General features: G+C 39.8%; 1 protein-coding gene and 1 pseudogene across 1 annotated transcript; one reads left to right on the top strand and one right to left on the bottom strand.

Annotated features, from left to right (window-relative positions):
- Positions 1 to 25937: 25937 nt before the first annotated feature.
- TAB3 (TGF-beta activated kinase 1 (MAP3K7) binding protein 3) lies at positions 25938 to 83524 on the bottom strand. The gene is made up of 8 exons (XM_090264460.1): positions 83461 to 83524; positions 51024 to 51215; positions 45942 to 47382; positions 44910 to 45070; positions 38862 to 38955; positions 35797 to 35880; positions 30618 to 30719; positions 25938 to 26547 (listed from the first exon to the last, which is right to left on the bottom strand). Exons 2-8 carry the CDS (start codon positions 51123 to 51125, stop codon positions 26399 to 26401), a joined length of 2133 nt encoding a protein of 710 aa, XP_090120586.1. The 5' UTR covers positions 51126 to 51215; positions 83461 to 83524; the 3' UTR covers positions 25938 to 26398.
- A 15802-nt stretch (positions 83525 to 99326) lies between these two features.
- LOC149991681 (tRNA 2'-phosphotransferase 1-like) lies at positions 99327 to 100484 on the top strand (annotated as a pseudogene).
- The last annotated feature ends 43695 nt before the right edge of the window (positions 100485 to 144179 follow it).

The raw sequence follows: 144179 nt of genomic DNA, 5'->3' as shown, positions 1-144179 counted from the left end.
GTAGACATTGATACCCACAGATGGTATTTCGCATAGATGATCTCAAAAAGGACCTGCAATCACCTCAGCTGGTGTGGCTCAGTTGGTTGGAGCATTATCTCATAACAGAAAAGTCATGGGTTCAATTCCCAGTCAGGGTACATGCCTAGGTTGTAGGCTGGGTGTGTACCATCCCTAGTCCAGGCACATGTGGGTCAATGTTTTCTTCTCACACAGGTGTTTCTCCCTTCCCCTTCTTCTCTAAAAGCAATGAAAAAATGTCCTCAGGTGAGGATTAAAAACAATGGAAAAAAAGAAAAAAAATACAATAAAAAATAAACTATTTTTAAAAAACAGGTTCACAATCAACTAATATATGCCTCGATAAAGGTTGAGGTGTTTTTCCAAATATGTGATACAATACAAAATCGTAAGTGGTTTTTTTAAAACTTAAGTTGAAAAAACAGTGAGCAGTATCATTTTATATTTGATGAAAACCAAATGGTTCAGTTCTAATTAGGGCAAACAGAACACTTGTAGTTTGGCTGAAGAAAAGTAAGTTGCTGTGACAATGTCAAAAACAAACAAGTACACTCAGATTATGCCAGAAATATTTAGAAGCTATATGCTAATCAAAGTTATTCAATTGCCCCCAACTTAGAATTAAATGTTTTTCATTAGATGTTTTCTTTTCACTATAAAGTCAAATCCACCCTTGTATAGTATAAAACATTGGAGACCAAATATTTAGGGAAGATTCAGTTTATGTAATGAATGGACCAAAGAGGATTTTTAAAAACTAGAGACAAATATGAGAGATAGAGGAAAAGTAATCAAAATCTGATAATCTGGGTCATTAATGGAACAGATGGCAGCGGCAGGAAATTAGAATATAAAAGTAGTATTAAGAATTAAGCTGTTGCTTACTATTGAATTAATGACAATATGGCATCTTGGAATCATTTTGAAAATTTTAATTATATGATAATAAGTTTATGAAATAGAAACCAAAAGTGAAAACTGAGAAAAAAAGAAGGTAACAAATTCATGATATAAATAGGAGTGACAAGTTAAATGTTTGTTCTTTCTAAAGAATAAATTATTATCCTGGCTGGGTGGCTATGTTGGTTGGAGCGTCATCCTGTCCCATATACCAAACAGGTTGCGCACCCAACAGGTTGTGGATTCCATCCCTGGTCACAGCACACACCTCCATTGCGGGGGGGCGGCGGGAGGGGGAGTGGGGGGGGTGCGCATATGGGAGGCAACTAGTTGATGTTTCTCTCTCACATCAGTGTTTCTCTTTCTCTCTCTGTCTCCCCGCTCTCTTTCTCAAATCAATAAACATATCCTCAGGTGAGGATTAAACATTTTTTTAATACAAAAAATAAATAAATTATTTGGAAAATTTTTTATTTTAATACAGAATAATTTTTTTGGTAAAGAAAATATCCTAAGCAGTCTATCTTTCAAAAATGACTCAATTTTATGATTATAATAATAGTTTGTTATGCTTTTAATATCTTTATTTTTGCATATTATATTTACTATATACCAAAAATATTATTTTGGATATTCCTCTCCCATATGATTTGTATTATTATAGCATGTATCACTTTCAAATCATGTAACTAACCAAAAGTTATGATGCCCTGGCAGCATAGCTCAGTTGGTTAGAGCATCATCCCGATACACCAAGGTTGTTCATTCAATTCCTGATCAAGACACATGCAAGAATCCACCAGTAAATGCATAAATAAGTGCAACAACAAGTCAATATTTCTCTCTCCCTCTCTCTTTTTCTCTGTCTCTCAAGTCAATCAATAAAAAAAATTTTTTTTAAGTTACGATGGACGAACATTTGCATTGCTACTGATATTTACTCTTACACTTGTTGGTCCCTGGATTTATATAGCAGGTTTTTATTTCAAAATTTATAATATGACATAAAAAAATTTAAACTCTAAACATCATTAAAATATTCTCTCCATGTTGTTTAGCAAAATTCAAGGGTAATTTTTATTTATTTCACTCATTGGTTGCTTCTCGTATATGACCTGACTGGGGATCAAATCTGCAACCTTCATGTACTGAGATGATCCTCTAACCAACTGAGCTATTTAGCCAGGGCCTTATTTTTATTTTTATTTTTTTTAGGAACCTCCATATTGTTTTCTGTAGTGGCTGCACCAATTTACATTTCCACCAACAGTGTACAAGGGCTCCCTTTTCTCCACATCGTCATCAACACTCATCCCTTGTCCTTCCTATGACAGCCATTCTAACAGGTGTAAGATGATGTCTCATTGGGATTTTGATTTGCATTTCCCTAATGATTAGTGATGTTGAGCACCTTCTCCTGTATCTGTTGGCCATTCGTGTGCCTTTGTTGGAAAAAATGCCTATTCAGATTCTTTGCCCAGTTTTTAATTGGGTTATTTGGGGGTGTTTGTTATTCTTTTTGTTTTTGAGTTATATGGGTTTCTTGTATATTTTGGATATGAACCCCTTATCGAACATGTAGTGTGCAAATATTTTCTCCTGCGCCATAGATTGCCTTTTCATTTTGTTGATAGTTTTCTTTGCTGTGCAGAAGCTTTTAAGCTTGGTATAGTCCCACTTATTAATTTTGCTTTTGTTGCCTTTAGGTTACATTACATATTATAAACTACAGATTGGAAAAGAAATTGTGTCTAACCATTCTGAAAAGTACAATAGTTAATAATTTCTTTTTACAAGTTCAGTTTGGCCAAAGAAAGTAAAAATTAATAGTGGCTCATAATTATCAAATTTTACATCTGTAGCATTATCGATATTTTGTTTCAGCACGACTATTTTCCTCCTTCTTTACCATTTTTGTCTTTAAATCCTTCTAATTAAAGTTGTTATTGTGAGACAACTGTAAATTCACATGCAGTTGCAAGAAATAATACAGAAGGAGCCTGAGTAGCCTTTTCCCAGTTTCTTCCCTTCTTGCAAAACTATAGCCTGTGCGTGTGTGTCATCATTGTGGCACGTTGCTATAGTCAAGATACAAAACATTCCCAGCATCACAGGGATCCCTTTTATAACCACGCCCACTGCCTCCCACACTCACCCCTCCTTAACACACAGCTGGGAGCACTCTTTTCAATGTATCAGTGCGTATATATTTAATGAAACCAGTATCTTTTCAAATGTGTGGTCCTCCCATAAAAGAAGTAAAAGACACTTTTCTTTTCCCTCCCTTAACATTAGTGAGTAAACGAATTACAAAGTCCAATTCTTCTTCATAAGATCACGTAAATGGCAAACACTAACGATCTTCTACAGCCCAGGCTAGTGGGGCTTACTGCTTTATTTTTTTAAAACTTTTTTTATTTTGGAATAATTTACAATTAAAAAAACTTCACCCAAGGGTATTTTTTTTAATTGATTTTTTGAGAGAAAGAGAAACATTGATGCAAGAGAGAAACATTGATTGGTTGCCTCCTGTACTCGCCCCTACAATGGATGAAGCCTGTAACCTAGGTACGTGTCCTGACTGGGGATTCGAGAGACCAGAGATTGACCTGCAACCTAGGTATGTGCCCTGATCAGGATCAAACCCACAATCGTTTGGTGTATTGAGACAATGCTCCAACTAATTGAGCCACCCGGCCAGTGCTGGAATAATTTTAGATTTATAGAAAAGTTGTAAAGTTAATATGGCATCCTGAAATACCTTCCACCTGGCTTCCCCTAATGTTTTTTCCCCTTTCCTTTGGAGAAAGTTATAAAACTTTACTGAGACAATTTCAACAGTTAAATATCCAACATAAGAACAGTCTGTCAGTTTTCAGCTCATCTTCCTTTAAACCTGTGGTTGCCCTTCTCCTGCAAGATAAACATAGCAGTTGAGAACATTACTTAGCAGAATTTGATTTAGATTACATTAAAGTCATACAAAGGACACTACAGTGTTGGTTTTATGAGACCAACTTCCAAGCATCTATCTTACCAATATTTTTCAATTACACTTTAAATTCAACATTATTCTGTATTAGTTTCAGGTATATGGCTTCTCCTAATGTTAACATCTTACATAACTGAATGCATTTGTCAAAACTAAGAAACAAATATTGGCACATTATTATTTACTGAACTCCAGACTTTACTTGGAGTTCACCAGTTTTTTCACTAATTTCCTTTTTCTGTTCCAGAATTCAATCGAGGATACCACAGTATATTTAATTGTGGCATTACTTTAATTGTAAGAATTCATCCAGTGTGCTTGACAACAAAAAAATTTATATAGCAATTCCATTCTGATCCTAAAATATTTGCATGTTGAGATAATATCCAAATCTGGCCATTTAGTAAATAATATTGGATAACATTTCCCCAGGAAAATCTGCCCTAGTACCCAGAGAAAATATTGAACCAATAAACAGAGGGGCCATTAGGTATTTCAAAACTGCTTAGGGAATTACGTTCACATTGTTTTATGGTTATTTGCTTGAGCGAGACTTAGGATTGGGATATTTTTAAAAGAGAAGTTGAAGGTTCACAAAAACAAGTGCTTTTGTCCCTCAGCTTACTCCCACTTTCTGGGTGGTGGAAATATAATATGATAATTATTTTAGTAGAAGTCTTCCTTCAAACTTATTCATTATTCATTAATTCAACATCTTTTTATCAGGTGTTTGTTGAATGGCTATATTATGCTGTGGGGGAGGAAGAAACTTTCCTTTTCCCTCCTATGTTCTACCGGATGGTCTAATAATTAAATCTACATGAAATAGATTAACAAGAGAAAATAACCAAATCTAATTACTTACATATATATGGTAAGCCCACATTCGTGGGAGGTTCAGGGACAGAAAACTTAAATGAGGTCTGTATAAAGATCCTGAGCTAAAGATGAGGTGAGGTACCATGAGGCTTCAGAGGGGAAGAAGGTCCTTCTTGGGGCAGGAAGAGCATCTAGATGTTCAATAATTAGAAATTTGCCTTGCCCTATAGAAAGGGCATAAAATGTTGTCTATGGTGATAACTCCTATTTTATGGGCAAGGGCTCTAATTTAAAGTCTTCTAGATGGTCAAAAGGTGGGGATAGACATTTCTCTGAACCCATGGGGTGTTGGTTGCCTTTCACTCAAAATAACCCACATGCCACATCTTGGGGTGACTCATTGTGTAAACCCTTACAATGCCAAGCACTGTTTTAAACCCTTAGGACTCATAGGTGTGATGTGGACATCCTGACTCTGAAGGGTTCTTAGTCTCCACTCACAAATCCCACCAACAGTCATAATCACTCCAGTTTATCGATCCTATTGCCTCTGCAGCAGATGCATGTCACACTGAAATATCAAACATTCACCCTCTTCCGATGAGACTAAGCTCATGACTAAATTGCCCTTTTCAAATAAGCAGTGGTGTCCTGAGCTACCGGGAGAAGGGTTTTATAACTCGTCCTGGCCTTTTTGTGTGTGAGAAGAAGGGCGCTTCAAGAAGGGCACTTCCAGGGTGAGTACGACTTGGAAAGGGACTCCTTACATTCTATGTTTGTTTTTCTGAATCCCACCATCAAATGTCCTCTAGGCTACAGCAATCTTTTAAAATTCTTTTATTGATTGATTGATTTGAGAGGGGGGGGAGAAAACATCAATGTGTGAGAGAAAGATCCATGGGCTACCTCCCATACCCACCCTGACCAGGATCAAACCACAGCCTAGCCATGTGCCCTGACCTGGAATCAAAGCCACAGCCTTTTGGTGTATTGGACAACGCTCCAACCAGCTGAGCTACCTGGCCAGGGCTGTATGATTTCTTTATGTAAAGTTTAAAATGGGCAGAACTGACCTATAATGATAAATTAAAATAATGGTTATCCTCTGGGCAGAACTAACAAGCCTTCTTTCTAAGAGCTGGTAATGTTTCACGTCTTGATGCCATTACACAAGTAATGTAAAAAATTCCAGGCTGTGTGCCTAATATTTATGTACTTTTATATGCCATCAATAACTTATGTAAGAAAACAAACCTTTATTATTCTCTCATTAAAACTCTTTTCTTGCTGTGATATTATGATTGATAATGAGAAATATAATTTGGTCTTTGTCACTTTCCTGGCACCGAGCTCCTAAAATCCTGGGAGTTTCTTGAACATGAAAGTGATAAAGGTGTCTTTGTTATGTTAATGAGGTGACTTTGGGAAGCCCCTATGTCACCAATGATGGGGCCGGTTGCCGGGGGAACCAACCACGTGATTAGAGGGTTACAATTTTCAGTCCCACCCCCTGGCCTCCAAGGAGGGAAGAGGGGGGCTGGAGATTGAGTGTAATCTATTGTGGCTGTGTAATGAAGACACCGGAAAAACCCAGAAGGATGGGGTTTGGAGTTGGTGAACACGTGGAGATTCGGGGAGAGGATGTGGGAGCTTCATGTTCTTCTGCATCTCTTCCATTTGGCTGTTCCTGAGTTAATCCTTTCATGCACCACCACTGATCTAGTAAGTAAAAAGTTTATTTGAGTTTTGTGGCTGTGCTAGCAAAGTAATCGAAGTTGAAGTAATGGGGATATGCATTAAGTTTTTCTTTTGCTCTAAGTTGCTCCTGAACAACCAGGGGATGGAATTAGGTGGTGGAAAGATGTTGCTTAAATTTACCTACCAGAAGATTCAAGTCCCAGTCAGTGAAAATGCTGCTACATTTTTTTTCCTTTTATATTTTGAGATTTACTTTAAAAAGAAAATCCTCACTTAAAGATATGTTTATTGATTTTTAGGGTGGGAAGGAGAGAGAAAGAGAGAGAAACATAAATGTGAGAGAGAAACATTGATCAGTTGCCTCCCATATGCGCCCAGACCAAGGATCGAACCTGCAACCTTTTGGTGTAAGGAAAAAACTAACCAACTGAGCCACCTGGTCAGGGCTACATTTTTTTTTTTTTTTAATAATAAAGGAAACCTAAAATGTTCCATGGGGCAGGTCTGTCCATTACCCGATGGCAATGTGTTTATAATAGTCCCAATAAGTGGTTATCAGAAAACAAGCCAGAATTCTGAAGGTAAAATTTAAAAATAAGTGCAAGCGGGGAGAGACCGCTCTTTCCATTTGACATCCTGGTTCCAAAAAGAGGGGCACAAAATTTGTCAGAGTTGAAAAAGAGAATTACGATGTAAGAGGACTTCAGACCAAATATATTTTGGTGAATATGTGATTCATCCAAATTGAGTCACTTCCAATGAGGATACTCATAAATGTATCCCAGGGAAAGAGCGCCAATCCCATGGGCTTAGCGGTCAAGACCATTCATTGCTTCAGGTATTTTTGGGTCTCAGGTATTTCACTGAAGTAGATGGCGTGTCAGGAGGATGAAATCCTATTGCTCAGACACTTTAAACAGGCTAGTCTAGTCCAGTGATTCTAACCCTTGGTTGGATTAGAATTCCCTAGAGAGCTTTGTTAAAATATTGATTCCTGGGTTCCCACCATCCATAAATTCTGATTCAGGCAGACTGAGCAAGAGCTAATGGCTGTAGATGGTTGGGGGAAACAAATACTTGTCCATTTGATTTAAAAAGATAATGAAGGGATCCTGGCCCATGGCCCAGTTGGTCGGAGCGTCCCCATCCCTTACAGGGTGCGGGTTCACTCCCAATTGGTGTGCCTATGGGAGGCAACCGATCAATGTTTCTCCCTCCCTCTCTCTCTAAAATCAATAAACATATCCTTGGGTGAGGATTTTTTAAAAATTTAAAGGTAATAAAGGGAATAAGGTAAAAATCTACCCATCAACTGAAATTCCTTAACTCCAGCAATCTTAGGGGGGACCCAATTCATGTATGATGCTTCAGGCGAACATCCTTGAAGACTAAATAAAGGATCGAGGTTATCTGCTCAAAGGTAGGGTACAAATCTTATCTCTGTAGAGATGGGCAAGTTCTACCCCATTGCTGGAGATGAGATTTGGTCCACAAGACCTAGAGACCAGAAATGGGGTCAGCAGATACCGATTTATGAGTTGCATCGGACTCAGGGACATAAAAAAAGGCCCTTGGAGAGTCCTAACTTCTGCCAAAACATACCCAGTCCTCCTTCTGTAAACAATTGTAATGCTTTTTAAAAAGATCGTAATGCTTTTTAGCTTGGGTTTTACAACCATGGACTTTAGCCATGGTTTAGAATTCTAAACCTATTTTTTTTTTTTGTATGTGATACAATTTAAAAAAAAAACCCAAATTAGATACACTTTTAAGTGATAACATTCAAGATACGCATACATACACTCACACACTTTTATACCTACAGCACATACTGCTTCATTTATTTTATTTCAGCTCCCTGGGAAGAGAGTATATGGAAGAATTAATTTCCAATTGAGAAGTAAGGCATGGTCTATAAGAATTTTTATCAGGGCACACACTGATTCTGGGAAGCAGTGGAAATCTAAGCAGATAGGGTCCAGCTTTCTTGTGTCCTATATTTTTCTATGAATGGACAAAGATTCATATCTCCAACGGCACAAGTACATGCAATTTTTATTGAAGTATAATTGACACAGAATATTATATTAGCTCCTGGTGTACAATATAATGATTTGGTATTTGTCTTTATTGTAAAATGATCACCACAATAAGTCTGTCGCTATATATTAGTTACAAAATTGTTTTTTTGTGTGTGATAAGAATTTTTCAAATCTATTAACTTAGCGACTTTCTTTTCTTTTATTAATTTTTTTTATTGGTCTATTGCAGTTGTCCCATTTTTCCCCAATTGTTCTCCCCTGTGCCGCCCATCCCCCTCACACACAGTCAATCCCCACCCTGTTGTCCTTGTCCATGGGTCATTTATACTAGTTCCTTGACTAGATCCTTCCCCTTCTTTCCCGCCTTCTCCACCTCTACCCCAACCCCCCGCACCCCACCCCACCCCCCGTCACTGTCAGTCTGCTCCTTGTTTCCATGCCTCTGATTCTGTTTTGCCCATTTGTTTTGTTCATTAGGTTCCTGTATTAGGTGAGACCATGTAGTGTTTGTCTTGCTAAGCAACTTTCAAATATACAATTGAATATTACCCAGTCACCACGCTGTACATTCCATCCCCATGACTTACTGATTTTATACCTGTTTATAACTGGAAGTTTGTACATTTGATTACATTCACCCATTTGGCCTACTTCCCCTCCCCACCCATGTGAGATCGTACAGTACTTGTCTTTCTCTGACTTATTTCACTTAACGTAATGCCCTCAGGGTCCAGCCATACTGTCACAAATGGCAGGATTCTAGTTTTTTTATGGTTGAATAATTTTCCATTGTTTATATATACCATATCTTCTTTTTTAGTAAGGGGAGGTTTATTGATCAAGAAGGCCTAGCTCCAGAAGATGGGAGACCGAAGTCTCAAATCCATCTTAAGAGCTCAAAATTCAGACGTCTTATATGTAAAGGAAAGGGAGGATGAGTGAGGAGAAGGGGCAGGCGCTGCAAAGGGATCCAAGGAAAAGCAACAACATTTTTATGGTCAACCCCCTACCCCACCTCCTCCACCTCCGGTCCCCATCTGAATCTAGTTCTGGAGTGCTTTATGCAGAATTCCCTACCTCTTCCCCACCTAGGGTCTGCTAAAGCCTGGAGAAGAATTTCTGTAGTTCATCAGCATAGCTGTAGCAGGAGCTATATTATTAGCGTTAAGACTGACTGTACGAGACTGGCTGGAAGCCTTTTGCTCGTCATCGCTTTATCTCGGGGTGGGTGGGGCACAACCAACAGGAGTAACTGACTTGAGAGAGCCCCCTGGTGGACAGGAACTGAAACTGGAGGTGGGAGATCAGTAAGGGGTTGAGAAGAGTGGTCCCACCAGGTGGCAGTAACCCTTCCCGGCCTTGCCCCTGCAGGCCTAGGGACGGAAAGGGCTCCTCCCACTGAGGCTAGCTAGCCCCTAGTGGCTGCAGCAAGCCTGTGTGGTCCCCTGAACCTAACCTACAGCTCTGTAACTGGCGCATTTATTGAACCCTCCTCAAATTCCCAGCTTAATAAAAATGAGTATTTGGGGCAGGGACCTTTACATACAGCCTGGGGCCAAGCTGCATGGCGCTGGCCAGGCAGAGCAATACCCCAGTGATGCCCAGAAAACCCAGTGCAGGGGAGGGGCTGGGTGGCAGGCTGCTGACTGGCAGTATGTGTCTGGGCCAATGTGAAAGCTGTATGTACATCACATTCTCTTTACCCATTTATCAGTTGATGAACACAGTTTTTTCCATAACTTGGCTATTGTTAATACCGCTGCAGTGAATATGGGGGTGCAGATATTTCTTCAGATTAATGACTCTTTGATAATAGCCGTTCTGACAGGTATAGGTGGTAGCTCATTGTGATTTGCATTTTCCTGATGACTAATGTTGAGCATCTTTTCATGTACCTGTTGGCCATCTCTATGTTTCTATGTCTTTGGCAAAATGTCTATTCAGATCTACCTGTTTTTAAAAATATCTTATTTATTTATTTTTAGAGAGGGGAAGGGAAGGGGAAAGAGAGGGAGAGAAACATTAATGTGTGACAGATGTGGATCAGTTATCTCTCACATGCCCACAACTGGGGACCTGGACTGCAAACCAGGCATGTGCCCTGACCAGGAGTCCAGTCGGCAACCTTTTGGTTCTCAGGCCGGGGCTCAATCCACTGAACCACACCAGCTAGGTCCAGATCTACCCGTTTTTTAATTGGATTTGTTTTTGCTGTTGAATTGTATGAGGTTTTTAAAATATATATTTTGGATGTTAACTCCTTGTCAAATATATGATTTCCAAATATTTTCTCCCATTTCATAGGTTGTCTTTTATTTTGTTGATAGTTTCCTTTTCTGTGCAGAAGCTTTTTAGTTTGATGTCCCACTTGTTTATTTTTGCTTTTGGTGTCAAATACAAAAAATCATCTTCATGACCAATGTCAGGGAGATATTACCGCCTATGTTTCCTTCAAGGAATTTTATGGTTTTGGGTCTTATGTTCAAGTCTTCAATCAATTTAGAGTTAATTTTTGTGTATGGTGTAAGGTAGTGGTTCAGGTTTATTCTTCTGCATGTGGTTATTTAGTTTTCCCAAAACACTTATTGAAGAGACAGTTCTTTCTCCATTGTATATTCTTGGCTCCTTTGTCATAAATTAATTGATCGTATAGGTGTAAGTTTATTTCTGGGCTCTCTATTCTATTGTGCTCTGTTGATCTCTGTGTTTGTTTTTATGCCAATACTATACTGTTTTGATTACTATAGCTGTGTAATATAATTGAAATCAAGATGTGACAAAAATTCACACCCTCAACAGCACATGTAGATGCAAATTTTAACAGCATGATTTTATTTTCTCAAAGTAAATAGGTTTTTAAATTTTTTAAAAACTTATTTTCTTTTACTTATTCATTGGAATATACTTGACATATGACATTGTATAAATGTAAGGTGTACCTCATGTTAATTTGATACATACGGGGTTGGCAAAAGTAGGTTTACAGTTGTGAGTACGTGAAAAAATTAATAAATGATAATACAAGAATGAACTGTTGTATTTTTTTCATGAAAGCAACTAATCCTACGTTTGTCCCCCTGTATACAGTAATATGATTGCCATTGTAGCAATAAATAACACTAGTATCATGCTACATAATTATCTTTTCTTTTTAGTGGTTGGATTAATGCCATAATTTAAAAAAAACTTCCTAATAAAAAAGTAATGAAGTGGTTATTTTTGGTATGTTGTTGAAACCTCTGTAATCAGATTTTAAAATCAAAGTGGAACCCTGACTGGTGTGGCTCAGTGGGTTGGGCATCATCCAACATACCGAAAGGTTGCCGGTTCAACCCTCAGTGAGGGCACATGCGTGAGTTGAGGGCCTGGTCCCTGATTGGGGTGCAGGCAAGAGGCGACCAGTCAGTGTGTCTTTTGCACACTGATGTTTCTCTCCCTCTCTTTCTCCCTCCCTTGTCTCTCTAATATTAAATAAATTAAATATTTTTAAAATTTAAAAAAAAATCAAAGTGGGAATTAGATTATTTCATTGTATTAATATGAGGTTCACTTCAGTTTAATTTAGATTTTTAGAAGGCAACGTTACAGAGCACTCTAATAAACGAGGGTTTGTACCAACGTTGTGAAAACTAGAAGATCTGGAGTGGATGTAGCGTTCAATGAATCACTTTGGAGAGCAGGGTTATGGTTTGGGTTTCTAAGACAATTTGATGGTTTGTTCTTTTTTTTAATGGTATGGCATGTTATAGACCACATTGCAGTTACTTGTTTGCATGTCTGTATTCATCTTGATTGTTTAAAAGTTTTTTCAATTACAATTGACATGAAATATCATTAGTTTCAGGTGTACAACACAGTGATTAGACATTTACATAACTTACAAAGCGATCACCCTGAGTCCATTACCCACCTGACACCATACAGTTATTACAAAGACAATTTGATGTCTTTACAAACCTTTGATACTATTTTTAAAACATTTTTTTACTTCGAAATAATTATGAACTCATAGGAAGTAGCAAAATAATACAAAGTCCCATGGACCCTTCACCCAAGCTTTCCCCCAATGGTGACATATTATATAACTGTAGTGTAAGATCAGGATATCATTTTATAGTAATAATGATTTTGAGTTAATATTTATAGCAAAGAAAAACCAATTGGCCAAAACAATGTTCTCTCAGACGTAATTTCATTGGGCTATACTGAAGATTGCATAGGAAAGGGCAGTGGCGTGCTCTTTTAAGAAAAATAACCTTTAATCATATAAGAGGTGGTAATTCTTGTATGTACATACGAGAATGCTTCAGGAGTTAGAGCAGGTTATGCTTAAGCTTCATCTGCTTTAAGTTTAAATACAGTGCCTAATGGTTAGCTGATCAACCTTTGATTCTTTCCAAATTCATATGTTCTCTAAAGTTTAGTTGAAAGCCTTCTAATATTCAGGTTCCTATAATTAATATGACAGTTTTTAAGCCACTTCATAAGACATTTAACTCTAGAATAAATTGTGCTATTCTAAGAGATAATATAGCAATTTAAAAACCTAATGATACTTCTACACGTTAATATCTCAATATAAATAATTATTATATTCACCACTTGTTATCTGCTTAATTGAAGTATATATAAATATTTTGGCAAAGGAGCCCATCCATGTGGATGGATGAACAGAACTAAGATTTCCTGTAGCTTTAGATTTATAGTCTGTTCTGTCGGCATCTTAAACTTGCCTTCCAGGCATGCTGAGACCTCAATGCTGTGGACTAGCAGAGAGAAAGAGAAGCTGAGAACCATCAAGGCCAAGACGAAAAGAGCTAATTTAACTACATACCTGGTCCTAGAGAAGCATATTTTACATTTTTAAAACAGAACATTTTCCATAACTAAACCTTTAAATGTGTTGGTATGATCTGTGCATCTGGTTTTCAAGGGGAGGAAGAAAAACATTTTTCAGGAAAAGTTCCCAATTCAGAACCCTTCATTTGCTTTACCTTTTAATATGCAAAACGAAGATTACTGCCTCTCGAAAGTCTCCAACTGGGGACCTGGCCCACAACCCAGGCATGTGCCCTGACTGGGAATCTAACCAGCAACTTTTTGGTTCTCAGGCCAGCACTCAATCCACTGAGCCACACCAGCCAGGGCTCCAGCTGTATTTTTAAGAAATAATCCTTATTGGGGGATTTGCACTGAGCTGATTTCAGCATCTTGGGAACAGTGGTGTGCCAACTCATCTGGCTGGGATGTGGGACATAGTCTGGATCAAGAAAAAAAAAATATTGGAGCCTTGGCTGGTGTGGCTCAGTGGGATGAGCGCCAGCCTGCAAACCTAAAGGTTGCTGGTTCGATTCACAATCAGGGCACGTGCCTGGGTTGCAGGCCAGGTCCCCAATTGGGGGCATGCAGGAGGCAACCAACAGATGTTTCTCTCATACATTGTTGTTTTTCTTCCTCTCTTCCTCCCTTCCCCTTTTCTAAGAATACATAAATAAAATCTTTAAAATATATATATACTGGAGAGTCCTGGTGCATTAGCTCATTAAAGGCTCTGAGAAGGCCTGCAGCAGAGAAGCCAGCCCTCTTCCTTTCTGGAGAATGCACAATATTCAGGGTAAGGTAAAGGTGGTTTTACAGTTGTGAGTATGCAAAACACAGTTTATTCTTGTATTACTATTTATTAATTATTGTATTATTTTCCATACAAACAATCGTAAGCCTACTTTTGCCACTGTAGTATAACAGTGGTGGTCTCCGGGAAGTGGAAACAGGGCAAAAAAGACCTTTACTTGCCACTTTCTACCCTTCTGAACAAGTAAAATTTGATACAATGGTGAGAAGTTAACCATCTTTTGTAAAGATAAAGTTTTCCTTCTATCTAAGGTTCAAATAAGAATTTTAGGTGTTAGATCCCCATGGAAGAAGAGGTCCATGTGATATTTACAACAGAGGAACAACACCAGTGTGCTTTTCAGAGTGAGATCTTTGAACAGAATTGCTTGGGGGAAGAGTTGCTTATTAAAGTGAAGATTCTAGGCCCCACTTGCAATCCACTGAGTCAGAATTCTTCAGGGTGGGGCCCGATTATCTGCATTTTAAAAATAGAGGTCTCATATTGTCATTTTTTCCCAATTTTTAAAAGACTATTTACTTTTAAAGAGAGTAGGAAGGAGGGAGAAAGAGAGGGAGAGAAACATCAATGTGTGGTTGCCTCTTGCACACCCCCAACTGGGGACCTGGCCCACAACCCAGGCATGTGCCCTGACTGGGAATCGAACCAGTAACCCTGTGGTTTGCAGGCTGGTGCTCAATCCACTGAGCCACACCAGCCAGGGCTCCCACCCCCCTTTTTAAGTGTAAAATAGATCTAACAAAAATTGCCATGTTAACCACTTTTAAGTGTGTGATTCAGTGGCATTCATTATATTCACCATGTTGTGCGACCATCAGCATACTGTTTCCAAAACTTTGTCATCACTCCAAATAGAAACTGTACTCACTAAGCACTTGCTCCCATTTCCACTTTTCCCCTGGTAACCTCCCATCTATTTTCCCTCACTGTTAACTTGCCTTTTTTAGAGATTTCATATAAGTGGAATCATACAATATTTGTCATTTTGCATTGGGCTTATGTCGCTTAGCATGATGTTTTCAAGGTTTATCAAGGTTGTAGCATATGTCATGTTACTCCTTTTTAAAAAAAAATTGAATAATCCACTGTATGTATATACCAAATGTTATTTATCTGTTCCTCTGCTGCTGGACACTTTTGTTGTTCCACCTTTTGGCCATTGTGAATAATGCTGTGATGACCATTGATGTCCAAGTGTCTGTCTGAGTCCATTTTCAGTTCTTTGGAGTATATATACTCAGGAGCAGAGGAGCTGGGTCGTATGGTAATTTTATATTAAGATTTTGAGGGACCACCAAGCTATTTTCCGTAGCAGCTGCGCCACTTGAATTCCCACCAGCAAAGTACAAGTGTTGCAATTTCTCCATGTTCTTGCCAGCAATTGTTATTTTCAGTTTTGTTTTTGTTTTTTAATAGCCACCCTAACAGGTTTGAAGTAGTATCTCACTGTGGCTTCAATGTGCAGTCCCCTACTGACTTATGACATTAAGCACCTTTTCATGTGCTTATTGGCCCTTTCTACCTATATCTTTGTAGAAAGACTGTTCAAGTCCTTTGCCCATTTTCCAATTGAGTTTGTTGTTGATTGTAGGAGTTCTAAATATTCTAGATATTCAACTTACAAGATACATGATTTGCAGATATTTTCTCCCATTCTGTAGGTTGTCTTTTCCCTTTTGTGATAATGTCCTTTAATGCATAAAAGTTTTTCATTTTCATTTTCTTTCTTTTTTGGTCATGTTTGTGGTGTTATATCTAAGAATACATTGCCAAATCCAGGGCTGTGAAGATCTAGCCATATGGTTTCTTCTAAGAGCTTTATGGTTTCAAGTCTTTTTTTTTTTTTTTTTTTTTTTTATCCTCACCTGAGAATATGTTTATTGATTTTTAGAGGGAGAGGAAGGGAGAGAGAAGGAGAGAGACAGAGACATTGATGTGAGAGAGAAACATAGATCATTTGCCTCCCATATATGTGTTCCATCCTGGGATTGAACTTGCAACCCAGGCACGTGCCCTGACTGGGAAGCAAGCCCCGCAACCTTTTGGTGTACGCGACAACACTCCAACTAAATGAGCCACTCGGCCAGGGCTGGCCTCCTATATTTAGGTCATTGAACCATTTTGGGTTAATGTTATATATTTGCTGTGGCGTAAGAATCCAAATTCATTCTTTTACTGTGGAAATCCAGTTGCCCAGCACCATCTGTTGTAGAAATTATTCTCTCCCCACCCCCATTGAATGAATGTGGCACCCTTGTTAAAAATCTATTTGCCATACACACATAGGTGTTTTTTTTCCCCCCCCTGGACTCTTGGTTATCTTTTATTGGTCTACTTCTGTACCCTTATGCCAGTACCACACGATGTTTTGAATTACTCTAGCTTTGTAGTAAGTTTTGAAATCGAGAAGTTGAGTCTTCCATCTTTGTTCCTTTTCAAGGTTGCTTTGGCTATTCAGGTGCCTTAAAATTCCATATGAATCATAGGAACAATTTTTGCATTTCTGCAAAAACAAAGCTGTTGGAATTTTGGTATGGATTTCATTGAGTCTCTAGGTCACTTTGGTTAGAATTGACAAGTTAAAAATACTGTCGTCTTAACCATGAACACAGGATGTCTTTCCATTTATTTAGGGCATTTTTCATTTCTTTCAGCAATGTTTTGTAGTTTGCACTGTACAAGTCTTTCACTTCCTTGGTTAAATTTATTCATTGGCACTTTATTCTTCTAGATGCTAGTATAAATGAAATTATTTTCTTAATTTCCTTAGCAGATCGTTCATTATTGAAATACAGAAACACAACTGATTTTTGTGTGCTGTTCTCATACCCAGCAACTTTGCTGAATTTGTTTAGTAGCTGTCGTGTGAATTCTTTGGCATTTTCTATATATAGGATTATGTTTACCGAGAATAGAGTTTTACTTCTTGCTTTTCCATACGGATGCTGTTTATTTCTTTTTCTTGTCTATTGCTCTAAAAGTTCCAGTACAATGTTGAATAGCAGTGGTAAAAGCAGGCATCATTTTCTTATTTCTAATCTTAGGGGGAAGAACTGTTTTAGTCTCTTGCCATTGAGTGTGATGTTAGCTGTGGGTTTTTCATAAATGCTCATTATTGCGTTGAAGAGGTTGCCTCCAAAGCATAGATCCCTGAGTGTTCTTATCATGAAAGGGTGTTGATTTTGGCAAATCCCTTTTTTGCGTCAATTGAGATGATGATCATGTGCGTTTTTCCCTTTTGTTCTATTAATATGATGTATTACATTGATTGATTTTCTTATGATGAACTAACTACTCCTGCACTCTTGGGATAAATCTCATTTGGTCATGTAGTATAATTCTTTTAATATGCTGTTGCATGCAGTTTTCTAGTTTTTGTTGAGAAAATTTGCACCTGTTGCATAAGGGATATTGATCTGTAATTTTTTTTTCTTGTGATATCTTCATCTGGCTTTAGTATGTATCTGGCTAGCCTCATAGAATAAGTTCAGAAGTAGGAAGTAGTCCCTCCATTTCTGTTTTTTGGAATGGCTTGAAAAGGTTTGGTTTGATGTTTTTTTTTTTTTTAATTAACTTTCTTTAAAGATTTGCTAGTAGCATTCAACAGTGAAGCAATCTGGTCCCTGTGCTTTACTTTTTTGGAAGTTTTTTTAAATAATAGATCTATAACAAGCAAAGACATCGAATCAAATGAGAGTTTCTGTTTCACTCTGGCTGGGTGGCTTAGTCACTTGGAGCATATTGTTTTGCACACCAAAAGGTTGCATGTTCAGTTTCCAGTCAGGGCACATACCTAAGGTTGGGGGTTCGATTCCTGGTTGGGGCCTGTATGGGGGGTAACTGATCAATGTTTCTCTCTCTCTCCCCGCCTCCCCCTCACCCCCCTCCCTCCCTCTCCTCTCAAATTAATAAAAGCATACCTTCAGGTGATGATTTAAAAAAAGATTTTCTTTTTTCTTTTGTCTTAAATCAGTTAGATAACTTGTGTTTCTAGGAATTTTTCCATTTCATTTAGGTTATCTAATTTGTGGATGTGCAGTCATTCCATCACAATGCCCCCACTTTTATTTTTATTTTAAGTATCTACCTATTCCCCCCCTTTTTTTTTTGTCAATATAGCTAAAGGTTTGTCAATTTTGTTTTCCTTTTCAGAGAGTCAATTTTTGGTTTCATTGTGTCTCTCATTTCTATATTCTCTGTTTTATTTGTCTCAGCTCTAGTTTTTATTATTTCCTTCCTTATGCTAGCTTTTGGTTTAGTTTGCTCTTTGTTTAGCTCCTCAATGTGTTAATGTTAGATTATTGTTTTTGAGATTTTTGTGTGTCTTTAAAAATATTTCATTTATTTATTTTTAGAGAGAGGGGAAGGGAGGGAGAAAGTGAGAAACACCAATCGGTTGCCTCTCCCACGCCCCAACTGGGAACATGGCCCGCAACCCAGGCATGTGCCCTGACTGGGACTAGAATCAGTGACCCTTTGGTTCGCAGGCCAGCGCTCAATTCACTGAACCACACCAGCCAGGGCTAGACTAACAACTTTTGAGTGTTTAGTATATGCTAGGAACTAGTCTATGTGCTTTAAATACAATAGTTGATTTAATCATCACAACCCAATGAGACAGAGTGCTATTATTGTTCGCATTTCACAGATGAGGCACCTGAGTCTGAGAGAAAGAAAAGCAGTGTGTAGAAGTCACACAAGTAGGTTGTAGGTAGGTCAGGCAGTCCATCTCCACAGCTGGAATCCTTAACCATGAATAGTCCAGGCACTTGTCACACCTAAAATAAAGACAAAATGCTGTCATAAAAATTTGTGTGGCATTAAAAAAAAGGTATGTGTGTGGTGTGTGCTTCTAATTGGAGGAATGTGTTTATTTCACAGAATGAACACAAATGGAGTTAATATTCTGCTTCATTCACTGTGGCTATTTACAAGATAAACTTTTTGTATCTATACATTAATCCTGAGAATAACTCATACTCGCTGTCAGAAACTAGTGTATTGAGGGGGTAGAAAGACACACTTATTCTTTTATTTATTAATTTTTTACTCTTTAGTACCAATTCTCCTTCTTAAATGAAAATATTCTGTGATACAACAGCAGAGATTCTAACGTTTGTCTGGTCCCCCAAAAACTTTTGTATAAATCTTTTTAAAAATAAGATTGACAAGACTTGATGTGCTAAGAAAGATACAATCTTCTGGTTACCTGTGTAGATCCTATATTTGTCTCTCATGGGTTTTAAATTTAAGATGCTCCCATAAAGCACCGATTCCTTCTTCCTCAGATTTCTTAATACTTGTGATTAACTGCTTCAGTAATTTTTCAATTTAATGTATAGCAGTCAGAAAGATGTGGCCTGTATCTCACATTTAGTTCATGTGAGATACAAAATTTTATTATATGGAGATTCAAGCAAGCTTGCAATTTTATCCATTTTGCATGTCAAAATCAGAGTTGTGTTCAAGGTGTACACAAAGATATAGAATTCTGATATCACCTTTGTAGCTTCTTCCCCAGCTGCTGTGTTCACTCCTTTTGGTATTCCTTATTGCGTCTCCTGGATCTGGAATTCACATTTCTTAATTCTAGAATAATTTCTCAATTGACTCAGTTTTCTGAAGTTTTGCTACCTGAATTTGTAGTTTAGGATTTCATAAAACTTACTTTTCATTTGAAAGCAACCATTCCTGATCTGATTGTTCCTTTTTGAAAGATAAATTACTGTAAGTTTTGTTTCAAATTAAAATTAGAAACAAAAATTTCTCTTCTGCTCTGATTCTGTAGAATGAGGTCCTAGTTTCAGAATGCTCTTTTCTGTACATTCACTGGTTTTCAAGGAGTTTTAAAAGATTATGTGAGTCACTGTTCAAATATTTTAATTCTTAACAAAAGATTTTATTTATTTTTAGAGAGAGGGGGAGGGAGGGAGAAAGAGGGAAAGGAACATCGATAGGTTGCCTCTCATGTGCCCCCAACCGGGGACCTGGCTTGCCATCCAGGCATGTGCCCTGACTGGGAATCAAACCAGCCACCTTTTGGTTCGCAGAATGCCGCCCAATCCACTGGGCCACACCAGTCAGGGGCTTTATTTTTCTTGATTAGAAATAGATTTACAGAGTCTAGGGAAGACGGGGAAGTTCAATGTTTCTGCTAAGCAATTTTATTTTGCCCCTCAATAAACAAGCACAAGGGGGTGCTGCTGCTCTAGTTATTCACTATGGGGTTGAAAGTTGCTCCCTGGAATCCTCAGCTCGGTCAAGCAAGTTTTCCCTCCGTGTTCACGGTGGCAGCTTGCAGTTACTGGGTACATTACACCCCTTATCTGTGTGGTCAAACCCACTCCCACTTAAGTGCGTGCTTTGCTTATTTCTTGAACCCTGGTGTGAGACAGAGCAAATGCCACGGTCTTAGTGCTTCCTGTCCAGCACACAGATCCTTTCCATTGCCTGCTGCTCGGTTGGTTTTCATGGGCTCTGTTGGGGAGTCCTAGACTTGCTTTTTGCAGGTTGACCTTCACTGGCGGCTGGAATTGGGGGCTGGCTGACCCTGGTTGCTACTGCCCTCAGTACATCCTCACCTGCATCCAGTCAATTCTAGCCTCCTGAGAACACCCTTCTCTGTTCTCCAACACTTAAAAATGTTTTTATTAGTTACGTATTTCAAAATTGGGGTAGAAAAACTCTGTAATTTTGAAATAGGGGTCCCCCTGCCACATGTGACCATTTGATTAATTTTAAGTGTATAGGGAATAAAAACAATTTTAATATGGTAATCCAATTTTCTCCCCCCGCCACCACCCCAAATGCCTTTCAGATTCTTAAAAAAAGGTATCATGCACGCCCAAAGTAGACTTTTCATAGTGATTTAAATCAGAAACGGGATGGGATTCAGAAATGGCTATGTTAGTGGTTGTTGATCAAAGGGAACAGAACTACCCGAAAACAGTTCAAAAAAAGCAGAGTATGTAATATAGAATATATTAACTAGCACTTTGTTCACAAACTGTAATGCAAACTTTAGGAAGCTTGGCTGTACCTGACGTTTCGCACACTGTTATTTCTTGCCACCACAGAGCCACGCAGGGTGGTCAAAAGCACAAACACACCCTCGACCCCATCCAAGAGGCAGGCAGGTGCTGACTGCTCTGAGAACCTGAAACTGGCAAACCAAGAATCTCACCCACATTATATACCCTACTGAAACCTTTAACACTAAACATCACCTGGGTAAAGTCCTAGATTAAAAGGCCAAGAAACCAAAGTGAAGTCAGAACCCATTTGTAAAATGCAGGTGGGGAGACAGAAACTGGGCATCCTACACCCAACAGTCCCCCACACTTCAGTGTGGAAAACTGAGCTAGTCACACTACCTAATCATTCGACAGTGTGTTTCAGATAATGTAGTTGTCACAGATGCCTAATTACCCAAATGAGCACCATAATGAATCACTGTTGTAACCCAATGGATTTGAATTTTCTATTTCAAAATAAATCAATTGTTTGAAGGGGGAATAAGAAAAATATCTCACATACCATTTTTTAAGTTATCTCTGGTGTTTTTTCTGTGCATTACTTTACTTACTGTAAGATGTGGTGGAGGGTAACCAAATAGTTGAAAAGGGAAAGTTTTCTTCTGATTTTTGACAGTAAGGGAGGGAAAATATATAAGCAGATCACGACGTTAAGAGACTTAACAATTTCAAGTGTTCTATTTACACCCTAATTTAGACATGCTTGTAAAAAAAAAGTCAGACTTGGGTATAGTAACACTAGATTTCAATAATAAATCATTCTGTAAGGTATGAGTATATGGTGCTTATGTTAAATGCAGACGACTTTTTATGACTGAGGTTTGTTTCAAAATAAATCAGTGAGGTGGATAATAGAAATGAAATAAGATTGCTTCATATATGGATAATTTTCTGTAGTTGTCTGTCAATTTTCATATAATGAAAAAATGTAGTACAACTTATTTTGATTTTAAATACATATTCTTAATCACTGCAAAGCATCTACTATAATTCACTTGTGGTGATTTCTGTGCAAAAGTTGGCAAGGCCGGCTCCAGATCGTAGCAAAATGAGGTTTGGGGCCTCTGTGATTATTTGCCTTTGAAAAACTAGCTACAAATGATATAAAGATTAAAAATAAGAAAATTACTTTAAGTAACATTGAAGTGGAACCCAAAAATGTAAGTTCCAAATACATTCCACCTTTTAAATAAAATGCACTTATATATACTTTAACCCAATTTTGAAATTAGAGTAATGCACAGTTAATACCTCAAATTTAACATTACGTGTCCTAATAGAACAGAAATGTCACCAAACGTTAGATTTCTGAGACAGCATATTTCAGTCCAGAAATAATGAGTGATGGAACTAGGACGTTTGACACTGTAAGTCATTTCTAACTACACAGAAAAGATGCAGAATGTAATGTTTGCTTTTAGTTTATTAATTTATTTTGAAGGAATCGTTGGCTTTCCGAATATGTACTGTTTGGAGGTACGATGCATGCATAGCCTTTTAAAATACCTTTGTACAATTTCACTTCAAAATAATTTGATTCACAGCATACACAGAAATCTAGGAGACATGGTATTTACAAGATTTAGTAAGTTTTTGCTGTTTTAATGAAGAAACGGATCAATTCTTTTACAGTAGGGAAACATGGACATTGTTTGTCATTATAAGTATTGTTCAGTCTCACTTTTCATGGCTTTAATAATTAAAATCGAGTCATTCTATTAATCTCTGAATGCCCATGCCATGCAAAATCTACTTGTTTTAAATATTTGGGGATGCACATACTACAGGAAAAATTCGTGTCTTGTGAATGTGAAAACATCATCAGAATTAACTTTTACAATAAGAAAATGCTGTTAATTCTTTCAGAAACATACAGTAGTGGTGCAACACAGACAGTGCCTAATTTATTGATTTTTTTAAAGTAACATTTCAATGATCATTTTCCCCTTCTCTACAGATATACAGACACACATTGTAACATGAACTCAAAGTCTGAGCAATGACTACAATATTAAAATAAATCAATATTAACTATAAAGGGACATCTTCACATTCCAGGATACATTGTTGATATTCTCAAAAGAACAATTTCCCTATGCCTTTATTTTCTTTTTGTTTATGCCATCAGACATTACAATTACCTTGAAAAATACCATATAAAACTTGAGTTGTCACAGAAACTTGGATACAAACCCTAGATAATTGGGACAAAGCAATGATAAAATTTAAGGAAATAATTAAAAAGTACTAAAATTGAGACCAGCTCCTTAAAAGTTATTAAACTTCTTATCACACATCCCATTTCTTTCAGGGAAATAAGCAAATTTGCAACACTTTCCCCACCATCATTAATCTGCTCTAAAACTACCTTTTTTACAATGCATTTCTTTGTTTCTTTAAAATTCCCTGCCTCTACCCTCTCCCAAACAAGGTCATTATCAATTTGAAACATTTACAATGCCTAGAAAGTTTCTGGGTCCTCTATTACCGCTATAAACAAAGATCTCCAAAATTCAGGGGACAATGTACTTTAACAAAATGGTAAATATACTTTCTGAAAACCCAGTTTACAAAAGTGAAATAATTTCAAATGTGTAAGTTAGGTCTGTGTGTTAGGAAAACAACACTTTTTAAACGAAACAAGAAGTGCACCAATTGATCCAAAGAGCATAGACACCCCTGAGCAGGCAGGCACGATCTGATTTGTATCCTACCATTTATGTGCCATTTGTCTGTACATATCAACCTGACTAGGAGATCCTTGTGAAAAGGCACCTTGAAAGCTGACTGAATTCTTAACTGGTCATAGGCAAGAAGTAGTGGATATAGAAGACACAGTGAAATGTATCTAATTTATCAGTGTCGAATGATTTTGCTTAGTTCAAAAACGGAATGCAGCCTATGGTGGCGTAGGAAATTGTGCACAACCAGAAATGAACACATACAAAGAAACTTCCTTCAAATCAATCTGATGCCTCACACACACCACCCTCTACACCTATCAGACTGGTTTCTCATTTTTCCTGGCGGATGAAAATAACTGACTGGATACATCACCAGAGAACTGGAACCATGCGTCTACTGTATGATAGCAGCGTGTAACCTGGTGCATGTTCATGCGATAGTTTTGAAGTCATCTACATGGTCTGAATAAAGCACCCAACTGTTTCCATACATGCTACTTTCATTTTCAGTTGACAACTGCCAACTTAATTGCTGCCACTTCAGCCTATCACTAAGAATACTGGTAAACCTTTAGCTAGAACACCAAGCAGTATATGTATTTTCCCCTAAATTGTTACTAAAGACCAATGGGGTCCACCATCACTAAAGAGATAGGAAACCATACAAAGGCACTGGCCTATTAGAGAACAACAGGACTGATAGTCAGGTACCAGAGACTGAGATACCAGTGTTACAAACGCCTTTAAAGAGCGCTGTTTGCAGGCCAATGCTTTTAAGTCCATCTGCTTTCTCACCGCTATTTTCACAGTTTTGCCACAGCTGTTGTATGAGAGATGTTTATCAGTGTGATTACACAGCCAGCTTTGGAGAGTGTGAAAGTATGATTTTGATGGAAAACTACGATGAGTTGTTATGCCTTTGGCTTCATTATGCTATTGAGTGCAGCTAATTTTTCCAGGTCTGCCAGAGCTAACTGCCAGATTAGAATACAATGGTAGCTTGAAGTGTGTGTTTGGGGCAGGGGCAGTGGATATTTCTAAAGTTATAACCTCAGGTTCAAAAATCCTTAAGGATTAGAAAACCTACCAACTTTATGGCTGTTTATATTTACCCAAGTAAGGGGAAGATTCTGAAATCCAATTCTCAACAGTGGTAGACCTTAATTAAATCTTATTAATAATTTTCCAGTGGTGCATTCTAGTGAATCACATAACTTTATATCTATTCAGTTATGCACACCCAGAAGTTCTAGTTTCACAAACAAGGAGTGCTTCAGTATCACGTTAACTACTTGAATAAACTCAGTGTTATTTCTGGATACAGTATGTTAAATCTGAAAAGTTCTTAGTTTCAAAGTCCTTTGTATTTACCTTTTTCTTAATCACATTTCTTGACTAGCCTTCTCTTCCTCCCCAAATAACAGTGTGCAACTTTATGATATCGGCCAACCGTAATTGCCCTCACTGGTTTATTAATGTATGTGCAAATAAATATTTATTGAACTAATGTTGATTTTCTTTCAGCTAAGTTAGGATTATGGCACAAAGTATTATCTGTGCTGTAAACATCATGAATTCCTCACAAAACTGAAAGGAAGGTGGGCGGGGGGGGGCACCCTATGCACTGCAAATATTTCTTGTAGAACCACAGCTGAGATCAAGATTTCCAAATGGATTTTGGAATGGTTTTACATTTGGCATATATTCACTGTGCTACTGGCAAAGCACAGTTTTACGAGAAGGTCATTCATAAAATCATACTTTTTAAGGACTTGTTATTTTTAAAACCAATGACCTAATAACAGCATGCAGTAACTTAGAAAATATATCTATTTACGTGGTGTAATTAGGTCTTAATTACCAGTGTTGATATAGCTTGATGAATCATTGTACAAGCAAAAGGGATCTCATCACCTCTGATTGTACTTTCGACAAAGGGCATACAATATGCCTAATTCCTGACTACTACAAATCACATTTTAAAGCATCTTGTTTGTGTGTTGGAAATTACCCCTGAAAAAAAAGCAGCAATTACAAATACCCTTGTTATTTTGTCCCTACCCCCCACCCCCACCCCAAATCATATTCTGAGTGCTTTTTCCTGTCCTTCTCTTCAGTAGGAAACAACAGGAAAAAGCCTGGGAGCCTTGGTTTTCCAGAGAGCTGTGACCAGGTAAGTCTGCTCTGGGGATTCACAGCTTGTCTGCAGAAACTGTAACATATCATACTATGATTCAAAGTTCTAGTTATAAAATAAGGGCCACTCAGCAGTAACTTGAACAAGTGGGATTCCACAGAAGAGTTCTTGACTTTTCTTTGTACATTCTTTGAGGAGTGAATCCTTTCCCAGTTTCAAGTATCCCTTTCTGTCTCTCACTCTGTACCGAGCTGAGTTAAGAAAGGGTAAGAAATGCTCCCCATTTTTCTTGTAGTGAGCACAGACGGCCACACTGCCATGTCTCCTCCCCTATGTCATCTGAAATGAAAAGGCTGCACAGATGAAGATCCCGCGGTTTCCTCCCCTTCTCACTGGCACGCGCAGCGTCACTGTCGGCCTGCGGCAGCCCCTCCTGAACTCAGGTGTAGCGGGGCATCTCGCATTGCTCACAGCGGTTCAGGGCTGGGTGGTTCAGGAAGGTGCAGCTGTCACAGTTCCAAGGGGCCCCTTCGTAGTCTTCGTCTCGGGACTGCGGCCGAGGACTCAGTGTGGAGGCAGGCAGGTGCTCTGAGGGAAGTTAGGGCAAACAGGAAGAAGAGAGATTGACCTTTTTCCAAGTATAATCCAAACTAGAATTCAAAACTGTCCATCTTCCCCCCAAAATCCCCAAGGGAGGTAGCTTCCCACCTGATCCAACGTGAAAGCCAGTCGGTAAACACAGCTACTGGAAATGCATTACCAAAGAGGAAGTTTATGATATATATCCTGCTTTGTTCTAAACGTTTCCTTTTTTGCTAGAAGACAGAAGTCCAGCACAGATTACTTTCCTAGCTCATTATCCAGAGTGGGCAGTTATTCCAGCCAGATGGAAAAAATGAAATGTCATATAGCATGTGCCATCTGCAGCCCTCTGTGACCCCGCCATGCTAGCCATACTACATTAACCTTCTGATTAAATGTGTGCCTTCTTCCAGGAGACCTTCAGTTTCATAACACAGTTTCCCCCCAGTATTGTAAAAAGATAAAGGCCAAGACCCTACAGTTAGTTTTTCATAGAGCTAAAGTCATTCAATATAAACAATTATCTTTTACTCTCAAATTCTTTCTTACCTATTAGTTTTTTTAAATGTCTATACTTGGCACTATAAAATGCTGGTAACCTTATGCTAGTGCTTGGGATTTTTTATTTTTTAAAAACTTTGAATCTTAACTCACAGTCTTCCTAGGTCCTCATTCTCTCTGGCCTTGTACTCAAAAAGGATCTTCGCTTCTAGAGTTAATATGTAAATCGTGCCTTTCAGGAACAGTCCCTACTGAAAGTGGAGTCAGTAATAGAGGCTTACAAGAGGCTAAAGATCTCCAGATGGAATTCACCCTGGAATCTGGAACAAGGTCAGGAGTCTGAAAATTCACCGTGAAACACAGGGAAATCCTCGCTGTCTACTGGGAATAAGATCATGATCTAAGGTAAGCAGCCTTCCTAAGCAAGTAATAAAAGAAACTGAGATGTGAGGAAGTTTTAATCAGTGACCACTTGAGGTTAGACATAGCTTCCACTGGAAGTTAATGAGCGGACTGTGGTTTACCAATTTATCTTTAGTGATGAATGGCTGGTGTGAACATTCACCAAGAGGTTAAGAGAACTGAGTGTGAAACCCTGAACCTTACCGCAGGCTTAAGGCTCAGGTTCAATCTGGAGGTGATCCTAGCTAGCCTCACAATGGAAGAGGAAACCATTGGGTTCTCCAGCCTATTCCTGTGACTGTAAAAAGGAGATAGGTGTTTCTCTGGCCTCAGCTGTCACTTTTAACTCCAATTATCACCCTTTAGTAGTTTTCTTCTTCTTTTTTTGTCTCATGGAGTAATAAAAAAAAGTACATTGTCAAAGCTTTCTGTTAGAGGGAAAATGTTCTACATGCCATTCATTTCCAGAAAAGACCCTCTCTCATATCATAATCTGCCATTTAAAAAAAGAACAAAATGCCCTGAAAACCAAACATTTATAATGTAAGTATTAATCACGGAGGGTTATAATGTAAGATGTTTAACCCTTAAACTGCTACATTCCATCTTTCTATGCTACCTCCAGGCGGAGCCTTCAGTTTTAGATGGTAGCAGTGCAAATGTTTAATATGAGAAGGTTTTTCAAATTTGCGTTTTCTCTAAACTACATAAACCTAACTAAATCCAGGATGCCTGGGGACCCTTTTCACTATTTAGTACTATACAGGAGGAATTTCTTTTTCCTCTACCTTTCTGAGTTCTTAACTGACACCCTCTCGTAATAAAAGACAGATAAACAAGAGAAAAACAAACAGGAGTTTAATAACATGTATACTTCACAGATAACATGGGAGAGACCCAGGAAAACTGAGTAACTCTTAATTAACACCTCCAGCTAAAGACAAAGAAAAAGAATTTAGGGGTGGGAAAGCCGGTAGTGAAAGGTAAGTACGGAAAGCACAGCAAACAAGGGTAAGGTCTGTGATGTAGATTTGGGTAGCTGTCTTTCTCCATAGCTGAAATTCTCTTGAGGTCGAGTCCCAGGAGACACCCATACAAATGGAGATGGCCTTTGTAAGTGTAAATGTCCCTCACAAAAGGGTAACTTCTGTTTTCAGGGCTTCTCTCCCACCTGCCGTTTCTCAAAATAGTTCTAATGCCAGAGGGGCATTTAATTTGGAAAAATAAAATCACTCCGAAGTAACATCTCAAAAAATATATTTAAAAGGCAACTAATTTAGAATTACTGTTGGTCCTAAAGACACTGCTCATTTCATCATAAGGAAGTACTGTTTAAAAAAAAGCATCTAAAACCCAAAATACATTTTAGATGTGTATTTTCATTTGACTTACAGGTGTTAAATCTTTATGGAATAGTTTACAAGTTAAGATATTTCAGGCCTCATGGGAAATAAAAACCAAAGAATAAGAGTATACACAATAAAAACTGAAGTAAATAGGTTTTTCCTTTAATAGGCTAAATTTCCATAAAATGACCATCCTCACAAATAGCACTTATCAATTTAATCGATACTGTTTGTATTACATAGTAAGTAGCCTACAGAAGACAAAATGCTTAAAAGGATGCAACTAAAATTTTCAAAAATTCTAAATATTTTCTAGTCTCAAAGGTAGCTATTATTTTTCCAATAAGGGGAATATGCCAATGGTAAAGAATTTGTATTTTCAACTACATTAAGTGTAATGTAGTTTCATGCTTGGCTTGTTCTTAGGTTGGGATCTTTCCACCTAGTTAATATAATATTAAGAAATATCAAGTAGAATATTTGTACAAACTCAAACATGTACAGTATTTTTAGAAACCTTTTCACTGAATCACAGGATAAAGTTCAAGAAGCATTATAAAACTGTTAGATGGGGTAGACAGCAAACCGAGGCAGGGAGGAGGAGGGAGACTGTCTCACCCGCTAACCCAGCAGCCCCGGGCCTGGTCTGATAATATTGCCAGGCGTTCCAACATCACAGGAAACACCATGCTAACACGGAGGAGGAAAGTCCTTAAAATTCTATGTATCTTTCCCAGATATAAGAAAGGCCGGAAAGGGCACACTGGGCCTAAAGGAAGAAGCCCATTAACACCTTTGGGTATTCACAGCCCCATCCCGGAAAGCTGGCACCACCTTTACCAGTCAATCAATATGTAACTTCTTCACCCTCCCCCATTCCGCCACTCATCCCACCAACTATGTAAGTCCTCAGGACAAAGGACTTGCTCTCTCTTGGCAGCCGGGCCTCGGGCCACCCCTGCCCTTGCCACCCTTGCTCTTGCCTTTCAACCCCACCTTAGCTAGGCCCGTTCTCTTCCGTGAGACCATATCACCAATAAACCCTGGGTGCTTGCATGATAATAGACTTCGCTGATCTGTAATTTGTTTACTGCGTTGGTGAGAAGAAATGAGTTTCTGGGAGTTTCTCCTATAACAAAACTTCAGTGAGAAGTAATGAAGTCCACAGCTTTCAAGTTATATTTACTTGGCCTTACTTTCTGGATATTATTATCTTAGAACAATCTGTCTAATATGGAGATCACTTGAAAAATGTGGCCACTTTGAACTGAGATGAACTGTAAGTGTAAAATATATACTAGATTTTGAAGAGTTATGATGAAATGAAGAATGTAGTCCTGACCAGCGTGACCCAGTGAGTTAGGTGTTGTCCCACAAACAAAGCAAAAGGTCTCCAGTTCAATTCCCAGTCTGGGCACATGCCTGGGTTGCAGTTTGGTCCCTGGTTGGGACAGGTATGAGAGGCAACCAATCGATGTTTCTCTCCCTCTCTTCCCCTCCTCTCTAAGAACAAATAAATCTTTTAAAAAACAAAGAATTAAAATAATTCACTAATAATTTATATTGATTTCATATTGAAATAACACTGTGCATGACTAAGGAAAATATATTAAGATTAATTTCACTTGTTTACTTTTTAAATGTATTTACTAGAATATTTTAAATTATGTATGCGGCTAACATTTCCATTGGACAGTGCAACCTTAGAAATTAAACTAGAGTAATTTTTTTAAGTAAAAAAAATATTGGCCTTTACGTATGATAACTCTACATGGGTTAACACATGCCTTCGAACATTCTGCACAAACTGAACACACAAGTACAAACCATCTGCAGCTGCTGCCTGGGTGTCATGGACGTCCGCCTGTACTTTCGAGGTCACGCTAATTCTTCGGGCTTTCCTCTCAATTGTGCACGGGTCTGATGAATCTGCATGAGAAGAAGCAAAGCCGGGAAGAAGGGATCAAGCTATTCATTTAGAAGAGCAGACAGGCTCACGGAAACCTCTCAGAGGTCATGCACAGTTGAGCGTTTACCGCTTCTGTCATCTCATGCTACCTTTAATTCTATGAGGGCAAGAGCCTATACAGAGCAGTGGCGCCTACAGCTTTTTCCACCCTCTCCAAATACATGGAATAAATGTCTTATTTCACCAGTTTGACACTTTTTAGTGGGTTAGGGAAACAAACAGTAATTAAATGTCAAAGTGAAAGCCAAATTTGGGATATTATACTTTAGCAATTCTCTGATTAAGCAATGGGTTGAAAGTAAACTGCCCATATAAGGCTAAACAAAGAATTTATTACAATAGTAATATTAAACTATAGCACTTTATAATTAAAGAACAATGGCAGTACTTGAAAAATCAGAACCTATTTAAAATAACACTATGTACTGACAATACATGCTCCCCAATCATTTCATAAATTCCAATTATCTACATGTGCAAAAGCTCCCAATATCTTGCTACAATATTGTGTCCATTAATTTATAGGTCATTAGTAACTAGTCCTCTGGAATAAGTAAAAATGAGAAATGGAAGGCTTCACATTAGTTGCCCTTAAGAACCAAAAACAGATTTTGCATTTTCTAACCAGTCCTTAACCCATAAGCAGTTACTTGAGACAACCCACCTTTGGAAACCAATGCTCCAGAAGCTTAAGTGTGGTGCCCAGGGCCCAGGGCACTCCATTATGAGAGTAAACAAGAGCAAATTCCTCCTTAGGCTCCAAAGACTAAAGTAAAGTTCTACTTCTTAGATTTGTAAAGCACTTCATGGCATCGCATACCTCCTTTCTTGCTGACCCTTAGTAACGTGTGTGTTTTACAGCACTGATCATCTCTAGTGCACAGACTGGGGCTTTCTGAACCAGCTGAGGAGCTTACACGCACACTATTGCTTACCTACAAAATCCAGTGCAAATTTTTGTCTCCCTTCTAATTCTCATTCTCTCTCTTTTAATGATCACACTTACTATTCAGACAATCAAATAAATGTCTGTATTCCACCTGGATTTCTAGTATGTAATTGTAATACTGTACCAGTAATTTAGTTTTTTGCTGAGTATTATTCCATGGTATGACTATATAAATTTGTTTATCCCTTCATCTTCTGATTGACATTTACATGTGGGATTTTAGCCACTCTGATGGGTGTGAGGTGGTATTTCAGGATTGTAATTTGCTTTTCCTCAATGTCTACTCAAATTGAGTATTTTCATGTGCTTATCGGCCTTTGTGAAGTGTCTGCTCAAATGTCTTGCCCTTTATTTAATTGGGCTTTTTATTACTGTCTAGTCTTTTATATATTCTTTTTCTTTTCTTAAGGATTTTATTTACTTTTAAAGAGAGAGAAGGGAGGGAGAAAGAGAGAGAAACATCAATGTGTGGTTGCCTCTCATGCGCCCCCAACTGGGGACCTGGCCCTCAACCCACGCTTGTGCCCTGACTGGGAATCAAACTGGCGACCCTTTGGTTAACAGGCTGGCGCTCAATACACTGAGCCACACCAACCAGGGCTATATATTCTTGATACCACTTCTTCACCAGATACATGTTTTGCAAATATTTCCTCCTAGTCTGTGGCTTGCCTTTTCACTTTCTTAATAGTGTCTCTTGATGAGCAGAAGGTTTCAATGAAGGCTAACTTATCCTTTTTTTTTTCTTCTTCTTCATTGCTCCCTGTGTCCTGTCTGAAAATATCTACATCTAAGTTGCAAAGATATCCTATGTTTTGTTCTGGAAGCTTTATAGTTTAGCTCTTACACTTAGGTGTATATGAACTATCTCAAATTTTGTGTATAGTATGATGTAAGGATCAAAATTTGTTTTTGTTTTTCTCCCCACATGGATATCCAGTTCTTCTAGCACTGGTTATCGAACAGACTTTTCCCTTCCCTTGGTTGCTTAGGTGCTTTTGTGAAAAATTTAATGACAGTGTTAGGGTCTACATCTGGGCTCTCTATTCTATTGCAATTACCCTTTTTCTTAACCCCCTGTGCCAGCGTAGCTTTATAGTAAGTCCTAAAGTTGGTTAGCATAATACTTCCAACTTCACTCTTCTTTTTGAGTTTTTTTGTTTGTTTTAATGTTCTAAGTCTTCTGCATTTCCACGCAAATTTCAGAACTGTCTTACTAATTTCTACCAAAAAAAGAGAAAAGCCTAGTGGAGTTACAATCAGTACTGCATTATATCTACAAATCAACATGGAAAGAATGGGTGCCTTAACAATATTGATTTAATCATGAATTTTACTCTATTTAGGTCTTTAATTTTCTTTTAGCAATGTTTTACAGTTGCCAATGTACATATCTGTGGTTAAATTTATTCATGTGTCACGTTTTTTGATGGTATTATGATTATATATTAGCAAACCACTGGAAAATGAAATGAAAAAGATAAAATATGATTTTTGTATACTAACCACATATCTCAAGACCTTGTTAAATTCACTTATCCTAATAGTTGTTTTTCAGTACCCTTAGATGTTCTTTGCAAATAAGCATGTCTCCTGCAACTGCTGCTGAATTGTCAGGTGCTGTTTTGTCAGCTGCATCCAGTGAAATGACCGTGTTTTTTCTCCTTTACTTGAATGTTGCATTCCTGAGCTAAACCCAACTTGGTCATGATGTATTATCTTTTTTATATATTGTAAATATTTTATGAAGGCTTTTTTGCTATTATGTCCATCAGTGATATTGATCTATAATTTTGTTTTCTTTTGGGGGCTGTGGGTAGGTAATTTCTTTATTGAGTTTTAGAATCAGGGTTCTGCCAGCTCCATTAAAAAAGAAATGGGAAAGCTTTCCTTTCCTTCCTCCTCTATTTTCTCAAAGAGTTCGTGTAAGACTGGTATTTATCTCATCCTTAAATGTTTGATAGTCTGGAGTTTTCTTTGTGGGAAAATTTTTGATAAAAGATTCAGTATCTTATAGATATATAGCTATTAGTATTTCCTATTTCATCTTGTTTTCAGTTTTGTAGGTTTTCTTTTCCAAGGAATGTGTCAATTTCATCTGAGGCATCCAGTTCATTGGCATAAAAATGTCCATCATATTCCCTTATTATTTTAATGGGTAACCCATTATGGTTATGGTACTTTGTGTTCTTTTTTTAAATCAGTTGACTTTAGAACTTATTTTGTTTATCTTTCAGAGATCAAAGTTTTAGCTTTGTTATTCCTGTTTTCTACCTCACTGGTTGTTCTTATCTTTCCTTTATTCTACTTTTCTAGTTGCTTAAGGTGGAATATTAAGGTGACTGATTTTAGATCTCCCTGTCTTATACTACTAGCATTTAAAGCTATAAATTTCCTTCTAAGCACTGCTTTAACACCTTCCCCAAAGAGAGGTCTAGCTTTGCCCCCAGCTCCTGGGAGATAACCTCTAAAATCTTGAAGTTTCCCGAGTGACAGAAGTTTCTTTGTTATTTATGGTGGGCCCTTCAGATCATACCTGAGAGTTTATGCTAGTGAGGTGGCTCCAAGTGGACATACTACCCATTTCTTGCCAACTTGAACCTGTTTCCAGGTAACAAATTTTCAATGCATTCCCTTAAATAGAGTTGTTCCTCCATGACAGCCCTTGAATCAATTAACTGAAGTTTATCTGTTGGATTACCAGTAAGTAGACACTGAAGCAAAATCAAATTTTAAGATTCATATTATTAGCCCTGGCTGGTATGGCTGAGTGGATTGAGTGCTGGCATGCGAACTAAAAGGTTACTAGTTTGATTCCCAATCAGGGCACATGCTTCAGTTGCAGGCAACTGATTGATGTTTCTCTCCCTCTCTTTCTCCTTCCCTTACCCTGCCTCTAAAAATATAGATTCATGTATTATTAATCCAAACGGTTAAAGTAATCAATGATATATAACCCAGTGACTTTCACCTTGAAGCTGTATGTAAGGTTGCCATAGTGCCAAATCTGGTACTTGGCAGTCATCCACTGAAATTCTTTTTTGTGCCATTTTTAGAAATTAGTAGGCTATTTTCAATGCACATCAGATGAACATCCATGGTAGTATTAAACAATAAAAAGAACAATAGACGACTATGTTGCAACCTATAAATGAAATACTTAAAACACTGAGCTTTAAAATAATTTAAGTAATTTAGGTCAGGTAATATTATTTAGGCAGAATTTATACATTCTCTGATTAATAATTCTGATGAGATTTTAAAATGTTACACCCTTAGGTAATATTTTTTAAAGTAAGACATTCCAAAAAATGTCTTCATGATCATTCTATTTTGAGTTGCTTTTAAAGCCTTAAGGATTAAGATCTGAAATGCATACTTTAGCTCAGTCCTGAGAATTATATTTATAAACTAACATGGACCATTAATAAGAATGAGGCAGAAATTTAAATTCAATGACTCATTTAAATTTAATTCAAATTAATTTTTTAAGATACTAAAAATTCCAATTAAACATTTGGTACATAAAAATAAGATTTGATACCTTTAATATTACATGAAAATGATTTAACAATTATCCAAAAGCGGTTCCTCCAAATTTTGGATTTATGTAGGATGTTATTATGCTCACCTGTTGAGTACATAAGGATTCTTTTATGGCCTGTCAAATACCTGTAATCTTAGATCTATGCAGATCAAACTTTCCATTCTAACCCAAGACCTTTAAAATTCTCATTATTTTGTAAGAAGTACCATTTAAGGTTATAGTTTTTACAGTGCTGGGTAAATTTTAACTATATGGTGTAATATGGTTTCAACTTGAATAAATATAATAAATTAATAAATATAATAAATTATGTATCCTATTTAATTATCTTTGACAATAATTCTAGGAGTTAATTTTAGTGCTTTTTTAGAAATTAAAGTTTCGAGACATTTTATTATTGCCATAGTAACATCAATATGGTAACTTCCTATGCTGAACAAGTTAATGAATATCTAGTACAAATTCTTTCAGCTGTAAATGTGAATTCCCAAAGAATTTTCACATTTGTCTGTACTGATGTTTGTGACATTTCCCTACTCACCTTTTTTAGATGGCTTGGGTGGTGCCACTGGGCCAGGTTCTAGGTTGTCATAAAAATTATTCATGGCTTTTGGATCAAAGTTTCCTATAAAAAAAATAATAAAACCACCACACAGTTAGAGTTTTTTCTCCTGTTACTTGAAATTTTTGTTAAGGAAAATATGGAAAGAAAACATGTAAGGGAAACTTTTCCAGGATTTCAAAACTCATTTTATTATCCTACTCTCCTCCCACTGAAATTATTTTATTGTTGTGAGAAAAGACCCAAGCAAACTAACACACCAATGTCTATCTGCTGTGTGCCTAAAGGAATATTTTTCTTACTGTAAAGCTAGTCTCTTTAGGCAGAATTAAGCATGTGGCACATTTAGGGGAGGTAAATGGAGGAGAGAAATGAAAGCTGAACTGTTTTCTCTTTGTTTTGATTTTAGTGAACAAACCAGAAGAAAGATTTCAATGGTGAAAGCTCAATTCCTTATCTTTCATAATTTACCTTAATAGTCAATCTATTGTAAATTCAACTATCAAAGAACCCATATATATACATTTACAAAAAATTTTCAGGTGTTATGGTATCAGCAGCTCATGGATTCCTATTTTCAAGAAAAGGAGAATCTTAAATGTCACCTCCAGACTTATCAGTGATGAAAGATGATACAGTGCCAATCTCTGAGAATTTTGTCTTGGCACAAAATTATCACCTCTCCTAAAAAATTCACTCTCTGATCTAGTGTCTATCTCAGCCCCTTCTCCTGCCAGGACTCCTCCCGGGTCAGTTTTGATCCAGGGCCGGCTTTTGGTCCTACCTTCACTTCTGTGAACCTATCACTGCAATCTCCTCGTTCTGCCCAATGCCAATTAAGCTGTAAAACTAACTGTACCCATGCTTATTTCCAGAGGATGTTATATGCCATTGATAAATTTCAAACGTATTGAATCGCCTGATTTCCAGACATATTTTTCCCAACAAAAGTTTTCCTCACCAAAACCAACAATAAAGCTGCTTTTCAGCAAATCATGTACTGATTTGCATCTAATCTAAATGTCTCCCAAATGTCTAGATTCGTTCTCTCACCTAAAAGTTTAGATTGGAAATTCATAAAAATTTTTTCCAGAGCATGGAAGAGTAGAGATTTAGAAATGCTTAAGCATCAAAAAGAGCTCTATGTTGCCCAATGGAGACCAGAAACAGCTCTTGACTTATAAAATCTTAATGGTGGATTCACTTGCAGGTCCTATTACAAATGCTTTTATCCATTTGTGTATGCTATATTAAGATATTTTCTGAAATAATTCCTATGACTGCTCATGAAAGCCACAATGCTATTTGATATATTAATTGGATCTTTTTATGCTTTAAAATGCTGCATATGTATTTTTTCAATTACTTAAGTTACAGCTGATGTTCTAATTTCTAGATCCCATTAGGTTACTATACATATCCAAAACCAAATGTTTGTTTTGCTTCAAAGAACACAAAAGCGGGGGGAAAAAAAAGGCAGGGGGAATCTATGCTGTCTTCTACTATAGTAGCAATAGTTTGAATAGCCCTTACATTATGCACAGTAACTCTCATAGCTTAAAGCTAGTAGGCTGTAGAGTAACGAGGCTTCTGAAAATAACTTTAAGGGCATCTAACTAGGTCCTTCAACTTTCACATTCAAATTTACTCCTATTCAGATAGTTTCACGTCTTTTTATGTTCCCCTGTTTCTACTATTTAACGTTGCCTAAAAAATGGCAATGGAGTAATTTTATATGTACCTCTTAAAATACAGTAGAAGCTCTCTTAGCTGCCACAATTAACAACAGTAAGGTGGGGGCTGATTAAAACATGGAATTGTTAAGAAAAACTACATGTCAACTTTAATGTAACAAAACACATAGACATGGCAATATTTTAATGTTGGACCAAGACCTTTCCTTTACCTGTCTGTTGTCTTTCTTACATAAACTACACCCATGATGAGCTAAAGCATGATGGGGAAACTGTTTCTGCAAAGGGAGATTATAAACACTTGAGGCATTGTGGATCTCTAACAGTCTCTATTGCAAAGCCTACTGAAGCACAAAAGCAGTCCAAGGCAATATGTAAACAAGTGGGCGTGGCTGTTACATTAAAACTTTATTTAAAAAAAACAAGCAGCAGGCTAGTTTGCTGAATACCGATCTACACTTTGTTTTCATTTGTTCAGAATGGAGCAAGAAAGATACTGTAAGGGAATTTAATTTGAGGACAGAATCCTCTTAGATTTTTAATTTCCCCCTTAACCCTTCAGTTGCTTTCACCCATATCTAATTCACAGTCCCTATTTGATTTGCCTTTTAGTCTTTAAAACGGTTTTGCCTTTGATTTTGATAGGAAAAGCAGCTTTTCCTAACTTCATGTCAGGTTACTAACCGGCCTAAACAGGTTCAGGAACAGGCACAAGTGAGTCTTGGTAAGCAGACAATTCCAACAGTACATGGACATGCCAGAACGCAGGATCCTATCAGGACTGCGCAGTGGCTGTGGGCTCTGTCAGTACATTTTGCAGAGGAAATGAAGAACATCTCTACCCTGATAAGCTGGGTAAATGAAAGTTAAGAGAGCTTCTACTGTAGCGTACCTCTATTAAAAAAACCTCCTGAAAATTCTAAGGTACAGGTCAATGTTTTTATGTAACAGATAACTTATAAAAAATTGCCATATGGAATTTACTTTAAAACCTGAAATCTGATATTCTGATTTGGGATCCCTATTTTTACAAATATTTTAGATGACTCACATAATATGAACCTACTAAGTTTTAGAATTAAAACCTGTAATTTACAGTAAATTACTAAGAGGATAAATGCAGAGTAACAACACAGAATGGTCTTAATGATGACATTACCGAAGTAAAACTATTTTTTGATCCCCAATCTGATCCATGACCATGGGGTGGAAGGATCTCTTTTATCAGGATTGTAATCATATAATGGATAAAAACTCCCTCTTAAGTCTACGAAACCAAAATGATTGCTATTTAAGCAGCTTAAAACACCACACTATTACTTATGGTTTACCAAATAATCAATTCTATACCTCTAGATTGAAGGAGGTCAACTTCTTTCAGTGTACAGTCAACATTTATCTGGAGCTGTCTGTTCATGCTTCTCAATCTTGTCATTTCCTCAGGCTAGTAAAAAAGGACCCAAAATAGCAATTGTGGGAAAGTCATTATCAAGCCCAACATTTAAGAACTGCTATTCATGTTAATAGTTCTGATAGGTTATTACCAAGAATATGGCCTTAGTCCATAACAGGGCATGTTTAGTAAGTCCTATGCATTATATTTTTCAAGGAATAGTCAGAGAAAATGGGGACATCAGTACAGCCACCTATAAACAAAATCTGCATATAATGTGGTGGGCTAAAATACTAGACTGTTCTATCACACAAAATACTACCATTTTAATCACAGAGCACTGAGAATATTTTATTTCTATGTTTTCAAGGTAAGGGAAGCTATAAGTATGAACCTTTTAAACAAGCAACATCCATTATTTCAGTCTTGTCCAGGATGGTTAAAATTACAACAGTATTAATATTAATTAACACTTACTGAGTGACAGGCACTGTGTTCACCAGAATTCTCTCATTCTTTCCTTAAAACACTCTTTCAAGGTAAGTACAAATATCACTCCCAATTTATATATGAGGAACCTGAGTCAGGCACAGGTTATATAATTTCCCCAAGGTTATAAAAGAGACAGGATTTCTATCTAAAAGTCTTCTTTACAGAGAATCAATTAATCTAGTACATGAAAATCTCAGGAATAAATGGATTCCATTTTTCTTCCAACTTTGTTTCCATCTGCCCCAACCTTCCCAGCTGAGCCTACTCCTTAGTCCTTTCAGGGCGTACACAAGACAGTGAAATGTGAAGAGAACCCTAGTCTTCAGTTAAATAAACCTTTTCGGAAGCCTTGATTTCCCCATACATTCTGAATTCCTTATGTACAGGGAAAAAGTTAGGGTTTAGACTCCAGAGGTATGGGTACTATAGCTTTCAGCATAGCCTAGACATTAACTCAGTTTCTAAGTAAAAGTAAAAGATAAAAATCTGCTATGGTAGGAAGACAAAATAAAAGCCCATTCTGTTAAAAAAACATATAGTTTGCTAAAAACCAAATACTGCGTTATTATAAGAGTGAAAAAAAATGAGCGAAAAGGGTTATTTTAATTCATAATAATGCAAGATGTTATGCTGTTAGGAGGCATTACTAGAACAACTGGGGAAGCCCACTAAATTAAAGTTTAAAACAAGGCCCTGACTGGTGTGGCTCAGTGGGTTGGGTGCTGTCTCACAAAGCAAAAGGTCTCTGGTTTGATCCCCCCATCAGGGCACAGGCCTGGGTTGCAGGCCAGGTCCCCAGTTGGGGCACATGTGAGAGGCAAGCTATCGATGTTTCTCTCCCTCCCCTCTTCCACTCTCTCTAAAAATAAAAATAAATTTTTTTTTTTAAGTTTAAAACCAGTGCTATAACAGGCAAAATAGAATAAGAGTTACAATCCCTTAGAATGCCAGGGGAACATAAAAATCATTTAGAAATATTTATTAGGGATTGCTTTTGTTTTCTCATTCCTATGGGAAACCATGTGACATTAACATGTGAAGTGCTTATACCTTGTCTACCAGGCAATATTAAGACTTTATCTTTAGATAAAGTACTTGTTCAAGGATGTCAAAGAGTGATGGTATCTTACTAGGAATATGTGAAATAACCTATTTTCTTTGTAGAATCACATCAGGAAAGTCAAACACCTGAAGAAGCTGATCATTCCTATATACTGAGGTAGGGGGAATGTCTCAGTCATGGCATCCCTGAATAATGAAGCTCTGTAACTATGAAGATATTACAATATACTTGACTACTGCACATTTGCTTATAACAATTTCCAAAGATTGTAGAACCACTGGACCTAATAGTTTTATTTGTAAGATCCCTATGTCCTTTTTCATAGCTTCTGATTGAGGGGAAAAAGCTATTTCTGAGAGTTACTACCATTTATCAAAAAGTGCAGTTTTTCATGGAGAAGGGGTTTCAAGAGTGGCTGTGTGTAATTTAGTTATTTGTAAACTACCAGGATGTTATACTCGGCATTTCAAAGTGAAAAACTAAACATTTTTAAAAAGGTGACAGAAATACTTTAAGTCAATGCTTTCAGCACTTTAAGAAGACCACTGATGTTCTTTGGTGGCTTGGTCCCAATTATGCATCTGGGACTCAAAGCGGTGGGTTAATCAAAAAACCCAATTAGTGAGAACAAAATGAATGGGAGGAAATACTTTGGGATGGGGTAACTGGCAGATCTCTCTGCCTATTAAAATTCTATGTATCCTTCAAGGTTTAACTTAAATTTCCCCCTCCTCCATGAAATTGTCTCATCTTTGAACCCTACCAGCAAAAACTAACATTTCTATCTCCGAACTCCGCAGGCATTTGATATCACTACCATTCAGTTGGCCAGCACTTCTGATTTACTGCCTTACATTATTTCTCTCTCTCTCTCTCTCTCTCTCTCTCTCTCTCTCTCTCTCTCTCTCTCTCTCTCACACACACACACACACACACACATTCCTAGAAAAAGACGACATCTACCCTTGCCTTCAATACAATGCTTTGCAAATAGGAGATTGAGAAAAACTATGGTGGTTGTGCTTCTTACACTTTTTCCCTCCTTAGTTCCTCTAGGTTTCTGCAATTGTACACCAGCTGGTCACAAATATGCACCCCAGTCTCATTAGGCACACTTCTAACCAATTTTTCATTCACTGCTATGTAAGAAAAAGAAATAAATGTTTGAAAACCTGAAGGTAGCAGTATATGCTCAGTACCAAAAAGTCAATTCTCTATTACATAATCTACACGAGTGGGACAATGATAGGGATAGCCATTTAATGAGCAGCTACAACATGCCAGGCACTTTATATTCAGTACATTGTCTCTTGATCTTGACAAAAATATTAAAATGTACTTGTTATAATTCCTTTTCCTAGTTAGGGAAAAATCAACTGCAGAGAAGGTAGATATAACCAGTGAGAGCCAGAACTGTTCTTGCTCCAGAGCCTATGCGGGCACTCTTTCAACTACGTCATGGTGCCTCAAATGAGCCTCTATAAACAAAAAGGGAATTCTGACAAAATCCTTTGTGTTCTGATTCATTTCCTACGTGTAACATACCCTTGTGTTATGCGTATTCCTAAAGTTAAGAGGAAATCATTTTTACAAAATGCTTCAGATTTGTCTACGTACCTCAAGCAGATTTTTCCAGTTTCTTGTGACCAACCTTTAATTTATAAGAATCTGTTTGGCATTATTTATTGTTTAATTGTTATTACTTAGGCCTAACAAAAATCCCATGAGATGAGTACTCACATATATTACAGATAAGAAAACAAGCAGAGAGAAGGTTTCTTATCCAAGGATACAAGAGTGACATGAGATCAGCAGGAGGATTCGAATTCACACCTTAATCAAGAGCTCACTGTCTTAACCACAATTGTCCCTCAGCGGTGCATTCCTAATAGTCCTCCATTTTACTCTGGGCCTAGCAGCAGAAACACATGGGAATCACATGCTCAAATTTCTCATTTCTTAAATATTGCCACCCACACAAGCTATCAATGTCTGAAGCTGGATGATGGCTACATGGCAGTTCATTAATACTGTTCTAGGAGAAACTGCCAGAAACTCTGTTTTTCTTGAGTCTATTATCGTGCAAGCAAACAGGGTTTATTGGTGATATGTTCTCATGGAACAGAACGGGCCTTTGCCGAGGTAGGGGGAGAAGGGCAAGAGCAAGGGTGGCCTGGGGGTGGGCAGGTGGCCAGGGAGAGCAAGCCCTTCGTTCTGAGGACTTACAGAGTTGGTGGGATGGGGGAGGGTGAAGAAGTTACACACTGATCAACAGGTAAAGGTGGTGCTAGCTTTCCAGGACCGGGGTGTGAATCCACAAAGGTATTAATGGGCTTCTTCCTGTAGACAAACGTCCCTCTTTTTATAAAGAAGTCTCATCAATAAAAGCTCTCAACTGAAATGTGGGTTTTGTGAAGCACTAAGTAACCTACACTACCTTGCATTAGACAATTCTGTACTTCTGGCTACAAAAAACCAATAGGGCTTTATTCAACAGGGACTATCACATGGAGAGGTTGCTAATCAAAGCTTGTATGGTTGTGCTAGAGAAAATAACTTCTAAGAAAATTTGTTTCTGCCCTACAAGTAACTAAAGGACTCCCAGTGCCCAACCACCATAGGTGGTCTTCCATGAGTTACATTCTTCACTATCTCCCCTCACCAGACGATTCAATAAAAGATTTTCATGTGAGCCCTGGCTGGTGGGGCTCAGTGGACTGAGCATAGGCCTGGGAACGGACAGGGTGTCATTCCATTCCCTGTCAGGGCACACGCCTGGATTGCAGGCCAGGTCCCTGGTTGGGGGTGTGCAACAGGTGACCGATTGATGTTTTCCTCCCTCCTTTCCCCTCTTTCTAAAAAAATAAACAAAAATAAAAAATTAAATAAAGATTTCAATTGAGAAAAAAGTGAGGCAGAAATACCACTTTTCCAAGTGTTTTCAATACTAGGGAAAAAAATTCCCTAAGTTATCTTTTCAGAAATACCCTCTTGGTTCCCCATGACCAGAATAAAGGTCAAACACCTCAATTTAGGTCTAAGCCCCATTCCACCTGTGCACATTAATTAACCTGCCAAGTCATCAGAAATCTCAGTTTCAGTGAGGGAACTGTAGTTGAAGTCAAGACAGACTTTCAGCAGGCAACAAGTCTTTATTATTTATCACCTCATGTTCTTTTCTCTCTAAAATGCCTTCCCCTTTCCTCTCTACTGATACAGCAGTATTAATACTGTTTAGGGCAGTGGGTTCTTGCCCTTTTTTTCCTTCAGTCTAATAATAACCTTATGAAAATCAAATGAAAACTATGGACCTGCTTCCCATATAAATATACATATGAAATTCTGCATATAATTTCAGGCATTCACAGATCTCCTTTGAAGCCACGAACCTCAGTTAAAAAACTTGTCTGTGGGGCCATAGTTGCAGACATGCTATCTGCAGGAGGCCTGATACATGCTGACTTCTCTAAGCTTGTAAACTCTGAGAGACAGAGATTACCCTTGGTTTACAGAAAGAAATGAGGAATGGCTCTGAAGAGGTACAGATTGAGTTGAGCCCTGAACAACAAACAAGATTTGTAAGTGCAGAGCTTTAGAATGGCATTTCAGCAGGAGGAATGTGAGAGAGCAGAGAAATGCACTGAGATACAGAAACTAGTTGACATATGAGTTCTCTTATCACTAACTGTGAGCATACTGAGTGCTTACCCCACTGTATTATCTGCTGGTGGATCTACTGTACTTCTCCCACTAAGCACTTAGCATTGGACCATATTCACTGTAAAATACACTCACTGACTGAATAAATGTTAATAGGCAAAATGATAGGTGATTGGATCGGAGAAAGTTTGTGCTGTCACAAGATTTTACAGACTTGTTTCAACATTTGCATAATTGTTTAAGATATTTATTAAATATTAAAAACATGTTAAAAATGTATTATCCAAATCTTTTCATTAGAGCAGTTCCTGTTAGGGCTGTTGTCAATACTGTTATCTTAGCTTCTACAAGTATTTACACTTAACAAAATTGCTCTGTCTTAAAATACTCTATAGTCAACACTCCCAAAATTCGTATTAATTTTGCTCATGTGAATTAACATACTTAGAAAAATAATTTTTGAATGTTTGGAAATATATATAATATGCTGAGAAGAATATATGAATACTTGAGGACAATTTATAAAAGATTTGCTCAGGGTGAACTTTTCATTTCTATTTTGATAGAGAGCAATTTACTGTAAATGAGACCTGTGCCTTGATTATAATGGTCAGTATCTGAAAATATCAATGAGCCTCTGGAATTTATACATGTGAAAAAACAAAGTATCAAATTATTTTGACGAGAATTATTGAAGGCAAGTCTTTCATCCATTGTTTAAAAACAAAAACACGGCCAGAAACAGAACACCCCCACCTTCCTATCCAACATGTCCCAACAGATCACTCACCGTTGGAATTGGAGTGGTGCAGCTCACCCTTCTGAGCCGTCTCTGCATCAGGTCATGCTCCATACCGTTCACTTCAGCCTTCAACCGCTCTAGCTCCTCTTTCTCAAGTTTCAATTGCTTTGCTAACCTCTCCATCCTTGCTCGCTGATGTAACAACAAGGCTATAGCATTACAGATAAAGTCATTGCAGAGAATAACATTGAACGAGTGATCGGAAATTTCTATATGCATTGCTAATGTATAAAATACCTGTAAGAAACCCTGCCGTTCAACTTGAGTTGGTGTTTACTTTCATGTCTCTCTGATGCTATTCTGCCTCCATATCTGTTTTAATTTAGCTTGTAACTACTGCCAAAATGACATCATCTATGTTACTCTTGTTCTGCAATCCTTAAGTTTCCCTAACATTCTCCTTAACTATGCCTTTTTGAAACAGGCTCAATACCAGGTATATTGAATTATAATCAATTACTTTAGTGTTCACTAAACTCTCAGATGCCTTAATCTGAGTAGACTATTTAAAGTATCTATTCTTTATATTTAGTTAATCTACTTTTAACTATCTAACAATGTTCTTCATTATCAATCCAACATCTTACAAATAAACATTTATAAATATCATTGCATACTTCAAGCCATCCTCTTTGAGAAAAGATTCAAATTCTTTCACCATGATAAACTGTAGTCTGCCCTTTATGAATCTTTTTCCTACTCTGTAGTTTGTATTTATGACAATATAAATTTCACTTATCTACATTATTTTTATCCCAATGACTGTTCTTACTGAAAAAAAGAAGTCTTATTAGGTCACTAGTGCATGCTTACATTTTCATATTTTAAAAGAAGCTCTGTAGATGATGCTCAAGCACTAACCCTATTCTTAATAGCAATGCTATTGCTCAATATTTATTGAATATTACTACTAAACATTTAACTAAAACTAAATAGCTAATATAAATTATTTCATTTTGAATAGGAAGTTGCCACCCCACCACAAAGATTAAATTTCATTAAAGGGCTTTATTTAATTACCTTGTGTATAGGCATAATCATCCGATCCAGAACTAGAGCTCCTGTGATATTTATGGCTTCCTTTTTCTCCCCCAGAGCCTGGTATCACTGAAATAGGCTGAATAGGTTCTGGGGCTGCAGAATGTTCTTCTTGGTCCACTAAGTTTAAGATATTTTCAGTTGTTGCTCGGCCCACGGTAATTTTGAAAACTGTAGTTGGGTTTGGCATCACCCGAGGAGATGGTGATGGAGCGCATGAAGGTCCAGCTGGCTGTGTATAGGTAATATACACAGGATTAACACTAAATGGAGGTTTTGGTTGACTGGCTATGCCTCTTGAAGGAGAACATGAAGGTGGAGTGGTGGCTGTGTAGAGCGAGTGCTGATTCCGTGGAGATGGCTGATTACTGATAGGTGAAGGACTCCTTTGAGAGGGCTCAACTGTAATTTCAATCTTCTTCATGGATCCTTTGGGTAAGTTAGTTGTTGTATATGGGAAATAAGCTACTGCATGATTTCCCTGTTTGTGATAGCTAGGAAGTCCTTGCTGATAGATATGGGGTGGAGTAGTTGAAGGACTAGGTGGCAAGAAGACGTGGGAACTCGGGTGGCCCAGCTGGGAAGGCTGCACTTGATGCTGTGGAGAGCTGAAGGGTGAAGTACACTGAGAAGGAGGTGGCGAATGGTAAGTTGGCTGAGGGATCTGTTGTTGTTTGGGAGAATACTGAGAAGGTTGATAGTTCTGCTGATGTGGGTAAACGGGTAAAGGACGTTGGCTGTAATGAGACACTGGGCCCTGGGGTGAGGGCTGCCATGGCGTACTCTGAGGAGTTTGTCTTCCTGATGAACTCTGAGATGTCTGTCTAATATAAATAGAACCAGGAGACCCATAGATATTGCTTGGAATTTGTGGAAGAATTTGTAAAGCTCTTGGTACAGTCTGTCCAGAAGGGAGGTTTTGGGATACTGTAACAGTAATTGGATTTGTACTATACCGAGGTATGTGCATGTATGAAGGAGGTGGCGGCGGCGGTGGTGAAGGCCCTTGCATAGCAGACGGATTCATTCCTGTTTGCATGGGAGATGGCTGTTGAGGTGGCTGTGAAGGAGGAGTAGCTGCACTTCTGTTGTGTTCATTCATAAAAAACGGATTGTAGCTCGGAGTATGAGCCACAAGAGCTGGAGCCGAATGTGGTTCCTGAACTAAACATATCAGCTGTTTACCCGCTGCATGCTGTGGATCAATATGTCCATCACTTGAGCTATGTACCAGTGTTCGACCACCATTAAGTTGGGCTCCATCTGCTGGGTGGTAGCTACTAGGAGAATGGATACCCAAGTTAATATGCAAAAGGCGATTTCTATTCATCCTGTTGTCATCAGGACTATGGTATTCCATATATAAGTATTTGCTACTCTCCTGGGAAAGGGCTCGGCAACAGGCTTCAAGGTTGTTGTTATTCTAGGGGAGAAAAATGGTAAAAGTCACACTGGCAAGATTAACAAATCCTAAAAAAGTCAAACTTTGAGAGTTATGCAAATATGACTGTCATAGAATAAGCAGAGAACAATATTTTAAGTACAAAATGCTTCATGGTCATCTATCCTGAAAAGGAGATCTCAAACAATTTATATTTTAAAGACATTTAGCTCACATAACTAGTACTACCGCTACTGCTACTGCTACAGAAATATAAAGTACCTACTAATGAACATTGTGACTCAAGCCAAACTTTTCTGACTCCAAATCCAGGACTCATTTTATACTTGCTGCATCTCAACAAATTAAAATGTTGGGCTAATCTTGGATTCACCATAATTGCTGCAATATACAAGTATAAGTAATAGCCAGCATTAATATTTAAACTGATAAACATGAAAATAATCATGCTTTAGTTTCTAAAGCTACTGAAATCACAAAAGGAGAAAAAAATTATAATAAAGTTCCTAGAGTCAAAAAATAAAAATTCTAAAGCAATCTTCACTTTTCTTTTAACCAATGTTATCCCTATACAACGTCAACTGTCAGTATCATTATGAAAGATCAGGCTAAACAAAAACATAGTTTAAAAAAAAACACTTTTTTGAACTACGGCTCCATGACTTCACCAAAATTACAGTAATTTAACACAAAACCAGGTCTTGACTGACTTAATGAAATTCTTTACATTCCTACAGTCTTTTGAGTTTTTACCCAATGAAGGTAGCTTGGTAATTTTTCAAAATCATTTAAGGATTTGAATTTTTTTAGTTATATGCATACATGCAAATATGGTAATAATAGCAAACAAACATTTTGGATGTTCCAATCAACAGTAATGAAACTATTAATAGGTTCCCTCTGTTTTAAACTTTAAGATACCAAGGTAGTTTTCCATTAAAATACAAAATTTTATTAGCCCAAAATACTATTATTCATTGCCTTTGAAATAATTTATTAAAACGTTTCTCAATTATCATCACCTTCACTGTAGTTCATACGTATACATACAAATATGCACATACATACCTATTACCATGTATTTATTTTAAGGATAAGTACGTTTTATGTAAAAATGAAAGGAAACACTATGCTTCTGCCGAGAACCAAATAAGGTTAAACCTAAGACAGGACATGCAGTGCTGCAATTTTAGAGCTGGGAAAACTCATTTACAGATAAGGAAACGGATGCCTGCCTGGGAAGTTGCGTGGCTTGACAACAAGCACTTCACTAGTTAACTGAAGAGCCAGGTCTAGTTTAGGTCTCCTGACTTCCAGTGCTCTTTCCCCTAAACACAGAAATTTCAAGGGAGAGTATGTTAGGCCAAAAGTACAGTAAAGAAGATTTGGTCATTTGGTCGAACAAAAAAAAAGTTGGCAAAATGAATTCTCAGAAGTCTAAAGAATTGGCATTATTAAAACTCCATAGATAACTTTTATCCTATTCTTACATAAAGCTTTTGATACTCAAATTCAAATACTTTTAAAAATACTGAGCTATAGAAAAACATAATGTTGAAATTTAAGAATAATTAGAACTCTCAAAGTCTGGGTTTTTTTCTTATTCTTCTTGGAAATCATGCTGATCAAGGGAGAAACACTAGTATTAAGTAAATTTGGAGCCAAAGGATTCAAATTGATTGCCAACTAGAAAATGTCACTGACATAGCTGAAGGAAAAAAATATGCAAAGTGAAAATAAAACTATCTCCTTAAAGATTTTATAAACCAATGGATTAAGGGGAGAACACAAGCCAGAGTTTTATTTGAGACCTAAAGCAGTTTTCTACATTGAATTAGGTAGCCTAATTAGTACTGTTGCAAAAAGGGTCCAAATACAAAATGATACAAAGTTGGATTTGTCAGCCTATTTCAAATACATGTCTACAGTGACAAGTAAGTTTTCCTATGAAGAAAAATTTTAAATCACAAATAAAAGATATTTAAGTATTATGTTTACAGAAGTATTTTAAAAAGAATACCATCAGAACACTTGAATGTCACATTTGACCTCCTAAATGTCTTAAAATTTTTTTCAAACAGTAAACATGAGGAATGCAAAAATCAAAATTGTTTAAAGACATATTTGAACACTCTTGAAGGAACCAAGGCAAAAAAGCATCCTACTCTTCTTAAAAAGTGATCCTAAATTGAGGGATGACAGCCCAGAGAGGCTGTAAGGATTACTTATTAAATGCAAATTACAGAGTCTCATATATTTTAATGCAAATAGAGAAACTTTCCAGACCCAGTAGGCGATAAATTCCATATCAATTAACTCCATTAATCCCAAAGGAACAAAAAAGTAAAAGACTAATAAGGACAATGTAAATTATCACCAAATGTTCACTGAGTTGAATTTACAGTTCCATTCCTTTAGTGAGATGAAGACACTAAGCCATGAAAAAAACACAGGTAATAACAGGATAAATAAAATAAAATTAAAGAAAAAAAAATTCCGAGCTAGGTGGGGCCCTAGGAGATTGCTAGGAAGTGCTTTAAACCAGAGCCTCACTTGGGTTTCCCTCCAGTGGGAAATACCTTTACAGAGACCAAAACGAGAGGGTAAAGTATAGAGCAGAGATTCAGACTGGGAATGTGTGTTAGAAAAAATAAAACAAAATCCCAAAGACAAGCTATAACACTAAAATCATAAGCCCAAAGGTCTAGACCTCGTAGACGGGCTTGCAGACAAAGGAAGCACCTCTGTTACCACCACTGTTCCATGAGTCTATTTGTAATTAACGTCAACTGTACGTGGGTTTAGGTTATATCCTGCAGAAAGGTAGAGCCTGAACTGGTCGAGGGAGTCCAGTGGGCAAGACAGAAGTGCTGCTCCCAAACTTCAACCAAAAAGGGAAATGCTACAACCAACCCCAAACTCTAGAGACCCTGCGATGGATGATGTAATAATCATCAACAGGGGCAGTGTTAGGACTGCTTCTCTGTTGCCTCTTGGGTGGAAAGACATGGTCTATCAGAGGTGAAATATCTTTATTTCAAAAGAGGACAAGACAAAAGCAATGTGATTAAAGAAAAGAAAGGGGTCTTACACTTAAAATTAGATATATTAAGAAGCATTTACCAATTAGGAAAACAGTAAGAAAGGGAGTGAATGCTACAAAATTCTAAATACAGGCTCAAAATTAGTCTCTAAGTAGTTATAAATTTCAGATTCAAAATTCAGTTCTACAGATTTGGGGACTGATGACACAGCCCCAGCGATTTAAGAAGTGAAATGTGGGAATCTTGTTTTCTCTTCTGCTACATGAATTTTTTTCTCTAAATCACTGGTTCTCAACGGGGGAGATTTTGCCTTCCGTCAGACATTCGCCAATGCCATCAAGACATTTTCGGCTGTCACAAGTGGGGAGATGCTGTTGGCATCTAGTGAGTGGAGGTCAGGGACGCTGTTAAACATTCTACAATGCACAAGGCAGACCACCACAACAAAGACTATCCAGCCTAAAATGCTGACAGAACCGAAGTTGAGAAATTCTGCTCTAAATATCACTCCCAACCCCTACACAAGAAAATTTAACCAAGCTCTACTCACCACAACACAAAGCCAGCTCTAAAAAGGAAAAATTAGCTTAACGTCACTATCATTGGTGGGTAATCTACCTGTAACATGCATTGAGACACCACACCCTCCGGAATCTCAGGGAAACGTTGTCGGAGGTCAAGGAGAACCTGCATATCAAGCTGAGGACTGCTTTGCGCCATGCCAGAGCAAATGGTGGTCAAGGTTCTCTTAGGAAATGGATGCTAACCGGCCTTCCGATAGTAATGTTCTTCCAACACCGTAGTCATTTTCTATCAAAAGAAATTAAGGTATGATTAAATTTAATTACATAGTTCACTTTATTCAAATACAAACCATTAATATATTCAAATGGAGAGACCTACATAAGTATACCCAGTTCCAATGTTGGAAAATTGACAACTCCCTCCTTCAGTTTCAAACAAAACAAGCAGCAGCTAGATTAAAAGCATAGAGTACTATTATTTGGCAACTATATTTTTCTAGCCTTGAGAAAATCTACTTATACATAATCACCCATGTTTTCCCAAGGGCTATCACATCCCTTCTCTAAAACAGAGTACTCATTTTGGTGTCTGAAATAATAAAATAAGAAAACAAGGGCTTGATAACATCACCACAAAGCACACTTGTCGTGTTTGCCTTACTATACTTTCAAGCCAAAAGGTTTGAATTTGAAGTCTGAGTGAAGGAAACCCAATGTCTAAATAAAACACCTGGGCAAACAAAAATGGAAATGTGGAATCCTTTGTTTTCAAAAATGGTGGTGGTGGTCCATCATTAGCCAGACCTGCCCAGCTAAGCTTTCACCTAGTTCTGATGCCACTGGGACAGGTGCTGAAATGGCAGGATGTGGGAGTATCATTTGAGTAGAGGAAACTGACTCCCAATTTTATGGGCACTAGTTGAGTTAAGCACCCATGAAAAACAAGGCAACTAATGCAGTATAATGAAATCATAAATCAACCGCAGCATCAAGGGTCAATTTACTAATCCATCTTTTAATCCTTATTTCCCTGTTTTAAAAGGGGAGAAAAACATACGGCACATACCATACAATCTCATAATATTTTTGCTATGGCCACTTGCTAGATATAGATAGTCAAGTATTTTTAAGAATGAGAAGTAGCCCTGACCAGTGTGGCTCAGTGGGTTAGCCATCGTCCTGCAAAGGGAAAGGTCTCTGGTTCAATTTCCTGTCAGGGACATGCCTGGGTTGGGGGTTGGGCGTCTACAAAAGAGCCAACAGATGAATGTCTCCCTCTCACATGAATGTTTCTCTCCTCTTTCTCCCTACCTTCCCCTCTGTCTAAAAATGAAATAAAATCTTTTAAAAAAAAGAATGAAAAGTAATCACCTGCATCTTCATAGGATTCATGGAAACCATAATTATAAAACACATGTCTAAATCACACACATAAGGGAGAGTCATCCCACAACAAATGTTCTATTCTTGCAAACAGGCCCCAGAACTTTACATACCATTACTTAAAGCAATGTAGAGATATACAGGGAATATTTAAAAAATAAAAAAGTATTTAAGGAGAATATTGATTTACTTTTGCTGATTTATAATTAAGTAGAAAACTAAAAAATAAAATACCATGGAATCTCTAATTTGACTATTATAGGCACGGAATTTCATTTTGCATGCCATCTGCTGACTTACTGGGCATCTAGCTGCCTCTCTTCTTCCTTCCAAGTTAAAGACTATGAAGAATTATGTACTCTTTGTGTCTACAAGATGCCACAAAGCCCTTAAGTATAAGACACTGCCTAACCATAGAGAAAAAGAGCTATTAGGGACTGCTTTAATGACTTTCAACCATCAACACAGAAGTAAAGCGTGGGTGAAGAATACAGATAACTTTCAGTGTGCACATACATGGGCCTTCTGGCCACCTTGTATTATTCTGATCCCTGCAATTCACTCTTAGTCTATTCTAATGTAGCGTATCTCAACTGTTATACTGAAATTCTGTCCATCTTCTTTCTGCTGCTAAATCCGGATGATGTATTTTCTGGTCCCTAGCCCCCTTGACCTCTGAAATGCAGTCTCTATGACATCATACTAGCCTGCTTTCTTCCCACCTGTCATCACATTAATGTTTCTCTCCTTTTTGCCCTAACCCTAACCCTCTTCTCATTCTACTTGGTTTTGCCCAGTGATCGCAGCCACTGCTAAGAGGTTTCAAAAACATTTAAAGGCTGATGATTCTGAAATTGGGATCTTAAGCATCATATTCTCTCCAAGAGTCCAGTTACATAGCCAATTGCCTAAAACACAACATCATAAAGATATGCCCGAAGATATCAGTCAGTCTGTCCAAAAAGGAACTCCTTACCACAACCCTTCCACAAAGGCGCTCTGTTCTCTCCATGAATGTTACCACTCAGTTAACAAAATTAGAAACTAGGGTGTGATCCCTGACTTCCTGTTCTTGCACAACCAACTAAACAGTGTGTGAAATCAAGTGGGTCATGGTTTACACCCTGGTTCTACTATTTATTAGTCTCTAGAAAAGATACTCAATCCTTAAGCCTTTGAAGCTTCATCTGTAAAATGGAAATAACAATAGTAAAATTTAAATGGAAAACAGTCAGAAGTCAAGGAAGCATTCGTTAGTATTATTCAGGGCATGTCTGAATACTATTCTCATCAACTTCCTGCTGGTCTCCCTGCCTCTGGTCTTGCCTTCCTCCACATCACAGCCAGAGAATTTGTTTTCTAATAAGCAAATCTGATCATGTCCCCTACATTCTCTTTATCCAAATCTAACAGCCATGTGTGACCCTTAGCATGGATGTCCTGTGCTGCCTTTTGTGAGGGTGTCATCTCTCTCCTGAGATGCTTTTCTATCTTCCTCTCTCCCCTCTGCTTCTCCAAGTTATACTGATCCCTACATGTTGGCACTGATGGCACCTCCCACTGACTCACCCCCTACCCTACCCCTTAGTCTTGCGGCCTTGCCTCTTCTACACTGGGCTGGAGGACCCTCCACTATGCTTACACTCAGAGCAGGCTGTGCTTATCCTAATGGGAAACCCAAACACACTATACTGAAGCTACCTGTGTACCTGAAGGTCTCATATAAAACTGTAGCTCCACCTAAAATGTGATGTTATGCCAGAGTAAGGAAGTACTCAAAAAAAGGATGGGAGCTGGTCATAGAACATGTTGAGTCAGCTTGAAGAGGATCCACCTGACAAAATTTGTGACAATTTGAGCACCGAGAAGGGAGGGGTTTTACTTACAGGAGAATCCAACTGGTAAGCACACAGGGAGTGCTGGAACTGGAAAAAGCATCCTTTTGTAGCCATCACAGTATACTGACTGCTTCAAGCAAGAATCATCAATGGATGCTAAATCTAGAGGGAAATCTAAATGAGGGGTAGTAGGATATATAAATGGTCTTAAAGTATCTCCTCTCCAAATTGCTCATTAGTTGCAAAGTGGGGGGGGGGATTTTGACGATACAGTGGATAAATCGAGCAACATCTTGACTGGGTGATTAAATTAACACCACCAACAAAGGACAAATGGACAGTGTACACCTCCAGATGCGATATCCTGAAAATAACACATCACTTTATAGTATTCCAGTCATGAATGTATAACCTGAAACTAGACAAACCTCAAATGAGAACTATTCTATTAAAAAAAAAAAAAAAAAGCAGGGGGTGTGGGGGTTGAGAATGTCATCTTAAAAATGCTAATGTCATAAAAAGACTAAATCTAGAAAAATATCACAGATCCAAGGAGATAGTCATGAAAACTAACTTGAATATCTGATCCTACACAGAATCCTATATACTAAATGAAAAATATTCTATTAATGTTAGATTTATTGAATTTACTAAGTTTACTGACTTGGTAACTGTGCCGTGGTTATATATGAGAATATCCCTATATTTAGAAATTAGGCACATAGAGGCAGCAAATTATAAAGCAAACAAAAAAAAAATTTTAACAGGTGAATCCGGATAAAGGGTATACGGCGTTCTTTTCTACTATTTTTATTCTGCAATTTCTGTAAGTTTGGAATTATTTCCAAATTAAAAGTCAAAACAAAACAAAAAGCAAATAGAAAGCATGTAGTTCTATTCAGGCGCAATGCCTTATTCACCATTACATTTCCACAGCCTTACCTGCTCAAATGTTTGTTAAATGGCAAAAATCAATTTTACCATACTAACCCAATCTAGCTAGTAAAATAGAAAAGTATATAGATGAATCTTTAGATGAAATTTGCCCCCTACCTCCTGCACACCCACTCCAAAAAATATTGGGTACCAGGGATCCCCAATAATTTGTGAATGCTTACAGGAAAAGAAAAATAGGTTCAGGCTACTGAATCAATGGGCATATTTTTCCGGTTTGCCTCTTTAAAACATCCCAAATCCAAAACGCTAAGAGATTCTATTGGATTAACAAATTAGACTTAGAAATAGTTTACATTTTAAATTAAAGTCCTTAGTGCTTAAGGCAATCTGTAATTCACAGCAGTCACAGGAGTACTACTCTGGCAAGTCACTGAAACTCTAAGGCAGCACTGTCCAATAAAAATATAATGTAACTCATTTAAAATGTTCTAGTAGCCACACTGAGAAAGTTAAAATTAATTTCACCTGTTATATGTTTTTAAAGTATATTTTATTGATTATACTGTTACAGGTGTCCCAAAATTTTTCCCTTTGTCCCCCTCTGCCCAGTAACCCCTTCCCTCCAGAAATCCCTGCCTTAGTTTATGTCCATGGGTCACGCATGTAAGTTCGTTTGCTTCACCCTTTCCTATGCTGTTAACTTCCCCCCGTCTATTTTGTTCCTACCAATTATGTTTCTTGATCCTGCACCATTTCCCCATTCTCCCTCCCAGCTGATAACCCTCCAAATGATCCCCATACCTATGATTCTGCTCCCATTCTGGTTGTTTGATTGGTTTTTGTTTTTATTTTTTAGATTCTGTTGTTGACAGTTGTGAGTTTGTTGTCATTTTACTGTTTAAGTAAATCCCTTTAACATTTCATATAACAATGGCCTGGTGGTGATGAACTGCTTTAGCTTTACCTTGTCTGGGAAGCACTTCATCTGCCCTTCCATTCTAAATGATAGCTTTGCTGGATAGAGTCATCTTGGTTGTAGGTCCTTGCTTTTCATCACTTTGAATACTTCTTGCCAGTCTGTTCTTGCCTGCAAAGTTTCTTTTGAGAGATCTGCTGATAGTCTTATAGGAACCCCTTTGTAGGAACTCTGCTTTTCTCTTGCTGCTTTTAAGATTCTTTATCTTTCACCTTTGACATTTTAATGATGATGTGTCTTCGTGTGGTCCTCTTTGAGTCTAGCTTATTTGGGACTCTGTGTGCTTCCTGGACTTGTATGTCTATTTCCTTCACCAAATTAGGAAAGTTTTCCCTCATATTTTTTCACATAAGTCTTCAACTTCTTGTTCTTCCTCTTCTCCTTCTGGCACCCCAATGATTCGGATGTTGGCACGTTTAAAGTTGTCCCAGAGATTTCCAATCCTCTCATGTTTTTCAATTCTTGTTTCTTCTTTCTGTTCCGGGTGAATGCTTATTTCTTCCTTTTGTTCCATATTGTTGATTTGAATCCCAGTTTCCTTCCCACTCCCTGTATATTTTTTCTTTATTTCATTTTATATAACCTTCACTTCTTCCTTTATTTTGTGGCTGTACTCAATTATTTTTCTGAGCAACATGATCACCAGTATTTTGAACTCTGCATCTGATAACTTGGCTATCTCCGTTTCATTTAGTTCTTTTTCTGGGGTTTTGTTCTGTTCTTTCATTTGGGCAATATTTGCCTCCTCAATTTGGCAGCCTCCCTTTGTTTGTTCCTGTGTATTAGGTAGAGCAGCTCTGACTCCCTGTGTTGGTAGTATGGTCTAATGTAGGGTGCAGTGGCACAGCCTCCCCTTTCACCCAAGGTGGGTACTCGAGGTACGCCCTTTGTGTGGGCTGAGTGCACCCTCCTCTTGTAGTTGAGCCTTGGTTGCTATTGGCAGATCAATGAGAGGGATTTACCCAGGCCAGTCAGCTGCAAACACTGGCTGTAACCACTGACCACCAACCTCCATCCTCCATGAAGGATCAGATGCGCAAGGGTAGGGTGGTGGTGCTCTGACACGGTCTGCAGATGCATACTGGGTGCACTGACCCAGGGGTTTCCCAGGTGTTGCAGGCCAAGGTCAGCACCCACCTGTGTTTTTCCCTGGGCACCCTGCCTGAGCTATAAAGCAATCTGAGATGGCTGCTACTTGTGCAGGGCTTGGAGAGTCCCAGGTGAAGCCAAACTGTGAATCTAGGCTGGCTGCTGCTAGTGCTGGGCTTGGGGCGGGGAGGTGGGGGTGGGGTCACTGAGGCCAGCTGTTGCTTGTTTGATAGGATTCAGGAAGCTTCAAAGCATCAGCCAAGACCAGCCATTCCCATGGAAAAGCAGCTTGGGTGGGCCTGAAAGTTGGGTGGGGCCGAGTCTCTGGGATCTCCGAGGCAGTTCAAACAGTGTCAGCCATGTTGATGGAGTCTAAGATATGGTACCAGCTTGCCAGCTCAGAAGAGGGACAATGGCCTCTGCCTGCCTTGATGCCAGACATACCAGTTTCTCCCAGTATGCCATTGGTGCCTTTCAAGCTGCTACCCTGGTGCTGGAGCTCAGAGGGAGTGAGTCTGAGCAGGTGAGTCCGTGTGTGGGTTCTTTAAGAGAACTGCTTGGGGCCCCATCAGTTTCTTCCACCAACTCAATCCCTGCTGGTTTTTGTAACCAGAAGTTGTGGGGATTCATTTTCTTGGCACTGGAACCCTAGGCAGGGGCTGGGGCTGGGACTCCTCCCTCACTCTTTAAAAAAAAAAAAAAAAAAATTATTTATTTATTTTTAGAGAGAGGGGAAGAGAGAGAGAAAGAGAGGGAGAGAAACATCAATGTACAGTTGCCTACTGTGTGACCCCAACTAAGGACCTGGCCGAAAATTCCTCCCGAATTTTTATCTACCACATATGGGTGAGGGACCAGCCCATTCTGCATCTGTTCCCCTCCTACCCATCTCGATGGATGTGGTTTCTTTAAATCTGTAGTTGTCAGACTTGACTTCTGACAGTTGTGATGCTGTTCTATATTTTAGTTGTAATTTTGATTTGGTGGTATGAAGGCTTACCATGTCTGCCTACGCCGCCATCTTGACCAAATCCCCTATTTTATATATATATTTTAAACCCAATATATAAAAATATTGTTTTGACCTGACCAGTGTGGCTCAGTTAGTTGGGCATCTTCCAGCAAACAGAAAGGTCACCAGTTCTATTCCCAGTCAGGGCATATGCCTAGGTAGTGGGTTCAGTCCCCAGTCGGAGAATGTATGAGAGGCAACCCATCAATGTTTCTCTCCCTCTTTCTCCCTCCCTTCTTCCGCTCTCTCTAAAAACAAATAAATAAAATGTTTTAAAATACTGTTTTAACATGTACTCAATATAAAAATTACTAATAAGCTAGTTTACATATTCTTTTTCAAACTAAGTTCTTGAAATCCAGTGTGTATTTCATACTTACAGCACATCTCAATTCAAACTGGCCACATTTCAAGTGCTCAGCAGACACCTGTAGTTTGTTGTGGCTACCTTACTGGACAGCATAGTTCTTAGGCTTTAGGATTTTCATTTAGACGACAGGAAGACCTATAGTTCTTATATTTCCTAATTCAGTATCTCCTTAGAGGGCATACAATTAACTAGACAAAGGGCCTAGCATAGACTAGGTGTTCAAGAAATATCTATTAGATAAAATGAAAAAAAAGTAAAATTCACTGATGATAGGAATGACCTTACATAATTGAATCTGCTTGTATTTACAAAAATGATAACAGCTTTTCTAGCAGGAAATAATTCCCTTATATTTCAGGGGCTAACTACATTCAGAACACTTGATGGTTATTTAATCATCGTCAATAAAGAGCTTCTGAAGCACCCAAAGGCTTAACTTGAGCTTTACTAGTGGCTTCAAAGAACAATTTTATTCATTTCTCAATCATAATTTTGTCTTTAAAGTATAGGAGCAATACAACTGCCTTTTTATGAGAAAGAAGAAAAGCCAACAAGGGTCAATAAAAACAAAAGCTTCAGGTGTCGAAAGCTTGGGTTCCGCATACTTGAGAACACTTAGGAGCTCCGGGTCTCAGCTAGCTTTGTCAGGCTTCGCAATCTCTGGTGCTACCTAGGCCAAAGCTACTGTTAATTGTTGGCACAGTTGGTATCAGCTACCCTTTACTGAACGCCTATGCCCTGAAAGGTAGCTATGATTATCTCCTTTTAACAAATAAGAAAACAAACTCTGAGAATGGGCACATGGCAGAATGGTGACTGAAATCCAAGCCTGCCTTTTCTATAGTCTGTTCTTTCCACTATGTCATGTTCCCAGTACAGTGATGATGTGCGCCTGTCTTTAGATGGGGTAAAAAAGGCAGCAAACTCTCAATAGTTTATCATCCAAACAGGGGGTTACAGGTGTATGGGAGATGGAGAACTGAGAGGAAAGGAATGACTCCTTGTACACAAATAGCTGTTTTAAGACATATGAGAAGCAGAGCTAAAGGGAAAAAGCAGCCTGTTAAAAAAATTGTTACAAGTACTTGTCTTTGAAAAAACATTTAAAAGTATCTTTAAAATCGAAGCCAACAACTTACACACCCGCAAAGATGGCTACCATCTGAAAAGATTAGTAGGTCTACTTTTCATTAAGAGTAGAAATCTAAACTGATTTTAAAATGTCTTCTCCTTAAGAAACTATGTATGTAATTTTTTTTTTTAATTCTCACCTGAGGACATTTTTCTTTCATTGTATTTTAGAGAGAGAGGATGGGAGAGAGAAATAGCAATACAAGAGGGAAGCATCGATAGGTTGCCTTCCATATGCCCCTGGACTGGGAAAGCGAACCTGCAAACTTTTAGTTACAGGGGTGACACACCAACCAACTAACTGAGCCATTTCTTAAAAAAAAAAAAAAAAAAATTCTTTTCCTTTCTGCTCACTGGGAGGTTAAGGCAACAACAGATAAAAAAAATCTTCCAGTCAGTAAGATGTGCCAGTTTCCTTAAAAAACACTTAGTTTTAGCCCTGACTGGTATGGCTCAATGGGTTGGGCATCATCCCACAAATGGAAAGGTTGCTGGTTTGATTCCCAGTCAGGGCACATGCCTGGGTTTGTGGGCCAGGGACCCAGCTGGAGGCATGCAAGAAGCAACTGATCAATGTTTCTCTCCCTCCTCCCTCCCTTCCCCTCTCTAAAAATAAATAAATATCTTTTTAAAAAAAGTTTTACAGTAACATACTATATTTTTGTATTTAATCCCACAATCAAAATGAAGCAGTGTCATATAGTATCTTATAGATGTGGATATGATACAGAGCAAAACATACAATCTATTCTTGTCCAAATACAGTTTACCCTAGAACATGGGTTTGAACGGCCCAAGTCCACTTATATGCAATTTTTTCAACAAACGTTCAGTTGGCCATACATGTCCCCAGCTGTCAACATCTTCAAATTCAACCAACCACGTATTTAAAACAGTATTTTTGATCCTTGGTTGGGAATCCACAGTTCCAGAGGACCAACTGTATGGACTGTTGTACACCATTTTCTATAAGGACTGTGAACATCTGCAGATTTTAGTATTGGGTACAGGGGGAGGCAGTCCTGGAACCAATCCCCCATGGATATTGAAAGACAACTGCATGTAAGTTTTGGGGGAATCCAAAGTTATATACATATATTAAACTGCATGGGGGTCAGCACCCCTAGACCCTCACAATGTTCAAGGGTTAACTGTATATGAATGTATGCAACAACTATACAAAGTACACATGGGCTTTGTCTCTTAGCATTAATTATATGGGGATGCTAGTTTTTCTACAAAGTGATGAGTGATGATTTGACACCTTAAAACCAGGCAGAGGACTCAAGGCAGTATCTGACCTGTACTGGCTAAGCTACAACATGACCAAATTCCTGGGACACCCTGAAACACCCCCACTAAAGCACAGATGGCCACAGCTGTGGGCTGTGGAGTTGTGTAGGCGGTAAGCTGAGCTCAAGAAAGAGGAAACAGTAAAGGCATAAATCACAGTTCCAAAGCCACAAAACTCAGGAGATTCTGTAGGGTCGAGCCTTTACTGCCTATTAGCTTTGCAGGGACTCTTTCTGAAGGCAGGACGAAGACTGGGGGTCTGGGATGGTATGCTTTGCAGTGCAGTCACTCAGGCTTCCTCCAGTAGTGCACCTATCCTACCTAAATCAGGAGTACGGGCACCACAAGACACAGCAAGCTGCTGGGATTTCTCTTTCTCCCAATTGAATTCCTCTTCCTCAACAGAGGAAGCTTCCCCAGGGCTCTGCTCTGATGCTATAATTCTCCAAACTAGAAAATGGTCGTGACACCTAGTGCTTTCCTTCCACAACCTTTTCTAAGCTCAGAAAATATCAACAGTGCTGTTATGGCCCTAACTGTTACCTCTGCCAGAATTTTAGCTCACTTCCTAAAACAATTATATCACAGGTTACAAACCAATGGTCTATGAGCTGAATCCAGCCTACCCATATGCTTTGGTAGTATTTAGATTTTTAAAAAAGTTGAGCCACACTTTAGAATAGGGACACTTTACATAAAAAGTTGGATATCTGGCTTTCCTTTGAAAAATCAGAGGTCTAGTAACAGTAGGCAACAACTTGGTTGAAGCTGAGGAGTCAGTCACTCCCTGGTTTATACGATGTCCCAGACACTGAGGCTTGGCTTTGCTTTGTTCACTGACATATTTGCTAGATCTGTGACACCCAGAATGTACTCAAAAAAGAAGTTTAAAGATAAGTCCTGGCTGGGTAGCTAGCTCAGTTGGTTAGAGTGCCACTCTGATTTCCCAAGGTTGTGGGTTCAATCCCCTGTCAATTCACATATAAAAAGCTGCCAATGAATGCATAAACAAATGGAATAACAAATTGATGTCCCCCCACCACCCTCTCTCTCTCTAAAAATCAATCAAAGATATAGATATATATTTTAAAAGATAGTATGTAAGTTATCAATCTAGTCTTAGTATGTCTTTTTTGTTGTTGTTGTTTAAACAAGGGAAAGGGAAGGAGAAAGAGAGGAGGGAGAGAAATATCAATTGGCTCACTTCCTTACATGCCCTGACTGGGGATCGAACCAGAAACCTTTAGGTTTGCAGGACAATGTCCAACCAAGTGAACCACACTAGCTGGCTGGCTGGGGCACAGTCTAGTGTGTCTTAATGGTATGCTATTGATGCGGTAGTTTAAAACACAATAAATCATCATGCAAGCCTGTCTCATGTATAACAAGGTCTTTTGCATCCTGGCCCCTCCTGTAAAAATCCCAGGAACACTCCCAAGTGGTGCCTAGGGAGACAACAGTATGTCCATGCTGACAACCACTATTAGCATGCTAAATTTGCTGAGGTGAGCATTTCCTGGGTTTGAAGAACAATTAGCCCTGCCTTGAGACAACTTTTAAAATTAAAAAAGAAAGGAATCATTCATTTTTCTTATTGGTCTGGTCCAAATAATAACTGTTTCACAGAGAGATGTACACTAGTATAAACCTTTGAAACTTCCATCCATTTTCTTGCTGCTTTGCACGTTTTGATTTTAGAATGTATTTATTGAGCCATATCTATGTACCAGGCACTGTGCTACATGCTTTACCTCATTTAATCCCTACTATCATCTCATAGGAGAGGTAATATCATCTGTATTTTACAGATGAGGAAATGTGATGCTCAGAGAGGGTAAATAATTTGCCTGTGGATCACACAGTTAAGCAGCAAAGCTAGAATACAAACTTGAAGTCTATGCTTTAACCTTTATTTTCCTGTACTGTTGGCTACATGGTACAACTTTGATGATGTCATAACTCCTAAAGACATTTTTAAGTTTAACCCCCCAAACTGCTTTAAAACATAAGAATTTTAGTACCGGAATGTGAATATATGAATTCTTCATGGCAAACAGCAACACAAAATGGCTGATATTGGACCATAACAAATAATCTCTTACTGGCAGAGGTAAGGATTCTAATTTCAGGATTTTTCATGCATATGTATATAAAGGTGGTACTAAATCACAAGGGAGAGCTAAGAATGTAAAAGTTGTTATTTCCCCTAAATAAGCACTCCGAAAGACGTCTAAAACACTCATCTTATAGAATTCTCATTAGAATGGAAACCATTTTGAAATAATCATATATTTGCTGCATCTATTTCATAGTTACATTCTTAAGAGATACACTACAGACCAAAGTAACATTCACATTAATCATCGAAAGCATTATCAAGTTAAATATAACCCTCAGAAATAAATAAAAGCATATTTAGATTAAAGTTAATGCTCCTCCCCACAAGTGAATATCTACTTGCTAGCTGCCATTTATACAGGACTTATCATATTTCCACTTCCTGCCTTCCCCTACCAACTTCTCCCCAAAACAAAAAGTTCAATGACCTCACATAGTTGTATATGAACAAAGTGAATGCAAAGACCTGAATTCTTTTTCTTTTGTCTTTTTTTCCATTACCATTTATCCCATCTATACCCTCTTCCACCTTCACTTACCCCCTCTACCCACCTTAATTCTTACTTATTAGAAATATTTTGTTCAATTAAGAATACTGAGTTGGTGTTTTGGGGAAAATGGTATATAGGTCAGAGAAATCAAAGGTTGCCTTTATAAAGTGATTTTAAAAATATCTCAAGAACAGCCCTGGCTGGTGTGGCTCAGTTTGCTGGGCACTGTCCCACAAACTGAAAGGTTACAGGTTCAATTCCCGGTTGGGGAACATGCTTGGGTTGTGGGTTCAGTCCCTGGTCAGGATGCATGCAGGAGGCAACCAATCAATGTTTCTCTCTTTCACAGACGCTTCTCTCCCTCTTTTTCTCCCTCCCTTCCTGAATGCTCTCTAGAATCAAAAAGTGTCTCTAGAAAAAAAAGTGTCTCAAAAACATTCTGGAGAAAACAAAACTAGAGACAGTAAAAAGATCAATAGTTGCTAGGGGTGTGTGAGGAAGGGAGGGTTCATACGTGAAGCACAGGAGAACTTGTAGGGTGGCGAAATTATTTTGCATTATATTATAATGGTAGATACATAACATTATGGACTTGTCAAACAAGCATGCAAATTAAAAAAAAAATCTTTTAGGCGGTCAGAGGATCCCAGGAAGAAATGAACACTACACAGAATCTAACTGTATAGTATCACTGCAAGGGATAGAGGAAAGGTGCTGATCTAAATACCTTTGGAAATTAGTGGAGTCTTTAAGACTAAAGGCAAAAGGAACTGTACATAAGCGCTGTATTCTAGTTGATAAAGTTATTTCCCATGGGAGTACAGGCTAGAAAAAATTCAGATACTGTTACGCATGGGGGTATGAGGCTAATAAAACTGATAGACATCTATACATGTATACTTGGATTGAACAATTAAGTACATGATGGTGAATGGTAGGAGCCATGTTTGTCATTGTTGGGAGTGGAGGGTTATAGACAAGCAAGGGGAGAAGACTAGAATGACCCATGTGGTAATAAACCAGAGTTGGAAGACATCAGTATGAACTCATGTTTATCATATATATGTATGTATGTATGTATATATAACATAGGTTATAAATGGATATACAGACAACTTATAAATATGCATAAATACACAAATTGCATACACAGAAGACTTCAGTTATAAGAGCCGAGAGGCAGCAACACTCCAGTAGCAAAGAGCACACCTAGCACCCAGATCCTTATTTCCAAAAGCATTCTCTAATAAAATGAACCAGGGCTTTGTAGAGAAACTGCTGATTCTAAAACGGGAACAGGGGATATACAGGATGGGCCTGGAATATCTTGTAGTGCAAGTAAAAGAGTATTCAAAACAAAACCCTACGACAATGGGGACATGTCAAAGTGACATAAGAGCCAATCAAGAGTGCTCCCAAAGGCCAAAACTGGAAAAATTTCAGCAACAAAATAAAGTGGTATTGGATTATGATCCAAAGTATAAAATAAATATCCACAAGCCTACATTAATATAAAGAAATGATCTGGGCTTCCAGCCAAGATGGAGGTGTAAGTAGACATGCTGCATCTCCCTCCACAATTAAGAAGGAATATAACTACTTCAAAACTAAAAACAATAAGAACTTTCCAAACAAAGATATAAAGAAGTAGTACTCATCCAGACAGGTAGGAGGGGCGGAGAGGACGTGGTGTGGTGGCAGCAGCAAGGCAGTGGTTGTGGCCAGCAGGCAGAAAGCGCAGTCACACATTATAAAAGTTGGAAGGGATACCTGGGGATTGATCCCAGCCCCAGATCAGACTGCGCATCGCAAGGTTCCAGCGCTGGGGAAGATAAAGCCTCATTGATCCTGATTGTGAAAACCAGTGGGGGTTGGGGGAGAGGAAGAAACGGCTACTCTCTCAGCAGAGTACATTTGTTTAGAGGACCCCACTGTCCTAGAACATCTGCAGATTCACCCACTCTGGGAACTACAACCAGGGCAACAGCTAGAGAGGTGCCACTCCCATATGGGAAGAGGGAGAAATGCCTGGAAAAGAGGCGAGTGCTGAGCAAGCGGCGTTGTTCCCTTTCAGAGCCCTCCCCCACATGCAGCGCCATAACATGGTGAAACAGGTCACCACCCTGTACGACAAATACCTAAGGCTCCGCCCCTTACAATGTAACAGGTGTGGCAGCTCTACCTAAGACATAGAGGCAAACACAGGAGCCTGTCAAATTGAGGAAACAGGGAAGTATGGCCCAAAAGAGGAAGCAGATCAAGGAGAACTAAGTGATGAGGAGCTAGCCAACCTAACAGATGTAGAGTTCAAAACATTGGTGATAATGCTCACAAACGTGACAGATATGCTTGAGTATGGTGGATGCATAAGGGAAGAAGTGAGGCTAGACTAAGTGAAACGAAGGAAAATCCACATGAAACCAATGGTGAAAGGAAGGAAGCTGGAGTTCAAATCAATGATTTGGAACATAAGGAAGAAATAAACAGTCAGTCAGTACAGAATGAAGAAACAAGAATTGAAAAAAATGAGGAGAGGCTTAGGAACCTCTGGGACAACTTGAAATGTGCCAACATCTGAATCATAGGGATGCAAGAAGAAGAGGAAGAGCAAAAGCAAGAAATTGAAAACTTGGTGAAAAAATAATGAAGGAAAACTTCCTTAATTTGGCGAAGGAAGTAGACATACAATTCAGGAAGCACAGACATGGCCAAATAATCTAGACCCATATAGGACCACACCAAGATACACCATAATTAAAATGCCAAAGGTTAAAGATAAGGAGAGAATCTTAAAACCAGCAAGAGAAAAGAAGAGACTTACCTACAAAGGGGTGTCTATAAGACCATCAGTTGATTTCTCAAAGGAAACTGCACAGGCAAGAAGGGATTGGCAAGAAGTATTCAAAGTGATGAAAAGCAAGGGCCTACAAGCCAGATTACTCTATCCAGCGAAGCTATCATTTGGAATGGAAGCGCAGATAAAGTGCTTTCCAGACAAGGTCAAGCTAAAGGAGTTCATCTTCACCAAGCCCTTACTATATGAAATACCTAAGGGACTTATTTAAGAAAAGAAGATGATCAAAACTATGAACAATCAAATGTCAACAAACTCACAACTGTCAACAACAGAATCTAAAAAATAAAAACAAAAACAAACTACACAAACAACCAGAATAGGAACAGAATCATAGGTATGGGGATCGTTTGGAGGGTTATCAGCTGGGAAGGGGAAGGGGAGAAACGGGGAAAAGGTGCAGGGACTAAGAAGCATAATTCGTTGGTACAAAATAGAAAGAGGGAAGTTAAGAATAACATAGGAAAGGGTGAAGCAAAAAACTTATATGCATGACCCATGCTGAAGGGAATGGGGGTACTGGGTGGAGGGGAGCAAAGGGAAAGGAAATTGGGACAACTGTAACAGCATGATCAATAAAACATACTTAAGAAAAAAAGAAATGGCTGAATAAACAAACAAATAAATAAATGGGGGAGAGGAGACACAATCTCCCGTGCAGAATTCCCAATACTTTATATAGGACACCCTAAAGGAGATGGAGCATAACTTTACACTTCTGAAGCATGGACTATACATAGTGACTTCTTTCCAAACAGCACAGTATGGAAAGGACTTAAAAAAAAGAAGAAGAGTAAGTTTACAGCAGAGAAACCTGATAAATACCTACCTTCTCAGCCAAGTGACCAAAGTCAACAACAGTGATGAATCATGTTGATAGTTTGTACTCCTGATATGATGTGAGAAGAATGTGAGAATGACACTTTATTACCTCTGTGTTCTTCCTCCCGAAACCCTTAACCCCAGTCTAATCACGAGAAAAACATCGGACAAATCCCATTTGAAGGACAGTCTACAAAATACCTCATCGGTTCTCCTCAAAACTGACAAGGTCTTCAAAACAAGAAAAGTCTGAGGAACTGTCACAGCTAAGAGGAGCCTAAGGAGACATAAGGACTAAATGTAATATAGTATCCTGGTGGGATTCTGAAACAGAAAATATACATTAGCTAAAAACTAAGGAAATCTGAATTAACTATAGTATGAACTTTAGTCAATAACAATGTTTCAATATTGGTTAATTAATTTTAACAAATGTACCATGCTAATGTAATAATAGAGAAAACTGGGTGCAGGGTATATGTAATATCTTCTCAAATTTTCCATAGAATTTAAACTGCTCCAAAAAAATAAAATCCATGTTTAATTTTTTTTTTAATTACCTCAAGATCATTTATGAGCCCTGGCACAGTGTTAGTCACATTTCTAGCTCTGAAAGCATCTTCTTTTCAGTAGTCTAGAAATCTGACAAAATGATAGTTATCCTTTTGCTAACTTCCAAACTTAACACTGAAGAATGACAAAACCTCGTAGACTTCCAGTGCCTTAAAGTTAACAGGAGACAGAAGAACCACTTTTAGGGCATGTAAACTCTTTCCCAAATATCGTTGCAAGGTGAACCTTTTTTCCTTTAGGTCACAAATATCTTCAACAGTAAGTAAATTCTACATTATCCCACAAAAGAGAGCAGCAGTTCAGAAAGGCAAAAAAGATAGTCCACTGCTCATTTTCTTAAGGCTTTTTTGCAGCATGTCTGGTTGTGACTTACCATCCTAAGCGCACACACCCCCACTCCCCGCCCCATTCTATTTAGAGAAGGAATGATGAGCCTGGGCCTTTCAAGGATGTGTAAAATTTTCGATTGCATAGCCAAAATAGCACATAACTTTTCCAAAAATGCTGACTATTGTATAACCCATTTCTGTTCCATGAAGAAATTTATATATAGAATAATAGTAGCTTTATTGGCTTATTTTGACAAATGAGCATTCTCTCTCCACATCATTTAGAAGCTATTTTTATTCCCAGTAAACCTAGTAATTCAATGTTAACTTTATCATTTTAGGGCAAATGTTGACTTATATCAGAACCATCATGCACATAAGTTTCTAATTAATCTCCTGACTCAAAACTCATTTTATAACCATAGTAGAGCTATAATAACATATCTTGTTTATACTGTATAATTTCGGCACTTTACCATACTTTTAATCTCAATTTCTGTTACTTTATCTTAAATATTACCCCCAAAATGAGGTTCAAGTATGAGCAAGAAGTACTCTGCACCTACACGAATGCTGTCTTCTACCATGTGTTACTGCTTTTCCCAATCTCCTAGCACATGACCATGCAAAATCTACCCCACATTCATGTTAACCCATCGCCTTCAATCAACACAGCTTTGAACCCCTCCTAAATGCCTATTCAAAGTCTTTGTGTATTATTATCACTTTTAGCACTTGAAATAATGTTTATTAATTTTTATTCTTCTCTAGGTTTTATCCCTATAAAGATTGAAAATGAAAACCAAACATGCTCTTTTAGCTATAGCACCTTGCACACACTAAATACTTAGTATAAATGACGAAATGTAAGGCTTTTAAATAATTGAAAAAGTAACTTGCTCTGGTTGAGCTGTTCCAAGGTCTTTGTTGGGTCAATTCTTAAATGGCATTATTTAAAAAAAAAGACAGAAAAAAGACAAAAAAGAAAGACAGGACAACCTATTGATAATAGATGCCAAAGGCAGATCTCCACATTTTTATTGCATAAAGAGATTACTTAAGAACAGTGTTTTTCAAATGGTGGGTTGTGACCTCTTAGTGAATTATGCAATAAATTTACAGGGTGATGACAAGCACTTAAGAAAAAAAGAAGCAATAAAAAATATTAGTGCTTCCCATAGTAATGGTAAATACTGATTCAAAAAACTTGTCTGAGAGGTATGTGTACTAGATCATGATTAACATGTATTTCTTATAATGGGTTGCTTTGAGAAATGCTGGTGTAGAAAATCGTGAGGTATTCTAGGTTATGGAAAAAAACTAGCATCTTTTTACTTTTATCTGAATAGATGGCAGTTTTCGAATTAACATAATGGAGTTGTATGACAAACTTTTGGATATGAAAGTTGAAACAACTGTTAAAAATTTTTATGTGGCTTTTTCTCAAATGCGGCCTTGATGTTTTGTGCAGCTCCCTCACATTCTATTGGAGGGTCCTGTCTTCTAAAAGATTTTTTTAAAAATGAGTTATCAGACTCATTAACCTAGAAATAATTTATTTAACAACATCGAGCTAGACAATACTTCTGAATCCCTTTTCATTCAGTTAACAAAATTTGAGCACTGCGCTTGGAGACACTGAAGACTCATGCCCTCAAAGTGACAGAAATACACCGATAGTTATAACATAGTGCGGTTAGGTCCTGTAACAAGTTGTCATAAAAAGAAATAATTAAGGTAGGACAAGGAAAAGGAGCACCGAGAAAAGCTTCATGGGAGAAATGAGAGTCATGGTAGGGTGTAAAGAAAAATAGAATTATAAAGCTGGAAGGAATTCTACACATCATCTAATCCAGCGGTTCTGAACTGGTGATGATTCTGCCCTGCAAGGTACATCTGTCACTCTCTGGTGACATTTTTGGTTGTCATTCTGGGGAAGGGTGCTATTGACATTCAGTGACCAGAGGCCAAGAAGATGCTAAATATCTTATATTGCATAAGACAGCCCCTGACAACAAGTAATTGTCTGGCCCAAATGTCAATACTGCCCAGGCTAAGAACCCCTGAACTCAACCTTGTTTTTACACAAGAAGGTAACTGAAGGCTATAGGGATTTAAAAACTTGCTTAAAAGCCAAGATTATAAAACAGGCCTCACAACATCTTGTTCAGTGTTTCAATCACAACACACACCCACCACATATGCAATTATACTAGGAAACAGCTGTTGAAAAGAGTGGGAATATCTTTATAAGGTGGCAAAACAAGCTATCTAAAAATTAAAGCTGTTTTGTTTAATAGCCTTTCTTGATACAGACCTACCAATGGCTCAAAGCAAGAGTTATAACACACTTTAAAAATTATACCCTAATTTGTTAAAAATTTGTTCCCAATACTAGATTTATCTATACAACTCAGTTTTTGAACATGAATGTAAGAGTAAGAAAAACTACAAAAAAACTAGGAAGTTGGAAGATCAGCATATGCATGCACACCTATTTACTCCTTAGGGCAAGTGTTTCAAGCTCCACCAGCTCCAACCACTGGGATCTGGGACCTAGTTTACCTTTCCATTTGCTAGTGAGCTTTCTAATAAAACGAACTGTACAGCAAACTTGCTTAAGGTCCTGATTTAGGGCCAAACTCTAAACACATGAAATCACCTGAACATCACAGAACAGATGGGGGTGGTGATATTAACAACATGGATTAGTTTTCAAAAAAGTTTTTTGCTCTCATGTATTACAGGAATACACAGACACAGATATACACTCCTTACCTCCAATTTGTCAACTGGTAAAACTTCATCTATGATACACTGTCTACCTTGAAATATGGCAACTCACGATAAAAACCTTCAAGAAAAGGCTGAACACACTGTCCTAGAAACAATAAAAGAGCAAAAAAGATAAGATTTAAACTGTGAAAGGTTTTAAAAAACAGCGTGTGCCAGTGATACAGTATACAAATAAAAGTTCAAATAATGAATGCAGCCACTTTGTATCTCTACTACCGGAAGTTTCAGTGAATGAACTTTATGCCAATAGATAACAACTACCAACAAAAAGTTCACCAGACTGCCTGAACCATCCTGCTCCCCTTCCCAGGCAGTCAGTCAGTCCCCTCTGGCACCTAAGTAAGAGCTGGCGACAACAGAGGGGACAGCTAAAGTTTTTCTAAGGTTTTGGCTTAAGAGAAGGCTAGCAGAGGAACTTTAGTTGCATCCCTGGCAAACCATTAAGGGTCCCCACCGCTCCTCATGATATACTAGTTATTAAATTTTCTTTTTAATCCTTATCTGAGGACATGCTTATTGATTTTAGAGAGGGGGAAAGGGAGGGAGAGAAACAGCAATCAGTTGCCTCTTGACTGTGCCCTGACCAGGAATCGAACCCACAACCCTTCAGTTTACAGGACAATGCTCCAACAAACTGAACTACACTGGCCAGGGCTAGTTATTAAATTGTAATGGGTTTGATTACAGAGCTGCTGAAGTCATTAAAGGACTGGAATTCAGAGAGGTGAGCCAAGCAATCCAGAAGAAATGGGTTTAAACCGTATCTGACAGCCTGAGAGGCAGAGAGGGACAAAAGGAAAATTCACTTCCCCCACCTTCAGGTTAGGAACCCGCAGGGCTGCACCTTAGGAACAGGAGTGAATCAGAAATTAATGAGGCTACACTGAATGATGCAACTTGACATTGAGTCATCTGGTTGGTCCACAAAAGTCTCAAAAGCTGAGATTAAATTAAATAATCCTGGATTCCCTCAAGGAGATGCCATCCAAAAAACTCCTTTCTGGAAGATGTCATCCTCAATGTCAGATCATTTCTTAAGCAATTTTTCAGTGTATAATTAAAGACAATCAGGCACATGAAGAGACATAAGACAAGATTGGAAGCTGTAGAAAAAACAACAAAAAGAGATCCATGGGTGCCCTGACTGGGTGCCCTGACCGGTGTAGCTCAGTTGGTTAAGCGTCATGCCACAAAGCAGAAGGTCACTGATTGCATTCCCTGACAGGGCACACACCTGGGTTGTGGGTTGGTCCTGGTCAGCTCTCTCACATCAAAGTTTCTCTCCTCCTCACTGTCCCTCCCTTCCCCTCTCTAAAAAGAAGTAAAATCTTAAATTAAAAAAGTATATGTTATTCATTTTTAGAGAAAGAGGGGAAGGAAGAGAGAATGAGGGGGAGGGAAACATCTATCGGTTGCCTCTTGCACGCCCCCAGCTGGGGGCCCTGCCCAGAAACTGATGAAAGATGTCAAACAACAAATTAAGAATCTCAATGAATTCATAGCTGAAAACCAACAAAGAAAAACTTTAAAAGCATCCCCAGGGTAGAAAATATTACTTTCAAAGAAGCGACAGTTAGATGGATAGCTTAATTCTCAACAACAAAAATGGAAGCTAAAGACTGTGCAATAGTATCTCTAAAGAGCAGAAAGAAAAACCACCACTAATCTATTATTGTATTGCAGAGAAAATATCCACTAAAACGATAAAAAATAGTAAAAAATTGAAGTATTCTCACACAAAAACAGAGTTCACATCCAGCACACACCCCACTAAGAAAACTGACCCAAAATAGAAGGTTACAGGTGCAGAAAGGAAGAATCCTGGAAATGAAAGCATGCGAAAAATCTAATGGAACACTGACTGTGTTAAATAAGGAGCTATTAAGCTATACACATTAAATCTGTACAGCTTTTGAATATATATATATATATGAAGGGGGACCCAAAAACCTGGAATTTATTTATAAAAGCTTGCATATATATTCTTATATGTTTAAGCATCAGTCACCTTCACAGCACTCTCCACTTGATGCAATACACCTATCAATGTTTTTTCCACTGCTCAAAAAGCTTCTGGACTCGTAAATTTTGAGGCCTTTTAGTGCTTCTGCTTGTTTTTTGTTTTACCTCTCCACACTGGTAAAAACGTTTCCCTTTGAGGACTTTTTTCATCTGGGGAAACAAAAAAACAAGTCGCTTGGAGGCAAGATAGGGTGAATAGAGAGAGTGAGGCATGGCGGTCATGCATGCCATTTTTTGGTCAAAAACTGCTGAACACTGAGCATAGTGTGGGACAGGTGTACTCATAAATCACCCATCATGAAATGGGCAAACACACTGAGTCTTCCAAAAAAATTCACTGAAGCCGAAGGCAGCCTCTCATAGCAATGCCAGCTGTCCACTGATACAGATGAGTTCCTAGAACACTAACCTAGTGGGGTAAGCCTGGACTACAAGGGGCCTGCCTTCCAGAGGATAATTCCGAGTTTTTCTGAGTACCCCCTCATGTGTGCGCACATGTGTGTATATACATAAAATTAAAATTAAATTACAGGACAACAGCATGTATGTCAGGAAGTAAGTAAATGGAACTGAAGTATTTTTAATCTTCTGGCTTCAACCAGGAGGAAGGTAAAAGTATCAATTAGCATTAGAGTTTGTAAGTGCTAAGGTAATTATAAGAAGAATTAAAATGAATGGGCTATCTGAACAAAAAGGAAAAATCGATATAAAAATAATTAGAGAAATGAAAGGAAGAGAAAAAGAAATACAGAATGGGTGGGAAGCAATGTGATACTGTATACAATCTCATTATCATTTTAACTTTTGAAAATATATAAATATAGGTTGCTTTCAAGAGACCCATGTAAAACATAACACAGAAAGGCTAAAAGTAAAAGGATAGAAAAACACATCATGCAAACTTTAGCCAAAATAAAGATGATATAGCTGAATTAGTTTCAGACAAAATAGAAAAGCATAACTAGAGTTAAAGGAGTCATGTTAAGAATGGTAAAATTTTACTTCATTAGAATATGATTAACTAAATTTGCATGTACTTGATAACATGGCCTCAAATGGTAAATACAGCAAAAGTTGTCAGAACTACTAGGATAAATATACAAACATCAGTATCACAGAGGCAGATTTTAAGATCTCTCTCAGTAGCTGAAAGAATAAGCAGACAACTCTGGTCAGTGTGACTCAGTTGGTTGGAGCTTCATCCCATACACCAAAAGGTTGCAGGTTCAATTCCTGATCAGGGCACATGCCTGGGTTGCAGGTTCGGGTCCAGTGCCTGGTTGGGGCGTGTCAGAGGTAGCCAACGGATGTTTTTCACATCGATGTTACTCTCCCTCTTTTCCCCTCCAAAATCAGTAAGCATGTCCTAGGGTGAGGATGGAAAAAAAAAAAAACTCCCAACAAACAAAAATTTAGGACCAAATGACTTCACTGGTGAATTCTACCAAACACTTGAAGAATGACCAACACCAATTCTCCTCAGACTCTTTCAAAAATCAGAAGAGAGGACTTTAAGCTCATTTTACAAGGCCATCATTACAAGTGTTGGTGATGATGTGAAGAAAAGGGAGCCCTTGTGCACTCCTGGTGGGAATGTAAATTAGTGCAGCCGCTATGGAAAACAGTGTGGAAGTTCTTCAAAAAACTTAATGGAACTACCATATGATCCAGCAATTCCACTTCTGGGAATTTATCCGAACAAAAATGAAAACACCAATTCAGAAAAATAAATATACACCCATGTTCATTGCAGCATTATTTACAATAGCCAAGTTATGGATACAACCTAGAAGTCTATCAATGGATGAACAGATTTAAAAAATGTAGTATACATATACAATGGAGTATCCAGCCATAAAAAATAATAAAATCTTGCCATTTGTGACAACATGGATGGGTCTGGAGAGCATTATGCTAAGTAAAAGACAAGACAGAGAAAGACAAATACCATATGACCTCTATCATATGTGTTATCTAAAAAAAAAAGATAACAGGTATATTCCTTAACTCACTTTATAAGGCCACCAAAACCTGACAAGGACAGTACAAGAAAACAAAATAAACGTCAACCTCACTCAAGAACAAAGATCCAAATTTTATAGGCAAATAGGAGGATAAAAGGAAAATGGTAATGACTATACTGGGTCTATTTCTGGAATGCAAAGTTGATTTAACATTAGGAAATCAATATAATTAGATTCAAGGAGCAACAGTAGGAAAAGCATTTGATAAAATCCAATATTATTCATGATATAAGCTCTTACCAAACTAAGAATGAAACTTCCTTAGGCTAATAAGAGTAGGAAAAAATTAAAAGCAAGTATCATATTTAGTGGATCAATGTTCAGTGTTTCCTTTGACAAAGGGAACAAGGCAATGCTACCCTCTATTACCGCTTCTAATCAGTATTATAAGTACTAGTCAAAATGAGCAAAGAAATACCTGACACTTTTGAAGAAATTCCACCTGAAATAGTTATGAAAGCACAAACTTCGGTAACCTAGAAGATTTAGTTATAAATACTGACCCTTTCCCTGAGACTTATAGATTTAAAATTTGACTCTATGTTGACATTTTTAAAAATTTTTAGATGCCAGTTCTCCCATTCTTTCTCTAGTTAGAATTCTAGAACAAAATTTAAAAGTCCTGGCCCTGGCTGGTGTGGCTCAATGGACTGAGTGTCGGCCTATGAACCAAAGGGTCACCAGCTCAATTCCCAGTCAGGGCACATGCCTGTGTTACGGGCCAGGTCCTGAGTCGAGGGCGTGCAAGAGGCAACCACACATTAATGTTTCTCTTCCTCTCTTTCTCCCTCTCTTCCACTCTCTAATAATAAAAGAATGAGAGCAATAAGGTTTGAAGTCCATTGCTTCAGGTCAAAGCACAGAAATAATCTAAGAAAAACTTAAAAAGCAGGTATTACACAACATGCTAATTATCAAGAAATATTCTCAGGTGTCAAACCAATTAGTGACTTTCAAACTTACACCTATATTGGTTTGAAACAAATTAACACCTTCCCCCAAATAAATTGAATTATATCTAGATTTAGTGGCCAGTGTTGATTTATAAAGGTCTAAGACAAGCAACTCACTCCTATAGGTTTTTATTAAACAAGAGGGTCTTTCAAATCTCAGAAATGAAGTTGACATATTCAGTCAAATTTCTTAATTTTACTAATGAAGAAACTAAGGTCCTATGCAGTTGGGCGATTTGTCCAAGGTCACAAACAGCTCTTGATAAGGAGAAACAATTGAAGTTATTTAACTTCACTCCTCTACCAATTTTCTGAAAGTTCTAGGGGATTTCCACCCACCAAGAGAGTCTGTTTGCTGGTAATGTTCATCAATACATAACATTTGGCATCCAAATGTTACCAACTCAAAATCGATTTCTTTGCCATCCATGACTAATAGCCAAAAGCTATTTCTGGGGAAGAAAAGATAAGACTTTTGAAAAGTAAAGTATGTGATGTGCGACCCAACAGATAACCTTCTGTTTACACTAAAATGACAACTTTGTCATCAAACTTAGGCATATGTGATAATTTAGAATGACAATGGCACCTACAGCATGTACCCCTCACTTTTTAAAAAAACCAGTCATGACCACAAACCAGTATATATAAACAATCATGCTAATTAGTAACAATAAATTATTGTAATATCAATATTAATTTTTTTTCCTTGAAAGCATTTTACTTCACATTGAAAAATGAACAGCTTCCACATCATTCACTGCAACATACACATTATTCATGAATACAATACCGGTCATTTGAGGAACAATATTAATTGCTTATTAAATCAATCATAATTATTCTAAGTACTAAAAAAAAAATTTCTCCAACTCATTCCAATTTGCTTCTATCTCCAGTATGAAGTATGCTTTCTATATAACTTTAACATTTTTAAAAGAATTCCTTGTCATTTTGAAGCTAAATCCATCAGAAATGAACATTAAACAACTCATTTAGTCTTGTGAAAACATTTTTAAATTATAAAAATGCTTTCATGTCCACTCCATCCCCATACCATTCATTCCTCTATTGTAGGACCGTCTCCTTTTATTTCAAACTAAAGCAGTGGCAAAATGAATCCCTGGATTTGCCATCCTCTGGGGAAACACCTGGCCTTTCGAGAACATTAAATCAGAAAGTGGTTTTATGGCCACAGAAATTTATTTACTAGAGAACTGGAAGTCTCAATGACATTAACACAAATAATTAAAAGTAACTTAAAAACTAAATACAACATGGTATCCTGGATTAGATACTGGAAGAGAAAAAGGGTATTAGTGGGAAAACTGGTAAAATTGAATAAAATTGCAGTTTAGCTAATAGTAATGTACCAATGTCAGTGTCTTAATATTAGTGACAAATGCACCATGGTTATGTATACCTGCGTGAAGGGTATATGGGAACTGTGTAGTATCTTTGCAGCTTTTCTGCAAATCTAAAATTATTCCAAAATAAGAAGCTTATTTAAAAAGAAGTGACTTAGTGAGAACCATCAAAAGTCAAGAAGTTTGTACCTCAAAATTCTGACCCAATTAAATGTGTGCAAACATCTTCAAGTAAAGTGTCTCCATCCCAACAAGGTCAGAAGAGGGGAAGGCGATAGGTTCATAGAAGGGACTCTAAATGCAACCTCTTTCTCCAGTATTACTAAATAAAATAACCCCCAGAAAAGCTGCAAACAAACAAAAAACAACACCCTTTATTTGAGGGAGGAATGAAAATGAAAAACTATGAAACCATTTCTCAGTGGAAAAGGCGAACAATCAATCCTACTTAACTACAATAATATGGGCAGGGGGCCACCAAGTAGAGAGGGATATTCTAGAGCTCTCTTAGAACAGTAAAGCTTAACAGTAAATATAAAACATTTTTCCTATGCACTCACCTCTGGGCTAGGTGCTTTTTAAAGTACTTTATATATACACATTTAACCCTCCCAAGAACCCTGTAAGGTAGGCAGTACCTATAACTAAATTTTAAAGATGAGAAGTTCCGTAAGTGATAGAAAGATTGAAAGGCAAGCACTATTGTATACAGCCTTCTGATCAGCCAGGCCAGGAAAAAACTCCTGCCTTCTAGAGACCACTTTGCGCAATGCTTGTGAGTCCTTGATAGGATAGGATCTTGAGGGGAATGTGACTCCACCACCCATTTTTAAAATTGTGTTCAAAATCTCTCAATACCTGATTTACTTGGTGCTATTCTTGTTGAGACACCATTTTACAGAGAAGCCAGTTTTTAGCAGTATTATCAGTTTTCAAATTCAGATACATGGTGGGCTGACCTGGGAAACTGAAGGCCATATGTGACCTTATTTCTGTGGGAAAATGGAGTTGATTTCCAAAAAATATTCTTATAAATGGACCATTTAGAAATTGAGGATCCCTCTACATAGATCCCAAATCCCAAATAATATAAACAAACTTTAATAAAGACACTGCAGCAACTCAAATAAGCCAGTTTTGCTCTAATTGGCAGTTTCTTATACTTAACATAATAGAAATGGTGTTAAATGAAAAAAATTAGCTGAATAGTTTATGGATTTCCTTCACTATGGCCCATTTTAGATATATCTAATAGTTAATGTATTCCTCTGCCTGGACCCCCAATATGCTTTCAATCAAAAAATTACTACTGAATAAACAAATATCTTCCACATACACCCAAATCAGAAGGTAGCCAAAGTAGTAATAGTAGCAGTAATAATGACAACAAAGTAATATCAAAAAGAACTAAATGAACATTTACTATTGCTAGGCATACTCTAAATATTATACATCCTCTGGCTCCTTTAATCCTCACAAAAATCCTGTGAGGTAGATTAATTACACTATCCCAATTTCAAAAATGAGGAAACAGGTCAGAGATTAAGCAACTTGTCCAAGATCATCAAGCTAGTTAGTATCAAAAGTAAGATTTGAACATTGGAGCATTTTACCCTTGGAGATCATATTTTTAACCACTGCACTCTATGTGTAATTAAATAATTGGGTAAACTCTCAAAATAAAGCGGGCTGACTCAAATTCATTTTTAAAACAAGAGTGGTTTGGAGACAACCCCCCATAAAGAATCCCATCGACTTTTATTAGGAATATATCCTTCAACCAAGCTAAAACTGAACACATTTATGGAGAATAAATTTAAAATATATTTTGCTTTGCTTTTATCACTTTGAAATCCTTTGCTGGATTGAACTCTACATACCGTGGTAACTGCATGAAACTTCAATAGACAAATAAAACTTTACTTTAAAGTCTTCAGGTAAAGCATAATGCCCCATGTTTACCACTAAGGAAACTAGAGTAAAATAAGCAAGAATTCCAATACCCTTGTAAAGTTTCAGAACAGCAAGATATAGTGGGAACAAGATAGTCCTTTTATGACAAAGAAAAGCTGTTCTTTCCGCAACACTAACATCTGCTTTAATGACAAACATTAACCTGGGATGGACTGAACTCAAAACATGTGCCTAAATTCAGAAATTCTTTAATGACAATCTAAAAAGGCTATCAGTTCATCTCCCAAAAGAACCATCTGATCCACATACCACATCTAATTTTGGAGAGCTAAAGGTGTGCTCCCTACCATCGCACTGAGTAATTAACAAAAAGCACGCAACCCCCAACTTCTGGAGCCCAAGCTGATGTTTTAAATCATCTATTTGAACCTCAGAACTTGCTTTTCCAGAAAACAAAGGTCTATGTGCCAGGTTTTCAAGCCAGTCCACAGTAACTTAAAACACCCATACGGTTATATAAGTATAATAAATTATCCAATCTGTAGGAAAACCCATTTAGTATTTAACTTTGAATAAAAGCAACTACCCCTGCCCCACTCAGCCCTAGAAGTAGAATTCTTCCCTCCCCCAACTGGGAGTCTGGGATCCCCTAGGACCAAAAGCTCAGGCTTCCACAATCCAAGCGGAGTACAAGGAAAGGCATGAAGAAGGGTGGTTGGCCTCAGAGTTAGGACAAAAGGGCAGAGCTGTGATGAGGAGGTCCTGGGATGAGGAAGGCAAGACCTACTGGGAGAGAAGGATGAAGGGTGGAACCGCAGCTAAAAGGAATAAGGAAAAAGTGTGAGGGTTGGGGTGGGCTGCAGAACAGGACAAGGAAACGGTGCTTACTCCTGCAGTACATGGGCTTTTGCAAACTTTACTTACTCTTTAATGCTTTGGAGAGGGAAGGAAAAGAGAAACTGTGGTAAGGGTTTCGACACTTGCCTCCCTCCCTCTGGCTACATTCGTTCTCCTTTCAAAAAAGAAATGGAGTGTGGTAAGGGGTTTTGTCCAGGTCCTTCTTGAACTACTGGAGCACAGTGATTCAAAGAAGGGAAGCGGACTTCTTGAGTTTTGTAGCCGTCCTTGTCAGCATCCATTCTGCCAAAGGCTCCAGGTACCAGCAGGAACAGTGTCAGAGAGGAAGGAAAAGTTAAGGAGAGAAATGTGAAGCAGGAAGGAACTGGGATGTTTCAGGGTTGACCAAATTCATAGACCTGCCGATGAATTAAGTTATAATAAATGTTAAGTATTTAGGATTGATTCCCTTTGACAGTTCCAAATATTTCATCAGGTACATTTCACTTTTAGACAAATGAATATTTGTGGTCATGGTAATAAATTGAGGTTTATTATGCAGAAGGTATGAGGATAAGCTTCTAAAAACATAGGAGACAATTTCCTGGTGTCTTATTTATATAGCGGCAATATAAATCATTTCATAAAGGCTTTATTTACTTAACGAGTACGTAGTCAATTACATTATCATTTGTTGATTTTTTTCGCTCCAATAGCCCAAATAAATACCACAAATAATTACCTTCACAAACAAGTAAGTATATTTAACTCTTTCTTGGGAGTATAACTATAATGAAAAACTTGCTAATTCAGACCAAACATTGCCCGTTGGGATTCCAACGTTTTATTTCAAGCAAAGCTCTAAACTCCATATAACACATACATGCAGATGCATCCTGAGGAACACAGGACTTCTTTTTCCTCAACCTCTAATGCCCGAACTTCTGTGAGACATGGCTACTTAACTAAATTCTTAAAATATGGAGCAGTAAATCCCTAATTCCATGACTTCTTAGAACTTCCAGCCAGGAATAATTAATTTGACAGATACACATAACCCTAGCCCAAGGAGCTGCTGGAGGATGAGTGCCAGTATCTAGCATCCTTTTTATTTTTTATTGTTTTTCAAATATCAGCAGCTACTCTTCCAGTTGAACTCTATTAAGCAGAGATAATGGCCAAGATGGCAAGCTGGGCAGTAAGCACATCAAAGATACAAGAGCAGGGACCAGTGGGGGACAAAAGTGACCAATGGCTATGCACTAGCCAAGATGTTCCTGCTGTTTCACCTACATCTGATATACTGCCTGGAAACCTGGAAGGTCTTTCACTGCCTAGCTCCACGGAAGATTATGGTGGATCCCAGAATAGCTACCGTGTTTTCTGCAAACCACGAACTAAGTCCAAAACTTGTGTACTACATTAAAGAGAGAAAAAACAGTGTCTGTTATCAAGTACTCCACTTGCTGTAGAAGGTAGGTGGGTGAGGGAGTAGGTGGGTGGGTATGTGTGTGTGTACCTCCAAGCTATGATAAAGCAAATTCCAACTCCTATAAATAGTCGATATTTCATTTTAATAATACAATTTGAAAAATTATTCAGGACCAGAATAAACAAAACATTAAAAGTATCTTGGGCATGCTGAAACTGGAGGCATAGTTACTGAAAACATCTGAATTTCAGACAGGACACTATGGGCTACTAGGAATCCTTACTAATCCGCAAACCTGCTAAAATGTTACCTCTGGCTAGAAAATGAAGACATCTGGGGGGGGGGGGGGGGAGGCGGATCTTGAGATTATCTTCAGCCAAGAACACTGAAAGCTTTCAAGATTACCAACAGAATTGAAAGGTCTCTTTGTGACCAAAACTTCCATTTTCATAAAATTTGTATCAGTCAGCACATACACTTATGCAGAGCACAGTAGAAAGAAAACACATTGCAGAATGAGACACACGAGTTTTGAGTTCTAGCTCTGCAACTTACCAGCTATATGACCTCCTCAGGAAAGTTACAGGAGTACTGGAGGTTAAGTGTCGTTATCTGTACAACAGGGATAATGCTACCTTTGGCACAGGGTAGCTATGAGGATTAAGTGCAAAAAGACATTAATTCTCCAAGCTCAGTGCCTGAATATAATCAATGTTAACTCCATTTGCTCCAACACAAACTGTACAGAGTGTGGTATCGCTGAGAAGACTGTCAAACATGTGGAAGAAAATTTAGAATGACAGAATAGATTAATCCCATATTTACCATTTATGTTCACTCAAGTCTTTCCCTTGCTTAAGCCAGTTGTAGGGAAATAGATGGGGGAAGCTAAAGCTGAAAAAGTTCATATCATACAGTGATTTAAAATTATGTGTGTGTGTGTATGCTTGCAATCTTCCAGTGTTCATAAAAAGACACCATCGCAAAGCATACCATGGGTAATGACACCCTTTAAAATTTAATACTGTGAACATTTTAACTCAGCTTAAAAGCCCATTTTTTATGTAAATGTTTCTTCTTACAAATGTTCTTGTGCACTACTGAGAAACATTTGCAAAGGGGAAAAAAAAAAAGTAAATCCCCTTTTCCTTCCAAAATAAAAAACGTGTGCAAAGGAAGTTTTTCCAACTGTCAAATCACTCTTTCCAATTCAGTATTGTTTTAACAAACCAGCAGTAAATACATTACATGCCAAAACTGTCTGATTGACAATCGTCACTTGAACACATGGAATTGAGAAGCCCTGTCTGGACCAAAGGTAACAAGTTTCCTTCAGCAATTTTTAAAAATTCCTCTTCAGTATAAGGACATAAATGCTTTATGAACTTCTTACTTTATATGCATCTTACTTTATAACCCATCTTGTCCCCTATGCCACCCCCCAAAATCCTGCTTTTACGAACTTTAATGAGCTGGCACACAGTACTAAACTACAGAACTCCAGTGGTAATAACTTTAATCTGTTGGACCTCAGAGGACTGCTCGTGTGATCTTGAAATGAACGTAGACGACGTTTTCTCCGTAATTCACACCTGCCCACAATCATTTGCAAACCTCTTTTAGAACAATTACTACTAACCTTCCTTACAATTCTCAACGACACCAACCTTGGTGTGTTAGTTTTCATCCCCAAATGCCTTGATGGGGCTTGAAGCCCGTCCACAGAGGTTCACTCTTTTCAAAGTCCAGGGTCCGGCGAGGAAGGACATCTTCCCCTCCGTTCAGGGGAGCGAAGGCTAACCCAGGCCCCCCGCCACTCCCTCTCTCCACGGCCGTCCCGGGCGCGAGCGGGCGCGCCAGGCCCTGCGCAGACCTCCCGCAGCCCCACAGACCCAGGCCAAGCAGTCGCGCACACGCCCACCCTCCGGGTGCGGGGTCACCGTGACGACCCCGGGGACACCCCCGACGCCCCCATCCGGGCAGGTGCCGGGCCTCCTCACGGACACTCACCCGGCAGCCGCAGCTCCCCGTTCACCGCCGCCTCGCAGTCTCTCCCGCAGCCTATTCCCGCGGGGGGTCCGGGCCGGCGTCGCTTCCCCGCCCGACCCCCCCCTTCGGGTGCGCGCCGCGCGAAGCCCGGATACGATGAGAGCCTTCGCCACCGCCCCCTTTCCTCCCTCCTCCCTCAGTGCGTCCCTCCCACCGAGGCCCGCCTCATATTTCCTGGATCTGCTCTCATCTAGAGCTTGGCTTGCGAATCGCCGGCTTCAGGTCTCCCGTGGGCGCCGTCGCTCGCCAGGCACAAATATGGCGCCGCCGGGGACTGCCGAAAGCGATCTCGCGAGTCTTTCCCCACAGCAGGGGCCCACTGGAAAGGTGGTCAATTAAGAGTAGCCTGAGCAGGCTTCGAAGCGAGCGTTCCCCAACATCGGCAAGGGGCAGCCCTGCTGACAGCAGGCTATTGCGCTTGCGCAGGGGCGGGCAGGCGGGCCGATAACGCATGCCCAGAAAAGCCCCTTCAATAGCACCCAGTGCTCCGGGTTTTACCTGTTTCCTCTGGAGGCGCGTAGTGGAGGAGGAGGAGGGGGCGGAGGAACTAGAATGAAACTCCGGAAAGGGCTGGGCAGGAGCCGGAGGCTAAGTGAGAGGCGTCCCTTAAGGCTGGGTCATCCCTCTAGAGCCCAAAGGGCCAACACATTTTGGCGTCCCCGGGCGTTCTCCAGGCTTTCCCCTCTCCTTCCCCTCCCTGTCACCGAGTGTTCTTTGCAAGTCTCAGCTGCCCCTACATCCTGTTGTCGATTCGCGTTATTTATTGAGAGCTTACTGTGTGCTCTGCTGGGCTCGCAGCTGACTGCCCCAGTCCTGTTTGTCGCTGCACCATCTAACTTTCTCTTTCATTTTGGCGCTATGGGAGTCTTCCAAATCTCACACTATTAACTGCTTCTGTTCCTGTTTTATTTTTCCTCACTCATTCATTTATTCATTCATTTGAACGTGTGTCGTTCAGTTTCCTATGTGCCAGGTGCTGAGGAAACAGATGTGCTCTGACCCGAGGGAGCTTTTGGTCTGAGATGGAGGTGGATGAGGAAAAAACAATGATGACAGTTCACAGTAAATTCTATGATAAAAATGAGTACAGATACTGGGGTGGGGTGTCCTGAAATATATCAAAGAGAAAATGTTTGAGTTGAGTCTCACAAGAATAGGATTTCGTAAAGTCAGGATGCTGTCAGGAAACAAACCATCCTGATTATTTTAACAAAGAATGTGATATAACGAACTGATCATTAGAGAACTGAAAAAGCAAGAAGAAAACAATATATAGAAGAGATAGCAACTGCAGGAAGCAGCTACTGTGCCTAGAGCTGGGGAACTAAGGGAAGAGTTTGGGATTCTTACAATTTAGACATTTAGAGGAGGGATTGGAACTGTAACTCAGACTTAAGAGGAGGGAGCAGCACTTCTGGTGCTGGTGTTACTGAGCGGGGCTCAAGATGCTGTGTCCACAAGTGTGAGCAAAACTGCAAAGTGGTTCCAAGTGCCACTATGGGGAGGAACCTCCGTTCCACTGTCCTGAGAGCTTCTAATCCCACTCCAGCCTGGTGATAAGAATGATAATGTAGAGCAGAGCTGAACTTGACCCACATCCTGAAGCAGAGCACCTCGGAGTTTAAAGAAACACTCATTTTGGAAGCTGGATGTTGTCAGAAAGGGAGACATTCGCTCCTGTTGCACATCCCACATACTGGGGACCATCATGTTAAAACGTTTGTAGAAAACCTCCTTCAAGTTCAGGTTTCATATCAAACAGAATTGCCCCAGCCAACTCGCAAACCCATTGATGAGAGCTAAATGTGCATTGTAATATGGCACTGAGACTTTTGCCTGTTACATGGCAAAAGTGGAGTAATACAGCAGCTCTGTTCCACTAGTGAGCAGGAGTTACTCTCTTGTCTTCTTGCTCCACCATCCGTAGAAGTTATCGTAGTATATTTGGTCCAGAGTGGTTTAGCACCATATCACATTCCAGTTATCCAGAAGGAAATGGCTTACCCATTTCCTTCAAGGGCACAACCCAGAAGTTGTTAACACAACTTGTGTTTACAGCCCATTGGCAAGAACGTAATCACAGTACTGTATTTACCTGCAAGGGAGACTGGGGAATGTGGTCTTATTCTAAGCAGTCTTGTACCTAGCAAAGATCTATGACTTTAGAAAAAAAAGGTTTGGGAGACAGCCAGCAGCCCCATAAAATAATCAACTCGACTCGATTTGAAATTACACCTTGTTCTCTCTTATCAGTGAGGAGTTTAAAGTCAAGGAAGCAGGTATAGGTCTTTTCTTTCTCTTCCTTAGGCTTCTCCATCGCCTCCTGCGTTTTGCTAAGCACACTTTGTTCTCCTCCCAGGATGAAGAGGGTGGGAATGGAGGCGGGCAAGTTACTGCTTTACAGGTGCAGTCATAGATGCCTTTGTCTTCTCTGCACATGGCAGATGCCTGAAATTGGCTCTTTCTCCCTTGGTTTAATTTGCGGGTTCTTCTCAGGCTTCCACTGGGAAGATTTGAGGACGCAAATAAATAATCCTCTTTCCTCTGTTTGGCCTCTCTTTCCTCCGTCCCTGGTCTCCTTTGGTTTTCAATGCTGGTATAAATCCTCTCTTGGTTGTTAATGCCTTCTATGTGACTGACACCCAAATGCTGGCTCTGTCACGGGGTGAGCGTAATTCTTCTGCACCCTCCTCAAGGTACAGTTCTTTGATAAGAACTCAACATTTTCTTTAAAAAAAAAAAGTTTATTGACTTAAGAGAGAAAGAAAGAGGGAAACATAGATGTGAGAGAGCAACATCAATTTGTTGCCTTCCATATATGCCCTGACCGGGGATCAAACCTACAACCTAGGTACATGTCCTGACCAGGAATTGAACCCCCAACCTTTTGGTGTACAGGACACTGCTCCAACCAGCTGAGCCACACTGGCCAGGGCTGGACTCAGTCTTTTCTAACTCCTTGTCAGTTCCTGCTTTTTGTGGAATACCCACAACTTCTTACTGCCAGGATCCCCTCACCCAGTGGCAGGGCACGAGCAAGAGGCTCAAAGTTGCTTGTTTTCTATGATGTTCACTTGATCCATGGGAAACTCACATGTCTTTGCAATACTGAACAACAGACATGCTGCCCTGTCCTCATAATCTTCCTCTCTTCAAAACTCTTCTGGCAGATGTCAGACAGCAGTATCTTTGCTGAGTTCAGTTTCCAAACTCCGAGGATATGCGGTCAGCTCTCCCTAAAATTCTCTGCTGCGGATAGCCAGTGTTCAGTAACCAAGCAGCTAGAGGGTGATACATCTTGAAGATGCCCCTCACTCAGCTCTCAGAGGTGCCCTCACTTGGCTTTGCCCTTGCTAGCAGGAGAGAATATCTACATTTCCTCAAGAGTGGTAAGTAATAAAAATCTCTTTTAGTCTTTTTTTTTTTTTTTTGGCAGAATTTTATGGTTTTATTAACACAAATACAGTGTGCACGCATGCTGTCTATTTATATCCTTCACTGAGCAGCCTGGGGTTGGGATTGATGACTGATGGTCTGCTGGGCTGTTCTTTCCACAATGGCTTTGCGGTTCTTTCAGGAAATGTGAGCCATCTCAGCACAGTGAGATTTGTTGCACATCAGCAGCGCTTCAAACTTCTTGATATTGTGGACCAGGAACTTCTGAAAGCCACTGGGCAGCATGTGATTTGTTTTCTTGTTGCTCCTGTAACCAATGCTGGGCAGCAAGACCCGGCCCTTGAATCTTCTGCACATACTATTGTCAGTGCCTCTGGGTTTCCGTCAGTTATGCTTAATTTTGACAGATCTGTCTGACTGGTGCTGGATGAATTTCTCAGTCCTCTTTTTGACAATCTTGGGTTTTACAAGGGGTTTGAGGGCAGCCATGATGCTGAGCAGGAGGTGGCTGCCACCTGCGTGGGCAGCAGGAGGAAGAGCTAGCCTTCTCTTCTTCAGGCTGGAGGAGGTGTTTGGGTGATAGTCATAGAACCGGTTTTGCTGCCTTTTAGTGAACCTTTAGGGAAGGGCCTAGGAGCTCTCTTTAGAATGTGATAGAACTTAGCTTGTATTTTCTGCAGCTGCATCGGATATATCTTATGCCATTTAAGATACTTTGGGCTCACTTGTTGGATCAATAATCTATTGCCACATAACAAACTACTCCAAAACATAATAGCCTAAATAATAACCTTTGTATTTGCTCACTATGCAGTAGGTTAGTAATTTGAATTGGGCTCAGCTGGGCAGCTCTTCTTCTGGTCTCACCCAGGGTCACTCATGAAGACAAGAATAAGAGGCTGTGCATGAGACCAACAAAGGCTCCCTCTTAGCAAGTTAACCGAACTCCACCGGGTATGATGTAAAGGCTAAAAGGTTAGCTGAACCTTGAATGGGCCATTTCATTAGACAGCCTGCTTCTGAGTGATGAAGTATGTGATGAGACCGGGGGTTCTCATGGTCATCTGCAACTCCTTTGCAGTAACATGAGTCCATTGGTTTTAGGCAATACTGTACGGGATACCACATCAATAGATGACCATTTTGTAAGCTCTTCAATGGCGGTGCTGCTGGGGGAACTGTGGATGGGAAAGGCAAACTCTTAACAAGAGTATGAATCAGTTCTGGAAAGAATGAATCTGCTGCCCCATAGTCACATACACCCCGTGTGGAAGGGATCCAAAGTAATCAATTTACCCAAGTAGCTGGCTGGGGTCCTTGAGAAATTATGCCATACTGTGGCTCAGGGTTGGTTTCTGCAGGTGGTGGGTTGGGCCAGTAGTAGCTAATTGAACTTTGGTGGGAGGGAGCCCTTGTTGGGCCTAAAGGGTGATCCTGGGTTCTCCTTTCTTGTAGAGCAAGCCTACGAGGAACCTTGTGGGTGATGGACCTCTTGGGCCGCTTTGTGCCAGTCAATCTGGATTTGGGGTGGCAGCTATCTATAGACATTGTCTGGGACCTTGAGACTGAGTGTATGTTAGTCTTCCTGTAAGGGAAGGAAGTCCCATGGGAAGCTGAGCTTGAGTGCAGACCATCCCTCTGGGAGAAGAGCAGAGCCCTGGTTCCAGTTAGCTTTTTGCCTGTAACTTAGCCTGAGTTCTCAGGATCACTTTCAGACAAATGTGCTCTTTTAGTAAAATACTCTATTTAAATTATGTTACTTTTTAATTCTGTGTAGACTTTTGATTGATTCTTGTCTTGTGATTTGGTGATTCTCAGTGGGAAAGGGGTTCCTCATCATCTAATTTTTTTCGTGTATTCTAAACCCTACTTTGCTTCCCACCTAACCACCTTCATTTAGTACTTACCCCTATACTGGGCAGTACCCTAAATAATGAGTATGTCAAAATGCCTTCTGACTTTGCTAGAACTAAAGGCAGCTTATTATTTTATTTTATTTATTGTTTTTTTTCTGTTACAGTTGTCCCACTTTTCCCCCCATTTCTCCCCCCCACCCCGCCCACCCCTTTTCCCACAGTCCATCCCCACCCTGTTACCCCATTGTCCATGTCCACGGGTCATTTATACTAGTTCCTTGACTAGAACCTTCCCCTTATTTCCCCCCTCTCCCCCCTCCCCACTCCCGCCTGGTCACTTTCAGTCTGTTCCTTGTTTGCTTGCCTCTGGTTCTATTTTGCTCATTTGTCTGTGTTGTTCAGTAGTGTCCTAAAGGCAGCCTATTTTAATTTTCCTTTTCATGACCACAAGAAATTGAGTCCTCTTATACCAAGACACTTAAAGTGGGGAAATAAAATTATTAAGTGCAGAGGATAAAGAAGGAAGAGACACCACCCCCCACCCTTTTACCCATGGGGACAGACTCATTGTTTCCTGGTTCAGCTTCTCTGACTTGGGAATTGCGTGTCTGGTGATGGATAATGGGTTAGCGCTACTACTAGAACATGACTCACCTGTACTCACCAGGACTTTTTTTTTGGAATAAGCCAGAGGAATTGGGTTGGGTCTTGTCCTATCACCTAAACTGAATGGATATAGTACACCAATCTCAGTAACTCCATCTGGTAACCAAGATCAACCCTTTCCTTGCTAGTTCCCCACTCCTACACACCAGTGCCCTCATCTGTGGTCAACTTCCCCGCTCGCTCATTTCTACCAAAGCTGTCATCTTGGGAGTGGTAACCTTTCTCAGAAGAAAGAGCTTAATTAAAATTGGTTCAACATCTTTTCCTTGTTTGGAGTCAAACTTTAATTAATAATAGGAATAAAAACATTTAGAGGGTCAGTTCCCTTAACCAATACAAAGTAATCTCTAATTTCTTTTCCAAAAGTGTAATTTCAAATAGAAAACATGCTCAGTATAAATTTCTAAATAAATTCATTGTGACTCTCAATTTATCTTTCCTAAATGCTAGATAAGCTCAATGATGCTCTAAGAGATCCTCATACAGAGGCTGAAAGTTGCCCACCCTCCTCAACTCTCAAGTTGAGAGAATTACAAAGAGATTTCTTAAAAAAAAATCTCTTGCCTAGTGAGCCAGCAAGGGAGGTTTGCCGTAGATCCACTGTGTGGATAACAGTAGTAGAAGACAGAAGAAAACAGTTTTTGGCTAAGCAGGTAGAAGAGAATGAGTGTGTAGGTTAGTGGTTCTCAACCTTCCTAATGCCACGACCCCTTAATACATACAGTTTCTCATGTTGTGGTGACCCCCAACCACAAAATTATTTTCATTGCTACTTCATAACTATAATTTTGCTACTGTTATGAATCATAATGTAAATATCTGATATGCAGGATGTATTTTCATTGTTACAAATTGAACATAAAGCATAGTGATTAATCACAAAAACAAATATGTAATTATATGTTTTCCGATGGTCTTAGGCAACCCCTGTAAAAGGGTCGTTCAATCCCCAAAGGGGTCGCAACCCACAGGTTGAGAACCACTGGTGTAGGTGAATTAGAAAGAGTTTGTATGGAGTGACCTCATTAAGATTATAGCAAAGACAAAAAGCATTTGTAGTGGAAACTGTGGTGTTCCACCAAGATCCCCTCTTCAGGGTCATGCTGTTACAGAGTGGGGGCCTCCAGAAATCCCCAGAGCCTGTGGGTTGGGGGATGGGGAAAAGGGAACAGCTTTTAAGATGCCTTTGCGTAACTATAGCTAGTAGCTAATGTGTTAGTTATGCAAATAGCTTTGGTTCTTCCAAGGCCCCAAGGAGATGGGAGGGAATTTGACTATGAAATAGTGAGAAAGGAGCATACAGAGCCTGAGCAAGATTTTGTGAATGGTCAGAACCGGTTACCACGCCCACTGCCACACAGGACATGGTCAGGGATTTAAAAATAGGCGGCAGACATTTTAGCAAGGAGAACTCCATGAGGCTCTGAGAAGAAAAGGAGAACTCCATGCGGCTTCGAAAGGGAGAGAGGATAATACCATGCGGCTTTGAAAAGGACAGAGAGAGAACCTGCATGATCCAGTGCAACACGGCACATGTTTTCCTGGACTGTTATACGGAGGCTGATGATGTCATACCCCAGATCCTGAAGGAGACAGCTGACAGATAAGGGATGGGGAACTTCTGGGCATGTTTTTGGCTTCTAGCCTTTTGGGGAGCAAGGGAAGTGCTGGGTCCCGTGGGAGAACAGGGCTCTGAGCTGAAGTGCTCACTGCCCTCCCCAGGTTGGAATATTGTAAATAAAGACCTGTTTTCCTCAACACTAGTTGTTGGATTTTACACCAAGGGACCATGTGAAAGAAACCCCCTTCCTCTCTGTAACAATGCACCTATGCCTGAGTTGCTGAGGCTGTTGGCTCCTGACAGCTTACATGTTTCCTTGCTAGCAATTGCCTTTGCCTTCAGGAATCTGCCTCACGAAGGTAGGCACTCTGTAGGTAGCCCTCAGCTAGTGACTGGCTGCCGTGGAAATACAGTCTTGTCATCCTTGCATTCATTTGGAACTACACTGAAGGACCATTCCAGTTTCAGAGCTTCATGTGAGATAGGCTGAAGCCTTGGTTGCAGCTTCATCCTGGGTCAGTGTCTCCCTCTGTCCAATTTTGTTTTCCTTAGTTCTTTACAGGTGTATTTCCCAAGAGAATGTCTCAATAAACCTTCTGTACTCGGCTATTCATCCCCTTTTAGTACCTAAAAAGATCACTTGTTGACTTTCAAACTGCATGCTCCCGATCAGAGAGGGTATCACAAGACTTCTTTCTAAACTTCTCGTTCTGCAGTGTTCTGACCCATTGTCAGGAGCCTCGAGATGTGGGAGGGAAAAGCTGGGAGATGCTAAGTCAGAGTGCATGAGAGTGGATCCTTGCAAAATTGTGATTTATAGTAAGAAATACATATATTTGGTTTTTGTCTGCATTCCTGACACAGAGCTCACAAAGCTGCTGGAATTTCCTAATTGATATGACTTCAAGTGCCTTTTGTTAATCATAACAAGCCCCTTTCAGCCACACCTGAGTTCATGTTAATGCGGTGACTTTTAGAAAGCCCCTTCATTGGCTGGTTGCCAATGAAGTCAACTCTGTGATTAGAGGCTTGGGATGTTCAGCCCCACCCTTCAACCTCTGGGGAGAGGAGAGGGGCTGGAGGTTGAATTAATCACCAATGGCCAATGATTTCATCAGTGTGCCTTCTAATGAACCCTCTGTAAAAATGCAAAAGGAAGGGGTTTTGAGAGCTTCTGGGTTGGTGAGCAGGCGGAGGCACCCCACCAGGAAGGTGGTGTGCCAGAGAGGGCGTGGAGGCTCCATGCCGCTTCCCCCATACTGTTAAGAGAGAACCTGGTTACAGGTTCCATTAGTCCCATCTGGGGTTGCCAAAACTGTTACAGAGAGAAAGGGGCTTCTTTCACGTTGCTGTAAAACCCAACAACTAGTGTTGAGGAAAACAGGTCTTTATTTACAACATTCCAACCTGGGGAGGGCAGTGAGCACTTCAGCTCAGAGCCCTGTTCTCCCACGGGACCCAGCACTTCCCTTGCTCCCCAAAAGGCTAGAAGCCAAAAACATGCCCAGAAGTTCCCCATCCCTTATCTGTCAGCTGTCTCCTTCAGGATCTGGGGTACGATGTCATCAGCCTCCGTATAACAGTCCAGGAAAACATGTGCTTTGCCCTTTCAAAGCCACATGGTACTCTCCCTTTCAAAGCAGCATGGAGTTCTCCTCCTCTCTTCCTCTCAAAGCCGCATGGAGACCTCACTAAAATGTCTGCCTCCTATTTTTAAGTCCCTTACTGAGTCCTATGACGCAGTGGGTGTGGTAACCAGTTCTGACCATTCACAGAACCTTGCTCAGGCTCTGTGTGCTCCTTCCTCACTATTTCATAGTCAAATTCCCTCCCATCTCCTTGGGGTTTGGAAGAACCAAAGCCATTTGCATAACTAAGACACTAGCTACTAGCCATAGTCATGCAAAGGCATCTTAAAAGCTATTCCCTTTTCCCCATCCCCCAACCCACAGGCTCTGGGGATTTTTGGAGACCCCCACTCTGTAACAATACTTCACTCTAGGCACTCCTTTCATCTGGCTGTTCCTTAGTTATATCCTTTTACAGTAAACTGGTAATTGAGTCAGTCAACTATTTACCTGAATTCTGTGAGCTGCTCTAGCAAATAAATCAAGCACAAGGAAGGGATCATGGAAACCTCCAATTTATAGCCAGTTAATTAGAAGCAACTTGACAAACTGGACTTGAAGTTGGTATCTGAATTCTGGAGGGAAGGGGCCCTGCAGGACTGAGCCCTTCATCTGTGGGATCTAATGCTATCTCCAGGTAGATAGTGTCACTGACTAGGATTTAGTCATAGGACTATATATAACTTCATATGCCCAAGAATCACATTAGAATGGATTTTGGTGGACCACTAGCAGATTCCACCACAAATAGTGTATGTAAAATCTTTTTGTAGATTCTTACTTTCCTTAACATTCGTCGGCAGCCGTCCGTCTCGAGAGACGATGGTGTAGCTTCTTAAGAGTCTATCTGCACCGCCGAGAATGGTTGTGCAGTCCGACTCGGGAGTGACACGGTATCTGTCTCCTCCCGTGTTGATGACGCTGGAGTGTCCTCTCCAGTGAAGCTGAAGCTACAGAGCCTGGGCAGGGTGATATGGAGGGTCTGCTGTTGCCCATGCAGCAGACCCCCCCTCTCTTCGCAGCTGAAGGGTCCAAGGGAAAGACGGAGTCAATACAGCTTGGCTTCAGGTGCGCCGCAGGAGTTGCCGGTGTTGACTACAACGTCCAACCGCCTTAGGGACTCCGGCTCCGGATTTTCTGTCGGGGTTTACTCCCCTAGCCTTTCCCCTGAAGAGGTATGCCGCAAGGCAGCGGAGGTTTTTTGGAGTCAGAGTTTTCCTTCTCTGATGTGCCCTGACTGGAAGATCGAACCAGCGACACTTAGCTCGCAGGCCGACGCTCAATCCACTGAGCCAAACCAGCCAGGGGCCTTAACATTATATAAAACATTTTTTCCCTGTTTCTTTATAGTCTTGATTTTTGTGGTAGATTTTACCATTGTTGAAAATTTTTGCTACCCCTTTCGTCTGGAGTCATGTTTACAGGGCCATTTCCTTGTGGGCCTCCCTGTGGGAGAATTATCTGTTTCATTAATATCAGGCATCTTCATCTGGCTTGCTTTGGCCAGTGGAATTTGAGCAAAAATGACATGTCCCACATCTGAGCCTAAGCTCTAAGAGTTATTGTGTAATTCTGTCCTTGTTGTTTTTCTACTGACTTGAGACCAACATGGGGCTGGTACTCCCAACTGGGTGCTGGGATAAAGCAGAGCTGCAGCTAACCTGCAAAGGATAGGTAACTGAGTGAGAAATAAACCTGTGATAAATCAGAGATTTGGGGATCAGCTGTTACTGTGACATAACCTAGCAAAAGCTGAGTGATACAATAATTATAATGGTTCATATTATTCCATTGTGCTGTGTACCCTGAATTTTTTAGTCCATTCTCCTAACATTGAATATTTGGTGTTTTCCCATGTTCTGCTATTATAAATAATGCTGAAATGGACATCTATGTGCAAATTTTTGTTGTTTCTGTTAAATTATTTCCTTAAAATACAGTTTTAAGGGTTGAAAACTGCGTTAACCTATATGATCATCATTATTGCTCTTATTCCCCAAAGGGGTGTGTTGTCTGTATATTAAGTCAAGTTCTACCAGAACCCACAGAAACCACTCTAGTACCTTTAAGAGAGGGAAAATAAAACAGAAATTGATGTTAACAGTAATGGAGAAGCTGAGAAGTTAGTGGCGAAGTAACTCAGAGATTGGCAACAGCAGAAAGATGCTCTTGCCCTTAGGGTTGGAGGGACAATTGGATGAAAAACCAGGGCCGTCTGAAGGGAATTAGAACCATGACTGGGTCTGCCTAGTCAGAACTGTCTAGTGCCAGCTGGGACCATCAAGGGAGATTTAGTGTGGCAAAAGCTGGATCCATGGAAGAGATGTTGTTAAGAAGCTGAAAGAGAGAGGGAGAAAGGTGCTTCGCATTTTTTTCTTCTTCTTGCTCTCCAGTCTTCTGCAAGTACTGTCCATTGGGCAAAACTACCTAGAGGCCAGAGAACAAAGGAACCTGAAAAATTTAGTTTCCTATGATACAGAATAGAGCCAGAGAAGGGCAGTGAGGTATCTGAGAGCAAACTGAGCAGTAATGAATGAGTGAATCACTTTACCAGTCTTTCCAGCATTGTGTGTTATCCTTATAAATGTTCTTTTGTCATGGGAGGCAATACAGTTTAGTAGCTGAGTGTACTGACTCTGAAGTCAGACACCCTAGGTTTGAAATTCAGCTTTGAGCACTTGCTCATTATGTAAACTTGGGTGATTTGCTTAGCCTCTTCAAGTCTCAGTTTCTCATGTGTAAAATGAAGCATGAAATAGGTCCTCAATCAGCATTAGCTAATATAATTATTAGGTATAATGTAAAATTTTTAATTAGTTTAATTTTCACTCCTTTGGTGTCTGTGTAGAATAAACATTTTCCAAGTAATTTTCCTTCACCATATGTATTTCCTCAAGAATTGTCTATTCTCTTAACTACAGGTTTTAGGTGTCTTTCTCATTAATTTGAATGAGTTGTTAATATGGTAGTTATTAATCTTTTGTCTATCACATTTTACATTTCATATTGCTCGAAGCTAAAGAAGCTGTCTTTCTTATACAAAGCTGAGAAATATTCTATTTTCTTTGTGATATCTAGAATTAATTATGATTTACTTCTTAAGCTATAAGTATGACTGTGTATAAAAGATAAATAAAACCTCTCCTGTAAAAGTCTAGGATAGTATGGTACTCTATAGTGTCAGAAAATCAGGCTCCCTCTATTTTGTTCTGCCATCCATAGAATGCTTCCATGGTCTATTGATTCCAGATAGCTCTCTATATTCTTATCAGTGGGAGGGAGGGAAGGGAAGGGCATGTACCTTTTCTTTAAAGACATAACCTGGAAGTTGCACACATTACTCCCTCTCACATGCCATTGGCCAGAACTTAGTTCCATGACCACATCTAATTATAAGGGCAAGTGGGAAATAAAGTTTTTATTTTAGGTGGACACATACTCAGTTCATAATTCTATTATGATAAAGGAAGGGGCAAACAGACATTGAGGGAAAACTATTGGCCTTGGCCATTCTGCTATTCTGGCTATACAAACATATTTACGCATGCCCTCCTCCCCACACACAGAATACACCTGTTGCCAGGGAAAGAGTACGTGAGCAGAATTTGCCTCCTCCAAAACAGGCCTCTTTGGCCTATTGATTATCTTGAGCTGCTTAGTTTTAAGAAACAGCAGACACAGAAGCAGCTCTGAAACAGTGGAGTAGGGTTACCCTTTTGTTAAGAGACATTTACATTTATAAGGGAAATCTCCATTTGTAAAGTGGTCTCCTTCCCTTACCAGGAAGAGGAGGATGGCTAAATCTCTAGAAACTCCTATTAATCAAGAAGGCAAGGATTTAAATCTGCATAATAATCATACCCTTGTTTACTGTGCTTTCCTGATAACCTGCATAACTGGCCTCCTCCCAGGCTAACATCTCCTTTTGTCTTTAGCTGAAAGCAATTAAGTTTGGTGGCTTGGGACCTTTTGGGGGAGTTTTCCTGGGTATCTGCCATGTATAGAGGAGGTATACATATAATTAAACTTTGTTTTTTTTCTGGTTAATCTGTCTTTTATTACAGGTGTGTGTGTGGGGGGGGGGCGGGGTTGTCAACCAAGAACCTAAAATGTCCTGGCTGGTGTGGCTCAGTGGATTGAGCACCGGCCTGCAAACCAAAGGGTCGCTGGTTCAGTTCCCAGTCAGGGCACATGCCTGGGTTGTGGGCCAGGTCCCCAGCTTGGGGCACGCAAGAGGCAACCACATATTGATGTTTCTCTCCCTCTCTTCTCTCTCCCTTCCCCTCTCTCTAAAAATAAATAAATAAATAAAATATTTGAACAATCTCACCTATCATTAAAAAAAAAAAAAAAAAAAAAAGAACCTAAAAGGGCAGAGGGAAAATTATTTTTCCTCTCCTATACTACATACATGTCAAAGTCCAGAATCTCTGAATGATGTGTGATCCCCTATGTCAGGTTTTGCTGTGTCTCCTTGTGATCCTGCAGACTATAAAAAATAAGACAAGTGAAGTGCCTTATCCACAACATAATGGTGTAGTAGGATCAAGGTGAAAAGAAATGCTGATACTGAAAAAGGAGAATTGGAATCACTCAGCAGTCATCAGTTCATAGCAATTATTGACTCCTACTAGCTTGGAAAGGCAAAAGCTCCTTGTGTTAGTATTGGATTAAATTCCTCAGTTAGCTCATCTGACAGCCCCGAGCTCTGCTCTCTTAAAGGTACCCCATTGTCTTCTATGGCCCTAGTCTCTGCCCTCTGGAAAGTTCATTTCCATTGATTGCCATGGCCACATATCTGCAGTGGACCTTTCTTGGGGATTGCTCCGCTTTCATAGCTGGTTTCCTGTTGAACATTTCGGGCACCTTAACACTGCTTGGTGGTGAGGGGGAGCAGAATTTGCCACCCCAAAAAATGCCTCCATGACAAAAAGATTATGTTGAGCTAATTATTTTAAAGAAACAGTAGGTACCAGAGAAGCTCTGAAAACCAAGTAGAAGTTATCCTTTCCTAAGAAATATTTACATTTGTGAAGGAAATCACTTGTGAGCCTGTCTCCCTCTGTACAGCAGAAAGAGAAGGATAATTCTAAATTTCTGGGAACTCATCAACAGAGAAGGCAATGACTTCAGTCTGCACAACAACCTTACCCTCATTTGCTGTGCTTTCCCTGATACCCTTCCATTACTGACTCCTCACACCCAACCCTTCCTTGTCTTTAGCTGGAAGTGGTGTTACAGAGTGGGGGGTCTCCAAAAATCCCCAGAGCCTGCAGGTTGGGGGATGAGGAAAAAGAAACAGCTTTTAGGATGCCTTCACATGCCTGTGGCTAGTGGCTAGTGTCTTTGTTACACAAATGGCTTTGATACTTCCAAGGCCCCAAGAAGATGGGGGGAGTTTTTGGACCATGGAATGATACGGAAAGAGCACACAGAGTCTGCTCAAGGTTCTGTGAATGGTCAGAACCGGTTACCACACCGACTGCGTCACAGGACGCAGTCAAGGATTTAAAAATAGCCGGCAGACATTTTAGCTGGGTTCTCCATGCAGTTTTGAAAAGGGAGAACATCATGTGGCTTTGAAAGGGCAAAGAGAGAACCATGCGTGATCCAGTGCAACATGGGACATGTTTTCCTGGACTATTATATGGAGGCTGATGACTCCATGCTGCTTTGAAAGGGAGAGTACCATGTGGCTTTGAAAGGGCAAAGCACATGTTTTCCTGGACTGTTATACGGAGGCTGATGACATCGTACCCCAGATCCTGAAGGAGACAGCTGACAGATAAGGGATGGGGAACTTCTGGGCATGTTTTTGGCTTCTAGCCTTTTGGGGAGCAAGGGAAGTGCTGGGTCCTGTGGGAGAACAGGGCTCTGAACTGAAGTGCTCACTCTCCTCCCCAGGTTGGAATGTTGTAAATAAAGAGCTGTTTTCCTCAACACTAGTTGTTGGGTTTTACACCAAGGCGCCACGTGAAAGAGCCCCCTTTCACTCAGTAACAGTGGTATTTAGGGTGGTGGCTTGGACAATTCAGGGAGTTTCTCAGTTCTCCTCGGTCTCTCCCATGTATACAGGATGCATACATGTTAATAAACTTCTGTTTGTTTTTCTCCTGTTAGTCTATCTTGTATTATGGAGCTGGGTGTCTCGGGCAAGAACCTAGAAATGTAGAGGGGAGATTATTTTTTCTTTCTTACAGAGGATCTAATCCTCATAGGTATTTGCATGCTAAATTTTTGATTTCTTGGGCGTTCAGATTCCCTCTAACATTTAACAGGCTTCTGGTCTATTTACTGCCTCTCAGTTACTTGTAGAAGTAACTGTGACATAGAAGCCCACCATTCAAAAGCCTGCCATTCCAAACAAAAGCCCGCCATGAGGCACCTCACCTCCCCCTACCCCTAGCTGCCCTAGACTACGGTGACTCTCAGGAGATGGCAACTGTCCAACCACCCACCAACCTGCTGGCTGTACAAGGGGGCAGCTTAGCCTGTCCTGTACTGCTTACGTATTCCAAGTCTCAGAGCTCCTTAAAACTCACCCCACCCTGACCCCAGATGCTGACATCTAACTCCAAGACCCAAGCCCCCCGTGTTCGCATACTCAATAACCCATCTTATTCAGCATTTGGCTGCTGGCCTTCTCTACCTCCGCCGACCCCTGAAACCTAATAGTAACCATCCCATAGGGTCACTTCCAGGCAGTGGGAGTCTGTCTTGGCCATGAACTCTGGAAAAAGGAGGCAGGAAACAGCAAGGCCCAGGGGTAGAAGGGCTCATAGAATTGAGGAACCTGACTAAGCCCTGTGCCATGGTCCCTGAAGTTGGGGTTTTCCGTAGGGGCAAACGGCTTTCTGTTCCTAGGCACCCCTCCTGCAGCTGCCCTGGTTTTGCAGATTTTTCAGTTGAAGATGTGCGGTGCATGGTGGACACCAATGGCAAGCAGCAGTTTGTCCTGCTGCAGGGGGACCCCAGCGCTGGCCCCCCTCATCCAGGCCAATCAAAGTCACTCCCTGTGTAGGAGGCCACTTAAACCTGAGTCAAATCCAGGGGAAAGACACACCCTTGGGTGGAGATCTAAGATGGTAATGAAGCATACGTTGCATGTTAGAGCATGTAGCCCTTATGCACCCATGCGAATCACTGCCAGCTGGCCAAAAGAAGGACCTGAGGAACAAAGAAATCCACTCTGCGCCTGTGCAGACCAGTGCCAGTCTGCTAGCGGGGAAACGCAAAGAACAGAGGAATTGCTGTGTGTCTGCATGAGTCAAGTGCCAGCCCACCAAAGGGGGTGGAGGAAGCGTGTGACCATATAAGGCAGACCCCAACTGTAAATCGGGGCGCCATACTATTCTCTGTCCAGTGTGCGCTGCCTCAGTGCACTGTGCTGTTCCACTTTGTCTTTAATAAATTTCTTTCCTTCTGAATGTACTTCACCTTCTCTGTTGATTTGGCTCCTTCCATTATTCCTATCATGGGAGGAGCAAGAACTCTCCAGCTGGTAACACCTGGAGGTAACTGAGAGCTGATAGCCCTGGAGACCCCGCAGGCACTGTCCCTGTTGCTCATCCATGGCACATTCTGGCAGCACTGACTATCTATCTTGTTCAAGGGCCTGACTGCCTGGGAACCCTTGTGTCATTACTGACATGTGACCGAATTGTGAAGTAGCTGCATTCATCAGCAGACCCCTGACCCCTTCTGCTCTGTCAATGGGGTGGTCCTGATTGCAGGGAATACTGATAGCTTGATAGCTTCCTGCTTCCCAAGTACGTCAAGGAGGCCCTGCAGAGACCTTTCTCCTTGACTGGTGATGAAGATACAGAGTGTCAGAGTGGCCCCAAGCACCGGTCCAGAGGAAGAAGGATGATCCAATAGTAAGATATTCTTTTTTAGTGTAAAAAGATGACAAAAGCTATAGTTTTAGGGGAAGAAAAAAAAGAAGTAACTGGTCCACAATCTCTTCAAGGCATAGTCCCTTGCTTTTTCACGGTTCTCTGTGCTGACTCATTTTCCTATCATTCAACTTGGTAGTTGCTTTCTTAGGCTCTTCTTAATAGGTTTGGGTGGGAGGTTGACATTCTCAATAGGCTCTTTACCTCTATTCTGGCTCTCATTTACTGGCCAAGAAGAAAGGTGCTTTAGGAGCCCAACGTTTTCTCTTTTCCAAGTTTTTCTTTTTTGTAGCCTCTTTAAACTGCTTCACTGTGGAGTTGCAGAAAGCAGTTGGCTTTAGCAGTTGTGTGGGGCTCTGAAATCTCAGGCCGCAGATAAAAATGCCTCTTGATAGGGCTATGTTCTCTTCCATTTTTGGTTTCTGTCTAGCTAGTTCTGACAGGGGTCCATCCCTCTGTAGGATGCTGCTAAAAGTAGCAAGAACAAGCAGACGCTGCTCAATGCTATAAATCTGTCTTACTTACCCCAATGCTATTGCTTTCGATGCTCATAAGCTGCTTCCCAAGCTCTCACCTACTTTATCCATGCTGTGCCTAGCTAAAATTTCTATTTCCTTAGAATAAATAGAAAATGGATGTCAGGGGAGAATTAGCAATCTGTGCTACAAACGTCTATTGATTCAGACAGGATCTTAATTCCACTCCATAAAATTAATCAGCAACTTGTAGGAGGCTCGGGCCAGCGAAATAGAAAGCTGGCACCCTCAGATTAGTATCAAAGGACTCACTTTGAAAAAGGAAACGCAGATAGCGCTACACCCTGCTGCGAATTGCAGCTAAACTTTTGCTAGTTTTGATATGATTGGTATCAATGTTCAAAGATTATCTCATAGCTAGCAATGAAGCTGGCTTTCTGGGCCCTGTGAAAAACTTATTTTGAAAATATAGTAATACAACTACACAGTGACTTTTAAAATTGTAAGGATGAGAAAACACACACACTTATAATTTTTCAATACAGTTGTCAGATTGCTGAAGTTACTTCTAAAATTCTTTTGTTTTAGATATATTTATTGTGGATTTGGGTTGTTAAATATTAGAAATACCACATGATGTTTCCTCCCTTCTTCCATTGTAAAATAAACCTTTAAAGAGAATGAAAAATTAATGATTGTCACAAAGAGGTTTTTCTTTCTCCTCTTAGCATGCTCATGTTTTAAACGATATGTCATTTTCTTGATGTTCATGTCACCTGATGAACTCCACATTACTTCATCTCTAGCACTAAAGATTCCTTCATTAGTTTGCACTGTCAAAATACAAATTAAATACCAACTTTATTTTAGAATGGAGACAGTGACCATTCTAAATAGTTCTGGAACCAAGTCAGGAGACTTTGAGAAGTTTATATTATTGTAGTTATTTATACTGGTCTGAAGTGTAAGGGACTTTAGTCTGTTTTGTTCTCTGCTGTACACCTGGTACCTAGAACAGTACTTAGTGGACACTCAAGTATTTATTGGGTTAATGTGTTAGTGGATTTTTTTTCTTTTAAATAATCCTAAAATCCACTGGAAAATATTTAACCAAAGTAGTTGGAAGAGAGTTGGATCTTTTTGATTCTAACAAAGAGCAAGCATGGTGGGATTATATAATTTAGACTACTAAAATTTGTGGAAGCATGCAGACTGGGTGAAAAGACATTTAACCTCAGTTTTACATCTTCAAATATTCATCCCAGGAGAGAGGAGGGGCTGGCACAAACTATGGGAACACAATTATGTGTTAGTGTCTCCGATGTGTGTCTCTGGAGGGAGATGATGACTGAGAACACACTGATCCAAATAATGGGCAACATTAATATTGAAATCACCATTTTCAAGTGTTCTTCATATAGTCTCATGGTCTCACAACAAATTTGAGAAGTAGTTTCTCTTACTATTGTCATCTTATGAATGTGTAAATTGAGCTTCAGAAAGGTGAGTAATTTGTCGAAGTCCCACAGCTGATGATTGATAGAGCCAAGACCTGAAGATATTTGACAGTTAAGATCACATTGGATAAGAAGTCATGTTTTTGCTCCATTGGCATTCAGCTACTTTGGGGTTCTTCCTCTGCCCTTCCCCTTCTTCTGCAGCACATTTCCCTTTCTTCTGGTTATGAATATTGTACTAATGTTGTAATGCCATTATGTGCCCTCAAATAATAAAGAGATCTTTTTCTTTAATGTTGTTCAAAGTGATGCATAGTATTTGCTGGGTCTTCAAGAAGGGAGTAATGATGACTGGACCGGAAGTCCCAGAATTCTCTACAAGCAACCTGCCATGTCAAAGATTTCTGGGAGGGTTATTTATTATGAAGACTCTGTTATGGGCCGAAGGTTTGTGTCTCTCATCTCCAGTTCAAGGGTTGAAGCCATAATCCCCATTGTGGTGGTATTTGGAGAAGGGTGATTATGGTTAGATGACATCATGAAAGTGGGGACAAATGCACTGAAGAAAGGAAATATCAGGGTTTAGTGAGAAGCTGTCCATCTGCAATCAAAGAAGAGAGCTCTCACCAGGAACTGAAATGGTCAGCACCTTGATTTTGGACTTCTCATTGTTCAGAATTGTGAGCAAATAAATTTTTGCTGTTTAAAGCACCTAGTCTGTGGTATTTTGTTTTGGCAACTGAAGCAGGCCAATATACACTCTGTAGTGCTTTGGACCCCAAAACTCTTTGTGGATATTTCAGAGCAGGTGATGCAGACTGGATCACTAGTGAGAAGTGAGCGCTGTTTTTGCCTAGACTGGAAACTGGCTTAAATGGCCTTTCCCATATATTCTTTTTTTAAAAGATGTTATTTATTTATTTCTAGAGAGAGGCGAAGGGAGGGAGAAAGAGAGAGAGAGAAACATCAATGCGTGGTTGCCTCACATGAGCTCAATCTGTGAAGCTGGCCCACAACCCAGGTTTGTGCCCCAACTGGGAACTGAACCAGCAACCCCGTGGTTTACAGGTTGGTGCTCAATCCACTGAGCCACGCCAGCCAGGGCTCCCATATATTCTTCCTCCTGAGTCTGAAACTGGTTTCTGCTCAAGCTTCCAAGAGGATACAAATGGTGGTAGGGAGATTCTTCCTAACTGAGGCATGAGTGAGAGAAAGAAAGGATATGGCCTGTTTGTCATTACTAGTCACCAAAAGAGGCCAAAAGTAAGAATCTCAAAAAAGAGAATCTAAAGGTAGAGAATTCATGTATAGAAAATCTATTTACATGGCTTGTATAAGTCATTTAGCTTCACACCTAATCATGGAAGCTGAGGTCATTGATTTCAGACCTTTATTTTTTGTAAAATAGGTGTTTAGTGCTATAACTTTTCCTCTAAGGATGGCGTTAGGTCCATTCCACAAGCTATAATGTTCCATTTCATTTTCATGCAGTTCAAAATACTTTCTTCTCTTGATTTCTTCTTTGCCCACGCATTTTTGGAGTTGTGTTATTGGGATTTTCCAGAGATCATTCTATTGGTGATTTCTAATTTAATTTTATTGTGGTCATATAATACACTTGTGTAACCGAATCCTTTTAAATTTACCGAGTCCTGCTTTCTGGCCCACGATGTGGTCTGTCTTGGTAAATGGCCATCCACATGTACCTGAAAAGACTGCGTATTCTGCTCTTGGTCGATTCATTAGGTCCCATTAGTTGATAGTGTTGTTCAAGTCTCCTATATAATTGCTGATTTTTTGTTTACTTGTTCTATTAATTATTGAGAGATGGGTATTTAAACCTCTGACTATAATTATGGAATTAATTATGCCACCTTTCTGTTCTATCAGTTTTTTAAAAAGATTTTATTTATTCATTATCAGAGAGAGGGGAAGGGAGGGAAAAAGAGAGGGAGAGAAACATCAATGTGTGGTTGCCTGTCATGTGCCTCCAACCAGGGACCTGGCCTGCAACCCAGGCATTTGCCCTGACTGGGAATTGAACCAGTGACCTTTCGGTTCACAGGCTGGCACTCAAATCCACTGACCCACACTAGCCAGGGCTATTTTTTTTCAATCCTCACCTAAGGACATTTTTAGAGAGAGAGGAAGAAAGAAAGAGAAACATTGATGCAAGAGAGAAGCATCGATGGGTTGTCTTCTGCACTTGCCTGGATCTGGGATTAAACCTGCAACCTATGTATGTGCCCCAACAGGGAATTGAACCTGTAACCTTTCAGTTATGGGCAATGCTCCAACCGAGTCACACTGGCCAGGGCTCAAGTATTTTGAAGTTCTGTTATTAAATTTATAAAACAGTTATGATTTTTATATACTTTGTTTTTCAGCCTCACCCAAGGACATTTTTTCGTTGCTTTTTAGAGAGAGAGGAAGGGAGAGAAAGAAACATTGTTGTGAGAGAGAAGCACAGATCAGTTGTCTCTCATACGTGCCCAGATGGGGGATTGCACACACCTGGACTGAGGACCAAACCTACAACCCAGGCATATGTGCTGACCAGGAATCAAACCCACAACCCTTTGGCCATAGGATGATGCTCCAACCAACTGAGCCACGCCAGCCAGGGTGATTATTATATGCCCTCGATGAATTGACTCCTTTATCATTACCAAATGACCCTCTATGTCCCTGGTGTTATTATTTTTTTTAAAGATTTCATTTATTTTTAGCCCTGGCTAGTGTGGCTCAGTGGATTGAGCACTGGCCTGTGAACCAAAAGGTCGCCAGGTTCGATTCCCCATCAGGGCACATGCCTGGGTTGCGGACCAGGTCCCCAGTTGGGGGTGTGAGAGAGGCAACCAATTGACCTTTCTCTTGCACATTAATGGTTCTCTCCCCCTCTTTCTCCCTCTCTCTAAAAAATAATTATTAGAAGTTTTATGTATATTTAGGTTGTATTTCACAATTTCAAAAATTCTTTATTTTGTGTGTGTATCTGTGTTGGCATATGTATATATTTTATAAATAAAAATATATATGAGAGTGTGATTAAAGATATTTTATTGATGGGGCAAATAATCAAAAAAGTGTGGAGGCATTGACTTTAAGGGCGAATAATCAAAAAAGCGTGGAGGCATTGACTTTAAGGGCAATGTGAACAAGTGATTGATCCTCATTTTAGGGGAACAGAAATAGAACTGGAGTATGAGACAGGGCCTAGGCATCACAACTCCAGTTGAATGGCACACCATGGATCTTGTATGTGTATGATGCTTCCCAGAATTGTGTTAAGTTATGGCTTTTGCTAGAGTATCCATTTGGAGGGAAGAATTACAATCACGTGTATTAAGGCTGTGAGGGGTCTGTTTCCAAGTGCACATAAGCCAGGCAAACTGTCCCAATGCACATCATTGTCCATGTAGGGGAGGAAAAAATAATTTTCTCTCTACTCTTTTAGGTTCTTGATTAAGACCTCCAGTAATAAAAGACAGATTAAACAAGAGAAAAGCAAACAAGTTTAATAACATATATACCTCCTGTACACATGGGAGAGACTCAGGAAAACTGAGTAACATGCCAAAATGGCCCATGTCACCACCTTAAATACCATCTCCAGCTAAGAACAAAAGAAAGTGGGGGGAGGCAGTTATGGAAAATTTTCCAGCAAAGCACAATAAATAAGGGTACGGTTGTTATGTCGGTTTCTAGATTTAGAGTCATTGTCCTCTCCCAAGTACAGAGAGGGAGATGCCCTTACAAAAGATTTCCCTTTTAAATGTACATGTGCCTTACAAAAGAGCAACTTCTACTCTGTTTTCAAAGATTCCCTTGTGTCTGAAACCTCGCAAAAATAATCAGCCCAAACTAATCAAATAATCTAAATAATCAATAAGCCAAAAAAGCATATTTTGGGGTGGCATACTCTGCTTCTCTTCACCCATGAGTCCAGAGAGGTTGTCCAGTGGAGGGAGTTGTGTATGCTGGGCAAAATACTGGAGAGGAGAAGGAATAGACTAAAAAGATACAGAGATCCTCATAGGGGCCCCTTTGGTGTCTGTGATGAATACTAAGCTCTGTGTGTCCAGGGGTTAAATACACAGTGTGCCCCAAAGTCATGAAGGACTCTGAAAAGGAGATGTTTATAAAACCTAATGCTTATGAAACATGGCTATTTAAATAGCTTTCTTGGGTAAACAAGTACATTCTACTGAAGATTATTGGTGATCACCTATTTTAAAAATGATAGTTTTAAAGACCAAATGTGTATGTAGACCTTACTCAATATCAGGATTCTTGAATTTATTTTGTGAACTTCCCAAAGCAATCTAAAGCCTGATATTTTCTGAGTTCTGGATTGAAAGTACGAATTTCCCTCAGCCCTGGTAAGAAGCACTTTTGAATTTATTTCTCTGACATGAGATTGCTCTCCCCAGCGCAATTTTGGAGGGAACATTAAGTGCTATAGAGCTGGAATTGGAGAAGTAGGCCCTAGAAAATGTTTTTAATCAGGGCTGTGTGGTCGCCTATTTAATCACTGTCTAATAGAAGACATTAAAGGCCCTGGCCAGGTAGCTCAGTTGGTTAGAGTGTCGTCCAGGTAAGCCAAGGTTGGGGGTTCGATTTCCAGTCAGTGCACATACAAGAAGCAGCCAATGAATGCATAAGTGGAACAATGAATCAATATTTCATTCTCTCTCTTCCTGTCTCTTTAGGGAAAAAAAAATCAATAAGTTAAAAAATTTTAAAAAAGAAAACATTAAAGAATTAATGCCTTGTTTAAGCACTTAGTGACTGAGAAGTTCATTTAGAGTTCTCTCTTCTCTGGCTTCCTATTTTGGAACTGTTTGGCCAAAACTGAACTCAGTATTTCTGTCTGGTAGCTATTCTGCAGCCCACCCCTACCACATGCCCCCAACGTCCTCATCTTTTGAACTATAAATGGAAATTCACATGTTTTGGTTTCTGTCCTTGCAAGTCATAGTTGTCTCTGACAATTCCCTTTTCGTTTGAAAAAAGCCAGAGTGGTGCTGTGTATTTTCAGTCACATTCTCTCTGGTATCAAATGTCACAGCTGGGTTGCAGGAAGGATTTTTTGCATTAAAATAGCATTTCCTTTAGACCTCTGGGGGCCTCTATCTCTAAAATCACTTGTCTACAGTAACTTCAGGGAGAATAACTTAACCTTTTAAAAAGTAAACTTTCCAACTGAATATCTCCCTCTGGATCTAGGTTCAGATGGTTCTTTGTGTGTGCACACGGTTCTGTTCCTTACACTTTCAGATTAATGTAGATTCTGACTTTTAAAGATATATAGTGTCTTTGATTTCCCAAACAAAGAGATCTTAAATTGATTGTGATGATGACTAAACTATTAAGTACTGAGGTGGAATGGTTTATTGAGGGTGACAAGGAGAAAATTCTGAGATGTCCTAAATTAAATTACAACAGACCAGAGGGTAGAAGAAAGAGATAAAATGGGGTTCATCAGCTAACTGCAGTGCAAAACCAACAAAAGACTGCTCAGACTCCTTAGTGCATGGTGGAATTATTAAATTAACTCCCAGGTGGGTATTTCCAAGATTATCTAAAAAGAGAGAATGGCCAGGCGCCATTGAACCCCAGGAGCCTCCACTTTTGTTCACACATAAGTTTTAGGGACTATGCTGTGTCTATCCCAGAACTAATCCTGCTGTACCTTCTCCCACTCCTTTGTCTATAGCTAATGTAAATCCTTTCAAAAGGACTTATCTATTTCTCCCCCCTACTTGATATATGAAATCTGCTTGCAAAACTCCAGGACAAGAGACCTGTTGTCTTTTCTACCTACCCGTGCTGCTGGGGGATTAGACCCCAAGCCGTAATGTTACCGAGCAAAGCGGGGCTCATTCACGTGACACCTTGGTGTAAGACCCAACAATTAGTGATGAGAAAAACAGGTCTTTATTTACTATATTCCAACCTTGGAGGACTGGGAGCACTTCAGCTCAGAGCCCTGTTCTCCCACAACAGCCAGCCTTTCCCTTGCTCCTCAAAAGGCTGTAAACCAAAACCAAGCCCAATAGTTCCCCATTCTTTATCTGTCAGCTCTCTGCTTCAGGATCTGGGGTATGTTGTCCTCAGCCTCTGTGTAATAGTCCAGGAAAATATGTGCTGTGTTAACACTTTATCATGGTGACGTCCAGGAAAGTCACACGTCCTAAGAGAATGTCCTCTCCGCATGTCCTGCATTCCAAGAGTCCAGATAGAGTCTGGGTCTTCAAGGCCAAGTCCTTGTGTTACAGAACCCCTGGGCTGCTCCAATTGAAACAGAACCCACGGGCTGTTTTGTTAGGGGCCTGATTGCCCGCCGCCAGAATTATAACTCTCAGTACCAGAGTTTAGTGAAAAGAAAAAGAATTGTTTATTTAACAGTTATATAGATTTAGGTTATTTGGGGATTTCTGCTGTTAAGTCTTATTTTCCTTAAAACACCCATAAACACATATCCTTGCCTCCCCCTACCAAACCAGGCTAGTTTTAGAAAAGTTAGAGATACCGTTTCCCTACTTCCTAGACACAGTTCAGCTTTACCAGTAGCTGCCAATCATTCAATTCTGATTGGGGGAGGTCTTGTCTGTGTTATGGTGTCCAGCAGCTTTTAATCCAGAACCGCGTGGATTTCCCAGCCTCCTTGTAAACTACATGGAGTTTTCCCTTCTTAAAGCAGCATGGTGTGTCTGTCCCCAGTTAAAACCGCATGGTATACCCAGTTAAAATGTCTGCCACTTATTTTTAAATCCATGACTGTGTCCTGTGACGCAGAGAGGATGGAACCCAGTTCTGACCATTCACAGAACCTTATGCAGGCTCTGTAAGCTCTTTCCATACCATCCCACGGTCCAAGACAACTCCTATCTTCCCAGACCTTGGATGCATTAAATCTATTTGCATGACAAAGACACTAGCCATTAGCCTCAGGCATGTGGAGGCATCCTGAAAGCTGCTTCCTTTTCCCCATCCCCCAGCCGCAAACTCTGGGGGTTTTTGGACACCCCCTTTCTGTAACACTTGGTGGCTTCTGAGTCAGCTGGAGTGGGCATGATCAAAGCAGCAGCGGGCCTGCTTTCCTACTAGTCCAGGCCACATGGCCAGATTCTGACTACAAACTGCATGGCTCCTTCTCACATGGCTGCTGCAACCTACTCCTACATCATGCTCCTTCCATTGGGCTTCTTCTCATGGTCAATGGGGCCTTTCTACATCCTTTCAAACAGCATGGCCCCTTCCTTATGGCTGGCTTCTTTCCTTCTGGCTCCCCCCTTTAGGAAAGACTCAGCTACCTCCTTGTCATTGATATGCAAAGTATCTTAAACAGTATCATCTGCCCTTTTACCCTAGCTATAAGCCTGCCATAGATATGCAGAGTACCTTAAAAGTTGTATTATTTCCTTCCCCCATCCTCAAAACCATGGACTGTGGTGACTTTGTGGACTCTGTAACAAAAGAGCAGGATCTATATTAATGTAAACTTTTAACTGCAATGTAACATATAATGCACAAATCATGTGTGTAGCTCTACAAAATTTCATCAAGTGAACACATATGTAACTAGTACCATGTCAAGAAAGAGATATTTCCAGAATTCCAGAAGCGTCCTTCTGTATCCTTTCAGTCATGACCTGCTTGAATAACCTAAGAGAGGAAAAATAATTTTCCCTCTACAGTTCTGAGCTCTGGGCTGATAGCCCCTATAATAAAGGACAAATTAACAGGATAAAAAAGTTAAATAAGTTCAATAACATGTATACCTCCTGTATATATGGGAGATAGTAAGGAGATCTGAATAAAACTCTCTGAAATGGCCCAAGAATCAAAATAAAAATGTGGGGAGGCCAATTATGGGAGGGTATCAGGAAAAACAGTTAGATTGTTTATATAGATTTCAGTCCATACCTTCTCCATTGATAAGAGTTTCTTGTGATTTAGAGTCATCCTCCTCTTCCAGATAGAGAGGGGGAGACACCCTTACAAATGGAGATTAATATTATACATGTCAATTTCTCTCACAAAAGGGTAAAGTCTATTCTGTTGTTAGAGCTTCTCTGATGCCTGCTTTTTCTCAAAAATATGCCACCTCAAAATAATCCTTATGCCAAAGAAGCATATTTGGAGGTGTCACATTCTGTTACTCATCACTATTATTCTTACTTAAAAGATTTCTGATTAGTTTTACCTGCTTTTCAAATTTATGTCAATCCAGACATATAGTTTGTACTTTTTTTTTAAAGTATATTTTATTGATTACATTGTTACAGTAGTCCCAATTTTTTTAGCTTTGCTCCCCTCTGCCCAGTGCCCCCCTTCTCTCCAAAAATCCCACCCTCTTTAGTTCATGTCCATGGGTCGTGCATATAAGTTCTTTGGCTTTACCCTTTCCTATATTATTCTTAACTTCCCCCTGTCTATTTTGTACTAACTGATTATGCTTCTTAATCCCTGCACCATATCCCCATTTCTCTCCCTCCCCCCTCCCAGCTGATAACCCTCCAAAGGATCCCCATACCTATGATTCTGTTCCTGTTCTGGTTTGCTTCATTGGGTTTTGTTTTTATTTTTTAGATTCAATTGTTGATAGCCATGAGTTTGTTGTCATTTTAATGTTCATAATGTTGATCTTTTTCTTAAGACCTTTCTTAAGATTTTTTTCTTTGACATTTCATATAATGATAGCTTGGTGATGATGAACTCCTTCAGCTTTACCTTGTCTGGAAAGCACTTCATCTGCTCTTTTATTCTAAATGATAGCTTTGAGGGATAGAGTAATCTTGGTTGTAGGTCCTTGCTTTTCATCACCTTGAATACTTCTTGCCGTCCCTTCTTTCCTGCAAAGTTCCTTTTGAGAAATCAGCTGATAGTCTTATAGGCACCCCTTTGTAGGAAATTCTTTGCTTTTCTCTTGATGCTTTTTAAGATTCTCTCTTTATCTTTCACCTTTGGCATTTTAATTATGATGTGTCTTGGTGTGGTCCTTTTTAGGTCTAGCTTATTTGGGACTCTCTGTGCTTCCTGGAATTTTATGTCTATTTCCTTCCCCAAATTTGGAGAGTTTTCCTTCATTATTTTCTCACATAAGTTTTCGATTTCTTGCTCTTCCTCTTCTCCTTCTGGCACCCCTATGGTTCAGATGTTGGTACATTTGAAGTTGTCCCAGAGGTCCCTACGCTTCTTCTCAGTTTTTTCAATTCTTGTTTCCTCGTTCTGTACTGGTTGACTGTTTATTGCTTCCTTATGTTCCAAATCATTAATTTGAACCCTGGTTTCAGTCCCTTCACCATTGATTTTGTGTGGATTTTCCTTCGTTTTATTTAGCATAGCCTTCACTTCTTCCCCTATGCGTCTGCCATACTTAAGCATATCTGTCAAGCCTGTGAGCATCTTTATCGCCAGTGTTTTGAACTCTTCATCTGTTAGGTTGGCTATCTCTTTGTCTGTTAGGTTGGCTATCTCCTCATTTGTTAGGTTGGTTATCTCATCGTCGCTTAGTTCTCCCACTGGAACCTTGATCCGTTCCCTCTTTTGGGCCATACTTCTCTGTCTTCTCATCTTGAATGGTTCCTGTGTTTATTTGCCTCTGTGTCTTAGGTAGAGCTGTCACTCCTGTTACATTGTAAGGGGCAGAGCCTTAGGTATTCATCAGTAGAAGGTGACCCGTTTCATCACGGTGTGGCTCTGTTTGTGGGGGAGGGGTCTGAGAGGGGACAATGCTACTTGCTCAGTACTCGCCCCTTTTCCAGGCACTTGTCCCACTTCGTATTGGACTGGCGCCTCTCTAGCTATTGCCCTAGCTGTCATTCCTACAGTGGGTGGGTCTGCGGATGTTCTAGGACCGTGGGGGCCCTTTAAACAAGCGGGCTCTGCTGAGAGACCGGCAGTTTCTTCCTCTGCCCCAACCCCCACTGGTTTGCACAGTCAAAAACAATGAGGCTTCATTTTCCCTGGTGCTGGGACCATGAGCTGCACAGTCTGGTCTGGTGCTGAAAGCACTCCCCAGGTGTCCCTCCCTAGTTTATAAAACTTGTGACTGTGCTTCCTGCCGGCCTGCCACCGCTGCTGCTGCTGCTGCTGCTGCCACCACTGCTGCTGCCACCACACTGCATCCTCTCTGCCCTGGCTCCGCTCCTCCTACCTGTCTGGATGAGTATTTTTTCTTTATATCTTTGTTTGCTGGACTTCCATGCAGCTCGATTTTCTGGAACTTCTGGTTGTCTCTAGTTTTGAGGTAGTTGTATTCCTTCTTTGTTGTGGAGGGAGATGCAGCATATCTGTCTAGGTCTCCATCTTGGCTGGAAGTAGTTTGTACTCTTTATAGGTTCTTTCATTCAACATTAAGTTTGTGAGAGTCCTTCATGTTGTTGTGTGTCATTTAGTTTGTTCATTCTTGTTGCTGTATAATATGCCATACGACAATATACTTCTCCATTGTACTTTTGATTGATATATTTTTTTTTTCTAGTTTGGGAAGCTAATAAACAGTGTTACTACAAATACTTTGATCATAAGGGTATACAGGGGCAGTGATTTGGCAGAATCTCAGGGAGGCAGCAACACTCAAAGGGATTGGTGCAAAATGGACATAGACTGTAGCCATGGGTGTCCTCACCACTGCAAAATCTGTGACCCACCTATGCAGGGCATGAAAGCAGAGGTAATACCATGCATGCCTCAAGGAAAACTCAGTCTTTGACAGCAGAACGATGAAATAGAGGTTAGGGACCTACCTGGAGTCCCAACTTCCAGTTTAAGGGTCAAGTCCTCCAGACTGCCAAGTCTACCTAAGAATTCTGACACCGATTACTAAATGCAGGGGTTTCTTTTTTCTTTTTTTTTCAGTTTTGTTGAGATATGATTGGTATACAGTATTGTATAAGTTTATTGTGAAATGATTACCACGATAAGTTCAGTTATTATCATCACCTCATAGTTACAAAGACAATAAATTGTTTTCCTTGTGATGACAACTTTTAGGATTTACTTTCTTAATGTACTGTAAAGTGTTGCAAAAAAAAAGTATCCACAATTTTAATGATTATAAAGTCTGTATTTATTAGCATACTGTTCCCTTTCAATGTTCACAATAAACTACATAAATGTACTTTTTTATACTTAGTGCCTGTTTTCAAACTGATGACCATTCTGGTCTAAACATTGTTGGCAATGCAAAGCAGTGGAGTCACAAACATCAAGAATCATTTCATTTGGTATTTGGGCACATTGTCTTTCAATGGCTACTTGTAATTCATCAATGGTTTCAGGTTTTTAGCATGAACATTATTCTTGAGAAATCCCCAAAGGAAAAAGTGTAGTGGTGTGAGGTCTGGTGAATGAACAGGGTGATCTACAGGACCTCTTTGCCCGATCCATCTGTTCGGCAAGTTCTTATTAAGACAGGTCTTTACACCACGATGGTAATGTGGAGATGCTCCATCTTGTTGGAAATAAAAGTCCTCATTATGAAAATCTTGGTGAATATGTGGCATGGCTTATTCCTGCAGTAAATTCAAGGAAGTGGCACCAGTTACAGTACCTGCAAGAAAGAGAGGGCCAGTGAACCCATGCACGGGTAAGTTGCACCACACTGTCAGCTCTGTCTCTGCACTTCTCCCGTGTTTGCGTACCTCTAGTAGCACTTCAAAGTAAACTTTCTTTGTTCAGAATTTAATCTGGTTTCAGCCATTATTTCTCAGTGGTTAAATCTAAAACAAAACAAAATTCATCAAGTTATCCGTCATTAAAGTGTGGATACATTTTTTTTTCCGACACCCTGTATCTAGTAACATTAACTGTACTCACCATGTTGTACATTACATCCCCAGTACTTATTTATCTTATAACTGCAAGTTTGTACCTTTCTACCACCTTCATCTAATCCCCCCATAATCTACCCCCCACCTCTGATAACCACAAACCTGATCTTTTTTCTATGGATTTTTTTGAAGATTCTATATATTAGTGAGATCATACACTATTTCTCTTTGTCTGACTTACGGTATTTTACTTAGCATAATGCCTTCACAGTCCATCTATGTTGTCGCAGTGTCAAGATTTCCTTCTTTTTTATGGCTGCATAATATTTCATCACCTACACCGTAGACCCTATTATCTGTCATTTCACGTTCCATAGTTTTAGTTTTCTGTATTCTGAAACCATGCTCTGAAAATATTAAATGCAAAATCCCAGAAATAAACAACCCATAATAAGTGATATACTGGGTGCCATTCCGAATGGTGAGATGAAATTTCGTGCCATCCCGCTTCATTCATCCTGCCCCGGATGTGAATCATCCCTTTGTCTAACATATCCACACCATATATACTCCCTGCCCATTAGTCACTTAGTAACTGTCTAGATTATCAGATTGGTTATCAGATATTTTAAGAGGGAGAGCGATAGACCACATTCACATAACTTTTACTATGGCATATTGTTATAATTGTTCTATCTTGTTAATTTATAAATTAATATAGGTATGTATGTATAGGAAAAACATATAGTATATATATGGTTCGGTACTATTTATCTGTGATTTCAGGAAGCCACTGGGAGTTCTCAAATGTATTCCCTGCAGATAAGGGTGGCTACCACACATATATACACAAGTGACCTGTTCTTTATCCATTCATTCATTGACAGACACTTAGGTTGTTTCGATATCTTGACTAGTATTGTAAATAATGTTGTAGTGAACATGGGAGTACAAATATCTCTTCAAAATAATTTCATTTTCTTCAGCTATATACCCAGATTTGGAATTGCTGGATCATATAGTAGTTCCATTTTTAATTTTTTGAGGAACCTCCATTCTGTTTTCCATAGTGGCTATACCAACTTATATTCACACCAACAATGTACAAGCAGGGGTTTCTCAGAACCGCCTTCAGGTTTGATAATTCCCTAAAAACACTCACAGAACCCACCGAAAACTATTATACTTACAGTTACATTTATTACAGGAAAAATATACAGTAAAAGTAGCCAAAGATGCATAGGCATAGTCTGGGAGGCCTCCAAAGGGTTCCAGCTTCAAAGCTTCCATTATTCTCAGAATGTGTTACACTCCTGACATTGATATACATATAACAATGCACACAGACTATTGCCAACAACATTCCATGCATATTATCAATTCTGGAAGCTCACCCAAGCTTTGGTGTTCAGAGTTTTTATTGGAGCCTTATTATATAGGTATGATTGATAGAATTGTGGTTGAATTGACTCTCTAGCCCTCACTGCCCATCACATGGTTAGTCTTTATAGTGTGGCCAGCCCACAGGAAACCTGTCTAGTGTGGCTAGCTCCACCCTGGGTCATCTCATTAACATAACCCATCAGGTGTAGTCCAAGGAGCTCACTATGAATAACAAAGACACTCCTATCACTTGGGAATTGCCAGGTGTTTAGAAGTTACCTGCAAGAGCCAGGACAAATACCAGACCACTCTTCTAGCAAGGCCAGGTTCTTAACTACATAGGGCCCTTTCTCCTTTTTTCTATAAGACTCCAGGATTCTGATGTAACTGACAGGGGAATTGTCCACTAATAATTGAGAATATCTGCCCAGTGGGAATAGAGACTCAAAATAGAATTTAAGGTGATTTATAGAAAACAAAACAATGCCATATTTCCTGTAACAGAATAGTATTTTGAAATGGAAACAGATGTGTTTTTCATTATTGGTACTTCTGTTATGAGCAAAGGGGGCTCCTTCACGTGGTGCCCTGGTGTAAGACCCAACAATTAGTGTTGAGAAAAACAGGTCTTTATTTACAATATTCCTACCTCGGGGGTGCCGAGAGCACTCCTGCTCAGAGCCCTATCCTCCCACGAGATCTAGCACTTCCCTTGCTCCCCAAAAGGCTAGAAGCCAAAACAATGCCCAGAAGTTCCCCATCCCTTATCTGTCAGCTCTCTCCTTCAGGATCTGGGGTACGTTGTCCTCAGCCTCCGTATAATAGTCCAAGGAAGCATGTGCCATGTTACACTGGATCATGGTGAAGTCCAGGAAAGGCACAAGTCCTAGGAGAGAGTTCTCTCCATATGTCCCGAGTTCCAAGAGTCCAGATAGAGTCCAGGTCTGCAAGGCTGAGTCCTCGGTTGCTTCAGAGTCAGCTGGAGCGGGCACTGTCAAAGCAGCAGCGTGCCTGCTTTCCTACTAGTGCAGGCCGCGTGGCCCTCTCCCATGGCGCACCAGCTCTCCTACAAAGCTACCTCACTGCTACATCACAGCTCTCTTCCTTACACACCAGACCTCATAGCGGGCTGGTGTGGTCCCTCTGCAGTCTTTTCAAACTGTGTGGCCCAGCACGCCAAATGGCTGCCACCTCTCATTCTGCCTGGCTCCTTTCCTTCTTTCAAACCACATGGCTCTCCCCACAGGTGGCTGCTGCCTTCATTTTAAAACCCTGACTACGGCCTGTGATGCAGTGGGTGTGTTACAGAACCTCTGGGCTGCTCCAATTGAAACAGAACCCATGGGCTCTTTAGTTAGGGGCCTGATTGCCCGCCGCCAGAATTATAACTCTCAATACCAGAGTTTAGTGAAAAGAAAAAGAATTATTTATTTAACAGTTATATAGATTTAGATTATTTGTGGATTTCTGCCGTTAAGTTTTATGTTCCTTAAAACACCCATAAACACATATCCTTGCGTCCCCCTACCAAACCAGGCTAGTTTTAGAAAAGTTAGAGATACCGTTTCCCTACTTTCTAAACACAGTTCAGCTTTACCAGTAGCTGCCAATCATTCAATCCTGATTGGGGAGACCTCATCTGTGTTATGGTATCCACCAGCTTTTAATCCAGAACCGTGTGGATTTCCCAGCCTCCTTGTAAACTGCATAGTTAGTCCTTTTGTATTCCACGTGGTCAGTCTGTTCCTTTTCAAAGCAGCAAGGTACGTCCCTTCCTTAAAACTGCATCGTCAGACCCCGTTAAATCTGCATGGTCAGCCTGTCCCCAGTTAAATTCACATGGTCAGCCTGGCTAAAATGTCTGCCGCTTATTTTTAAATCCCTGACTGCATCCTCTAATGCAGTGGGTGTGGTAACCAGTTCTGACCATTCACAGGACCTCATGCAGGCTCTGTGTGCTTTTTCCATACTATCCCAAGGTCCAAGCCCCCTCCCATCTACCTGGGGCCTTGGATGCATTAAAGCTATTTTGCATAAGAAAGACACTAGCCACCAGCCTCAGGCATGTGAAGGCATTCTAAAAGCTGTTTCCTTTTCCCCATCCCCCAGCCGCAAACTCTGGGGTTTCTTGGACACCCCTGTTTCTGTAACAGGTAGGGTGACCAGTCGTGACCACCTGCAGGAACCTTGCGCAGGCCCTATAAGCTCTTTCATTACCATTCTATGGTCAAAGCCCCTCCCATGTCCTTGGCACCGTGGAATGGCCATAGTCATTTGCATAACAAAGAAACTAGCTACCAGCCACAGGTTGTGCAGAATCTGGGGATGGCTTCCTTCCTCCCTGTAACACTTCCTTTATACCCCTACATCTATCCTCTTATTAAAATGAGCAGAAGGAGAGAAAAGATAATTCTTTTGTGCTACAAAATATGCTTCTGAAGCTCTTTGTGAACTGTTTATGAGAGGAGAGGTTTTTTGGATTGCAAGAGCCTGAGTGGTTTGGGTATCAAAAATGAAGACTCTGAAGGCTTCAAGGTTGACAGAAAGCTCTGAAGAAGATTAGATCAATCAAAACCTCCTAAAGGTATATAAAGACATCCCAGGACTAGAAGAGTGGAGAGTCAGAGGGAAAAAAGAAACACAGAGATGTGTTCCTGAGAAGAGGCTCTGTACTTTGCCTGCATTCTCTCCACCCTTACCTAGTCAAGGAGAGTGAAAAGCGAGAGACACAGTCAAAGCTGCTTGTAGTTGACACTCAGTGCCCCATCCACAGCCCTCCCATCTTAATTCACTGTGCTCTCGCTGACTTCCACTGGCCAGTAGCTGCATCTTTGTATCTAGAGGCTTTTTTCCCTGGATCTATGGTTGGTACAGCAGTGCAGAAGTGCCAGGGAGTCAATTTCTGAGAACAGCCCTTAGCCAAAACTCTTATTATAATTATCTCCTGTTATATAAATTAGATCTCGTTATTAATACCCACGGATGGGATAACTTGGAAGTTGTATTTATATATATATTTTACTTATTTTTAGAGAGAAGGGAATGGGGGGAGAGAGAGAGGGAGAGAAACATCAATGTGTGGTTGCCTCCCATGTGCCCCCCTATTGGGAACCTGGCCTGTAACCCAGGCATGTGTCCTGACTGGGAATCGAACCAGTGACCCTTCACAGACCAGCACTCAGTCCACTGAGCCACATCAGCCAAGGCCTTGGAAGTTGTATTTTATACCATTTCACCAGAGTTGTCCCCTGGGGTCTCAGTTCCTGGTAATCCACCACAGCGGTCGGCTTAATAATGCATCTTCTCTGCCTTGCCTTCTCTGCTTCACTTCTCCCTCCAAGGTGATTTCTGTCCAGCCCAAATAAACTACTTGCACTTGAATCCTGTCTGAGTTGGCTTCTGGAGGTGCCCATACTAAGGCACAATTCTTTCCATTGTTTAATGAGGTGAATGTTCCTTTTTAATAGGTTCATTAAGAATAAGGGGCCCTGGCTTAGTGGATTGAGCGCTGGCCTGTGAACCAAAGGGTCTCCAGTTCGATTCCCAGTCAGGGCACACGCCTGAGTTGTGGGCCAGGTCCCTGGTTGGGGGTGCATGAGAGGCAACCACACGTTTAAGTTTCTGTCTCTCTCTTTCTCCCTCCCTTCCCCTCTCTTTAAAGATAAATAAATAAATAAATAAATAAGAAGAAGAATAAGACAAAAGGAGAGGATAATTTCCCTCCACTTATCAGATTTCTCTGTGGTTCTTTGCAGTGGATTCTCTGATTAATGGCATCACTCAGGGCAGACATTCAGGAAAGAGAATGTCCTCATGTACTTTGTAATTTTTGTGTTCTGAGCCCATTGTTACTGGGTATTTATCTTCCATGAGAGTCCTCTGTGTGCACTAGGCTGAGGAAGTGTCTCAATTGGATGGTTTAACATTTGCCTCTTTGGCCTTGCAAATTTAAGATCAGTTTCAAGTAAGTTTCTCAGCGGATGAAACTCATACTCTAAGGTAGTGCAAACCTGTCCCCGCCCCCAGGCCGCAATCATGCTTGGGGTTCCAGTTTCTTACAGTAGCTCTTATTTCCTCCAGTGGCCCACAGCAGGCACTGTGTTTGTGTACATTCTACTTCTACCTTCTGCCTAAGGACAGGGAAACTCTTCCTAGTGCCCACCTTTATTTAGAGAGCGTAGGTCTGGTTTCCTGGTTTGACTTACTCCTTTAGTCTGGATCCCAGTCCTGTTCTTGTGTCAGTTACACAGCTCCTGAGTTATGTCTCCAGGGCCAAGACTCCAAAAGTTGCCTGGCTTCAATTCCCCCTCACTGCTTTGATTCTAACATCCCTTGTTCTTCTCACACCTGGGGATTTGCATTTGAGATCAACTATGTTGCAAATTTTTTTTTGGTCATATCTTATCCAACATTTCTTTGTTTTAATAGGGGAAGGAATTCCAGCATCTTGTTAGCAACAATAGTTACCCTGACAAAAAGCAGCATAAACTCTCCCCAGGTCACCCTGCCCACAATGGAGATAATTTGTTGCATTATACAGAACAAAGTAGCTCTTTGCTGCCCATTCTGGAATAGAATCTTGGCTTTTGTATATTCTAAAGGCTTCCCAAAGCACTAGAGCCTTCAAACAGGATTTTAAGACTTTGTTTCAAACACTGGGCTTTATTTCAAGGTTTCAGAAGTCTCAGGGATAACTTCGTAGGCAGATCTCATGGTCAGTGTACCTGAGCTATTCCGTTACGCAGAAATTTCTGCAAGAAGAAAGCTCTTCTCAAACACATGGCTCAAGATGGGGGCCTATCCTTGATGTGAGCAGAGATAAGCAGCAAAAGATAGTCTCAATTCTAGAAAAAAATTAACCTCAGGGGTCACAGCTCATTTTCTGTTCCAAAATCCACATCTTAAAAGGTCATCTGGTCTAGGGAAAGACTAAGGACTTTGAAGTCAAACATCATGGTTGCAAAGAGTGATTTTCAAAAGCTAAAAACATGGCTCTCATACAAATATAAAATGGGCATATGTCAAAGATTTTATTTAACTCATTAATGAAGAGATCAATAAGATGGTAGTGCTGGTTCAAAGAACATTTTGAGGACTAGCCTATTTATAATCCACCAGGAAAGGCAGTTTGAAATAAATGTACTAAGTGGTAAACAAAACTGGTTAATGTCTAAAGGGCAATGAAAATGTAGCTTTGGGGCTATGTCTTCTATTGCACAGAACAATTACCATATAACTTTGGAGTCCAAGCCCTTAATTAATCATAAATGGCAGTTGTACACAGATATGTCTCCTAGATAGTTAAACAATCATCTGATCCTGTCAGAATCCCAAGATGGCATTGAAAGGACATACAACCCAACTTTTTTCTTATTTCTCAAAATTTAAATAATATCTCCTAGCAATAGCTAAGATACCTAGCTGTGTAATATACTAGCTTTTAAGCAATTATCCAAATTCTCTGGGACTCTGTTTGTTCATCTGTAAAATTGAGGTGAGCATATCTATCATGCCTGATTATTTTATTTTTTTCTTGCTCCATAACTAATGGAGAGCAAGCAGGGATCACACCTGGGTAGGTGGAGTTGGAGTGGGTGCCACTGTCAGAGGGATGGAAGCCTGGAAGGGAAACCAAGAGAAAATTAGCAGCAAATCTAAGGAGTAGTTAGAAGGAGGAGAAACCCAGAGATAAAACCAGGAATATGTGTCAGCCAAAGTCCCATTAGTTTGAAGTTCAAAAAGTAAAGCAGTTCAAAAAGTAAAGTAAAGTTTAAAAAGGAGAAAGGGGACCAGAGTGAATCTGAACCTGAGTCAGGGAAGCTGGCAACTTTTGTTGTATTCAGTTTTTTCCATAGTGTGGGATGGCCTAGCCTTGGGGATTAGGGTTATCCTGAGACAATGAATGGTGTAAAGGTTAAAGAGAATTTATACAGGGCACATTGTTTGGTATCTAAAAATAAAAGGTGCTTAATAAATGGTACTGATTATACTTTTTATCTACTTTTCTCTCCTTGTAGGTTGTACATGAGGGAGTTTTCTTTAAAAAAGAAACATGAGAATAAAAGTCTCTATGACTTACTTGTTCAGGATGGAAAGTATTCATATTACTGATGAAAATGAGGTGGACACATGGTCGTCGGCAGCCGTCCGTCTGGAGAGACGATGGTGTAGCTTCTTAAGAGTCTATCTGCACCGCCGAGAATGGCTGTGCAGTCCGACTCGGGAGTGACACGGTATCTGTCTCCTCCCGTGTTGAATCGACATCTTGCGATGACGCTGGAGTGTCCTCTCCAGTGAAGCTGAAGCTACAGAGCCTGGGCAGGGTGATATGGAGGGTCTGCTGTTGCCCATGCAGCAGACCCCCCCTCTCTTCGCAGCTGAAGGGTCCAAGGGAAAGACGGAGTCAATACAGCTTGGCTTCAGGTGCGCCGCAGGAGTTGCCGGTGTTGACTACAACGTCAAACCGCCTTAGGGACTCCGGCTCCGGATTTTCTGTCGGGGTTTACTCCCTTAGCCTTTCCCCTGAAGAGGTATGCCGCAAGGCAGCGGAGGTTTTTTGGAGTCAGAGTTTTCCTTCTCTGATGTGCCCTGACTGGAAGATCGAACCAGCGACACTTAGCTCGCAGGCCGACGCTCAATCCACTGAGCCAAACCAGCCAGGGCTATGGACACATGGTACTATTGCCTGAAATCGCAAACAAGAAGGTATGCCGCTTGCACCTTCCTTCAAGAAAGAACTGGTAGGCCCTGGCCAGGTAGCTCAGTTGGTTAGAGTGTCGTCCTGATATGCCAAGGTTGTGGGTACAGTCTCGAGTCAGGGCTCATACAAGAATCAACCAATGAATGCATAGACAAGTGGAACAACCAATCAATGTCTGCCTGTCTCTGTCTGTCTTTCTTCCTTCTTCTCTCTTTCTAAAAACTAAAAATAAAAAAAGAAAGAAAGAAAGAAAGAAAGAAAGAAAACTTGTTCATGAGTTGTCAGGAGTGCTATTAACTGACAGCCTCCAACTGCAGTGTCTTTAGGACCTGCCTTAGGACCTAATTGTGAGGCCTGGCTCTTCCGAGGCAAGGCCTAGTCAATGACTGAGCTTAATGTGCCTATAAAGGCCTGGCTTTTTCTCCCCAACACAGAGATTCACTAACGGGCAATCCCTGTTCAGCTCCCCACTGGGTTGGCACTGCAGTTGGAGGCTCTCTCTGCCCCATTCTACTTTCTCCTCCATTTTTTCATAGGTGCCAGATCTGCAGCACACTTTGAAGGCTTTCTCTGTTGCTTCTGTTTCCCCTCTCTTCATTTTTCCCAAGTGTTAAATTTCCCCCATAAATTTGCACTTCTCACTCTGTTCCACCATTTGCTACACAGAAGACTTGAACGGACATCGTTGGTACTGGAAGTGGCCTGAGAGGGCAGGAAAAAAGATAGGGCTTGATGACTGGTCATTCACCACCTGACTGGCAATGCGGACCTCATCCTGGGTGGTATGTAGGTTATGGAAAGTCCCTGGGTTAATGCTGTGTCTAACTGCTAAAACCTAACACTGGTGGTAATTTGGGAGAAGGTTCTGATGGAGGGGAAATGATCTGGTGCAAGGATTTGAAAAGTCCAGGTGGGGTGAGCGAGCAGAGGAGCTGTCAGTGCATGAAAGAACAATGGAATTGTTTGGTTGCTATTCAGTTTTAAGACACCCTACAGACAGATAATGAAAAATTGAGGGCATCAAGCCCTGAAGGCCTCTTTGTGGGATTACAGAGAGGCCCTTATCTCCTGCAGTGGGAGAGCAGAAAATGCTGAAGACTAAACTCAAAATTTAATAGTTATATTCACTGGCCATCAAAGACGATAGAATCTGCTCAGCTGAGGCAGTCTGTTGTTATGTCAAGGTCGGAGCCCTGTCTGGGACACCCTGGGGCTCTGATACATGGGATTGAGGACATATGGGTGGATGGCCATGAAGAGCTTGGTTTCTCAGTGTTAAAGAAACCAGATTAGGCCAAGATCGAGTCACACTCATGCTAAGCCACATGTCAGCAAAGCAAAACTTGACTAAGTTTATATGCTCTGCTCTCCCAGAAAAGGACGGCCTAGGTTAACCAATCAGCATTTGCCTGCTTAGCACTAGTTACCGGACCTGGCTCCAAGATTCCCTTTGCTTCATATAAGGAGAGTAACCCTGCTTCAACCAATCAGCAAATGCCCAATATCACTTTCTTATTCCTACTCACTTTAGTCTATAAAACCCTCTTGCATTGTATAGCTCTTTGGAATTCCTTTCTGTTTGCTAGATTGGCTGTTGCCCAATTGATGAATTGCTGAATAAAGCCAATAAGATCTTTACAAGTTGAATTTTGTTCTTTAACAACAGACTCCTTTGACCCCTGAGAGCCTTCTGAGATGACCCACCCCTACCTATTAAGAGTTACCATGCTCTAGCTTCCAGTGTAGGAGGATGCTGTTACAGAACCCCAGCCTATGCTGTTCTGGAACAGCTGTGGGGTCTAATCACTTGCTGTCAAGAAGCGTGACTCCCAATACAAAAGTCTGGTGAAAAAGGAAAGAAGGTTTTATTTAAAGATTATACAGATTCAGAATAATGGCGGATTTCTGCTATTAAGTCCCACTCCCTTTAAAACACCCCAAAACACATAGTCCTACCTCCCCCTGCCGAACCAGGCCAGTTTCAGAATACACCAATCAGATGTACAGTCTTTCAAAAGAAAAGCTAAAGTCCACGCCTCAGCATTCCCGGTCACAGTTCAGCATTCCAGGCATCTCCCACTAATCCATGCATGGTTAGGCAGGTCCCTGCAATTCCAGCCTCATCAGCCACGCTGCTGTGTTCTCCAGGCAGGTTTCCCAGTGGGTCCCCTCTTTCTTACTTCAGCTCTTAATACAAAACCGCATGGCACCTCCTTTTGCGCCAGACCTCATGGCAGGGGGTGGCGGTTGATTTTGACATTCTTTCAAAGCATGTGGCCCCCTCCCTCATTGCTCCCCCCTATAATGGCTGGCTGGCTGCCCTAATTTTTAAATGCTGACCCTGAGCTTCCTACGTGACCTCCTACCCTGCACCATCCATACTGAAAGTCACGTAGACCTTTTACCATGTGACAGCACAGCTTCCCTTCAGGAAAGGCATGGCTATCACCTTGCCATTGCTATGAAAATTATCTTAAGCCATAACATCTCCTTCCGCCACCCTGCAAACTATAAACGGTGGGGAATATCTGTTTCGGGGACCTCTCTGTACTCCATTTCAATACTGCAGTCTTTTTCCCCGTAAAGCAACACCCTCAACCCCCATCTGTCCCACTGTGCTTCCTGCTTGCCAGACCAATAACTAAGATAGTGTGGTAGCATAACTTAGCTGGGGATGTGCTGGGCCTGATAAAGGAGCACAGGGACCATACCCCAAGGGAGCTGCAAGACCTGCCAAACATGCCAGCAAGTTCTGGGATAGGATGGGGGGTTGGCACCAATGGACTGGGTTTTGAGGGTGATTGGTCAATGAGGACAAGAACTAAGACTGCATAAAAGAGCATTTATTGACTTAACATCCAGGCAAGGACCCCAGGGGATGGGGCAAACTCACCATTAGGGTGGCTTTTAGATGCCTAGAGAAAGTGGTAGCCCAAATTGAGCAAAGCTGAAGTGCCTACATTGCCATAGCAAACAGTAGAATAAGGAATAAAGAGTCTGAGAGAAGTGGGCAGACAAGAATGCGTGTATTATATGTGACCAGATGACTTACCAGTGGATTAAGCCCTATGGAAAAGCCCAGAGGACACTCCATTCACCAAGACCATCAGAAATACACTGGGGAGCCAGATATCAGTATTACTAAGACATTTAGGGGTGGTTTCCTCTGTATGCAGGCCAGGATCAAGGCAGAGAGGCTATCACATGGCTTGGCTTGTTGATAGCAAGGGAGATGATGGGATGGGACTAAAAAGCAATAGAGACCTGGTGGTAGTGCTTAACCACAGAAGCCATGAGAGTGCAATTATCATCAGGACCAGAAAGGCTGGAGTGCTTGCTAAGGGGCCTTAACTAGGAGAGAATTGTGAGGATGGGTAAAAACCTACAGCTCCCTAGGGGCAAAACTGGTGGGCATACAGCAAGGGTGCTACTTGATAAATGTAATCAAAAGAAGGCAAATGTGCATGTGCAGAAGGCTTAGAGTGTTGCTCTAACAAAGTCATGACCTAGTGCTCATTTCTTGGACCTGAGCCAATTTTCAGATCTGGAAGCCACTGAATGAAGAGGTGGCCAGGGAGCATGACCTCAGGTCCCCAGGTGGAAGGAACTTGCAACACTATGGCAAATAAAGACCGCAACGATTCCCCCAGCACTTTCCCAAAGGAACCAGCTGTCATTTACTCAGGTGGCTGTACAGTTGGGAAAGGGACATATGCAGACATTTTAAGGACAATGAGACGTAAGCTCCGAGTTGATATTGATATACAGAACCTCAGATCAACATCATGGCACCTTGTTAAAGTAGAGGCATATGGGAACCAAAGTCTGTAGTTTACAGAGTCTCTACTGGCTTTACGGAAGGGACAACCTGGTAATCATTTTTCTAGTCTTTGAATGTGTAGTTGGGATTGACATACTTGGCTTTTAATTTAACCCCCACATTGGTGCTTGGCCTGTGTGTGGGGTAAGACCTCTCATAGTGGGGAGGACCAAGTGGATGAAACACAACCCTCTACCTTCTACTCTGCCCACAGCCCGCAGCAGTCAAGGTAGTAACTCACAAACAATATTGCATCCCAGGGGATGGTGGAGATTAGTGCTACCCTTAAGGATCTAAAGGGTCTCCAAAATCCTTTTTTTTTTTTTTTTTTGCTAATCTGGCCCCTACAGAAACTGGATGGATCCTGGGGAATGATCATGGATGGCTGCATGATAGGCCCGTCCACAGCTGCCATGCTGGATACGGTATCTATGTTAGAGTAGACTAACATGGCCATAGGCACATGATATGCAGCCACTGATTAGGCAGAGGTGTTCTTTTCTAGCTCAGTTAGTAAAGAGGCTCAGAAAGAGTTCTCATTTACCTAGAATGGACAAATACATATATTTATGGTTTTGCCATGAGGCTATGTTAACTTGCCTGTCTTCAGTCATCACATAGTCCAAAGAGATCTGGTCAGTCCCACAGAATATCACATCACATTGATTCATCACATTGGTGACATTATGATGATTGGCAAGGGTGATGAAGAAAGTAGCTAGTTAGCTGGAGGCTAAGGTAAGTTATGTGTGCTCCAAAGTGTGGGAGATGAAAACTATACTTCAGTATATGAGACAGAAATAAGCTTCAGTTGGGTTTAAGCTAATGTTATTTGATTGCAGCCAATCCTAATCCTGATATAGGATCATTTACTCAAAATGATGGTATTTTAGAGCAATTAATCTTAAGAAGTATTTCTGATAATAATTAGGTAATAGAACTAATTGCCTATCAGTATTGCTACAAGTTTATGTCAATAAAGAATCATACTGATAGGCCCTGGCCAGGTAGCTCAGTTGGTTAGAATGTCATTGTGATACCCTAAGGTTGCAGGTTTGATCCCCAGTCAAGGCACATACAAGAATCAACCAATGAATGCATAAATAAGCAGGACAACAAATTGATGTCTCTCTCTTTCACTCTCAAGTCAATCAATAAAAAAAATTAAAAACAAAAAGAATCATGCTGATATTTCTGTTCTACAGTGGGAGTTAAAGTGAGAGGGTATGATTCTAGGTTATCTAAAAGGGGTTTGCAAATAGTCAAGCTAGACAGTGAGGGAAGGTAGGTAGAATGCAGCCCTGTATTATATCACTTAAAATCACCGACTTATCCTACCCGGAGGCCATGTAGACAGGCCCTAATTCTTACAATGGTGCTAGGACAGTGGCTTTAATCAGTATGGATAATCAGAGGTCCCTGTTGAGATCATTGAGTTGCCATCTATATCTGACAGTCAATGATTAAAGAGCAATTAAATTAAACCTGCAAATAACTTGTTATTCTTAACAGATGTCTCCAAAACTTATAAAAGAGTGTATTATTGGCCAGTCATGTCCATGTAAAGTATTGTCTGAACAATATCAAACATGAAGTTTGTCAAGTAGGAACAGATATTGAATTTAAATTAAGTGATCAGCAGACCAATAGGTCTGTAATTTGGAATGAATTAGAGGATTGTCCATAGAAATTATTTGGTACCATATGAAGAAGCCTTAAGAGGACAGTTTAAGAGAGCTTAATAAAATTATAAGCAGTTGTCCTTGCCTTATAAAATTGAGCCAAGGAAGCTTTCTGGCTGTCAACTGAAATCTGAGCATGCTTCTTCTATCTCATGCACCAGATTCAAACTAGGAATCCATTAAGTCCTTTAAACTGTGTTCCTTAGTGCTGACATGGGGCCTAAACTAGGGTCATGATATAATATAATGAGAATATACTTTAGTAATGTAATGTAATTTTTTTAACTTAAAACATTTTAAAACCTATTATTTTACTTAAGAATTTCTCAGGCAAGGAGAAGTGTAAAATAAGGAAGGGTTCACTTTAATAGGATCATCCGAGGTGACCTCCTCTGTAACTTGTTTCACATGGCACCACAAGAATCTGGTTAAGGTTTTGTTTTGTTTTGCTTTGTTGCACCCCAACAGTACTTGTCAAACCAGAAACTGGAAGGGCGAGGCCCACAGTTACCAAAACCTGGAACACGATTTTAATTTTCATTGGCCTGTTGTTAGAAACGAAAGGGGAAGTGTCACTTGGGCACTGAGGGCAATTTCGAGAAACAGCAGGAAATTGCCAGTGGAATAAAAACACAACAACAACTTTGCTCTGGATTACTTTTCTCAAACCTTTTAATCTTCTCGTGCAATTAGACTAATTAGACTTCAGGACAGGTTAAGTCACCAGTTTATGTAAAGAACTGTACACTTTTTACAGAGTTCAAAGTAGTTATAATAAAATATATAACACTGGACTCAAGAGTAGTGATGTTATTTCCTGAAGATTTGTTACATTTCCTATGACTCAGCAAAATGCAATTTATGGTTGTACTTAGTTTGTTGAGAAATGTTACGTTTTAGCAAACACATTTAGGACAACTAGCATATGGAGAAACAGCCCTAGCTGCCCTCTGTCAGTTGGGAAATTTAGATTTTCAAAGATTCATAAAGATTATTAAAACTAGTAAAGAATAAAATAGAGAAAAACACAATCTCAGACACACTTGAAGTGTAAGTTGTAATATATTTTTCTGAAGGGCAACTTGGCAATATATACTGATGCTTTAAAAAGCATATTACTAAAAAACAATGCATTACTTTTATCTAAGTATCTTCATGTAAAAGTTTTTAAATAAGAATATAACTGCATAACTGAACAAAGACATTTGTAAAATAATATTATAGTTTTGAAATATTGGAAACAAATATATGGCAATACAGGATTGATTACAAATTATGGTATAAATGGATAATGAAGTATTATAAGCCATTAGGATATTTAAAATATATATTCATTAACATAAAAGATATTTATTATACTATGGAGTGCAAAAGTCCTATGAAGCCTATGAGTTCAATATTCTTTACAACCTGAATTTATGCTTGCACACACATGCATATGCATGAAGATGTCTGGAAGTTTACAGTAGAAAATATTAACTATTGTTAGATGCTAGAAATATTTTATTATGAAATATTGAAAACACAGAAAGTCTCCACCTCCTAATACTATCACCTTTGGGAACTAGAATTCAACGTATGAATTTGGAGGGACTTAATCAGGCCATAGCAGCAGCTTAATCAGATAGGTACATTTATTGACTCACAGAGTTCCAGGATGTACCTGGGCCTCAGGAATATCTGGAACCAGGGGTGTGACTGCTGGTGCCAATATTTCTATTTTTTTTCCTCTCTGATTCTTATCTTTTTAAAAAAGATTTTATTTATCTACGTTTAGAGAGAGGAGAAGGGAGGGAGAAAGAGAGAGAAATATTGATGTGCAAGAGGTATATCAATTGGTTGCCTCCTACATGCCCCCAGCTGGGGACCTGGCACACCACCCAGGCATGTGCCCTGCCCAGGAATCAAACCGGTGACTCTTCAGTTCGCAGGCCAGCACCCAATCCACTGAGCCACACCAGCCAGGGTTGGTTCTTATCTTTGATTCTCTCATTGCTTTTCCTGGATTTTCTGTCATTGCATATCACTTCTCTTCCTCTTTCTCATCCTGATGGCTAATATTTATTTAGCTTCTATAATGTTCTAATTGCTTCACGTGGAATATTTCATTTTATGCTCAAGCAACATTATGAGTTTAGTGCCCTCATCCCAATACTTCATCTGGGTCTTATTTTTCTCATTTATACAATGAAGACAGTGAGAGTACCCAACTTGTGTAATTGTTGTGATGATTAAACTGATAATATAAGTGCAAGATGTGGCACAGTGATTTTCCCTCAGTAAATGCTCAATAACTATTATCTACTATTGTTATTATAGGTTGTCATCATCAAAGTAAAGCAGGTAGATGCAATTAGCCCTTCTCCCTTCCATATAGTCTCTTTATGGTAACATTTTTTTTTCCTTCAAGGCTGTATCTAATTTTTTAAAATCAGATCATATTAGGGTAAAATTGCTCAACGTAAAAGGAAGGATCATAACATATCAAGCATTGTGGGTCCAACCATCCTAGGGGATAGCCTGATACATATCAAGAGTGAGAAAGGACAGTTTGTAGAATCTCTCTGCTATGTCTTGCTCACCTTATTTCTGATTTCAGGTTGAATGCCACACGTTTTCCTCTTCATTTTCATTCAAGACTGTGGAATGTTTGGGCTGACTGTGACCTGAATATGTTCATAGGGTGGTCAGTGTTTTTGAGGAAGTTATCTTAAAATTAATTGTGTGTGACACAAGGAGAAAAATGAAGCCTAAAACTAGTTTTGATGCCTAGAAGAAAAATCAGCGGCTGTTATATAGCTAACACAAATTTCTGCAAAAGGCTATCATGCCCTAGAGAAATGAAGTATTTTCTTAAAGAATATCATGTCCAAACAACTTGATAAATTCAGATATTAAGATCATCAAGTGTGAAGTGTTTTGTTTTTCCTTTCTTCCCAAAAGTTTGAAGAAATGCTAAGTTCAAACTAAGAAGATATTATCCATTCTGAAGACATTTGTTGTAGTGTCACCTTATATTTTTAAAGAGCTTTACAATTTTCAAAGAGCATTTTCCCCCCCATTTCACTCTCTCTATGACCTCCTAAGTGAAGCAGAACAAGAGGATTATTCATAAACAACAAAGGGAGTAAGAAGGTATGATGATGTAAGTGTAATTCCTGCCCCAGACCAGGTAAAGATCCCATTAGGGTGAGGAAGGGGTGGAATTTGGAGAGGAAACAGGAGAGTTACCCATCAGTGAATGTCCCTAAGACAGTACTGAGGCCTGGCCCCCATTGCCCAGGATGGGTCTAGAGGCTGATGCAAACCTCAGATAGAATTTGAGGATGGAAGGAAGTATGCTGTCCATTTCAGGGGTAGTCAGCAGACTGCAAGCCCCTCAGAGAAGCCTCTCATTTAGCAAGGGACCAGAACAGAGGATACTGATGCTGAGCGAGGCCCCCCAGCAGATGTACCTGAAGGCACCTCACAGGGGCCCACAGACATCAGCCTTGTGTGGAGAAAGCAGTTGGGTGTTCCTAAACCTCCAAGAGCCTGAGAAAGAGCATCAGTGGACCTGAGGATGCGTGGGCTCAGCATAGGGAAAATTTGAGTTGTGTCCTGGTAACCACAGGCCATGATGGGATTCTGAACTTCAGCAATGAATGCCAGAACTCAATGACCAAGACTAGATGAGCAAGTCAAATTCTGATGAATTCTGGTAAAAGGGAAGACCTCTGTATCTAGAAACCTTGTTCATTTCGAAATCCAATTTATAGCAAGTAACACAGAAAGAACCTAGCTTATTTCTGAGGAGAAGAAGGGGTGGGGAATACTGAGTTACTCAGAAGAGTCAGTTTCAAGCTGGAAATGGTTCAGTTACCTTAAATTGGCAAAATTAAGTTTTATACTACTTATACGTTTTATAAGGGCTCAATAGCTGAATTAAATATATAAAAGGAAAAAAGTTATATTTTTAAGGTTATTTGAAGGTTTATTTTAAATAAAATTATTTTCAATACATTTATTACTGAAAGGATTTCTCAAGGGATCACTCTAAATTGTGAACAATTGTCTCATTTGCACATCAGACTTAAAAGTTACACTTTTTTTACACACTCAAATTTTGGGATTGTAAATTTACTACCCACTACCTGTGTGCACATATGTCGCACATTTCCCTATCTCATGGAAGAAGGTCTTCTGCTCTTGGAGGGACTGCAGGCAGGATATAGCTGTATACGCGTATATATCTCCATCTCTGTTGGTTCGGAAACTAGTGAGCTTCCCATGTGAAATCTGAAACTGCCCATTCTCCCCACACACACCCAGAAGGCAAGGAGAAATGGAAGAAAGAGGCAGGCTACTGCAGATTGGTGGGTGGCAGGTTTAATAAATAAGAGAACTTACATACAAGGTTTGTCTTGGGCACCACAAGACAAGCAAATCTCTATACCCACCTGCTGGAATCGTAAATGTTTATCTGGAGGCCAGATAGGATTTGGTCATATATACTGTTCAGATGTTCTCAACCAAACCTCACTCTCTCAAGGTGGTGTCCTTGGGGCAGCTTCTAGTGTTGGATAGGCAATTCAGAACACACATTTCAAGTGTGGGCCGAGGGCTCTGATTGCAGCGGTCCAGCTTTTGGATCAACCAATCGTTGATGACCTCCTCCAGCAATCTTTGTCTCTTGTGCTCTTGCGCTCCTGGAGTCTCTAAATTAGCTCCATCCCCGGTGTTCTCAATATCTGAGCCAATATATATTTTTCTTTTAGCTCATCTTTCCTGGTTCCTGTTATTTGCAATTGAGATTCTTGACTTAAAAAAAAAAAATCTAACAAAAGGCCCTGGCTGGTATGGCACGGTGGGTTGAGCAATGGCCTAGGAAACAAAGGGTCTTGAGTTTGATTCCCAGTCAGGGCACATGCCTGGGTTGTGGGCCACGTCCCTGGTTGGGCGTCTGCGAGAAGCAGTCACACATTGATGTTTGTATCCCTCTCTTTCTCCCTCCCTTCCCTCTCTCTAAAAATAAATAAATAAAATCTTAGAAAAAAAATCTAACAAAAACATATGAGTCTCACATGAATAACACTACAACACTTTAGAGCAGCGATTTTCAACCTTTTTCATGTTACGGCACATATAAACTGATTACTAAAATTCTTTGGCATACCAAAAAATATATTTTTTCCTGATCTGACAAAAAATAGGTATAATTTTGATTCATTCATACCTGACAGCTATTGTGTTGGCTGTTGTCATTTTTTAATTTGACAATCTAAGGGAAAAGAGGTTAGTGCCCCTGACTAAATAGTCAGGTATTGCATGTTTTAAAACTTCTTGGTGGCACATTGGTTGAAAATCGCTGCTTTAGAGTATGCTCTAGAGGAAGACCTGAATAAATGGAGAGATATAACAAGTGGGCATCCAAAAGGAGACCCTTATATTTGGGAGGGATCCTCTACTTTGTGAAGCATTGGTGGAACCTCTGTGAAAAATAAAGGAGGGAAGTACTTCTGTTATCTACAGAGGAGAATGAGGGAGCCAATGAATGCTACATTCCTTGAATCTTTAATATCAAGATTCAGAGAAGTTTAGAAATTATTCATAGGTACTAGCAATGTGTGGTGCTGGTGCCAATATCTACATCCAAACTGTGGTAACCTTCCAAAGAGTCAAATTTTTGAACAGTCCCTTCTCTTTGTGGATGGAACCTGTGACTCGCTCCTAGTCAATAAAATAATGCAAATGTGAGGAGATAGTCACTCCCTTGATTATGTTACATTATATAAAACACTGCCTTAGAAGATCAGATAAAGAGATTCTCCTGCTGCCTTGTAGAAGAAAGCTGATATATTAATGAGAGGGCCACATGGCAAGAAACTCTAGCAGGCAAGAGCAGCCCATGGCCAACAGCCAGCAAGAGAGCAGGGCCCTTCATCCCACAACCACAACACACTGAATTCTACCAACAGCCATGTGATCTTGGTCAAGGACCAGGAGACTCAGATGAGATCACAGCCCTGGCCGACACTTTGACCAAAATTCTGTGAGATCCTGAGCAGAGGACCCAGTTATGTCATGCTGGGTCTCATGACCCACAGAAACTATGAGATAATAGATATAGATTGTTTTAAGGTGCTACACCTGCGATAATTTGATCCACAGCAATAGAAAACTAACAGGCTAATCATACTCTTTGTATGCCAGATGATGTCCATTGTCTCTTAGCTCTGCTACACTTACTTTTCACTTCTCTCTTGTGTGCTGCTGGGATTAAGACCTTGCAAACTACATTCCCCAAACCTCCTTATTAGATGGCTTTCTGTTAGCTTCTGCTGATGGAAAGTAATGATGGAAGATTTAAAGGCAGGGGAGAAGTCTTTTTTTCCACTTTTGAAGGCGGTCTCTGGCAACAGTACCACCAGAATAATGGTGAGTGTGGGCTCATGGGCTTCAGCCCATGGGCAGTGGTATCATACTGATCTCTGACTAATACTCTTATCCATAGTAATTCCTTCTCCCCTTTTCTCTGATCGCCTTTTCATTCTGTTCTTTCAGCACATCCAACACCCATGTAAGTAATTCTCTGTATTAAATTCCTTCTGCTTGAATACCCAGAGTGGTTTCTGATTTTTTAATTGAAAGCTGACTAACATGAAAACTTTAGTTATGCATCTTGCTGTCTGGCTTCCCTTGGTTTTTGCTTCACTTTCAGAACCAGATTTTCCTAAGTTTTGTGGATTCTATAAGACCTCTAATATCATTGCAATGAATTCATTTCATATTTAAGTTAGCCAGAGTATTTCTGTTGCTTGCAACCAAATATCCCAACTGTTACAGACATTTCAATATTGTAACGTGTGTTCATTTTTTATTGCAGCTATGAAAATGACTATGAATTTAGTGGCTTAAAACAACACAAATTTATTATTTTACAGTTTGCAGGTTAGAATTTCAACATGGGTTTCACTGGGCTGAAATCAAGGTGTTAGCAGGGCTGCCTTCCCTTTGAAGGCCCCAAGGGAGTATCCATTTTCCTTGCCTTCTCAAGCTTCTAGAGGCCACTACATTCCTTGGTTCATCACGTCCTTCATCTTCAAAGCCAGCAACATTGCACCTCTCTGACCCTCCTTCTGTAACCATATTGCCCTCTAACACCATTCTTCTGCCTTCATCTTTCATTTTTAAGGATCCTTATTATTACATTTGACTCACCCAGGTAATCCAGAAACATCTCCCTATCTGAAGGTCAGCTGATTAGCATCCTTCACCCCACCTGCAATCTTAATTTCCTTTTTCCAGGTGTCAGGTCCTGGATATCTGGGCAGGGCATTAATCTTCCTACCACATAGAACTGTCATTTTCCTCCAGAATTAACCTATAAATTTAATGCAATGTCAATTAGATCTTGATAAGGTGATTCTAATTTCTTTTAAAGATTATTTATTTATTTATTTTTAGAGTTGGGGTAAAGAAGGGAGAAAGAGAGGGAGAGAAACATCAATGTGTGGTTGCCTCTTGCATGCCCCTACCTGGGGACCTGGCCCGCAACCCAGGCATGTGCCCTAACTGGGAATTGAACCGGCGACCCTTTGGTTCGCAGGCTAGCACTCAATCCTCTGAGCCACATCAGCCAGGGCGGCGATTCTAAATTTAATGTAAAAGTGATAATGTACAAGAATAACAAAAATGTTTTTGAAAAAAAGAAATAGTAATGGGAGGCTTACTTTATCAGACATAAAATACGCTTTAAAGCTAAAATAATAAAAATACTTTGGCATTGGTGAGTGATAGAAGATAGTGTTATGAAAACTAGCAATTCATACAAAATAAATTCCAGGGGAACTAAATAACTAAATGTTAAAACACCTTAGAAATACACACACACACACAAACACACACACAAGTTCAGAGTGGAAAGAATTATTCTTAAAAGCTTGTAACCTATAAAGAAAAATATTGATATATTTGAATAAATACATGCAAACTTAGCATTTCTGTACATTGAAACATCACATAAACCAAGATGAAAGATAAGTTACAGCCAGGGAGTATATTTTAAATATATATATCAAAGGATTAATATTTATTTTGTGTGTGTGTGTGTATATATATATATATATATATGAAAGAAAAACAATCCAATTGAAATGAATACAGGAAATACTAAATGTCCAATAAACATAACTTATGCTTGTAGGAAAATGGAAATTAGGCAATAATAATCTGTTTCTAATCAGATTAGTAAAAATAAAAAATGTATACATAATATCTGGTATTCACTAAAGTGGTGGGAATGGGCCCTCATTATACTGTTTGCAATAGCATTTTTTTGAGAGTAAATTTGGGAGAATGTTCAAAAATTAAAACTATGTCTACATCTATAAGTAGAAATGCTCTTGTGCTTACCACACTATATGTATATATAGTTACATTTGTTGGGACAGTTTTTTTAAAAAAGTATTTGCATGATTCTGTTATTACAGTAAAAATTGAAAACAATCTAAGTATCCATGGATAATAAAAGGGTTAAATTAAATATGGTACCTGCTGGCAAGAACAAAGACACACAATTCCCCAATCACCACAAGCAATAATCTTAAATTTTGCTTCTTGACTCTGTGTCTTCATTCTTCCCAGAGATCATCTGTCACCTTTTCCCAAAGAAGAAACAAAACCAGTTGCATCTTAAAGCATGGACAGTTTTCCTCAGAGACTTAAAATAGTTTTCTATGCAACATGTCTTATAGCACAAATTAAATTCTACAAAAGTTGCAGTAAATTCTATTTGGATATTTTGAAAAAAAAAAACAGGGTACATGCATGCTTTGCATAGTTTCAAAAGATGGGTCAGATCTGTATGTCCTAATATGGAAAGATCTCCAAAACATATTGGTAAATGAAAGAGAGAGTTGCAACATATCTGTTTAGGATTATCCCATTTATGTAAAATAAAAAATTTATATATAACACTTGCATAAATGTAAGACATAAATTATTATAATATAATATAATCTTTTATGTAATATATGTTTGGAAGGATACACACCGAATCGCTACTTTTTAAATTTTATAATCTTTTTGATTCTCTGACTTTTTATAATAAATGTGTTCACATATTACATACATGATTTAAAAAATAGTAATTAGAACGCTTTTATTTTTTTTTACCTGATTAAAGAAAAATTCAGTGTAGAGAAAATAGATGGGAAGAAAAAAGTCCCAAAATTTGACAGAAAATGTTTGGAGACAATAATATCTTAGATGCATGGATAATACTTTTATGACAATTTTCTCCGCAGGCATGTATTTCTATCATAAGAGAAAAGAGTATTCAAAAATAAAAAGCGAGAAAATTGTTTAATGATAAGTAATTTAAGGTTGACTTGGCTGGGTGACAGAAGCTAAAGCACTGAAGGGAAATAAATACCTTAGGTTATGACGTCCAAAGGCCTGTGTTCATACCCTAGTTATTATGCCTTACTCTGTTTGAACTTGGGCAAATTACCTACCATATCCAAGCCTTAGTTTCCTCATTTGTAAGATGAATTGATAATAAATAGCACTACTTTATAGGATCATTTTGAAGGTTAAATGAGCTAATGTATATAAATAACCAGGAACATTGCAGGTGTTCAATAACCATTAGTTCCTTCTTCACCATTTTTCAGGCTGCCTTGGAGATGGCCCTCATTTATATTCCTTAGACTAACTTGTACTCCTAATTTGTGTGTAATTACAATAACAGCTTAATTTTGTAGAATGCTTCAATGTTTACAAGCATTTTCACATACTCTACTGTACTATACACCTTGAATCCTGTATATATTTGAGTGAATCTCATTTTAGCTTCCTTCCACTTGGGTGCTCTGGAGTAAACAGCATGGTAAAGATAGTACTGAGAATGTTTTAACAATGAGAAGTTTCTAGTGCTGCTTCAATCCTCTCATTTTATAGAGCCCAGTGAGCTTAAGTGTTCTGCTTAAGGGCTACCGTACCAGTTAGCTTTTGCTGCATAACAAATACTCTAAAACTTAGTGGCTTAAAATAACAATTTATCTGGCTCATCATTCTGATGGCAGCCATTATGGTCGAATCAGGCTCAGCTTTTCTTGATTGGGTTTACTTCTATGTCTGGGACCTTGGCTGGGATGGTTGAAGCAGCTAAAGCATCTCTTCACATGACCTCTTAACCTCCAGCAGACTAACCCAGGTCTGTTCAAATAACAGTGTCAGGTTCCAACAGCAATGAGAGTGGGAGCTGCAAGGCCCCTTGTGGCCTCGACTTCAACTCACATGTCACATTCTCTGCATTCTTGTGGCCAAAATGAATTATGAGAACAGCTATGACTCCAAGGGCTGGGAAATAGACTCCACCTTTTGACGTTAGAAGCTGTAACAGAGAAAAGTGAAGGACTGGGGAGATTTTTTGCCATCTACCCCGATATATAGCTAATGAGTGGGTATGAGTAGGTAGGCATTGATGAGAGGTGAAACCTGATAACTGTTGATCCAACAATTCCACTTCTGGTTACATATTAGAAGAAAACAGAAACACTATGTTGGACAGATATATGTACCCCCATATTAATAGCAACATTATTTACAAAAGCCAAAACATGGAAACAGCTTAAATGTCCATTGAAGGATCAACTGTATAGAAAATGTGGTGTATATACACAATGGAATATTGTTCAGCTATTTGTGAAAAAATGGGTGGACCTTGAGGGCATTATGCTAAGTGAAATAAGTCCAAGAGAGAAAGATAAATACTGTATGATCTCCCTTATATATGGAATCTAAACAAAAACAATAGCAAAAAAAGCAAACTCAGAAAAAGAGATCTGATTTATGGTTACCAGAAGCAGGGGACAGACAGGTGGGCGTATGGAAGAGTTAGCTGAAGATGATCAGAAGGTACAGCTTTCCAGTTATAAGATAACTACATCCTGGGAATGTGAAACAGAACAAAACAAAAGCAACAAAAATCTGATGACTGTTGAGTCCAGATCCACTAAAGTGTGTGTGTGTGTGTGTATTTGTTTCTTTTTTTAAGATTTTACTTATTTATCTTCAGAGAGAGGAGAAGGGAGGGAGAAAAAGAGGGAAAGAAACATCAGTGTGTGGTCACCTCTTGCGTGACCCCAGCTGGGGACCCGGCCCACGACTCAGGCATGTGCCCTGACTGGGAACCAAACTGGCAATCCTCTGGTTCGAAGGCCAGCACTCTATCCACTGAGCCACACCAGCCAGGGCTGCAGTATACTTTTGTAATAAAACAAAACAAAACAAAACACTGAAATCTGCTTATGTTCTTCATTTTCTCTTATTCTCTTAATGTCCTTAGAAATGCATGACATTCAGTCAAAAAACTAAACTGGAGCTTTTTTTCCCTTCTTTTTTAAAATGAGATTTACTACTCATGGAGTTAGCTGTCTCAGAAAAGGAGAATGACTTCTTAGTGACATTCTTAAAGAGTGACAGTAAAACTTGTCTTCTATAGGCTGAATCTAGGGCAAAATTTGTTGAAAAAGATGAGGGGGTGATGGCAGCATACATAAAGACTTTAATGTCCCTGAATCAGTCACGAATGGAAAGTTTAAAAAAAAAATACCCACAACACTTTAAAAAGTCTGCCTCAGGCAATCTCAAAACTTTTGACATTTCATTTATTGGAAAAATGTAGCTTTTTGTAATTAAAAAAGTTTTGACAACTGCAAGTTACTTTAAGACCTGTTGAAACCAGGTCAGTGAAGCTGCTGCTGATCTCAAAGTTTTTATCTTAACAGTGAGAGATTGGAGGCTGAGGATTTTTAGCTGTGCACGTAATCGGTACTGGAGATGGAAATTGCATCCCAATGAAACGTTTTTAGATTGCAAAAATGCACAGGCTTTCAGAAACGTAGGGACTCCAAAATAAGATTTATTTATGTCCTGCACCTATATGGTAACTATGAAAGAAATGAACCCTATTAAGGTAGTATTTTGCTGGAAGTAACCCTTATTTGATTTGTCAATTCTGTCAACACTCGTCTTGACTGCAGTGGTCACTAGTGTCCACTGAATCAAGACAGCTGCCAGACAGCAGAACGTGAGGACAATAGGAGGATTAATTATGCCAGCAGGGTTCTCAGTTCACCTCTCCTGTGTTGTCTGGATTCAGTGGATCCCTGATTGTTTGTGTCCACACTAGTGGATGCTGGGATAGTTGAATCACTGCTTATAGTTCACTCTAGATACATAGCCTATGTAACAGTAATTGCTAAGGAAAAAAATCTGCTTCCCAAACTGCCTCTGATTATCGGGCTGTAGCTTCATTTTATTTGCGTGGCTTTGCAGTCCTCAGCCTCCTTCGTTAGAGCTCTTCCTAGTCTCTCATCAGCCTCCTGTGTTCTGCCTATTCTAAGGCTATGAGGGGAGTGTTGCCACCTCTATTCAGGTGGTGGGAAAGTCAATTTCCAGTTTGGATTTTTTTTTTAACCTTTCACCTTTATTTTAAAGTATATTTTATTGGTTATGCTGTTACAGTTGTCCCAATCTTTTTTCCCTTTGCTCCCCTCCACCCAGTACCCCCCTTCCCTCCAGCCATCCCCTTCTTAGTTCATGTTCATGAGTCGTGCATATAAGTTCTTTGGCTTCTCCCTTTCATATTCTATTCTTAACACCCCCATCTATTTTTTTCCTACCAATTATGCTTCTTAATCCCAGCACCATTTCCCCATTTCTCTCCCCTCCCCCTCCCAGCTGATAACCCTCCATTATGGTCTCCATATCTGAGTCTGTTCCTGTTCTAATTGTTTGCTTGGTTTGTTCTTGTTTTTATTTTTTTAGACTCTGTTGTTGATAGTTGTGAGTTCGTTGTCATTTTAATGTTCATAATTTTGATTTTTTTCTTAAATAAGTCCCTTTAATGTTTCGTATAGTAAGGGCTTGGTGAAGATGAACTCCTTTAGCTTTACCTTGTCTGGGAAGCACTTTATCTGCGCATCCATTCTAAATGAGAGCTTTGCTGGATAGAGTACTCTTGGCTGTAGGTACTTGCTTTTCATCACTTTGAATACTTCTTGTCAGTCCCTTCTTGCCTGCAAAGTTTCTTTTGATAAATCAGCTGATGGTCTTATAGATACACCTTTGTAGGTAACTCTCTTCTTTTCTCTTGCTGCTTTTAAGATTCTCTTCTTATCTTTAACCTTTGGCATTTTAATGATGATGTGTCTTGGTGTGGTCCTCTTTGGGTCTAGCTTGTCTGGGACTCTGTGCTTCCTGGACTTATATGTCTATTTCCTTTGCCAAATTAGGGAAGTTTCCTTCATTATTTTTTCACCTAAGTTTTCAATTTCTTGCTCTTCCTCCTCTCTTCTGACACCCCTATGATTTGGATGTTGGTATATTTAAAGTTGTTCCAGAGGTTCTTAAGCCTCTCCTCGTTTCTTTCAATTCTTGTTTCCTCATTCTGTACTGGTTGACAGTTCATTTCTTCCTTATGTTCCAAATCATTGATTTGAATCCCAGCTTCCTTCCTTTCACCATTGGTTTTGTGTGGATTTTCCTTTATTTCACTTAGTATAGCCTTCACTTCTTCCCTTATGCATTTGCCATACTCAAGCATGTCTATCAAGTCTGTGAGCATTGTTATTACCAGTGTTTTGAACTCTACACCTGTTAGGTTGTCTATCTCCTTGTTGCTTAGTTCTCCCACTGGAACCTTAATCTGCTCCCTATTTTGGGCCATACTTCCTTGTTTTGTCAACTTGACAGGCTCCTGTGTTTGCCTCTGTTTCTTAGGTAGAACTTTCACACCTGTTATGTTTTAAGGGGTGGAGCCTTAGGTATTCATCAGTGCCGGGTGACCCGTCTCACCACGTTGTGGCACTTTATGTGGAGGAGAGGTCTGAGAAGGAGCAATGCCACTTGCTTAGCACTTGCTCCTTTTCCAAACACTTCTCCTGCTTCCCATATGGGAGTGGCACCTCTCTAGCTGTTGTCCTGGTTGTGGTTCCCAGAGTGGGTGGGTCTGTGGACATTCTAGGATGATGGGGGCCCTCTAAACAAATGTACTCTGCTGAGAGACTGGCCATTTCTTCCTCTGTCCCAATTCCCACTGGTTTTCACAGTCAGAAGCAATGAGGCTTTATTTTCTCTGGCAATGGAACCATGAGCTGTGTGGTCTGTTTTGGGGCTGGAATCACTCCCCACATGTCTCTCCCGACTTTTATAATGTGTAACTTCATTTTCTGCTGGCTGACCACAGCCACTGCCTCGCTGCTGCCACCGCCGCTGCCGCCAACACCACACCACGTCCTCTCCACTCCAGCTCTGCCCCTCCTACCTGTCTGAATGAGCATTGCTTTTTTATATCTTTATTTGTTGGACTTGCATGCAGTTCAGTTTTCTCGTACTTCTGGTTGTTTTTAGTTTTGAGGTAGTTGTATTCCTTCTTATGGTTGTGGAGGGAGGTGAAGCATATCTACCTATGCCTCCATCTTCGCCGGAAGTCCAGTTTATTTTCTTAACACATATGATTGAGTCTCTTGAATGCTCAGTTTCAGTGAAGGTTTTTTGTTTGGAAGGGAAAGTAAGGGTTTCTTGTACACGTAAATGAGCAAGAACTTTATTAGATGAATATGGAGTTGCCCACCAAATCAACAAAAAAGACAAACTAGCAGGCCTTAGGAAAGGCAGGACTGAGGGAGGAGGAATTAAGGAGAATCTCTCCCGTGATTAAAATTCCAGAAATAGGAGGGAATTTTAGTAGTCTGGTTTGTATCTCATTGGACAGGACAAGGGTGGGGTATCTTGATTGACAGTGGAGACTGTAGGCAATGTGAGAGGCAGTGATTGTATGTGGAAACTTGAGATATCACTCTCCAAATGAGGTGGCACAAATGCTGGGTGGGCAAAATCACAGACATCCCTACATATGAAACATAGATGCCTTCGTGCTTATGGTCAAGCATTTTCTTTAGGTGTAGAAGTCCAGGGTTTCGCATTTAAAGCATTCTACCCATAAACTTCATAGAACTGCTCTGGGTTGCATTTATTTGGATTCTGGAGCCAGAGTGCCTGGATTTGCAGCCCTAGCTGTGCGTGTTTGGAATTGTTGCTAACCTTTCTGGATCTCTGTTTCCTCATCAGAAAAATTGGGATAATAAAAGTATTTTCATCACAGTGTTGTTATGATAAATAAATTAATTAACATATTGAGAACCCTTAGGATAATGTCTGACACCTACTAGATATATACTTAGCCATTATTAGGGAGAAAGAGTACATTCTTGTATTGTTTGAGATCTTTCACTATGGTTTAAAGTAGTAATTATACTTATTAAAAGTAAGAAATTGCCTGCCTTTCTTGGTTTCACAGGTCACAATATTCCTGTTGAATTTTTCTTATGATGGCGCTGTGCTCATAGACTGTCACTGTATTAGTTTTATTGGCTGCTGTGACAAATTACCACAATTTTAGTAGCTTAAAAAGACAAATTTATTATCTACTGTTCTGGATGTTATTCTCATCAGGCTAACATCAAGGTGTCAGCAGGGTGGATGCCTTCTGGAGTTTCTAGTGTAGAATCTGTTCTCTGTCTTTTTAATTTTTAGAGGATGCCTGCCTTTCTTGGCTAGTGGGCCCTTTCATCTTCAAAGCCAGCAACCACATCACTTTGATCCTTTTTGCTTAACAGGTTCTGGGGATTAGGATGTGGATATCGTTTGGGGGCGGGGATTATTCTGCGATGTTAAAAATTCTATCCCTGGCCAGGTGACTCCGTTGGTTAGAGCGTTGTCCCGTGCACCAAAAGGTTGAGGGTTTGATTCCTGGTCAGGGCACGTGTGGGAGGCAACCAATTGATGTTTCTCTCTCCTTTCTCAAATCAATAAACATATCCTTGGGTGAAGATTTAAAAGATTTTTCATTTCATCATTTCTTACCAAGAATGGTTTAGCTTGCTCACTGAGGTCAACATAGTTCCTTTGTTTTTCTCAGATAGTATTTTGCTAGAAGCCGAAATTGAAGGGTCAGTGCTTTGAATGAATGAAAGAATATATTAATTATTGAAATCCTCTGTCATATATCTCTTGGTTAGATTTTGAAATGCCAACAAGAAAAGGATTTGCTCCCAAATACAGTATTGGCAAGTTTGACTCCTTTGAATTAAGAAAAATTCGGTCCTTGGAGTTTGGATTAGGGGAAAGGCCTGGGTATTCTGCCGCCTGTTCAAATTTACAGGCTCCAATTTATCTGTGAATATGTTTGTGTCTCCCTCTAATGCAGTGGTTCTCAACAGGGACAGGGAAGGGGGGTGATTTTGCTCCCACCTCCCACCCAGGGGATATTTTGGTTGTAGATGACTGGGGGTGGGTGAGTGCTGCTGGCATCCAGTGTGTAGAGAC

This window comes from Furipterus horrens, unplaced genomic scaffold (assembly GCF_987537825.1).
Source record: "Furipterus horrens unplaced genomic scaffold, mFurHor1.1.pri manual_scaffold_17, whole genome shotgun sequence".
NCBI lineage: Eukaryota > Metazoa > Chordata > Mammalia > Chiroptera > Furipteridae > Furipterus > Furipterus horrens.
This window is presented reverse-complemented; position numbering and strand designations above follow the sequence as displayed.

What these genes read in the sequence shown, in the direction of transcription:
- TAB3 (XM_090264460.1), bottom strand. Translation starts at nt 51,125, where the DNA reads ATGGCGCAAAGCAGTCCTCAGCTTGATATGCAGGTTCTCCTTGACCTC. An exon ending in TGACCTCCTTCAATCTAGAG is followed by an intron (nt 35,881 to 38,861) that starts GTATAGAATTGA and finishes TTTTTTTTATAG; the next exon opens with GAAACTTTGATCCAAAAGCC. An exon ending in ACCCAAGCCATCTAAAAAAG is followed by an intron (nt 30,720 to 35,796) that starts GTGAGTAGGGAA and finishes CTTCTCATGCAG; the next exon opens with ATTCATCAGACCCGTGCACA.